The 138,352-nt window shown below is 59.9% G+C and overlaps 2 protein-coding genes across 3 annotated transcripts; one reads left to right on the top strand and one right to left on the bottom strand.

Moving 5' to 3' along the window:
* The first annotated feature begins 24,710 nt into the window (after positions 1–24,710).
* On the top strand, positions 24,711–129,036 carry MCPH1 (microcephalin 1). The gene is made up of 15 exons (XM_037526727.1): positions 24,711–24,883; positions 26,368–26,459; positions 27,700–27,818; positions 32,104–32,191; positions 33,514–33,628; positions 35,361–35,495; positions 37,095–37,184; positions 38,796–39,440; positions 39,858–39,928; positions 45,626–46,078; positions 56,192–56,229; positions 56,964–57,126; positions 67,512–67,589; positions 126,520–126,757; positions 128,908–129,036. Exons 1-15 carry the CDS (start codon positions 24,838–24,840, stop codon positions 129,027–129,029), a joined length of 2,493 nt encoding a protein of 830 aa, XP_037382624.1. The 5' UTR covers positions 24,711–24,837; the 3' UTR covers positions 129,030–129,036.
* ANGPT2 (angiopoietin 2) lies at positions 69,000–99,616 on the bottom strand. Of its 2 annotated transcripts, none has more exons than XM_037526717.2 (9): positions 99,169–99,616; positions 83,435–83,590; positions 80,689–80,810; positions 79,756–79,988; positions 78,099–78,229; positions 75,608–75,709; positions 74,980–75,146; positions 71,937–72,067; positions 69,000–69,945 (listed from the first exon to the last, which is right to left on the bottom strand). In XM_037526717.2, exons 1-9 carry the CDS (start codon positions 99,454–99,456, stop codon positions 69,785–69,787), a joined length of 1,491 nt encoding a protein of 496 aa, XP_037382614.1. In that variant the 5' UTR covers positions 99,457–99,616; the 3' UTR covers positions 69,000–69,784. The 2 variants fall into 2 exon arrangements, with proteins under 2 accessions (XP_037382614.1, XP_054557077.1); XM_054701102.1 differs by having other exon boundaries at positions 78,099–78,226.
* Positions 129,037–138,352: the final 9,316 nt, after the last annotated feature.

Raw genomic sequence — 138,352 nt, 5'->3', positions numbered from 1 at the left:
GCCTGGAAGCGTGGGGTGGGCACCCTGTGAGGGTCACTCCTGAGACAGGGTGCCCTGTCTGCACGTGTCAGTATGGGGGTGTGCAATGGCAGAGTTGGGGTGGAGCGTGTTCTCACCCTAGACCTTGAGAGCACAGGTGGTTCTTCACATGACACCCCATTCCTGCCTTCTGGAGGGTAGCTCCACCCACGGAGGTATCGGGGCTACCGCTCCAGTGCTGGCCCCAGAACCCTCAGGGCGCCTCCCCTGTGGTCTCTGCCCAGGGCCCAGCTCTGCCTTCACAGACATGCTGCACCAAATGCCAGCCCCTCCCCCGGCAAGCCCAGCACTTTCATCTGCTCCTCTGGCATCTCTCCCGGGGGGCTCTGACCCCCCAGCCCACATGTCCTTTCTCTATCAGGCAGGTGGGGAAGGCGTCCTGCAAGCCCCCCACGGAGGGACCCCTTTGTGTTCCTGGAGGGTAGAGAGGCTTGTCCCTTGTCGATAGTGGTTCTGGGGCCTCCCTGGTGGTGCAAAGAGTTAAGCATCGCACTATGACGCAATCCGCAGCCTCTGCAGCAGGAGTTCGATCCCCAGCCTGCCAGGGAGCTACCCACATGGCGCAGCAGACCTCTCCTGTCTCCCTGCTGCTCCCCTCAGCAGTGGATTTCAGTCAGTCTGCCTGTTCTGTTCCCCGCTCTATCTCTGGTGAATCCTCTCACTCCCCACATTTCTGGCCTGTGCCCCAGCTCTTGTATGCATAAATAAATAAATCTTAAAAAAAAAAAAATACTGGTTCTGGGATAATCCCTCTGCCCAACCAGCCGAGCCTCATGGTAGAACCTACGTTATAAAACGCCTGCCGGTATTGATTGTTTGCAAGAAATGGGAAGAAACCTCCATTCGCCCATGTGGCCTGTAGGAATGGAAATTGTTTGACTCACTTAGGAAAACAATTGGAAATATCCAGCAAGGCCTCTGCCTGTCGATTCTGACTCCAGAAAAGCTCCCCCCTCTGTGCACCAAGGACCACATATAAGGAGAATCGATGCACAGGCTCGCTCAAGGCCCAGCGCGGAGACGGCGGAACTGCCCGAGCCTGAGAAGGATAAATACACAAATACACAGCGCAGCAGGCCACACTGACACGCTGGCCCCTCCGCGAGCCGACTCGGAAGACAGCTCAGTGAGGAGGCCGAGATGGGTAGACAGGCAGACTGGCCTGCGGTATGGAGACATTTATGTACCTTTTTTTAAAGATTTATTTTTTTTACAAGAACCGGGGTACAGGCCAGATGCATGGGAGGGTGAGAGGATTAACCTGAGGCAGAGCGGGGAACAGAACAGGCAGAAGGACTGAAATCCACTGCTGAGGGGAGCAGCGGGCCAGACAGGAGAGGTCTGCCGGGCGCTGTGGGACCCTCCCGGCTGGCCGGGATCGAACCTGCGCTGCAGAGGCTGCGGACAGCTTCACAGCGCGGCGCTCAACCACCTGCACCACCAGGGAGGCCCTATGTACATTTTAAACAACAAAAGATACTGTTATTCTGTTCACATATGAAGTGCGAGGACACGCCGGCCATGAGCGGGAGGGGAGGCAGCTGCGTCCGCAACCTCATCTCCCCTAAACGGAAGCGGAAGGGCAGGTCCGAAGCAGATGACTCGTGGGTGTCCAGCGCAGCCCTCCAGTCACTAGCACCTCTTTATAGTATTTTTGATTGAAAACATTGGGTAGCTTTCTCTTTGAAAGTCTTCCGTTTTGTCCATTTGAAATGTCTATGGCTTATTGTTTTAATCTTGCAGAAAAAAATCTGTTTCCAATTTAGCATGGAGCCAGCACGCAGCCTCGCACCGCCTGCTCCCTGGGAACGGTTATCTCCGCCAGGGTAGCTGCTCAGCACTTACGGTTTTTAATTAAATTTGGTCTCTCTCCCGTTCGCTTACACGGAGTGAATTCAGAGCCAGACTGAGTCACGTCTAAGACGTAGGAAATTAGCTCTGATTAGCTCTCTACCCTGGTGATTATTGCCTCCCAGCCTCCCAGCCTCCCTGCCTCCCAGCCTCCCAACCTCCCAGCCTCCCTGCCTCCCTAACTCTCAGCCTCCCAGCCTCCCAGCTTCCCAGCCTCCCTGCCTTCCAGCCTCTCTGACTCCCAACTCCCAGCCTCCCAACCTCCCAACCTCCCTGCCTCCCTAACTCTCAGCCTCCCAGCCTCCCAGCCTCCCTGCCTTCCAGCCTCTCTGACTCCCAACTCCCAGCCTCCCAACCTCCCTGTCTCCCTGCCTCCCTGACTCCCAGCCTCTCTGACACCCAGCCTCCCAGCCCCCCAGCCTTTCTGTCTCCCAACCTCCCAGCCTCCCTGCCTCCCAGCCTCCTCCACCAAGCCTATGTCCTCCTCATCCTTGTAAGAACTCCTAGGTCTCAGGTCAGGAACTGACACCTCTGAGAAGCGTACGCGTTTGACAGAGGCGCTCTGAAAGACTCCAACATGAATTATCACTTCACTCCCATCAGGATGGGAGGATGCGGAAAGCTAGGCCTTTGCGGCACTGCTAGGACGTGAAACGGTGCCGCTGCTGTGGAAAAGAGCGTGGCGGGTTCTCAAAACATTCAATAGAATTTCCATGTGGTCCAGCGCCTCCATCTCCGGACACCGGCCCGGCAGATCCGAAACGCACGGCCTGTATCAAAACACGTGTGTCCACCCCCACTCACAGAAGCAGCCTGCCTCCACCAGCGGGTGGGCGGGTAGACGAACCGTCCTACACGCCGTCACGGGTCGCTGGCCGGGGGTTATGGCCTGAGACTGCAGACTGGGCCAGGGCCCGCCCCTCCTCGCCGCCTTCGTCTGCCCCTCTCTGGACTTTCACACCCGTGGACCCAGCGTCTTCGTCTCAGGAACAAGGATCCTGCAAACCACAATCAATGACGCAATTCAGGAACGTTGACGGGGATCCCCCTAGAACCTAAGCTGCCAATCATGTTCACATTTCCTCCAGAAAAATGATTTTTCCCTCCACAAACCAGTCAGAGGTGATTCCTCGCAGCCGTCCTCAACTTTAGCCACATCCGTGGCCCCAGATTTTTTTTTTTTTCCCATGGAATTGATCTTCTTCAGGCCGGTTCTTTTTCAGCCCCTCGGTTCAGAACTGCTTGGTTGTTGCTCACGTTCAGACTTGGGCTCCGCCTTTGGGGCTACACCCGCAGCAGGTAACGCGTCCTCAGGGCAGCAGGTCGGGCGGCGTGTGGTCAGCTCGTGCACGGTGGGCTCTGCGCACAGGTGGTCTCTTGTCCACCTGCTGAAGGACACCTTGGTCCTCCTCTCTCAGCGCTGGCCAGCGGAGCTGTGGGAAGGCCCGGCGCGCAGGCTTCGCAGGGACTCAGGCCTCCCTGGGTGAACAGCAGGGAGTGGGGGCCCTGCCTGTGTGCTCGCAGCTCCTCCAGCAACTCGGAGCATGTGGAGGGAGCAGGAGATGGAGCTAGAAGCCGCCCGAAGAGCATCAGTGACAGGTAGAAGGAAAAGTAAGCAGCACAGGGAGGTGGGCCGGCTGCTGGGCCCCCCCAGGATGCTCTGCTCCCCAGGCTGCCGCCTTTTCTCGACCAGCTCCCATCCGCCCCACCCTCCGGCTGGTTTGTTGATTGGCTTAGACTGTTACAGCGGAATTTAGTGTTATTGAATCCTCAGCATGAAAACAATCCTTGCTGAAAACAAAACTGTGTGAAAGTGTCTCTTGCTCCCAGATGAGCACGGCAGCTCCAGGGAGGGAGCCCACCCGAGGGAGCCCACCCCTCCCCGGCGGGGGCTGCAGGCCAAAGGACAGAGGTCCAGGGCCCTCAAACCCCCCTCAGGCACCTGGTCAGGTCCCCCCTCCTGTCCAGACCTGCCCCTGCATGCAGCCCTGAGGCCCCCCCTCTGCCCTTCACCCGTGAGCCTTGTGGCGGGTGCCCACGTGGCCTCTGCTATCCAGCCAACGAAAGTCTGGGCTCTTCCCAGAGCACGCGTGTGGCCCTGGCCCCTTGAGGTCGAACCAGTGCCTTCTCCGTGGCCGCCACAGGGAAGGCCTGTACCGGCCGCATGGGTAACAACGGCCCTCGGGGGTTCGTGGGCCACCACAGAGGACACTCGGGAGACATTGGCTTTGCACCCCTGGGGCCCAGTCGGCGGTTCTGAGCCTGGATGCGCCTCCATGCACGTGAGTCCAAGTGGCTTTCAAACAACCCCGGACCAGCAGGAACTGCTGTGGCAGTTGTGACATGACTTCTCACGTGGCGCCGAGAAGTGCGGCCAGGCTGCCCCAAGGACACGCCGCTCTCCCGAGCTCGGGACCCCTCCGGAACACTGCCCTGGTCCTCCCCTCCGGCCGCCCTCCCTGTGCCGAGCGGCGTGGCACCACATTCCGGCGGAGCTCCTTGGTCACGAGCTACCGAAAGTGACTCAGACGAACCTGTCAAATAGCTTGTTGGGGCTCATGAAATCTCAGGCAGTGAAGGGACAGGCGGTCCACGTGGGGCAGCTGGGACCAGCCATCGCCAGAGTCTCCCTGCAAAGCAGCCCACAAGACTCCCCAAGCAGCAGAGGCATCGCCCTGGTCCTGGCGTCCAAGTCGAATTTCTGGAAGATGAACCCACAAACCAGCTGATCAAACAGCTGCTCCTCCCCAGCTGTGGGTGGCGAGAGACCCCCCCCAAGAGGGGGACACAGCCACCCAGACTGCTGCCCTCAGGACCGCACAGTCCCAGCACGGCGGCGAGCGCAGTCCGGCTGGGCTGCAGGACGGCAGCACCGGGCAGTGGGCACGCAGGGCCAGCGCCGCCACCTGGAGTGTCCACACAGAAGAGAGAGGTAGCAAGGGCAACGGGCTGTTTGCTTCACGGCCCTGGGTCGGGGGTGGGAACTGCCAGTGGCGCCTGGAGCCGGTGATCCCTGCAGCCATGAGGAAGCCCCGCGGGCCACAGGCAGGACTGTGGCTGCAGACCAGAGCGCGGCACCCTGCTGAGGCCGCAGAGCCCCTGCTGCGTGTGCAGGCTGCTTCGAGTCCTTATCCTGACCCCCACAGGGGCGCTGGAGGACTCAGGTGTACTTTGAGTATATTTGGGGTGGACGACGGGTTTCAGGAACATGTCAGTCCCAGGAGCTGGAATGACTTCGGAAGGTGGTTTAGGGGGAGGCTGCCGTCCTCAGAAGTCTAGCACACCCCAACCTCCAAGCCCGCATCCTCCTGAAGAAACCGGAGGTGGGCCGGAGGCAGGCAAGGCGACAGTCCCAAATACTCACAGGCACCTGCTGGGTGCTGGAGTCTGCTGAGGGAATGCAGTTACAGCTTCGGCGGGGCAGGGACTTTGTCAGCTACCAGCAGTGTCTTAAGTTGCAGCCCAAGGACACCCGGCTGGAGTCGGGCGGGGCAGGCAGACGCCCTGGTGAGGGTCACACACTCCAGCGCGGTCGCAGCGCCACGGCAGCCAGCTGAGCGGGCCACAGCGCTGGGGAGGGGAACCCCGCAGAGTGGGGGGTGGTGTAGGTAAGGGGGGCCTCCCGGCAGGGCCCAAGGAGACCGAGTCTCGCCGCCAGGAGCCGCGGGTGCTGCGTGGGACGGGGGCGGGCAGCAGACCCCGGGGCGCACCGGGCACGAGCAGAACTTCGAACATGGCTCAGTGGCTTTTATCTGCAGAAGCGAGAAAGTGCTCTGGTTCATGGGAAGCACCAACAGAATTAGATGCACCGGTAATAACTTCACGTGGTACAGCAACATCTTCCAGAATTAACACAGAGGTTACGAAACGGAGATTCAGGTCCCGTCTGATTGAGGAATTTTACCGTTTCTAGATCATGACTCGGGTGCGATGAGCAGACGGGGAGCCAGGATCCATCTTCCTGACGAGACTCTCCACGCTGCTCCAGGCTTTGGTTCCTCGTGGAATGTGTGCTTGAGGTTGCTTTTGCCCCAGATGAATTAATCCACCATTTCCTGCCTTATATTTTCTTTCCTGCTCCGTTTTCCAAACTCTGAAAAAACGGTGTTTGTTCTCGCCTGGCGCTGGCGTGAAGCGACACCGCAGAAGCGGGTCCGATAACGCAAACCCACCCCGGCCTCTCCCGGCGCCGCCACTTGGGGAGGGCGGGCTGCGGAGGCCTCTTCTCCGCAAAGGCCACGTAGCCGAGTGGCTGAACTCAACATTCGCAAGCAAACCCTGGGCTTTGCAATCAGCGGCCCTGGTCCTGGTTCCCGCTGGGCGGTGTGACGTTGTGCAAACCCCGCTCTCCCTGACTCACTGCCCTGCCTCTGTGAAAGGAAGGTTTTTTTAACCTACACACGGAGTCTAATGGACAGTCAGTGCGGCCACTCGCTGGCCTGTCACCTTGCAGGGCGCCCGGCCCAGGGCCCGGCACGCGGTCAGCGCCTCCTTCAGCGCCGCGTCTCTCCGCGAATCCTCTGGGGGACGGAACAAAGTCGCCATTACTGGGCACACACTCTGGGCTGGAAGCTGCTCTGGGAATTCTACCTCTGTCACCTCCTTATTTTTGGCCCCATCAAAGTTGACCTTACTCCCATCGATGTTGCGCTGGAAGCAGGACATCTAGGTTTTTAAAAGGTGCTTTCCCGAGCCCAGCCCGGGTCCTCACAGATGCCATGTTGGGAATGAGCAGCCGTGGGCACCAGCCTCAGGACCCATCCTGGGCTTGTCGTCAGAAGAGCAGGCCGCGCTGACCACAAGCCCAATGGACCTCGTGGGACCTGAGCCCGCGTCCGGGGGCAGACTGAGCAGCACAGCTCCACGTGTACCAAGAACCCCTGAAGCGCCACCCACTCCGCCCCAGGAAACTGAGACTCTGTGGGCACAGGTCACCCCCCACGGTGGCAGCGCTTGTGCCTGCCGAGATGCAAGGGTGGCTGGGGAGCTGAGGCCGCGCTCTCCCCAGGCGGCTGCGGCCCCGCAGGACGTGCGGCCCCACACGCAAGAGCCTGTCTTGCAGCCGCTCCCCTGGACACGGCGACTAATGGATCGTGGCCCATCGACTCCACGACATTTAATTCATCAGCTGCCTGTTTTGCTCCTCAGGGTGGTTGCTTACACCCTACGGAGTCATCTATCTTAACTGCGGGAATTGCAGAAAGACGCTAGACAAGGGACAAGGAAGACACCAGCCAGGAGATAAATAACGTGAGCACAGGAACGGGCTGACCTCACACAGAGCCCGGGACTTAATAAAGTGGCCCTTTCCACACGGCTGTCCTGCCTGCGACTCTTTCCACACGTTAATTGAAATAAAGCATCGTCATGTTATCTTTATTTCACACATGCCTGTCTGTGGACAGATTACAAGGCCAACAGCAAGGAGCCAATCAATTGTGCGCTGAGGTTGAGCCATTTTCCTAATAGAATGAGGGACGGCGTCAGGGTTTGCCCCAAAGCGCTCGCCTGTGGGGTCCCGAGCGCGTGTGCCCAGGCCGGGCCCAGATGCACATTCCCTGAGAGCAGGAGCCAATCCCCACCCCGCGGGAGCCACACGGAATTCCCTGTGACGAGCCATCCGCAGAAATCAGGGAGACAGAAATCAGACAGGCAGTGGGTCGCCCCCGCCTCACCTCAGGATGCCGCAGGGAGCAAATATGGCCCAGTGAATCTGGGCCCCCCACTGGGTCTCCACCCCCAAGGTAGGAGGGTCCCCATGATGGCCAGGCAGAGGCAAGAGGCCCGCTGCCCGTGGTAGGCCTTGGTGGACACCACCCTGAGGCCCCAAGGCCCAGGTCCTGCCTCCTGCCCCTCTCCTGGCGTCTGCTGCGGGAGGGGGCTTCGCTGGTCTCAGCTGGCGGGAGGAGCAGGCGGAAGCGCGGGGCCATCTCAGGAACACCACACGCCCTCGCAGCGCCAGCTTGCCCTCTGGGGACCCCGACGGCGGGTCAGGCTTCAGTCTCACCTGCAGCCAAGGCACCCGGGGGCCTCCCTCCCCTACCCCATCTTGGCCCGCAACCTCAGAGGTGAGCCACCCACTTCCTGGAAAGGTGAAGAGACTGGGACCTGGATGAGGAAAGTAACTCTCCTCGGCTCCGATTCTAACTCTGTGAACACCAGAAGGAGGAGCCACGTGCCGGGCCGTGCGGAGTTCCTGGCTCGGGGCGGCGGGGAGGAAATGAGCACTTAGGAGTTATCCTGTTGCTGTTCTTCAGTTTGCAGATCCAAGTGTTATTTTAAGGACTATCTGGGCAAAATAATTATTTTCCACCACTGAGGTTTCATTTTGAAAATAACCTTAGAAAATACCTTTATATTGCATGCACATTACACGTTTTTAATCTCCTTCCCACATACAAAGTTTCATCTCGCCACAGCCCCTGACTTGCGGGACAGCGCCAGCTGGACACTGGGCCGGCCCGGGGTCAGTGAGGGCAGAAACACGGCTGGAGAGCGACTTCGAAATAATTGTTGTAGCACCTGATTAAAGCGAAGGCGGGTGTGTTACTGAAAATTCTGTCCTGGCAACAGCGGTCACTGCTAAACCCTTGTAAGCCATAAAACAGAACATTCTCGTGAAAGGAACATTCAGGAACCAGCCCAAGTGGAAAGATAAAAATGACCGAAATGTGCCCCCAGAACTGTCAGCCTCTGCTCGTGCTCCTCGGGGCCGGGGGGCCCTCCCTCTGCTGCCTCCCCCCACAGTGTCCTTCCTCACCTGCGAACCTCTGGTCCCACCTCTGGACAGGCGCCGTCAGACAGCACCAGCGGCCCTGACCAGGCTCAGCCCGGCCAAAGTAGAGATGTTACAGATATTTTCCAAAACCTCGCACAAAGTTCACATCAGCTCTAGTCTGAAACCCCCATTTCTGCTCTGGGCAAGCTCTTCCGCAAGATCGATTCTCTGGGAAGCCAGGCGGGTCTGGGGGGGCAGCGGAGACAGCGCGCTTGCTGGGTGTCCCCTCGCCCGGCTGTTCTGCTCTCAGCAGAGAACAATAAACACCCCTTTGCATTGATAAGTGACCTCTCTGGAGGCTTCCAAGACGCAGAAAAGTTGAGAAACGTGGCCAGGAGCCACGCAAGCCGAACCTGGGGGCTGCAGGGAGAGACTCCGCCGGCTGCCCGCCCGGCCCCCTCCCACCGTGAAGCAAGAGTCCCCGCGCTGCGTGGCCCACCCGGGACGGTCAAGCGGGAAGGAACTGAGAAGCAAGAGGCCCCAGAACATCCCGGGCCCCGGACGCGCCCCTCGGCTGTGTGCTCGAGGAGACGGCCACGAGCAAGGCTGATTCACTTCGTTTCTTCGCCGCCAGCCTCGCTCGGTTCTACACAGAGAATTTTCCCCTTTTCACCGGGTGCAAAAAAGTTAGGCACGAAAGTGAAAGCGGTGGAGAAAAGTGCATAAAGGGCAAAGCAATAAGCAGGCCCTTGCCAGGCTCCTCGAAGACCTGAAAATGAAAGCCCGCGGGCTCCTCGGGGCCCAGGGAGGCGATAATGGGAAAGCAAGTCGGAGATGAAGGCGGCCGGGCGGCAGCTGAAGGGTGGACTAGATCATTCCGAGGTGTCCTCTCACTCAGCCACCTACGACTCTATTATATCAAAAGGGAAAAGAGTGGGTGAGCGAGGGGCCCTTTGTAGTGAGACTTCAGAGGGCCCCCCAGCCCCAGACCTCCTTCCCGAGCCGCGGACGCCGAGCGGAGCCTGCGCTCAGAATAATGAGCTCCGCTGGCTCTCTGCCCGGAGAACTTTCATCTTCCAGAACCCAAAGCCACCCCCTGACACCTCGTCAAAGAAAAAGTCAATTGAGGTGACTGCTCTCTCCGAAGGGAGAGTGGCCCGTCAGATTCCGCCCCAGCCGTGTTTATTGTGCATTTGTGAGAGCCCGATCCCCGCGGATCTCAGGAACGCGGTATTAACATTCTGAGCGATGCATGTGCCCCGTCCTTTCCTTCTCGAATCCTCTGTGCTGGAGCATAATTCACACGCGGCGAGGCGTGCCCATCGGAAGGGCCGGCTGGCTGTGTCTTGGCCAGGGTGACGGTCGCGAAGGAATATTTTTCCCATCACCCCACAGAGTTGCCCCAGCCCGGCCCAGGGGACCACTGACACACTTTCCTCGCTATAAATTCCTTCCGTTTTTCCTAGATTTTTAGATAAATGAAACAAATGCTTTTGTAGCGATTGTTTTCCACCACAGTTGTTTCCAGGGTCCACCCGTGTTGCGTCATTGCTGAGCTGCAGCCACTGAGCGCACCCTCTGGACAGGCGAAGGTGTGTTTATACCTTCACCTGTCGCTGAATTTGTGTCTTGCTCCCAGCTTGGGGTGCTTGTGGATCAACATGCCACAAACACGTGTCACCAAGTCTTGGGTCAACACAGTTCTTGGCCTCTGAGTACACAACCAGCAGCGATATCTGGCGGTCGGATATGCCCCTGTTTATTATTTTTGTTTTGTTTTTCTTTTGTGCCCTAATTTATTTTTCTTTTTTAAGATCTTTGTATGTTTAATGTTATAGCAAACTGCTTTCCAAAAGAATGGTGCCATATCACACTCCTCAGAGAAGTGGCTTAGAGTGCTAATTGCTATCCATCCTCATCAGCATCTCGTATTTTTAGTCACTCATGCAGCCGCGAGCACTGGTGTGAAATGGTGTCATCTTTGCTTCTAGCTCCCGTGCCCCTGCAGGCTAAGCACACAAAGCAGCTTTCTTCATTGGCCAGTTTTGCGGCCTTGGATTCAAATCTTTCGCCCCTTTCTCTTTATTGGATTTTTTTTAAAAATATCTTCTTTATTAAAAAATTTATTTATTTATGCATACAAGAGCTGGGGTACAGGCCAGAGGTGCGGGGGTGAGGGGATTCACCAGAGACAGAGTGGGGAGCAGAACAGGCAGACTGACTGAACTACACTGCTGAGGGGAGCAGCGGGCGCGACAGGAGAGGTCTGCCTTGCCATGTGGGTTGCTCCCTGGCTGGCCAGGGATGGAACTCGTGCTGCAGAGGCTGCGATTGCTTCACAGTGTGGTGCTTAACCCCTTGCACCACCGGGGGGGCTACCTGACTATGGAATTTTAAGCCATTTAAAGATTATTGTACAAGTCCTTTGTCAGAACTGCGTACGGGATATTTTCTCTCAGCCTGGGGCCGGCTTTTTTATTTTCTAAACGGTTTCCTTTAAAAAGCAAAAGTTCTAAATTTTAAAGCCCAACTTGTTATAACTTTTACAGTTTGTGATTTTTGTGTCCTAGCTAGGAAATCTCCGCCTTCTATAAGATTGCTGGGATTCTGGCCCATGTTTTTCTTCTGAAGGGTTTACACTTTCAGTGTTGACATTTTTGTCTCCGATCTGTTTTGAGGCCATTTATGTGTGGAGGAGATAAGGACCAGGGTCGACGTTTCCAAGTGGATATCTGCACATTCCAGCGCCGCTTGCTGTGAAGACGCCTAGTCCTCTCGCCCCCAATGCACTCTTGTCTTTGTCGGAAAATCCATCGATCTCTATCTGTAGATTGGTATTTTCTTATTGACGACAAAAAACGAAATAAAATGAAATCAGTTGACTTGGCCTGGTTCACCTTTTATTTCTTTTATTGCTTATTTATTTTTCCAATTCTCTGGGAAGACCGCAGCAGCTTGCTGGAGTGTTTACAGCACGACAGCCGACAGCTAGTAGGAGCAGGGCCATGATCCACGGAGGTGCCGTGAGTGCAGACCCAGCGCCTCCTCTCCCTGCGGGCTGGGCCGGGCGGACCGGTAAGCCCAGGGGAGCCCCTGCTCCCGAGAATGGGGCCTTGTTAGGTGCCTGTCGGCCGTTGGAGGGAGCAGCTCTGCCTGAAAGGGGCGTCGATGGGCGGACGAGGACAGGAGAGAAACCCACGTGGAAAGACAGGCGGCGAGCTGGGAGCCCCAGGGAGAGTAAAACTGCAGGTGCTGCACCAGCTGCAAGATGCCTTCAGTGCAGTGGCCGAAACGGCCGTCACCTCTTCCGGAAAGGTCACCTTGCCACTGAGACCAAAGCAGTAACGAGGAGTAAGAGGGAGCAGTGCAGGGGCCCGGGGTGCGTCAGAGGCTCACACCCAGATGCAGGGAGAGGCCTGGGCTCCAGGGCCGGCCAGGTGAGCACAGGAGGGGTGGACAGGTGCGCCCAGCTCAGGTGGCGCGGCCCTAACAAGGTTAAACAGTCCCATTGGTTTTAGACCCAGAGAGGAAGCCTCATTTCATACACTTGCTGGAGACTTATTTTATAGACACGGAGCACCTGGAGGCCTGGTGACGGCCTTGAGTTGAGTCCCCAGGCCGCACCTGCGTGGCCGGACACACCTGGTGGCCGGGACAGCCGCGGTCCCTAGGATAGCTCGAGATGGGGGGGGTTGTGTGTCAGGGACGGCTCAGGGTCCCGGGACAGTCGGCTGCCTGCTGGGGGGCCGGATCTGGGAACGAGAAATGAAGACCAGCAGCTCCGAGGGGCCGGGTGAGTCCCACGAGGCTGGAGTGAGGGGTTCGGAGCAAGCGGGTGGCGGTGGCACCGGGTCTCGGGCTGGACAGAGATGGACCCGTGAGGGCTCCGCTGGCCCGCGGCATTGGGGTCGTTGGGGGCGTTGGGGGCCCGGGCGGGGGCGAGCTGGGGGGAGGCCTGTGCCCCCCAGGAATCCGACGGGGCGGCAGCTTCACCCACGCAGCCAGGGCCGGGCCGCGGCCGGGAGTCCAAGAAGGCGCGGAATGAATCAGGCCTCCGAGGCCCTCGAGGACGCGCGCTCCCTGCGCAGCGACACGGCTGTGGGCGCTACAGGCCCCCCGCCCCCCCCCACCCCGCGCAGCCCCCCGTGAACCCCGCGCAGCCCCCCGCAGCCCCCCGGGCACCCCCCGCGCAGTCCCCCGCGCAGCCCCGCGCCATCTGCCCCCGACACGGACGCGTCCCCACCCCAGGCTGGGAGCCGAGCGCAGAGCCAAGGGGCGCCCGCGCACGGGGAGGCCACCTGCGCGCAGGTGACAGGTGACAGGTGAGCGCTCGGCCGGGCGCGCCCCCACGCCCTGCCCGTCCCGCCCCGCCCGAGGGAACCCCCGCCGGGCAGGGCCCCGACGCCCTGAGAGCCGAGGAGACCCGCGGGGAAGTCAAGGCCCCACTGCGGCTGAATTAGGCCAAGATTTGCTCCCGCGTTAATTCCGCGCGCGCAGCAAGAAAATACAAGCAAAACCGTCATGAACTTTCCCGATTTTCTCCTGTTTGGATCCGGCGCCTCCGAAACATTTTTTGCCGCAGAGACGTCCGCGTCCAGGTCCGTCACCCCAAACCCCGCGGCACCCCGCGGCGACGCGGCGTCCCCCAGGGGGGTCGGGCCCCGGAGCCGGCGCCCTGGACCCGGCCAGACCCGCAGCCGCGGGGGACGTCGGCTGCGGGCGCCGCAGGCTCCGGGCCCTGCCCCCCGCCCCCCGGGGACCCCCGCTCCCGGGGCGCCCCCCTCCCCCCGCCCGCGCCCCCCCTGGCGCCCGCACGCGGAGCTGCAGCCGGCGCCGGCCCCACGAGGGGGACCCGGCCTCGGGACCCGCCAGCGGCGGACTCGGGGGGCGGCGGCCGGAGGGGGCGGCCCGGCCCCCTGCAGCCCACGAGCTCGGGCAGCGCGCGGAGGGGTCCGGGAGGCGAGTGTCGACGCCATCGCCGCATCGCTTTACTCTCGGGCCGAGCGGGGGCCGCGGGCCGTGGGTCTACACCGCGGGCCGTGGGTCTACACCGCGGGCCGTGCTCTCCCGCCGCGCCTCGCGCTTGCTTGGCTCCCGCGCCCGTGCGCTGGCGTGTGCACGCGTCTCGGGCGTGCCGGCAGCGTGTGCGCGTGCACAGTCGCGCGTGTCTGCGGCAGCCCACGGGACACGCGCCAGGGCGCGGCCGAGCACGGCTGCTCACCCGTGCACGCGCGTGCACAAAGGGGAGCCCGCGCGCACAGAGGCTGCGGGTCGACACGTGTCTTGTGAGGCGCTTCGCACGACGCCCCCGCTGTCGCTGTCGCGCGCGCAGGGCCGTCGGGGAGCGTCGAGGGCCGCAGGCGCGGGGCGGGCGCGGCTCCTCCTGCCCTGCTGTCCCCGCGGCGGGCGCGGCGGAGCAGCGCCACCTGGTGGCCGCGCCGGGACGGCGGGCGCGGCGGAGCAGCGCCACCTGGTGGCCGCGCCGGGACGGCGGGCGCGCGGCGGAGCACCGCCACCTGGTGGCCGCGCCGGGACGGCGGGCGCGGCGGAGCAGCGCCACCTGGTGGCCGCGCCGGGACGGCGAGCGCGCGGCGGAGCAGCGCCACCTGGTGGCCGCGCCGGGACGGCGGGCGCGCGGCGGAGCACCGCCACCTGGTGGCCGCGCCGGGACGGCGGGCGCGCGGCGGAGCAGCGCCACCTGGTGGCCGCGCCGGGACGGCGGGCGCGCGGCGGAGCAGCGCCACCTGGTGGCCGCGCCGGGACTGCGCGCGGAGCATCCTGGAGGAGGGTGTTTCCCAGCCGCAGGGCCCCGCGGCCATCACGGGAGCGCGCGCTACGGAGCTGTCCCGAAGAGCGGCTGCACCTGTCGGTATCTCCTAATGTCCATGACGACTTTTCAAATCTTTCTTCAAATGATTGGACTGTGCTGGCAAAACCAGACAGGTTTTACCTGCAAGTGCACACGCCTTAGTGCGGAGGGGCTGCTGCTTTTATAGAGCGGTGCTGCAGACTAACTCTTCCCCATGGTCTCCCATCCGTATTCATTAAATCAATCCCAAGTTATTGATGCTATTACCGCTTAGTGAATGTTTGCAAATTCTCTGGGTCTGCTCTGAGGAGACTCTTACATAATCCTATACTGAGACAGAGGCCTCTGGCAGCACAGTAAGTGACTTTCCGGGGCGTTTGTAAGCTCCTCTGTGGGTGCCGAGGCCTGGCTGTGGGCTGCCATACTTGCCGGGGATGCTGGCTGTGTTTGCTTGTCAGTTTCCTGGGGGTGATGAGCCACGAGCTTTACTCTTTGTTATTTCCCCGTGTTGTTGGCTGAGGCCAGCAGCTGCAGTGTCATGGCATCACCGGGTGCTGCTTACCCAAGGTCCACTGGTTGCCCACCCCATGTCCGGACCATGAGGGTGCCATGGACGAGCCGATAGGGGCTGCCCCCAGCTCACTCACTGCAGCTGGCTCCAGTTATCCTGCCCTCTGGGCTCATTGGCTCCAGGTCTGGAGGTCACCAGACTGAGGGCATGGTGAAGAAAAATCATTCAAGGGCCTCCCTGGGGGGCACAGGGGTTAAGTCAGTGCTGTCAGCTATTGCCAGCCACTGCGGCCTAAGTTCAATCCCCAGCCAGGGAGCTACCCACATGGCACAGCAGACCTCTCCTGTCTCTCCACTTCTCCCCTCAGCAGTGTGTTTCAGTGGATCCACCTGTTCAGCTTCCCACTCTGTCTCTGGTGAATCCTCTCACACAAACACCCCCACACCTCTAGCTTACTCCCCAGTTCTTGTATGCATAAATAAATAAATCTTAAAAAAAGAAAGTCATTCAAAACTGGAATCTAGGGCTGCCCTGGTGGTGTAAGGGGTTAAGCACAGCACTGTGAAGCAATCCACAGCTTTGGCAGCACAAGTTTGATCCCTGGCCGACCAGGGAGCAGCCCACATGGCACAGTAGATCTCTCCTGTCTGGCCTGCTGCTTCCCTCAGCAGTGTATTTCAGCCAGTCTGTCTCTGGTGAGTCCTCTCACCCCCCTGTATCTCTGGTCTGCACCCCAGCTCTTGTATGCGTAAATAAATAAATCTTTAAAAAAACTGGACTCCAAGGCAAGGGTGAGTGTCCACCCTTCACTCTCATGCAGGTGCGACGCCTATGGAGCTGTTTTAACTGTTTCCTGTTGATTAAGGCCCCTAGACCTGGTGAAAATACACGCTAGTGTAAAGGTGTTTTTTTTTTTTCTCATAGAGATGAGAATGAATAATTTCTGTCACGTGGCGTTGATCGCCCCCAAGGCCAGGCTGTGGCCCTGCAGGACCAGTGCTCCCACCCTGCAGCCCTCCACGCAGTGGCCTGTAAACACGCAACCCACCCCCCATGGCCTCTGGACTTGATTGGTCTTATCTTACTGACTTTCTTATGAATCAATAACTTAAATAAACTATCCAGCGTGTATTCAAGGTTTATAGCCACACTCACCTTTTGAAAACTGCCCCAGCACTTTGGGCTCCCCCTGCTGCTCTCAGCCCTGGCCTGATACTGCAGGGGACACGTGACACCACTAGGTACCTGGCGCACGCCAAGGGAGCGCCCGTGCCCACCCGCCCATCAGCACAGGTGCTGAGTGTGTGTCAGGACTTCACACCACTGTGGGGGCTTGCTCCGGGAGCCAGGGTTCCAAAGTCTACTTTATGTCTATTCTTTCCCTGTTTCTACTGTCACCAGTGATCACAAATGTAGTGGTTTTGAAAAACCCAGATGTATTCTCTCACCGCTCCGGGGCAGACATCTGAAATCAAGGCATCGGGAAGACGGGTTCCCTTTGGAGGCCCAGGTGAGAAGCTGCCCCTGCCTTGTCCAGCTCCTGTCTGCACCCCTCAGCTCACCATCCCTTCACTCCGGCCTCTGCCCCACCCCACATCTGCAGCTCTGATGGGGACCATCCTGCCCCCTCTTATAAGGGTCCCTGTGATCACCCCGGCCCCACCTGGGTGACTGTCTCAGCATCCTTAGCTTAACTGCGCCCGCAAGGCCCTTCAGTCAAGTAAGGTAGCACGTTCCCAAGTTCCAGGCGTGAGAAAGTGGGTCTCTTTGGGAGCAACCACCATTCTACCCGTCGCAGTTCCTCTCCAAATATACTAAAAGATTCATGCAGGCAAAGTTCAGGGGAGACTAAGAGTGAGGTGCCCTGCCTATTGCCAGGCCTACCGTCCTTGAAAATTGCAAAACGGCCTCGTTCACAATGCGCTGGATGACTTAGCAAGAGGTGTTCAGTGGCGAACACTGGCCTGGCCCCTTGGCAACTCCACACATTTCTCCATACAACCCACATAACAGCATGCAGGAAGACAGGAATAGATTACCACCTGACTTCTCATCTGAGGCCCTGGAGGCCAGGAGACATTGCGATGATATACTCAGAGTCCCAAAGGAAAAGATTGACAACCACACTGTGCTTTAAAAACAGAGGGGAATTAGCAACACATTTGCTGGGAGCTGAAGGCTGATTTCACACGGAATAGAGTACGTGCAAATTTGGGGGAGAAACTTCGCAAAACACTAGTATGCTCTAATATGGCCTGAACCTACCCGCTGTTTTGATAGCAGACAAAGACATCGCCGTGCTCGCGTCAGGGCTGTCCTTAGGAAAAGCATGATTTGCACATCAGTTATCTCAAGTCATAGGGGAAGAAACTGAAAAGTTCACGTACCAAGGACTTGCGTAAAAGTTCCAGGCAGGGGAGAGAATCACGCCAACACGCAGCTGCCTCGAGTCAGAAGCAGAATGTGGTGTTGTGTTTCACTGCTATGGTTCCGTCCAAGGGCCTTTTGTGAACTTTAAATACGGATACAACTCTGGGCGTCCCTCACGAGTCACACAGGAGTGTGGACTGGTCTCTATTTCCGCATAAAGCACTCACACCTTGTCCCTGCCCCAGGTGGCTTTTCTGTCACGTTCCACCTGACAGGCAGGCAATGGAGTCGACAGCAACTTGACTTGATTATTGTGTAGCTGAGAAGCTTTTTTAAAACGCCCGCCTCCAACCTCTTGGCTTAGTCAGGAACATTCTCACCGGGCAGGCACTTGAGGGGCAGACGCTGAGCTCGCGTCTCTCAGTGGTCCCCACGGAAGGAGCATCTTGGGCCACCTCTGAGGCTGCCGGGATCTCCAGCTCCCCACGGCCCAGACGGCGGAACCTTGTTGGGGCGCAGAGGTGAGGAGCCAGCTGAGACCTTGCACAGTAAGTGGGGGGGCCGATGGCTGAAGCTACATCCCAAGCCAGTGCTCTGCCCACCTCCTGAGCCCCTCGGGGGTGACGCGGCTGCAAGGCGGTGAGTGGGGAAGAAAAGAAGAAAGTGGGAATGTGGTGCTGGTGTCCGTGCATTGGAATGTCTGCATGTGTACAGGGCAAATGAAATTATCAGGCTTTTCCGCCCTCCCGCCATTAGCATTGATGATGGATCCCTGCGGTCCCACGTGCATGCCTGATGGCGGGCACCTGGAGTAGAGTATGGGCATGCATAGGTGGGTGCACCTGGCCTGAGAGACTAGGTTTATAAGAGACGCCAGCAGAGTAGCAGAAAGAAGAACCATGGAAGCAGTGGTAGAAGCAGCGGGAGTAGCAGGAAACGCTGGAGAGCCCAGAAAGCGTGAGGGAGGACCAGGGACACTGGCAGCCAGGAGGGGCACCCTGGAGGGAGAAAGGGCTTGGCCAGATGCCTGAGCTGGGAGGAGCAGGGAGAAGCTTCTTGTGTGCCTGACCCTCCACCACCTTCTCCCTGGGGTTCCGAAGAGTTGGCAGCAAAGACAGGTTGCATTTGGGTCCCGAGTGTATTTTTCTTGCTGCATATCGTAGGGTGTAAGGGCAGGAGGGCACGGAGCAGGTGCTCTGACCCAAGCAGATGGGCAAAGGAGAGTCCTGGAGCCCTTGGTGCCTTTTGCAGGTGTAGGATAAGGAAAAATGTCAGGCTTTTCTGCCCTCCCACCATCAGGATAGATGATGGATCCTTGTCCTGAATGCATGCCTGATGGCGGGCACCTGGAATAGGGTGTGGGCCTAGGTAGATGGGATTCACCTGGGCTAAGACTGGGCTTTTAAGGGCGGCGTCACGGGGACGCCAGCAGCAGCAGAAGCCAAAAGAGAAGCTGAGAGAGAAGCCCAGAAGCAGCAGAACGAACGCCAGAGAGCCCAGATAGAGTGAAGACTTGCTGGGGGCTGAGAGGCTGGCAGGCCTGCCAGTCTCCCAGCCCCCCAGCCAGCACCCCTTCCTGCCATATGCCTAGTGAACCCTAATAAAAACCTGCAAAACCACTGAGGACTCTGACTCCTCCTTTACCCGGTCTGCATGGTATCAGGAAACCTGCACTGTGGTCAGTCCTGCCCTTACAGCAGGTTTTATTGGGATTTACCAGGTACACGGCAGGTAGGGGTGCTGGGGGACTGGCAGGCCTCCTAGCCCCCAGCAAGGCTTCACTCCTTCTGGGCTCTCCGGCCTTCTCTGGTGGTCACTGCTTCTCTTTCGCTCTGCTCATGGTTCTCCTGGCATCCCCATGACACCACCCTTATAAGCCCAGCCTTAGCCCAGGTGCACCCACTTACGCATGCCACACCCCACTCCAGGTGCCGCCATCAGGCATGATTCAGGACCACAGGGATCCATCACCAATCCCAATGGCAGGAGGGCAGAAAAGCCTGAAAATCACTTATCCTGCATAGGGCTTAGCCTGGGTCCTACGTGACTCCTCCATCCGTGTCTTTCCACCCGTCCTTTCTGATGGAACAAAGTACCTGGATGTGGCTCTGAGCAAAAGCAAAACTCCTGGATAGTTACAGGCCGGACCATCACCACCTCCTTAGTTACTTGCTGTCTCTGAACAATTAACAGTTAATATAACTTATTCTGTGACCAGTGCATACGAGGGACTCGGGGTCCAGGCCTCCCCCTATTGGAAATAGACTGAAGCAAAACAGAGAGGAAGGTGCAGAGCTTTCCTCTCTTCCTCCGGCCCCTCCCAGTCCCATCTCCACGCCCTGGGGAGCACCTGTCACACCTGTGCTGCCTGCTTATAGGTTACGGCGTCACCCAGAGGGTCCCCCGGGTGGCGCTCAAGGGTTAATGGCATGTACCCCCATCGCAGCATCACAAAGAGCAGTTCCCCGCCCCAGAAGTCCTCTGTGCTCTGTGGATTCAAGACCCTGCTCCCCCCACAACTCCCACCAGCCTCAGGACGTTAGAAAAAGACATGTCTCTGCATACAGCCAAGGACAAGACAGCTAGCATGCAAAAAAAAAAAGAAAAAAACAAAAACACGTAAACAAAAGCACGGAGCGCTTGCAGTAGCAGGAACAATTTTCACTGGCTCCAGACGCAGGAGGCGGCAGAGCCGGGCCCCGGCCGGGACTCGCATCTTCCTGGGGGAACGGAGACCACGGGCTCCGTGTTTCTTAGCACGTCGGAAAAGTGACCCGTCAAGGTGAAAATTTCCCTCAGAAGGTAGCCTTCCTCCGGCCAGCCTCATGTTGGAACTCACTGGAATGAGAACAGACAGGTAATGCAGTAACGTCCCAGGGAGAATGTGACTTTGCAGGGAGCTATCAAGCTTCCCTCTCCAGAGCTGCGGGGCAGCACCAAAATACCAACGGAGCGAAGTCATGAAACAAGGTCGTGGAGGCCCCGCAGGAGATGGATCCTCACTAAAATGGTTCGTGTTTGCTGTTTCACCATTTCAGGTCCTTCGGTTTCCCGGCTTTTTCCCCCGTTCCAGGGACTCTCATCTCAGCTTGTGTGTTCCTGTGTTCCCGGCGCTTCGTGTCTTTCATGTTTGTCCACCCTATGCTATTCTAGATCACCGAAGAATCCTCATTAGGAAGCACATAAGAAAACCTTTCTTCCAAAAAATGTAAGTTTTGCTATGACCAGCCATCGTCACTTCCAATATTGGCAACTGGAGAGCTCTGTTTCCAGAAGCAACGCTTCCTGTTTGATTTGATACTCGCGCGTCGCCTCCACGGCCTTTTATTCTGTCTTGTATTTTGGTTTCGTAGAAACACCACCAGGCCACGTGTAAGCCCGTGATCTGCACCCCGCCTTTGAAATCCATGAGCTCCCGGGGAACCCAGCTCCACTTCTGCCCTAAAAGTTTGCACCGGGCTCTTGAGGATGGAAGATTCCAGAGGGAACATCAGACTCGGGCCCTGGGGTTTTCCTTCTGAAGCCCGGGCCTTTGATCTGACCTGCTTGCGGGGCGTCTCCAGACGCTGGCTCCTGGCGGAGCTCTGGCAGCTTCTCTGGAGTGGCGGCCAAGCCACCCGCCGAGCCCAGCGCGCCCCACAAAGTTGATATTTGCAGCTTCTCCTTGGCCCTGCCTGTGTATTAAAGGGCTTTCTAGTCTGTTTCCCTTTCTTGCGAGTAAGTCCTGCTAGAGAGACACGCCTTTCATGTTTGCCCCTTCTGTGGAGAGGGAAAATGAAGCCGACACCCGCTTCTGGATACGGCACCCCCGCCTCTCCCGGGCACGCCAGGCCTCCCAGAGCCCGCCCGGCATTGCCAGTGCGGGAGAGAAAGGCTGCTGGGGCCACGGCCACATCCCTGGGAGCTCATGAATTTCCACAGACTTTGCTCTCAGTCATGAAATGTCAGTCTTAAGGCAGGTTCTCCTGATAAGGAGCTACTGAGGCAGGTGAGCAGAGGCTCCTTCCCCCTTATCTAAAGACTAACCTGCTCCTGCCCCCGGGGACGTGCTGGGGAAACTCCTATCTTGAGAATTGTTAAATGAAAAGAAAATTACTTTTTAAAAAGCGAGCAAGCCGTGATCAACAGCAACAGGCCAGGTTTTAGGATGATGCCAACTTACCGGGCCCCGCGACTCGGAGGCCTTCGCCGTAATCCCCTGGTCTGTGCAGCAGACATGTGGGGTCAAGGGGGTATTTTCTGGTGTCGGGATGCGTCTTCTTCAATGTGCTGTGGCTCGGGTGAGCGTTTTTATTTTGGCGAGAGCTCTGTAGTCACCCTCAGAGCCGCACTGAATCAAACCCCTTATGCCAGAGACGGCTGTGGACACAGTGAACATCGCTCGTTTCCTGGTTTCTATGAGGAATAGTTTCTCCTCACGTAGGATTTTACCTCGGCGCTTCCCTGGATGCCAACCGCCCTCCACGGAGACGGCTGGAAACTGCAGGAGGAACTGCTTTTCCATGTAGGCAGGGACGTGCTAGCAGTTCCGCTGATCTCTGGCCTCCTTCACGCGCGCTGAGTTGTCCACCTGGCCGCGCTGCCCTGGGGAGCTCGAGGCCACGGCTGCCCAGCGCCCAGGCCGCCTCGAGGTGAGAGACGGGACCCGGGCGAAGAGCAGTCCAGCCCTCGCAGCTACTTTCCTGCCATCTTTTTTTTTTTTTTTTTTTTTAACGTTTCTATTTGGAAAGAATTTCAGGCCTATAGAAAAATACAAAAATAGTACCCAGAATTCCCACCGGTTGTTTACCCAGATTCCCCAGATGTTAATATTTTACCACATTGGTTTTAATCATTTTCCCTCTTGACATATTTCAGTGTATTTGTGTGTGCATTACCCTTTTTCCCGGAAATATTTGAGGAAGTTGTGAACATGAATTTACAAAAAAGGATTTTCCTAAAGTAAGACATTTTCCTAAGCACAGCACAATGATCACACCCAGGGACTGAACACTTAGATGATACTCGTAGCTAATCTAGGGCCCTTTTCCAAATTGCACCCGTTGTCCCACCAATATTCTTCAAAAAAAAAATTTAAGAATTTTTCTGGTCTGTGATTCAGTTCAGAACCACACACTGCATAGCTGAAAGGTCAGCTCCATCCCATCCTCCCCACCCCCCCCCGTAGATGTGCAGAGTCCACACGACCCCAATCAAAACCCCATCTGCTTCATCTTATTTTTTGGTAGAAAATGGCAGGCTGAGTTTAAGGTGCGTATGGAAATAAGAAGGATCAAGAATATATACACCCTTGAAAAAGTACCATCGTAAAACCCTCACTACCTGATTTACAACTTATTTATATCGCTATAGTCAGGGAATCAGCTTGGTGTTGGCATAAAAACAGGCAAATTGCTCAATGACACAGAGTCGGAAGCCCCAAAACTAAACCCACACGTAAGGAACAGCTGATTGACCAAGGAGCAGAGGCCGTGGTGCAGGGGGGGAGTTTTCAATAAGCCGTGCTTTGGTCCCTGTCTTGTACCTTACACAAAAATTAACTCGAAATAGTTCCTAAATCTGAATGTAGAACCTAAACCTGTAATATCCCTGCAAGAAGTCATGGGAGACAACATTTGTGACCATGAAGCTCAAGAACCTCAAATAATGAACCCTATGCACCACCTTGATCAAAGGCGATCCCCTTGAGTCCTTCATTCCTCGCCAGGGAATTCTGCACCTCCTTGAGCTGCCTCTCTCAGGGAGCAAAACCCTCCCTGGCCACCCTCAGCTCGGCCACCCTCAGCTCGCCCGCCCAGCCAAGCGCTGCCCTCTCCTGAGTGTCCAGCTTCCCAGGCAGTCATTTGTGGTAGTGCCGTACGGACTGACCCGAGGTGAGCCCACCGCGCGGGCTGGGCCGCACATGCTGAAGGGGGTTCTTCAGGGCGCGCAGGGGCCCACTAAGCACAGCTGAGGGGCTGGGGTTGGGGTTAGGCCGAAGGGGCTGTTGCGGCAGCTGCTGCTGGTGCGCACCCGCCTCTGGGTTCAGCGGAAACACCTAAGCCCCCTGGGTTCCCGCTCCAGTGCTGGCTCCTGACCAGGGGGCGCCCGGAGACCCGAGCCCAAGGGAGCGGCGCCCTCTGGAGCAGGAACCACCCGCCATCGCCACCGGCCGCGCAGGCAGAGGATGGGACTTTAGTGGGAGGCGCCCCGCCAGTTGGTGGCCTTGCGGGGGGTGGGGGGGGGGAGCAGCTCCCAGGAAAGTTTCCCAGCGAAACACCCAAACGACCCGACCCCTTGTGGGGAGTGTCTACTCCGCGGGGTGCACCCACAGGGGGCTGCTGGCACCGAGCACTTGGCACACGTGTAAGGCAGCGCCGCCGGCGTCAGGCACCCCCTAAGTCCCCCGCCGGCTCCCTCCGAGCCACAGGCCTCCCCGCGCTCAGCCCCGCCCGAGTCCCAGCTCAAGGAGGCTGCGTGTAAGGGGGGCAGGAACGCGGTACCCCAACACACGCTGGCCGCCCAGGGAGGAGGGCCGGATCGGCGGGTGCCGGCGCTGCCGGCGGGGCTGCGGGGGGGACCGGGCAGCAAACACGGGGAAGCTGATAACGCGGCCCCCGCGGGGCCTGGGGGAAGGGAGCCCCGGCCCCCGCCCCCCCGCCCCCCTCCTCCCGGTGGCGACAATGAAGTCCCCCAAATAGCAGGAAACTGTGAGACTCAGGCGGCAGGTGCTCCAGGAGTTTTCACGAGAACGCGCACCTCAGGGGCGGCCACTTGGCAGGTGACTCCCCCCTGCGGACAGACCGAACCCCGGAAGGCCCGGGGGGGGGGGGGACCCCGCCCCGACCGGCCCGGCCGGAGCCCGCGGGGTCAGGGGCTCGTGGGCCCAGGGCGCTCGCGCGACAGACACGCGTCCCCCGCCAGGTCCGCTCGGCGCCCCAGGTGTCCGCCGGCCTCGGGGGCGGGCCCGGCTCGGGGGAGCCGCCGGGCGGGAGGGCCCGGGGACGGCGCTCGCGCTCCCCGGAGACAACCCCCGACCCGCGAGCCGCTCTTCAGCTCCGGAGCCGCGCCCCCTGACTCCGGGCGTCGCGCGGGGCTCCGCAGAGCGCCGCCCCGCCCCCGCCCCCAGGACCCGCGGGGCCTGGCCCGCGGGACCCCCGAGAGCCGGGGGCGGGGCCGGGGAGAGCCGGGGGCGGGGCCGGAGAGAGCCGGGGGCGGGGCCGGGGAGAGCCGGGGGCGGGGCCGGGGAGAGCCGGGGGCGGGCCGGGGCGGGGCTCGGGTGGCGGGAGGTTTGAAGCCGGAGGCGGAGCGGCCGGGCCGCGGGGCTGCCTGGGCCGCCGGCTCGCCGCTCCGGCCTGTGCGATCCGCTCCGGGATTTCCGGCCTGCACGGCCTTCCGGGCACTCGCTGCAGGGGCATTGGTGGGATCTGAGCCTGGGTCAGGGGGACCCGCCCCGCGGGCCCCGAACCCGCGTGTCCCCCCAGAGGGACCTTAGGTCAGAGGCCTCCCTGGGGATGGAGGTCTGGGGTGTCGCCACAGGTTGGAGGCCCGGGGACCCCCATGCGAGGTCTGGGGCTCCCCGAGGTATCTGCTGTCTGGGATCCCGGTGGGTCTGAGCGCCGGGGTCCCCCATGTGAACTCCGGGGTCCCCCATGTGAGCGCCGGCTCCCGGGGGGTCGGGATCGGAGGCGACGCGGTCGTGCGTGCCAGGTGAAAGGCGCGGCGCGGTGAAGACGAGGAGAGCAGGCTGCAGCCCTCACAGGGAGGGCGGGTTCACTGCGCCGGGCGGGTCGGGGCCGCGCGTCGCCGGGGAGGCGGGTTCGCAGGGCGAGGAGGCTCAGGCGGGTAGTCGGGCTCGTCCGGCGGGACAAGTTTGTAGGGCAGGTAGAGGTGCTTTGTCGGAGCCGAGACTCGTGGGGGGAGGGGGAGGCTCACTGTCTGAGTCCTCCGGGCGGGTGTCCGCATTCCTGCCCCCAGGTGGGCTTCCTGCTTGGCTCCTGCTTTCCGGCCCCTGCATGGACCTTTCACCAGGGTCTCCGCGCGCACTCACCCGGGGAGTCGCGCGCTCGCAGGTGCGTGCGGGTGCGTGCGGGTGCCTGCAGGTGCGTGCGGGTGCGTGCAGGTGCGTGCAGGTGAGGCGCGGCAGGCGAGAGCGCGGTGGGCGGGGATTTGACCGGCGCCGGCCTGCTTCCCCGCGTTCCGCGGGGGCGGGGTCAAGGCGGGTTTCTTCCCCCGGGCTGCTTGGAAAACCCGGACCGGGCCACGCCGGGCGGGAGCGGCGCTTCCGTGTGCGCATGCCCAGTGCGCTCCAGCGCGGCCCCGGGACTGGGCGCCTCATGGCGGCCCCGGCAGCTCCCGGGGCCCCGGTCCTGCCGGGTGAGGAGCCGGTGCCCTCCGCTGGGGGGGGGGGGGCGGGCGGGGGCCTCGAGCTGGGCTCCTGGGGCGCTGGAAGTCGGGGCGACGCCGCGCCGGCGCTCGGGGCGCTCCGCGGGGTGACGGCGGGAAACCGAGGCGGGGCTGTGGGGTGGCCCCGAGGGCCCCCGGGCGAGGTCGGCCCCCGGGACGGGCCAGGGCGGGGGCCGGGCGGGCGGCGGGGACACCGAGGCGGGGAAGGGCCGCGGCTCCGCCACTGCCCTCAGGTGCGCGCCCCCGCCCTCCCCCCGGCGCCCCCCAACCCTTCGGGCCCCCGCGGGGCCGCCCCCACCCCCCCCCCCGCCTTGCCCCAGAGATGCTCGGGGCGAGCCCCTCGGGGATGACTGGGGGAGGGGGGGGGGTCTGCTTTCACTTTTTAAAGTGGGGGGCGGACGAGGGCCGGGAGAGCCCGGGGCACAGCGGCGCCTCCTCGGCCGGGCTCGGGCCGGGCAGCCTGGCGGTCGCGGCCAGTGTGGGCTCCTCGCGGGCGCCTCTGGGGGCGGGGGGGGGCGGGGGCCCGAGGGCCGCGCCCGGAGCAGCGGGTCCCGGAGATCTTGGGGGCCCCCGTCGCGCCGCCGCCGCCCGCGAGGCCGCTAGTGGAAGGATCCCCGCACTTGGGGAGCCAACCCCGCGGGAGGACACCTGGGCGCGCGCCCCGCTCACGCAGCCTGCCCGCAGGTGTGGTGGCCTACGTGGAGGTGTGGTCGGCCACCGGCGCGGAGAACTACTCCAGGGCGTTCGCAGAGCAGCTCGTGGACATGGGGGCGAAGGTAAGGGGCGCGCCAGGCCTCCGTGGGGGGCGAGGGCGCTGTCTGTCGGGGCGCCGCTCCCGGGTGAGGCCGAGGGCAGGTGGCAGGGCCGGGAGACGCAGGTGTGGAGCCCTCGGTGAGTCGCGATGAGGGAACAGCGGGTCTTCGGTGACGGGCGAGGAGCGCCCGGTGGCAAGACAGGATCTGCCCGCGGCTTCTTGGCTTCTCTCCGGCGTCGTTAGTCCCCGCGAGGACAGGTTTTTACGAGAAAGGTGGCGCGTTTGGGTGTATAAAAAATGCCCGAGACGCGCGGTGTCCGTATTCGGAAGCGGAGATGGTCGGGCTGGAGACAGTGTCCTGCGAGGCCCGGGTGCCCACGGGTGTGGACGGTGACCCGGGTGGTTGGAAAGAAACGGGTTCGGGGAAGGTGAAGGCAGCGGGCCAGGGACAGACCGAGGCCAGGACAACAAGCCAGAGGGCGGGTGGGCCTTTAAAACACCGCAGGGGGCCTCCCCGTGAGGTGACCCGGCGGGGTGAGCGCAGCAGCAGCCTCTGCGGTACAGGGTCGAACCCGGCCAGCCTGGGAGAAACCCGCATGGCCGGGCAGACCGCTCCTGTCGCGCCCGCTGCTCCCCTCAGCAGTGGATTTTGTCAGTCTGCCTGTTCTGCTCCCCGCTCTGGCTCTGGTGAATCCTCTGGTGAGAGGATCTCTGGCCTGTACCCCAATTCTTGTATAAAAATAAATCTTTAAAAAAATAAAATAAAAAAATGGCTATTGTAGATATTGTGGCACAAGTACATTATCTCCTGAAGATAGTAGATAAATGTTAATTTTTACTTTCCAAAGGCACCACGTAAGTATTTTCATTTTAATTACGGGCGCGTCCCCTTTGCGGTTTGCCCGCGAGTGTGTCTTTGGTGGGGAAAGCTTTGCTTGAAGTCTCAGTCCCGGGGCACTTGGCTCCCTCCCCTGTCCCTGTCCCTTTGCGGGCCCCCGCCAGGGCAGTGAGCACAGAGATAATGTGTGTGATGCGTTTTGTAGTTTCTTTTTCTTCGTGGTGAGGGAGTGTTGGTTTACAAAGTGGTAGGATTCAGGGGTGCAGGCCCTTGAAGGGTGTCCCTGACCGCCGGAGCACTGAGTGATGGGGGAGGGGTTGGGCACTTTCATTTTGAATGGACAGTCCCCTTTTTCACCAGCCGTGCCTGCGAAACTGTGCAGCTAGTAATAATTTACTTTTCTTCCTCTGCATTTTGTCTACAGGTTTCAAAAACTCTGAACAAACACGTCACTCATGTTGTGTTCAAGGACGGGTACCCCAGCACCTGGGAGCGGGCGCGGAGGACGGGCGCGAAGCTGGTCTCGGTGCTCTGGGTCGAGAAGTAAGTCCCCCCGCTGTCCAGTGCTGCTGAAGCGTCGGAGGCCTGCCTGGCTCAGGGGCGGGGGTTTGTGCACCCCCTCTGCGCTGCTCTCCCAGGGCGGGGCCTGGCACACGCTCAGGCCCCTTTCTGCAGCGGGAATGGGTCAGAGCATCATTCTCACCCACCCACAGGGCAGTGACCACACTGCAGCCTGCCGAGGGGTTGCTGGGGCTGTGCTTGGGAGGCCTAGCGAGGAGGGTGCTGCGCTTCCGTCCCGGCTGCCACAGCAAGTAACCAGGGCCGGGACGGGGGCGTGTGGCAGGGGAGGGGTGATGCAGGCTGGGAGTTTGCTCAGATGGGAAGGGTTCAGAAGGACCAGATTTGGGGACAAAGCCCTCGGGGCGGGGGGGTCATCTCTTGGACGCGCTGAGTCTGGGGCGTGCTTTTGGCACACGGGTGAGAGGTCAAGCTGTGGGGTCTGTGCGTGTGGGGTTCGGGAGAGCTGGGCTGTGAGGCGCAGTCGGCGGGTGATTGTCAGCCCCGCTCTGAAGTGATGAGAGGGTAGTGTGGGATGGGGGCGGGTGGGAGCTTTCAGGCGGGCGGGGCCCCTCCAGCAGTCGGTGGCGGAAAGGCAGGTGGGGGACATGAGCCCTGGACGCAGGGTCTGGAAGAGCGGTCAGGTGGACGAGTGGACGCTGCTAAGTCTGGTGGTAGCTGTAGAGGCCTTTGGTCCAGGTGAGAAATTTCCTTCCACCCCTAGTTTGTTTGTTTGTTGTCTTTTGTCGGTGGTTAATTGGTTTTATCACCAAATGGTGCTGGATTCGGTGGAGGCTGCTTCTGCGTCTGTCGAGATGCTCGTGTGGTCTTGTCTTTCGTTCTCCTAGCGGGGTGGTCAGGCCCACATCCTGTGGCGAGCAGCCTCGAGCTCGGTGGGGCCGTGCGCTGCTGCTGCTTCACCCCGGCCGGCTCCTGTGGCGTCCGTGTGTTCGTGAGGCGCGTTGGTGAGGCGCGTTGGTCTGCAGTTTGGTTGTGATGACTTTCTCTCATTTTGATACCAAGGCAGTGCCGGCGTCACAGAGTAAGTTAGGTGTGTGCGTCTGTATTTTGAGGTTTGTAAGAAATGGTGTTCATTCCTCTTTTAGCATTTGGTGGAACTAACTAGTGAAGTCACGTCAGACTATCTTTGTGGAAAGATTTTTGATCAATGATCTTGTTATAGGTCTGTCACAGATTTTTTATTTTCTTCAGTGAATTTAAGTGGTTTGTGCCTTTCTAGAAGTATCTGTCCCATTTCATCTGGGTTATCAATTTGTTGACATAAATTTATCCGTAGTAATTCATTACCCTGTTTATTTCCATACACCAGCCGCAGTCATTCCTGATTTTAATAATTTTTTTTTTTTGGTCTGGATCAGTCTAGCTAAAGGCTTATCAATTTCATTGATCTTTTGAAAGAACCAATTTTTGGTTTCATTGACTTTTCTTTCCTATTTATTTGCATTTTAATCTTCATTGTTTTCTTCCTTTGCTTACTTTGGGTTCAGTTTGCTCTTTAATTCTTCAGGTAGATAAGATTATTGATTTGAAGTCTTTATTAAAAACCCAAATCCACAAATTTTGGGATTAACTGGTTCGTGAGCTGGGTGGCATCCGTTGTAGTCAAGGGCTTAGCCAAAGTGGAGTATATTTTTAGACAAAAAGTGTGGGGCAGGCTTATTGATAAAAGAAAAGGTGGTTTCAGGTCAAGCTACCTTCTGCTGGTCAGGAGACCCCGGACTGATTGGTCTCGGGGCACTTTGGAGAGGCTGACCCTGTGCTAGGTGTCCAGTCTGGTGGAGCCCCAGCGTGAAGAGCTCCTTCTTGGGCCTCTTTTTGTAAGAGAGGACATCAGTATTAATGATGCATGAACCTTACATGATCCAGACCTCAGTGCCCACTGCTAATGCTTCACTGGACACAGCCCCGCACACACGCTCGACCAGCACACGCCTCATACACACGCCTGCACCAGCACACACCCGTATGCACACGCCTGTGTACACACCACGCCCGCACCAGCACATGCCCATGCACACACTTAGCAGCATACCCTGCCCCCACACAGGCCCGCACCAGCACACGCCTGCGCCCACACACACGCCCGCACCAGCACACGCCTGCACACACGCTCCCGCCAAGCCTGACGCTGCTGCGTGGTCCATGTCCGTCTGTCCAGCCCGTCTATCTCCCTTATTTCACCTCCTGGGCTCTGGCATGGCTGCGCTCGGCTGGCTGGTGTTCTGGGGCCAAGCCTCCAGCCCTCTGCCCCACCTGACCCCGCCCGCCTCCTGCCAGGCCCTTCACTCCGTGGCCGGCACGTGCAGGGGTCACTGCCAGGCGGGCTCTCTGCCCTTAGGGACGTCTCTCGGCCCCAGGTCCTTTTGTGCTGTGCGAACTCGATTCATTTGTTCCACTCACCTGTCCACCCGTCCATCCGCCCCGCTGCCTGCCTTCCCACTCGAGCATTCCCGTCTCTCCCTCTACCGATGCCACGTTTGACTGGTTTTATGTTGTGTTTCCACTCTGGGGCTAACATGTCCCTGCCTCTCAGTGGGTGCCCATAATGTCTGTCCTGACAGCCCTGCCCGGGGGGAGGTTTCGCAGAAGCCTGGAGAGCCAGCCTAGAGAAGGCAGAGGAGACTCCGGCAGCGGCTGGCGCTCCCAGCAGAGGTGGAAGGGGCGTGGAGGGGAGGCTGCTGACGAACGGCCCTGCTAGGCCTGGGGATGTGTGGGCAGCAGTGGGCAGCTGTGGGCGCCTGAGTGCCCGCGGGGCCTGGGCGGGCCCTGGGGGAGTCTCGCTCTAGCCTGCTCCCGGGAGCCCGGCTGCTCGCGCTCATCTGCTGGGCTCCCCTTCTCTGTCCCGCCCCCCCCCACTCAGCCCTGCTTCTCAAGGAGCCCACGCCACTTCCAGTGTTGGTGACTCTGACCAAAGGTGGTCTCCGGAGGTCCTGTTCCGGGGACCTGAAGCACATCTGTAGCACACGGCCTTGCTCGTAGTTGCTGGTTGTAACGCAGTGAGGCTTTAATTACACACAGGCAGTCACTGATTTTTTAGTTTTCCCTTTGCTGTTTTGAAAACATCAGCCTTCTTTTGTGTTCAGTGTGTTTCTGTTTAAACGTGTGTATTCTCAAAGTGAAAAGCCCGGCCCTGACCCACCTCCAGCCTTGTCTTCCACCCCCCGAGCTGGGGGACCTACCACTGAGCGTTTGGAGCATGGATCTTCACCTTTTCTCTACGCGTGTGGAAGTGTGGGCCCCGCTCTGTCAGGACTGAGGCCCGTGTCCCCTCCTCCCTAGGGAGCCTGCTGGGGGCCTTCGGGACGGGGTCCAGGACATGGCCCCAGCAGGCTCCAGTGGTGCCTGAGCTGTGTTTCTTCGCCGGCTTCCTCTGGACAGCGCCCCTGGGCGGCCCCTGCACCCCAGAGGGAAGTGGGCCTCGCCCCTGGGCTCTGCCTTGCAGCCTGGCTGGAAACACTTTCCTTTCCCGCCACTAGGTGGGGAGATGATGCCGCAGGTCACATTTCTGGAGAAGCGGCTGCAGCCGGCCTCCCTGGCCGCCTGTAGATCCCTGAGCCCCCCGCCCCATGGCCCCGGGAGGTGGCTGCATTGGGGGTTGCGTCAGGAGGGTTCCCGGGTCCCCCCTGCAGACCCAGGCCGCACCCTGGCAGGTCAGGCCCTGGGGGTGGGTGGCAGCTGCCCTCTCAGCCCTGCAGAGCAGCTGCCCCATGCCTGCCCCCGGGCACAGAGGTGCCTCCGAGGCTTGTGGCGTGGAGGTGAGCGCTTGGCCGGCACCTGCTCTGCTGGCGGGGACAGCGATGAGGACCCAGGGTGCAGGTGCCGCTCACTACCCTGCAGGGCCCTGCGTGCTGGGCTCCTCCCCGCCCGGCTGGCTGCTGGGGCCAGGGGTTGACAGAGAGGAGGGGTGGGTGGGGAGAGGGCGGGCCTGGGGCGACTGTGAGGGAGAGGGGCAGGGGCCCCGGGTTACCTGGGGACCGACAGAAGCACACAAGGAGGTTCGCATTCAGTTCGATTGGGAGGGAAGATGGCTCTCCAGCCTCCATTGCCCCAGGGCCTCCAGCTGAGCGTGCTCCTGCCACCACATAGAGCGACTTGGGACAGGCGACATCACGCGGACTTGGGATTTAGACGTAAACCACTTGTTGAAGAGGCTCGTCTGTTCAGAGGCCTGTGTGGGTTCCGGCACATGTGCAGACTGAATGTGTGTCTTACACACACACGCGTGCTCACCATCCCCTCCCCCATGCAGGTGCCGCACTGAGGGTGCCCACGTGGACGAGGCGCTGTTCCCCGCCGCCGACACCAGCAAGCACCTGCCTGGCCTGGTCAGGAGGAAGGTGAGTGCCTTTGGGCGCGGACGGCACGGGGTGAGCCTGAGCCTTTCAAACGCTAGGAAAGGAAACTCCTAGAAAGACGCTCAGGAGCTGTCTCGGTTTTGCTGCCGGCCATGTCAAGGTCCTCGCCTGACGCCTTTGAGCTTGCCGGAGCCCGGCCAGCATCCAGGCTCCCTGTGACCGCACAGCCCGCAGCTGTGGCTCTGTTCTGTTAGCCGGGAGATTGCAAAAGTCGGGGTGAAGAGAAAGAGCCAAGTGTGGGAGTCACCTGCCCAGACACCAAGGCCCTTCCCGGGAGGGCCAGGCCCACCCGCACCCCTCAGGCCAGGACTCTAGGGGGCGCCTTTCCTTCTGCTGGCCCTCGGCCTTGTTCCCACTGTGGCCCCAGACGGAGCCCCCACTGGTGAGGAACAGGTAGGTGTGCTTGGCGCCCGCACAGCGGCTCTGTCCCAGCATGGTGCTGCCTGCGGACCCCCGCCCCAGGCACTGCCCACACGGCTGTCTGTGGGTGCTGTCGTGCCCCGGGAGCGTCCTGAGTCAGCCGCGTGCTGACAGGGCCTCCTGTGGGAAGTCAGGCTCTGGCACCTAGGAACATCCTGCTGATAAGGAGTGAGGGAGAAGCACATTGGATCGGAGCCCCGCTTAGGCCTGCTACATACGGGCTCTCTGAGAGAAGAGGTCAGGGTTGAACGTAGTAGGGTTGGCAGCTTCCCCCCAAAACCTGGAGTGGCCCAGACAGAAGACACCCCTCTCGCCCCTGTGAAGCGCCCAGGCTGGCAGCTGGCGGCGGCTCAGTGTGCAGGTGGCTGGAGGGGCGGCCACAGGTGTGCACCAGAGGCCTGTTTCCCTCCCGACCGGGGCCCGCGCTAGTTTAAAGTTCCCCTATTTTGTGTTGTTGCAGTTTTTGGTCTTTAGCTGGCTGCGTGGACTGACTGGCTTAAGGCAGTAAGGCAAGGCGAAATACCCTGGTGGTTATAAAAACTGCGTTTGTGTCTTATTACACAGCGTGAGTTGGGGGCACAGGGAGGGAACGCAAGAGCAGCTGGACGCTGGGGTGAGAGACTGGTGTTGCTCACAGACCTGCGTGGGGTCTGAGAACGCTGGGATCCCGAAAGGCCTCAGGAAATGTGGGGACCTGGGGCCTTTTCTTCAGTGTTTATTCTGCCCGTGTATTTTCACAACTGCACGAGGAGAAATGACCCCCACCAGGTACACGCGGGCCGGCAGCCCCTGTGTGAGCAGCAGGGTATCCGGGCGCAGCTGTCACACCTGTGGGAGGGCCCTTCCAGGCGGGCCTGCTCACTCTCTCCGTCCTTCCCGCACAGCGGAAATGCATGCAGCCCAAAGACTTTATCCCGAAAACTCCCGAAAATGACAAAAGACTGCAAAAGAAATTTGAGAAGATGGCTAAAGAGCTGCGGAGACAGAAAACGAGTCTAGGTAAGCTAAACGCCCGCGGCCCTGCTCGCCTCTGGATGTCCTGCTGACCCCTGGGGACCTGGGCAGGCCCGCTGTGCCCCAGCCTCCAGCCTCCCTCGTGTGGTGTAGCTTTTCTCCCAGGAATGGTGTGGAAAGAGGGGGTTTGCTGATCAGCGCTGTTGGCATAGAGCCCTGTTTCTTCCTCACTTTCTCGGTGACAGTACCTTTGTGCCAGACGCTGTCTTGTTCGGGTGCCCACAACAGGCAAATGGTAGGGGACATAGATGTGTGTATTTTTATTGGTTTGGGGAGATGCCCCAGAACACGGGGACCTGGGGCCTTCGGTTCTCAGTGTTTCCGGTGGGTGTGAGCCGGCCCACCCTCCTCCCACGCGCACCCTCTGGTCTGTGAGCTGCTCCCACCACGTGGCGCCTCCTGACACCTTCTGCCCGACACGGAGCCCACCAGGACCCTGCCCCGCCCTCATCACTGCCCTGTGCACTCTGCTGCAACCAGCATCGGCCTGCGGGGACCCCGCTGCACCCCTTGGTGACCCCACAACCACGGTCCCACGTCTTCCCAGCTATGCGGGGAATGTGCACCCAGGGTGGAAGGACAGCCCCGCCCCCGGCACGGGCAGGCTGGAACCCATGTCCAGGCTGACCTGGCCCCCAGCCTGAGCCACACAGCCAGACCACACGCTTCATCCTTCCTCGACGGCTCCTCCTGCGCCGGTGACGGAGCGTTTGAGCAGGTCTGGCGGGATCAGACCAGAGGCTTTCTTTCTATGCCGACTTTGTTAGTAGAAACTGCCTTTTAAAAACTAGTTGTTAAAGATTCAGCTGAAGGGCGTCTCCGTGTTGTGAGCAGTGCCGCATGAGAGTATCACCCTACCCGTGGCCAAGGAGTGTAGCCCAAGTGGTCCCTGATCTGCGCTGGGCTAGGGCAGGGCCCTGAGGGTCTCTTGCACATGCACAAGGTCTGGGCTCCAGGACGACGCACCGCATGTGCCACACAGGACTCAGTCCGCAGTCGTCCTCCACCCCCACCCCGAGTTCAGGTGCGTCTGCTAGGGCAGAGCAGGGTTAGAAGTTTCTGGAACCCTCATAACCCCCCAGCAGAGACAAACCCCTCCCCACCCCCCAGGCACTCTCAGTACGTTCAAACAAGCTTTCATGACACGTTCAAACAAGCTTTCATGACACGGAGCCTCCACGAGGAAATAAAGACCCACGTGTAGGGCAGAACCCCAGCAGGAGGTTGAACGAGGAGAGGCCGTTAGAGAAAAGTGACTAAAATATACAGGGACCCGAGGGACAGGAGTAAATTAGCGGAGCCGGGCGGCTCCTCTCCCTCTGCAGGAGAGGACTCCTTGCTGCCTGGCCCGCCTCCAGCAGAGGAGGGAAGCCAGGGAGCAGGGCGGCCTGTGCTGGCCCCACCAGGGGGTGCCAGCTCGTGCTCTGCCTCCACCTGCTGGCAGGTTTGTGACCCAGGCAAGGATCACTTGACCTGTGTGTCTCAGTCTTGTCCTCCAATGGAGATGCTGAGCCCTTGGGTGCGGAGGGCTTGGGTGGGGGCTGGCTGAATGGGCAGATGTGCTCAGTGCCGTGTCTGCGGTGGCCGTCCCCAGCTGGCTGTGCCGGGTTGCTGCGGGGAGGGCCGTGCCGGGCCACGGCGGGGGAGGGGGCTCTCACGGGATCATGTGGGAGTAGACGGGCATTTGGGGGGCTTCAACTCAACTATTTCCTTTCAGATGAGGTTCTTTTATTTGAATCTAATGGCTCGTTGATGTACAGCCCCTCGGGGGCTGCGGGCGGCGGCCACCACCTTGTGATGGAGAAGCGGCTGCAGGAGATGAAGGACAGGCGGGAAAACCTCTCCCCTACCTGTAAGTGCTCCCAGCCAGGGGCGGGAGGCGCTGGGAGGCCTCATCGGCGCCTGGAGACGAGGCCTGCCGCCTGTTCCTGCACAGGCCTGGCTGCTTCACGGCGGGCGTGGTGTTCTCGCCAGAAACCTCAGCTTCATTAGGGGTTCACAGCCTGTCTTGGTGTGTGGTGTTCTCCCATCTTGAGATTTTAAAATTGCTGAAGTTACCACATTCCCTGGTAATCGGCCTTGATTGTCTGTTTCTTGACAACTCAGTCAGGGTTCACTGCTGCCTCTCCTTGTCCAGCTCTTGCCCTGTCCTGTCCGCACCGTCCTCTCAGGCCCTGGGTCCTGCCGGGTCTGCTGCGGGGCCATCTCTTGTCCCTCTGGCTGCATTTGTTTGCGCACCGTCCGCTCTTGCTGTGTCCAGCTAAAGGCTCGTGGACGTGGTTTGTTTTTTCAAAGAACCTGGTCTTAACTAGTTGATGTTTTTTTCCTTCATCTTTTCTATTGTCTCTTTAGTCTCATTTCACTTATTTCTGTCTGATCTTTATCGCTTCTGGCCTTCTATTATCGTTGGGTAACGTTTGTTCTTTTTATAGCTCCTCGAGGGCAAAGTTAAGTTCTTTGAGATTTTTCTTGTTTGTGAGGGAGGCTTATCGTGGGGACCGCATCCTCCTGGAAGCACGGATTCCCCAGCATCGTGGCTTTTCGCAAGCTGCCTTTTCTTTGTTGTGTCTCAGGGTCTTTTTGTTTTCTCTCTTGATTTCTCCTTCCACCTCAGGCGTGTTCAGCAGTCTCAGCACAGTCACGTGGGTGCCGGTGGACAGCTTGCTTTAAACTTCACTCCAGGGCGGTGTTCTGCCAGTTACCTGCACCGGCACAGCGTCAGATCCAGCAATGGCAAATTGTGCCTCTTGGTTTATTCTCATTTTGTAATTGTTTGCTTACGTTTTCTCAGGAGACAGCCCTTTTAAATCTCCTTAAAAAACACCTGTGCATGTGAGACCTGCTCTTCTTTCTTGTGTGTCGCGTGCTCTGCCTTGAAGGTAGCGCTCAGGGCCTCGTGGCCTGTGCCATCCCCGATGTCCCAGGAGTTTTCTGAGGAACCCCTAGGGTTTCGCTGCTTCGGCACACTGACACAGGCCCGAGAGGCCTCGGCCGAGGGCTGGCCTGGGCCTGGCGCTGTCTCCAGGCGTGCAGGCCTCGACCCGCTCTGCACTAGCAGCTGCTCACGCGCACACCTTCACTTACGCCGGCAGCCTTCTGCAGCCCCCTGCAGAGCCTCTCCGGCTCCGGCTGCCCACACTCGGGAGCCTCCCCGAAGGAAAAGCACAGCCCAGACAGCGGCTGCTCGTGCCCTTCCCAGCTCCCGCGCAGGCAACGCCAGTCGCCCAGGCCCCTCGACTGGGGTCTTGATGCCTCATGACAGACACTGTGTCAAGATTCTCCTCGCTGGGAGAGGCGTGAGCCCCACTCAGGGTCTGTGCTGGTGCTTGCATTAGCTCTGGGTTGGGACGCACGGGGACACATCGGCGTGTGTGGCTTGTGAGCGGACGGCTCGTCTGGGCAGGAACAGCAGGGCGGCGTAGCTGATGACAGGTGTCCATTCTGTCCTCAGCTTCCCAAGTGACCGAGATGTCCCGTGACGGCCAGGCCAGCTCTCCGTGCGGAGCATCTGTGAACACCTCACATGATGATTTGTGTTCAGGTAAAATGACTTTTCCGTAATGTGTTTAAGCTTTGAGAATATTATGATTTTCTTATTTGGAGCTTCTCATGAGAACAGCTAGTTAAAAACTGGAATTCTTAATTAAAGCTTGAAATTAGGTGTTGTAATTTAAAAAATGGGTGTTGTAATAAAATGAAAGCTTGAGAAACTGCGTGAGTTAAGCCTCCTCCTTGGTTCCTGTGGGTTTTCTCCCAGGGCTTTGCTTTCTTGGCACAGAATCCATCCCTTGTTTTCTTTAAATCCTCGTTCCCTTCTGCGTGCTAATTGACACGCGTCTCCGAGCGCGCACAGTGAGAGGAGCAAGGAAAAGCGGCGCACGCGGCGCACCCTGAGCTGTGGGAGCCGCGGCCGTGCGCGCCGGTTACCTAATGAGTACGGTGTGTGGGCAAGCGTTAAATCCGAGTTCAGTGTGTATCTCTGAGGTGGGAGCCGTTATTCCAGCCCCGGTCTGTGGGCCGAGCCCCCTCTGGTCAGGGCCCCCCTCCTGACTTGCTCCTCGACGCTGCCTCATGTCGGCATGACGGCCACGGCGGTGACGTGTCTCGGGTGACATAGGGAGCCTGCACTGAGCCTCCTTTTCACACATTATGGGTTCTTGTCATCTTTCTGGTGTGCATCGAAAGGATTTACTCACTCACCTAAATCTCCATTCTGAGTGACGGCTGATGCACTTATTTCCTGCGTGACGGCCGTGGGGACTCGCCCGGCGCCACCTCACTGGTGAGCTCCGCCTGTGGGCTCCAGACACAGTGTCCGGGGAACCCCACTCCGGCCCAGTGACTCGGGTGCTGGAGTCGGCCCGGTCCCTCTGCTGAGAGAGCCAGCTGGTGCCAGGTCACTGCTGGAGGGGTGCGCCTGGACCTTGGGGTCCACCTTCAGAATTTGCTCTTAATGACACATGCCCTTCTTGCCAGCTCTCTGCAGTGTCTCAGCTTGTTTAGCTGCTGACCTGTGTCCTGTGTGTCCATAGAGACGCCAGCTGCCCGGTGGTGCGCTCCCCTCCGGGCAGAGCTCTGAGTGCTTAGCCACAAACTCCTGTCACCCCGGAGCTGTGTGAGGCCCGCCCCGTCCACTCGGCCAAGCCTGCCCCACGGGGCACCAGTGCCGGGGCCTCCACTGCACAGGGTCCTGTGTCCGGCCGCGAGAGGCGCGGTGGGAACAGCTGTGTGACCACAGTCACCACTGAGTGGAGCTTTCAGGGCCCAGCGGTGGGCTCTGCAGGGGCCGGGCCAGGCCCGGAGGAAAGAGGCTGCAGCTTCGCTGCCTCTCCAGAGCCACACCCAGTGGGGCCCAGGCAGTGAGTGTAGATAAGGGTGAGGCCTCAGTTGGGGGCTCTGGGGCGCCCCCCCCCCCCAGCCTGAGAGCAGCAGCCGGCGCCTTTCCCAGCGTGGGGTCCTGAGGGCGAGGCCACGAGCATCTCCTCGGCGTGGGCCGTGCGGACCCCATCCCCGCCAGCCCCGGAGCGCAGCCGGGCGCCCCTCGAAGCGAGGGGGTGCGCACCCCGAGCTGTGCCGCGGGTGTGACCTGCTGGGCACAGAGTCCCCATGTGACCAACCGTCTGCTCAGGGATCCCTTATTCATCTTTTCCAGATGACTCCTTCGCCGGGGACCTGCACACGTCTTTTGAGGAGCTTTGTGGAACCTCGCGAGGAGGCCGGGAAGGGGAGCCCCGGGGAGCGGCCGGGGCCCCGAGTGTGCCGGGCACCCCCGGGGTCCCCACCCTGGTGTCCCCGCGCCCCCACCCGTGCCCCCACCGGCCGCCCGCGCTGCGGGGGTCCCCGCGTGACCAAGGCCGGGCGCGAGGACGCCGGCGGGGCGGCCCCATCACCCCGGGCCGCCCCCGGGCCCGGCGGCCCCCCAAGGAGTCGCGGCTGCTCCCCGCGGACAGCGGCGCGGACACGGCCTTCGACGACTACTTCTCGCCCGCCAACCTGCGCGAGCGCCGCGCCGCGCCCCCGCCGCCCCCCGCGCCCCCCGCGCCCGGGCTCTCCCCGCTTGAGCGCGCGCTGGTGCTGGGGCGCAGCGACCTCTCGCGCATCGGCAGGGCCCGCGCGGGGAGCCCCTTGCCCCCCGGCCCCGCAGAAGCCGCTGGCCCGGCCCCGCCGCCGCCCCGGGAGGGCCCCGCCCCGCAGGGGAGCCCCGAGGATGCGGGAGCAGCCATCGCCCCGCGGGGAGACCCGCCCGCCCAGGAGCCGCAGGAGCAGCCGGAGAGCCCGCCCGGAGGCGCCCCTGGAAGTACGTGAACCCCTTTCCGAGGACCCGGTGAGAGGAGGGTCTGCGCGTCCGCCCTGCCCGCCTGGCCGGCCCTTCGTGATCACCTGCCTCCCGCCTCCAACAGCGGGGCGCCCGGTGTCCCCGGGGGCGGGGTGCGGGAGACCGGCCGGCCCGGGGGGCGCGGGGGTCGGGGGGCGCCTCTCCAGCCGGGGCTGCTGCGCCGCCGGGGCCCGTCCGGGGGGCTGGCCAGGGGGGCTCACGCCCCAGGGCGCCCGGGGGCACACGGGGAAATGGTTCTCGGTATTTATTCATGAAGCCGCGTTGGACAATTTCAGTTACAAAATAAACCCTTTTTTAGAAGCGGCCTTGTCAGGTGAGAGGCGCGTGATGCCGGCCTCGCCGGCCCCTGCCCGGTGCCCTGAGCCTGCCCGGGCCCAGCGCTGACCCCCGGCCGGAGCCGGAGCCGGAGCCGCGCGGTGGCCGGTGGCCGGGCCAGGGCCGCCGCAGGGGTGGGCCTGGGCTGCCCGCGCACCGCTGGGCTCAGCGCCCGCGGTGGAGACACTGAATTTTAACCAGCTTTACCTGAAGAGCAGGTTCAATTTCCGCATGATCAGGTTTTCCTTTTCCATTCCAAACGGGTGAAACGCGGCTTCGTTGTCTGACTTGTCCTTCGGTGTGAGCCCCCAGAAACTGTCTCACAGGGAGAATTGTGTGTGTTTCAAATTACTTTTCACATCTTCGCTCTCAGAAATTTGTAAAATTCAACAAGAGACTGTATTGCACGTTCCAGCTGGCGTATATATATTTCAAAAATATTTATTTTAAAATCATATTGACTTTAAAGTTAATATAAAACAGTAGATGTATGAAGTTGTTTTGGAAATTTATAGCCTGCTTTTTCAAGCTTACTTTCTCACTCTTCTCAGATTCTGGGTCACGCACACATGGTTCCGGTTTGAGCAGCGGGTGTAGGCCGCGCTGCCCGGTCACCTGGCGTCTGGGGCTGGAGGTGTGCGGCCTTCCCGCAGGCGTCATGGTCTCGGGGGTGGGCACCCTGTCCGACCCGCGCTGTCCAGATGCAGGGGTGCCTTCCAGACCCGGGTCACCCTGTGCCATTCCAGAGGGCGTTTAGAAAGTGAGGAGACGTGTTGTTAGTGAAGTGACATGCTGTCCCGCCTGCAACCAGCCTTCTTATATAAATCCCAGGCCTGTGTTTTAACTGTTGTAATTATCAGCAGGCAAGCTGAAGGGGCACCCCAGGAACCCCCAAACATGCACGCTCTAAATAGGTGCTTACATTTTTGTCATCCTCCCCATGGGTCTCACCCACATCTCTTTCAAGTGTTTCCACGTCCCCCAGTCCCTGGTCCAGCCCAAGGCCCAGAAGGATGTGTCTCCGCGCTCCGCGTGCCTCCTCCTGGTCCTCTGGCTGGGGTCCTTCTTACCTTCCTCTGGGGCGTGAGCCCCACCTTTCACTGGGTGGACCAGGGAACATGGAACCTCCCCTTTTTTTGACTGACACTGCTAAAATTGATGCCCTTTCATTTTCCCCCATATCTACCTGGACAGTCTTTTCCAAGCTCCACTGTGTTCAGGAGAAACAATAATCAATCACAGGGCATTGTTCATGGAGGTCCAGGCAAAGTCTTCCAGTTTTGGAAATCAGTCCAATCAGAAAAAATATATATTTCTGGAGGCACTAGCCAAACAAATAGCAAACAGACTACTAGAAAATCCCGGCAAGAAACATCTTATAACTGGCTCAGCATGTTTAAAATCAGTTTCTCTCCACCTTAATTCCAATCCTATCTACTGAGCAGAATACGTTTGCAAACTAAATCTATTTCCAATCAACTTCACCAATTTTTTTATAAACTCACAGGGTAGAATAACCAAGCAACAATCCATGGTAGTTGGCTTTGTTGGAATACCCCATATGGGACTACAGGACGCTCTCAGCAGCCAGTCTGTGCAGGCTTCGGGGTCAAGGCCACAGTCTTACCAGACTCCACAGCTGGGGTTTCCGCTTCTCAAGGTCCCCAGGGCTTTCTCTCTGGGGCGTCCTCACCCTGCCAGTGGAGGCGAGTGCCCCACCTTCATTGGAGGGTCTGTGGAACCTATAGCAAAGCAGCAGGTTCTCCTCTTGGCTCAGTTTGCATTCAACTTCTGGAAGAATTTCCATCAAAGCCATATAATAAAACATTCCCGGTTCTTTTGTGTAAAGAGATAAAATTCTCTATTGATATTATGCAAAAATAGACCCATTGCTATGCATAATAAAAATTAATGCCACTTTTTCATATCATGTTGTTGTCAGGGAGAGAGAAAATGCAAACGCAAGTTCTGTTTACAGAAATGAATCATTGCCGCACACCCTGGACAGCCAAAATAAAATTTTCTTTGAGTCTAAACAAAATACAAAAAATCTGTATCAAAAATCATGTTGGTCTCCAGCAATACGTTCAGTCCTTTGTAGGAAATTCTCTCAGAAGTTCCATCAATTGGAATGAGCTGAGGTCTCTCCTTTTTATTTCTTCAGAAACAGTTTTTGAAGATGTCCAAGCATCGAAATAACCAACAATATTGCAGGACAACAGTCAGAGTTGACAGTTTGCATGGCAGGCATTAAAGGTTTATATACCCATTTTAGACCACCAGTATTAGTATTAGTAGACTACTGGTATTTATTATATATCCAAGTTAAACATTTTTCCCAAGAGGCAATGCTTCCCTTCCAGTTTCAGTTTACTAGGTAAAACCCAAATAGGCAAAATTCTCTTCATGTCTTTCCTTTGAGCAAAGGGAGAAACTTGATGGAGTATCTCAGGAGCTCTACCGAGGTTCCACAAAATTTGCTCAAATCAAATGAAAAACAACCAAATTTTCCTTTCAGTTTAGATTTCTGGGAAGTTTTGCTGTAAATATTACCCCAAAAAGTACATATAATTGCATACATGTTTCAAAGCAACCCATTAAATTTCAAATTAGTTCCCCTTAACCAAAAATTATCCCAGATTATACTTCCTGGAAATACTTACACCGGTTCCCATTACATTTTTGCTCAGAATTTTTATGGGTACCATGTATACCAATTTTATATCCTCTAGAGGCCAAACAATTAAATACAGAGGGAGGACACAGATTATATGACACGGTTCCTTTTTCATTAGCCCGCTTGGAACACCTTATACAACTGTGATTTTATTCATGGCTCAGGAAAAAAATCAAGATTACGTTCTTTCCATGGAATAAAATCAAACTAAAAACTGGAGTGTTGCTGGCAGAAAGTTGTCCTCTTACGTGCCTAAGACTTTGGAAACAGGAAGGGAAAGTTCAGCCAGAGCAATCACAGATGAGGCCGGTGGCCGTTTATCACGTCAGGGCTTTCCGTGTTCAAGCCTTCGCTTTAGAAGTCAGTCCTGAGGTATCCTGTACAGAAGCTGAAAGAGCAAAATAAAATTAATTCAAAAGGAGTCATCTCCTCTGTTAACCCCCAAAGCATGCAGTCCTGGGGTTTCCTTTAACGAAGCTGAAACAGCAAAATCAGAATCAAAGTATAAATCAAGTCCCCCAAACTAGAGAGGGACACTGTGGGTATCAAAACCTGGTAGTTACCCATGCAGAACCACCGCAAGGCTGCCCACCAACCGGGAGGTTCTGCGCGGCCTTCTCTGGCACCCAGAGGGCTTTTAATCAAGCGAGTGCTTTCTAAAACACTAGGGTGCTTCCTCAGTAGGAAGAAGAGTCTTAAAATCTTGTCTTTCACCAGCATTCAAACAAATCCAAGAATGCATATGGCAAATATGCCCAAAAACAGTGTAGACACAAAATTCTCAGTAGCAAACCCCTTCAAATTTAATCCAGATAGAAGCACTCTAATAATTCTTATCAGAAACCCAAGTATCTCCAAGAATCCTTTAAGGCTACCAGAAATTAAAGTCTTTCACCTTAGCCCCCACGCATAAATTTGCTAATCCAAGCCATCCTTGCTCCAAGGTAAGCTTGCAAAATCCCCTCAGGCCCATATCGGGAATAGTCACGGTCAAAAGCCCAGAGTCACTACAGAACCCCACGCTACCTTCAGAATCGCTTGTTAAACCTCTAAGCCAGCAGAATCCCGAACAAAAGTTCATAGTCACAGAACTGAACTTGTGCTAACAGAGGATGCTATCTAACAAACAAAAGCATAACCTTAATAGGAGACCAACGCTAAAGGAAAAAATCATCAAAAAAACTTGTGAGCTTCAGGGCAGTGGCCGTGCGGACCCAAGCCCCATCTTGGAAGCAGGCCTTAGAGGCAGGCGCCGTATTTGGTCTGGCCACGTGGTTTCAACTTACTGCCATCTTTAGAGCAAAACTGCTGCCTGCCGCACAGACCAGTTTCCACAAAATTGGTCTGAAGTCATGACTAGAAGCAGACTGCACAGTTTCACGGTTCCCACCAGGCCCAAGCCGGTTTCTCTAGTCAAGGTGTTATAGAGCCAGCCCGATATTAAACGGGTTCCTGGCTGTGGGTCCTCACCCGCGCGCTTTAAAGGGACTTATGAATACTACAGACACACACAAAAGGGTTAATAAAAGGTTTATTTACAAGAGAAAAAGAAATAAGGAAAATGTACAACTCAGGGAGAAAATAGGGAAATAAAGTCTTTAATGCGTCCTACCCGATCCGACGACCTGGAAACCCAAAGTCACTCTCAGAGCTGGCCGGACGCTGCTAGCTGGTGGAGAGCCAAAATGGGGGAGCCCCCAAAGCCCACGTGTCTGCCTTTTGTATCCACCTGGCTGCTTAACCCCACCCTCAGGTCCCAGCCACCTTCCCTTGGGTGGGGATGGGATGTGGAGTTCCCAGTGTCTTTGGCTTTGACCTGGGGTGGGGGTGGAGTCCACAAAGCCTGTATGGAATTTGCTTTGGGACAGCCTTTTCCCCCTAACAAAGGGCAGGAACAAATCTTCACATATCTGAACAAACGCTGGGAAAACAAAGACCACGTTTGCGCTTACAGCAGCCGGTGCCACGGACGAGCCGCCTTTCCCCACGGGGCTGAGGAGGTCATGGCCTACGCCCCTTCATGGTTGCAGACTGCGGTCACCCCAGGACCCCAAATATCACATGCTCTAAATAGGTTCTGCCATCCGCCCCTCGAGACACCGAGCTCTTAGTACACAAGACCCGCAGTCGGGAGAGGAGCAGCGGGCAGCCGAGTGAGGAGAAGGCTGCGGCTTCCCAGTGAAACACCCAGTCACCCGTCCCTCGTGGGTCAACCACCAGACAGGGGCGGCCCGAAGCAGGGCCACTGGGGCCTAAAAGCTGCCACACGTCTAAGGCGCCTCCTGGGGGGATTCGCAGGAAGGGGCAGAGGGGCCAGGCGAGTCTGGGAGGAAAGAAGCAAAATCAAAACAAAGGCTGCCCTGGTCAGCCTCCCCACGGGTCTCACCTCGTCTCTTCCAAGTGTCTCCTTCCCACCCCCGAGTCCTGGGCGCAGGCCCGAGGCTGAGAAGCCAGCGCAGCTTCTTTGCGTGTCTCTGTCTCCTCTTTGTGGTTCCTTTTAGCTTCCTCTGGGCCCTCAGCCCCACCCTTCGCTGGTGGGCAGCAGCTCCGGTGGCGCTGTCTCGGGGGGCTGGCTCTCCCCTGGGAACCCGCCACCAGCCAGGCAGAGCCCGTGGCTGGGGCTCCCGGGCCGGACGCAGCCTGTGCCCCGCTGCATGCCCGGCTGCAGCCTCGGTCGAGATAAACGTCCCGGCTGCTGGTCTCCATTCACGTCCCCGTGCTGTGCTCCCGCCGCGCAGGCCGCTGTGCCATGACGGCCCGGAGCGGCTCGGGCGCTTAGATGACATGCGTCCGCAGAGCAGCACCAGGAGCAGGTCTGGAAATCGTTGTCCAGTGATGTTTTCTTCAAAGCTCTAGTCCTCTGTCTGTGCGCAAGTGCACAGGCACATCACGGAAGTCACCCTGAGAGAAGCTGCCCACGCTCAGCTACGGTGCAGGGGGACAGCGTGGGCGGCACAGCGGGGAGTGGGCCAGGGGCCCCCGGGAGGCAGTAGAGGTGGGCGAGCCTCTTGGAGGCCCCACACGTCACTGCGGGTTACCTGGGTCTCCACCCAGGGCGTGTTCCTCCTGGGCTTTGCGGGGAGGCGCTGGTCCAAGGGGAGGCTTGTGGGGGCTGTTATCTGCCATGAAGCTTTGCCCTGAAGCAGGTTCCTAGAGAAACTCAGGCCCCGAAGCCCAGATCGCCCCTTCGTCTGCTATGGAGCTTGTCCCCTGCCCTGGCCTCTGGTTCTGGTCACTGCGCGCCTGGGCGCTGCCATTGGAACAGTGCGGGGCAGGGAATTGGTGCCAGGCGGGGCTGCCCACCCTCATCATGCAAGCTGCTGCTGCCCTGGAAGGGGGCACTGCTTGGGGTGTCGAGGGAGGAAGGAAAGCGGCACAGAGACGGGGCAGGAGCATATGCGATTCGACTGGAGGCGCAGTGCACAGGGGTTCTGGTGCGGCTCGCTGCTGGCCTCCAGCCCTGGGGTCTGACTGCTCTGCTCTCCCCTTGGTCTCAGGTGCTCCGGGCCGACCCAGGAGCCGGGACGCGCCGGGCAGCTGGCGGGAAGGCGCGCAGGACGGCGTCTGGCCTCTCGAGGAGCCGCGGGGCATAGGGCGAGGCCCCAAGGTGGGTATGTCAGCGCTGGGCCGTGGGAGCGGCCCGCTGCGCGCCTTTTCTTTAATGTGGCTGAATGTGGGGAGAGTCTAGTGATGGGCACACTCGGCTGCGCTCCAGACGGGGCTGCCTCCCACTCTAAGCGCCATCTGGAGGGCACCAGCAGCCCCTCCCCGGGCACGGGGCACAGCCCTGATTTGTTTCCTGACCCCTGAGCCCACCCCAGGGCATCTTCCAGGTGGTCACCCCTGTTGTCTGCTCGGTAAATACTGTGGAGGGACCTTGAAAACACCACACACACACACCCCCGCGCACACACACCCCACACACACTCATCCCTGTCTCAGCACAGATGGAGGCTGAGCTCCCCGCTGCGGACGTGGGGACTTCAGACATGTGACCTTAATGCCCCCGGCCTTTACCTGGCGCGCGCGGGGTCTGCAGAAGGGCTGGGCTCAGACAGGCAGCCGGGGGCTGGGGACTGGCCATTCTCGAAGCAGCCCCCTCCGGGCAGGTGGGGGAGGACAGCGCCTGTCTGTCCCAGCCCCGCTCCCACGCAGACACCTCGGCCCCATGAGGCAGGCTGGGCGGCCACGCCGTGGTGTTGACACCACGGGAAGCGGCCAAAGAGGGAAGCAGAAGACACGCCAGCGGGTCACGCCTGCCTCCCCCTGCCTTTGCTGACGGCTGGGAGCATAGTCGTTCTGTTATAGGACAGGAAGAGGGGTAGCCCAAGCCCCGCAAACCTGCCTATTCTACATGGGTTCTGCCATCCGCCGCATCAACACAAAACATAGGAGACTTTAATGGGAAGGAACTTTAATAAAACTAGGAAACAATACAGGTAAGGCGAATAGTCTAGTTTCTAAATGAAGCACCCAAAGTTACCCGTCCCCTCGTGGGTAAAAGTCCATCCATATGGGGTCGGCCCAGAGCAAGGCCCCAAAGCCTGCCACGAGTCTAAAGCATCTTCCAGTGGGGACACACAGAAAAGGGTCACAAACAACCGGACAAGCCCGGAAGGAAAAGAGCAAAATCAACATCAAGATAAAAGCTGCCATGGTCACCTCCCCACGGGTCTCCCCCACATCTGTGTCACCCCGTCCACGACCAAAAGACAAGCGCAGTTTCTTCACGTGTCTCTGGGCTCCATGCGCCTCCTCCAGGTCTCCTGGCTCCATCCTGCTTCCTTCCTCAGTCTCTTCTGCAGCTTCTCCTCTCCCTGCTCAGCTCCACCTCCCTTGGGTGGGGCAGGGAACCTCCCCCTTTCCTGGGGACCACTCTGTTGCAATCCCCCCTTTTAATTTTTATTCCACCATATCTATGGTGGCACAATCTCAGGGTGTAGTCTTAGGAGACAGTCTTTTTTCAGGGTTGCAATGTGTGTAAGAGAAGCAACAATTAGTCAGCAGCATTGTCCATGAATGTCCAGTATGAGTTTCATTACTTAAAAATAGTCCATTATCCAAGCCAAAAGAAAAAATTTGGAGCATTGGCTAAAACAAGATAGCAAATATATCAAAATCACAGGGAAAGAATGTTAAAATGGTTCAACTTATGCAAAAACGAATTCTCTCAACCTTGATCCCAAACTTTAACAGCATAGCAAAAGTTTGCAAATTAAATCTACTTTTAAACCATTTTTCCTATTTTTGCATAAAATCACAGGGCAGAAATAACTAACAGCAATTTTTAGCTGGCTTTGTTGAAATACTCCATACAGGATCAGAGCGAACCGGTGGCATCCAGTCGATGTAGGCTTCAGGTATAAAGTTGGTCTCATCAGACTCCACCTGGGCTTTCCTCTTCTCGAGGGTACCAGGGCATTTTCGTTGGCCGGGTTGTCCAGTCCTGCCAATGGAGGCAAGCTTCCTCACCTTCTTTGGAGGTCTCTGGAACCCTACAAACAAGGCAAACAGGTTCTCCTCTTCTTGGTTCAGCTCTTTTTCAACTTTCTGGAAGAACTCCACACAAAGCCACACAATCAAACTCACGTCCAATTTTTTGTTAAAACAGACAAAATCCCTATGTAAGTTATGCAAAAAGAGACTCTAAGATAAGTAGCAAAATTACTACCACTATTTGTATGCCGTGTTGGTATCAAGGGGAGAGAAAATGTGACAAGTTAGCTTTGCTGGAAAAAAAATTGCAATCTTGCTGCAGATCCTGGTTACTCAAAACAAAACTTTGTGGATTCAAGACAAAATGCATAAAAAATCACCAGTATTATGTCAAAGAACACTTAGTAAATGTCAGGTGTATTTCCAGGTCTATTCAGTCCTTTGTAGGAAAGTTTTTACTCTCAACAGTTCCATCAATAGGAATCTGTTGAGACCTTTTCTCCCTATATTTCCAGAAACAATTTCTGTAGCTATGAAACAATTAAATTATACAATATTACAAGGTGACAATCACCAATGACAATTTACATACATACCAGATACTGAGAGGTTTTTTTTTTTTATACACATTTTAGAAAACCACTGTTAACATTTTGTACATACCCAAGTTTTACCATTTTCCCAAGTGACAATGCTTCCCTTTCAGTTTTACTTCATTAGGTAAAAGCCAAATAGAACAAATTCATCTAATGCCTTCCCAGGAGGAAAAGGAGAAACTTCGTGGAGTGTCTCAGGAGCTCTACTGATGTTACACAAAATTTACTTGCATCAGTCAAATGACAGGCTACCAAATTTGTACTTGAATTTAGATTTCTGGGAAGCTTTGCCATAAATATCAGAAAATTAACAGAAACAACAATATTCAGTCTCTATGAAGGCACCGGCTTAGTTCAGTAGCACAATGTTGACAATCAAACCATAACTTTTTGTTTTTCTCATAACTGGAGACTCTTTTTTTTTGTTCAACGTCTATGGGCACCACGTATACCAATTTTTCAACCTCTAGGCCAAGACAGACACAAGGACATACAGACATACAAAATATAGACAAAGACAGTTTTTTTAGTTATGCCACGTAGAATATGTTATGTAACTGCAGTTTTACTCCGTAGGCTCAGAAAAAAAATGTCAAAGTCCAAAAAAAATGTGGAGTGTTGCTGGCAGAAAAATTTCCAGTTGTCATCCTGCAAACCTAAGACTTTGGAAATAGGAAGGAAAAGTTTTATTAATCACAAGAGTTACATGACCTTGTTTATCACCTTAGGGTTTTCAGTGTTGAAGACTTTTTATTAGAAGTCAATCCTGGGGTATTCTGTACAGCAACTGAAAGAATAAAAGTTAACTTTTAAGCAAAAGGAGTCATCTCTTGTTAGCCACCAAGCAGGCACTCCTTGGGTTTCCTGGAATAGAACCTGAAAAAGCAAAATCAAAATATCAGTAATTAACTTTCAATTAAAAGGAGTCATCTCCTTACTTCTGTTAGCCACTCTGGGACAGAAGCTGAAAGAGCAGATTAAACATCTAAGCACAGATTACACCTCCCCCACACTAGGGAGGGACAACAACAACACAGGTATGAAAACCTGGTACAGTTACATGATGCACCCTAAAGAGTGCTTTCCACAACAGACCTTCCTCAGTAGGAAGCAGAAACTTAGAATCTTGTCTTACACCAGCAATTGAACAAATCCAGGATTCAAAATGGCAAACATGCCCAAAACAAATTGTGTCGACAAAATTCACAGTAGCAAATCCTTTCAGACTCAAACAAAATCTTGTTAATTTTTCTGATCCGGACTTTGCAAAAATTCAAGTTATCTCCAAGAATCCATCAAGGATACCAGCAATTACCAGTTACTGCTTAAGGCTACTCTTTCCTTAACACCCAGGCATACATTTGCTAATTTAAACACCACTGCTCCACAATTGGCTTGCAAAATCCATCAGGCAGAGAGCAGGAAGTAGCCAAAGACAAAGCAACATACCCCTGAAGAACCATTATTGCCTTTAGAAATGCTAATGAGATAGCAGAGATTACAAAAAGAAAGAAAAAAAAAAAGTTCCAAAGTCCTAGCAACAAGAACCTCTGAATTTTACAAGAGCCAGCCAAGTGGCCTCAGACGCCATCTTTGATTGGCCACATGGTGCAACGTACTGCCTAATCTTTTGAGTAAAACTGGCACAGAACAATCTCCACAAATTAAAAATTACACACAAACACACAGAATCTTCACAAAACCCAAGCCAGTTTTTCAACAGCAAATCGACATATGAAACAAACACACTGGAGAAACCAAAAATCACATTTGCGCTTATGGTAGCCCAATTGCCCCATGGGGCTGACTAACCACGGATGGCTCTGTCCTAAATCTTCGTGGTCGCCAAATCTGTTATAGGACAGGAAGAGGGGTAGCCCAAGCCCCGCAAACCTGCCTATTCTAAATGGGTTCTTCCAGTTCGACACTTAGCTGGGGAACTTCTCAAATGTGTTTGGCTGTTGTGAGGCTTCTAGTGGCGGCCGTGGTGAGGCAGTTCTGCTGATGAGCTTTGACAAGCGTTTCCCCTGCCCTTCGGCCATGGTTTGTCCCCTCTGGAGAATTGTCTCAAGACCTTCTGTCCATTTCTAAATGGGTTACGGGAGGTTTTGGCGAGGCGTGACATCTTTGTGGCCTGGGTGCTCACCCCTGGCCCGCCGTGCGAGATGCAGTGGCCTCTCGCCGTTGTCCACTGTGCTCTGTGGTGATGATGTTTTCCTCCACTCTGCAGAAGCCTTTTCATCCCATGTCGCCCGGTTGCTTTTGCTTTCTTTTTAAACATGCAGGTGCCCTGTCCTGAGAACCTCTGGAGTCAGCCTCTCCTGGGCCGTATAAGGCTGTGTAAGGCCCAGGCAGCCGGCTGACAGCAGAGGGAGGCGCCTCTGGGCCTTCCTCGCGCCTGTCCTGGCGACCAAGAGCGGGTCGAGCCCGAAGGCACGGCGGCACCTGTCTCCCGAGACTCGGGCACCCTCCCGAGGCTCAACCCCGGTGCCCGCCTGGTGCTCTCAGACACTCCTGACATTGTTCTAATGGGAAACAGAGTTTGGAAACCACTTTTGTGCCTTAGGGAGTGCCTTTTTGAGTGTAGTTTGCCCAAACTACCCACAGAGAACTTTTATTTCTAAACACATGCGCCTGGTGTAAACCAGTTCCGTCGTTTTAATGCTCTTAAAACAGAAAAAAGCTTAGAACCCTGACTTTGTGCTTAGGTTTTGTTCCTGGACGTGCGCCTGTAGGTGGTGCTGTGGAGAGAAGGACGGCCTCCGCGGGCCGCCCACGGCTTGGCAGGAATGGCAGAACTTTCTTAAAAATGCAATTTCAGATTTCAGAGATACAGCTTCCCAGCAGATCGCCGTCTCCCGTGGGGCCTGTGGAGAGGCGTTTCCTTCGCCTGAGGCCTTCTGTTGGAAAGCTCAGCGAGAGCTCTCTCTGGTCTCCTCGCCCGGGTGTTAAAGTCGGCCGTGCAGTAACCGGGATGCCCCGTTGGTGACCGAGTGGTGGCAGCTGCGGGGACCAGGGGCTCTGGCCTCAGGCCAGTGTGTCTGGCGGAAGCACCTTATCTCGTGGGCTGTTTTCACTTGCAAGTTGCAATAGCAGTGACTCCCGAGGGACAGGTGATGTTTATTTGTCTCCTGAAATTCAGCAGCAGCGTGGTCAGCACTGGGGGCAGCTGCTTCCTGGAGGACATGCCATGGGAGTTTATGTGGCCCGCCCTGCGCTCGGCCGCCCCCAGAGAGTGGGCCTGCACCCGAGGGTGCCGTGAGGGCACCGTGCTCGACAGTTGGCTGAGGGAGGCGCAGGGGCCTGCCATGTCTCTCCTGCACGGGGCTGCAGGAGCCCTGGGCTCGGACTCACTCCTGGCAGAGCGTCCAGTGTGTCTCCGCGGCCCGGCCCGGCCCCTGCTCCCAGCTCCACTGCTCATGTTATTTTTACTTGTATGTATGAGAAAAATTGTTCACATAAAACCACTAAAAACGGATGTTCACCTTCCCTTTACTGGCTCTCTGTGCTGGAGACACAGTGACTGGCACTGCCCGTGTCCAGGGCAGTCCCTGGCACAGGCCCCCGGAGGGACCTCCCGCCTGCAGGGCGTGGGCACCGGCCACTCCCTGCTCAGCCCAGGGCCGTGCTGACCCCGTCTCTTCTCGTGTGGTGGTTGGTTTGGGACATGACTCACTTCTGCCCCTATGATGTGGAGGGAAGTGTTCCTGGGAGGTGTCTGGAAAAGTATTCTCTCCCCAGATCTCCCTGGGAAGAAAGGCTCCCCCGCTCCTCAGGGCTTTGTCAGGCTGGACACATCTTCTGGAGCCGTCACTGCACGGGGGAGGCCAGAGAGGCAGGAGGAGGGGCAGGGCCGCAGCATTAGGGCTTCTTCCCCCAGAGGTGCGGGTCAGGGCGGGTCCCTCCTCCTGTGTCCCTGAGACCCGCACAGGTGCTGAGAGGCCCCGAGGTGCCTCCTCCCCACGCCGTCGAGGGTCAGGTGAGCCTCACGCCTTGGGGAGCCTCACAGGACACAGCTGTCCTGCCCCCCCCTCGCCAGCTCTTTCTTTGTTTTAAAGTTACTGCTTTCCACATAATATTGAGTATAAATTACTGGTTACCAGTCCAGGGTGATTTAGTAGACTTTAAAAAAAAATAAAAGCATGATTTAGAAGGAAGGGATTAACTAGAAGAGTGACGGCTTGAATCACAAGGCCGCGTTCCGGACTGTCAGAAAATGACACGGCACTTCAGCCAGCTTCTGGCATGAGCCTCGCTGGCTGTGGGTTTGAGTTACGATTCGGTTCCCATGTGATGGCGAGTCTGCGAGGCCGGGAGCGGTGGCTGTGCGCCCCTGGGGCGCGGCCGTCTGGCTTCACTGTCCGTTCAGGTTCTTTGTCATTTCTTAAGTGGATTCTGTGCCTTTTTGTTGAGTTGTGAATTCCGTACGTATTTGGATAGTAAGCCTTACCAGGTAGAGGGAGGCAGATACTTCTCCCTGTTCTGGAGGCAGAACAGGGAGAACACTCTTACAGTGTTCTTTGATGACTGAAAGGTTTTAACTCCTACCCCGCCCCGCTTTATTTATTTATTTATTTATTTATTTATTTATTTATTTTAGATTTATTTATTTATTTATTTATTTATACAAGCACTGGGTACAGTTAGAAGCGCGGGAGGGTGAGAGAATTCGCCAGAGCCAGAGCAGGGAGCAGAGCAGGCAGAAGGACCGAAGCGCACTGCTGAGGGGAGCAGCGGGCGGCAGGAGAGGTCTGCGCGCCATGTGGGACCCTCCTCCGGTGACCGGGGAGCAGCCGGGGATCGAACCGGCGCTGCAGAGGCTGCGGGCGGCTTCGCAACCCAGCGCTCAACCGCTGTGCCACCGGGGAGGCCCCCCGCCCCGCTTTAAAAATAATTTCACCAAACCTTTGTTGTTCAACACGATGGGGAGGCCTTGGCTACATAGAGCCGTGGCCAGGACAGCTCTGTGCAGGCAGAGCGGCATCCCCGAGGGGTGCAGGTCACAGGCAGTCAGGGCAGAAAGTGGGACAGGTGGGGTGGGCAGGTCTTTGCGTCCATAATAAGACCCACGAGGCCGCCCGGCGGGCAGGCGGGTGACACGTGAGCTGCTGTGCACCCGCCAGCCCCACCTGCGGCACTCCTGTGGGCTGAGCAAGCTCTCGGCGACGGGAAACCCTTCGGGGTGGTGAGCCAGAAACACCGTGGGCTGTGACGGGCTCTTCCATCTGATGACCTCCCTCAGCATCACCTCTTGCGGTTCCGAGAAGGATTCTGCGAGCGCCCGTTACTCTTCTGTGAAGCGGTTCCGGGCGAGTCTGTTTAAGGTCAGGGACCAGCTAGGGCGTGTCCTCACGAAGCCTTCGGGCTTGAGTTTTGTCAAGTCCAGCTTACGTTTTCTAGTCTGTGCTCGTGGTGCCAAAGCAGCCCCTGCCAAACCAAGTGTCCTGAAGCTGCCCCCTGCGTTTCTTCTAGGAGGTGTTTATAGCTGTGGCTTTTAAATTGAGGCCTTTGATCTGTTGTGGAGTCAACTTCCGATTGTGTGGCGTAGGAGCAAAGGTCAGCTCCTCCCGCGCTGTGGACGCATTTCAACCTTTTGTTGAAGAGGCTGTTCTTCATCCTCCCGGAGTCTCGGCCCACTTGCCAGACCCCCGGCCCCCAGCGTGAGGGCTCTCGGCCCCCGGCGCCTGTCTTACTGCCAGGCCCCTAGCGTCATGATCACTGGAGCTTTGAGGGAAGAGCGAGGTCGGAGGAGGCAAGAGCTCCAACTTCACCGTTGTTTTAAAGATGGTTTTGACTTTTGGGGGTCCTGGGATTCCATATGAATTTTGGGGTGGATTTTCCCATTTATTCAAAACAACTGCCGTTGGGACTGGAGGGGGGTGGCCTTGACTGTGCTGGTTTGGGGAGGCCTGTTAATACCCACAGGGCGCCGTCCCGCTCACGCTGCTCTTCAGCTCTCGGCGGTGTTTCTGGACCTTCAGTGCGGCAGCCTCGTCTCCACGAGTGACTGTTCCCAAGGACCCTGCCCTTCCAGATGCTGTCATAGATGGGGCTGTTTCTTAATGTCCTTTTCTGGCTGTTCAGCACTAATGCACAGAAATGCTGTTGCTCTCTGTGTGTGCATTTGCAGGATTTGGAATTCACGTTTTAGTTCTCATGTTCTCCTGGGTTTCTGCATCGTCCAGGGGATGTCGCCCTTTCTGTTTGGGTGTTTTCTGTTTCTTTGAGACGTTTCAAATCTGAGCTCCCCTCCCAGTGGAGTGGCAAGAGGCAGCAGGGCATTTGCATCTGGATGTGAGGGGTGGGCCTGTGCTCAAGCATGATGTCGGGGTTGTCAGTGTATGCCAATGACAAAGTCACAGGCTGTGCAGGAGACGGTAGAGTTAGTGAGGAAGAGGAGCCCACACTGCAGCGCTCAAGAATCTCCTCTCCCGTCATCCCTCATCCACGGTCCTAGAGGTGGGGCCTTCCCACAGGTGGAGCCCTGTGGGCTGCTTGCGCTGGCCCCCAGTAGAACTTCAGTGCCACAGAGTAGCCTCCTCTCAGCCGTCACTGGGTGATGTTGTGCAGCCAGTGGAATCCCCACTCCAGGGGCCATGAGGAGCAGGGCCCAGTGAGAGTGAGTCTGTCTCGGAGATTAGAGACTCCCACGTACAGGCCGTGTCCCCAGGCCTGGCCGGGGCACTGTGTCACCTTGCTCCATAAGTGTCTGAGGCAGATGAGCGCTAACAACAAATAGAACATTCTGAAAGGATGACCTCCTTCCTTAGGTCCTCCGTCCCTTGCCCAGGTTCCTCTCTTGAATATCTTCTTGACCCCTACCATCTCTTCTCCTTCCTCCACCTTCCCGCAGTGCCCTTCAGGTCCATGGGGGGCATCTGTGGGGCATCACTGACCCACAGGACCATCCAGGCCACGCAGGCCAGTGTGTGGTCACACCGGGCAGTCAGTTCCACCCACAGCATATCACATGAGTACAGACGTGTGAATAAAATGAGTCCACTTTCATTTTTTAAATAATTAGATCCCCCCCCCCCCGCTCGCCTAGAGAGAAGACGGGCCTGATGAGGCACCACATTGCTCCGCAGTGGTTATTTCTGGCTGGTGGACTCGCAGGGGAGTGTAGATTGCTAATGATGTATTTCCAAAGCCTGAACTTCTTGGCTGTCGGTGTGCTTTTCTTATGTAAGTTAAAAAGTATCTAAAATTTTTTATTTAAAGAAGGAAAAACTTGACAGTTCTGATCGCCCGTGCCAGCACGTGACGGAGCAGCCCCGTGGCCTCCGCCTCCGTGGGGGACGAGGGCGCCCACCGCGGGCTGTTGAGAGGGGACGTGGCTGCCTGAAGCCGTGGGGAGCAGGACTGCCCCCCCCGTAGAAACATGCCCCTCCCCGCCCTCTGCGGGCAGGACGGTGCTTGGAGGCCCCTCGCTGGCAGCGGAGAGACAGGGAGACCTTTATTTGCGGCTCCGCCTGCTAACTTGGGCTGATCGGGACCCACTAGCGGAGTCTGAGTCTGTGGGGCGGCGCGTTTCCCGGGAATATAAAGTTTTTTCCTCCGTGATACATGCTGAAATGTTGATTTTTCGAGTGATGTGACTTTTCACAAACCGTATCAAAGTTTGTTTCTGTCTGAACAACTAACTTTTACCTTTTTAACTGTTGTTCCTTCTCTTTTGCACTCTCCAGCCCACGAGAACCCTGGTCATGACCAGCATGCCGTCCGAGTAAGTGCTCGCCGACCCGCCTCGTGTTTCACTGGCTTCCAGAAGGCGCCAGGAGAGGGCGGGAGAAGCAGTGTCGGCACGTCAGGCCTTAGCCAGGTGACGGGTGGAGAAGGGAGAGCGGACGGGTCCTGGGTAGGCACGTCCAGCAGGAAGGAGACTTAAGTGTAAAAGACACGGAAGGCACTCGTGGGGCGACAGCCCGGACGAGCAGTGAGGTGGGCTGAAGATTCGAAAGCAGTTCCGATCGGCCCTAAGAGTTGAGTCGATGGAATAAGAAGGGCCTTTCCCCCCATTTAGTTAGAAAACTGTGCCTGACACTTAGTAAAGGTCACGTTTTCGCCATGAAACAGGCCGGTGGGGAGTCGGGTCGTCGCTCACACAGTTGAAGCAGTAAGTCTAAGGCGGGGCGGCTAGGGGATGACCATGGGCTGGGGCTTGGCCCTGCCCTCCGTGCGGCTGCCCCGCCCAGCCCATCCCTGCCCCAGCCACGGGCATGCCCCACGTTTTCTCAGCCATTAAATTGACAGCTGGACGTGAGACTGCAGGTTCTCACCTCCCGCGTCAGCTGTCCTCGACAGCAGGGAAATGAAGACCCGACCGCCATAGCCGGGTCCGTGTGGGATTTTAACTCCTGGTTTTCGGCTGTTTTGTTTTTTTTATTTAATCCATGTTCAACTTGCTGCTCCTGGGCAGGGCAGGTCTTCGCCTGTTGACTTCTCTCTCTTTCTCGACAGAAAGCAGAACGTCGTCATCCAGGTGGTGAACAGCCTGCAGGGCTTCGCGCTGGCCCGGGAAGTGTGTGACACCACCACCCACGTGCTGGCCGGGGCGCCCGGGCGCACCCTAAACGTGCTGCTGGGCATCGCCCGTGGCTGCTGGGTGCTCGCCTACGAGTGGGTAAGCCGCCCTGGCCCGCCCTGCCCACACACCCTTGGGCCCTGAGCCTTCCCCTGCGCGTCCCGCACCTGTGCAGGGCCCTGATCCCTTGCGGGGAGCTGGAAGCAGGGACAGGAGGAGCCCCCAGATACAGGCCTCTCAGCCTGCAGCAGGACGGGTTAGAGCCGGCCCGGGAAGAGAACACAGAGCGGGTGTCCCTGCCCAGGAACACGTCCTCCGCGGTTGACCAAGAAAGTTGGGGCCTGTGTTAGTGATGGGTTAAAAAGCCAACAGAATTCAGTGGTTGTTCTCTCAGAGGGCTTTACTTAGGGTGACACACGTCCCGGAGCCCCTGGGTGTCTGCATCTCTGTCTGTCCTTCTTTCTGTGCGTCAAGGGAGACTCTTGCAAAGATCGGTGTTTTCATAATTCATAAAAATCGAAAGTGTCTGTTGCACTTTCTCTTTTTACTTCTCTCGCAACCTGTGGCCACTTCCCGAGGGGACTGTCCCCTGTTACTCTCACTGTTTGCTCCAGCTGAGGGTCCTTTTCCGAGGGTGTGTGCGTGCTGCGTGCAGGCGGTGGTGTCAGCAGGAGGCCAGACATGCAGGCGGCTACGGGTGTGCTTCGAAGGCGGCCGTTGCCGTAGCTTCTATCCCTGCAGCTCCTGCGGAGGGGGCTGAGCGCTGGTGCTGGGGGGTGGAGGGGGGCGGGGGGGGCAGTGGATCTCCCCAGGAACTGCTCTCTCCCGGGGGGCCTCTGGCCCGCCTGCTTGTTTACTCGTCCTCTTGGGCATCCCTGCCGGGTGTCCGTCACCCCAGCCTCCCTGGCGGCAGCTCTGTCCCCCATCTGGAGGAGCTGCTGTGAGCAGCTGCGGTCGGACCCCAGACTGGCCTGGTGCCCTGGCCCTGCCCCTGGGCAGGGTCCAGAAACGCACCACACGAGCATGGCCATGGCTTGTCAGAGCGATGGAGGCAGCCAGAGGAGAAGGAACGACCTTCCAGAAGGGAGGGCAGGGGCCGGGCGTGCCAGGTCTAGTCCGCGGCAGGTTGTGTGAGAGCTGAGCTCACACGGGTCCGGCCCCCAGCAGACCCGTGGAGAGTGAGAGCTTCATTAGCAGCCTCGCAGCGAAGTAACAGCTTACTCGCCCCCCCCCCACCCCCCAGCCCGAGCTGCCCAGCATAGGCCATCCTTGCCCCGGGCCGCCTTGCTGGCAGAGGGTGGCGTGCACAGCCTGGCAGTGCGCCACGGAGGAGAGGCTGGAGGGAGGTGTGTGGGGTGGCTTGGAAAAGGGCGTCTGCGCCGTCCCGTAGGATGCCCTGTTTTATCTGGAGGCTCCCGTGTCATTCCTCGAGTTCACCTTCTCTGAAGCCAGCGGGCGCTGTCGGGCTTCAGGAACAGAGGCCTGGGGAGCAGTGTCTGAAAATGACCCCAGGCTCATCCCTCACCAGTGAGGCTTCCCCTTCCCACCCTGGGGCTCAGGACTGGCCTTGTTGGGGACGGTGGCTCCTCGGCCGTGCCCTCCTGCTGGCACCAGCAGTTACTGCATCTCGCACCCTCGAAGAAAGGTCTGGAAGCAAACTGCATCTTCTCCCTGCGTGTCTCAGTCTTGCGGAGACAGGAGATTGCCTCTCCCCGCCCAGGTGCCTGTCTTGGACCCCTGTAGGACTCGCTCTCGGCTGCGGCGAGCTTGGCAGAGCCCGGTGCCCCCACCCCATGAAGCCGCTCCGCCTGCTGTCGGCAGGGAAATACAACTTCAGATGCACCTGTCACTTCAGGTGTGACCCTCTGGGCTGCCCTTCCTTTAGGGCCAAGAGCTGGAGGGCCTGAGCATGCTCGAGAGGACCACCCTGCCTCTGGAAAAGCGGAGGCTCCCTCTCTGGTCCTCCTGGCCTTGTCCCCAGCACAGTTTGGGGGATTCTTCAAATATTCTCTTTGGCTCATAGTGTAGCTGTGCCTCCAAGACAAACATCGCTGGGAATGTTTGTGTTTGGGGCTGGGGTGGAAGTCTCCGGAACTTTCTGCTCCTCAGTGCCCCTGCGGCTCTCCAGAGTTGGGTGGTTGTTCTTGGCCGTGTTCATCACATCCAAAAATCGCGGTGATGTTCTGAGTTCAGCGGGAACTTCCACCCAACACCCTGGGTGTGCTGGCGCGTCTGCGTGTCACAGCGCCCTTGTGAGCGCCGCCGCCACCCAAGAGCCATTGCTGCTTCTCCTGCTTCATGCCTGACTCGTCTGCAGGTGCTCGGAACAGAAGACCCAGTCGGGGCCCCTTGTGTCCTGTTCGTGGGTGGCAGGAAGTGACACAACAGAAGAGGACCTGGCTTGACCGTGCCCTGGGAGCCCCGAGGGTCTTCGCCATGTCGTTCAGACGTGGCCGAATGCGCGGCTGCCCCGGCCCCGGGGCCCGCTCCGTGGCGGCTGCTCCACTGCACGCCCCGACGGAGCTCAGGTGAGGGCGCTGCGCCCGCCAGCCCCCCTGCGGAAGGCTCTGCCCACCAAGGCCCAGCTGAGCAGCCGGGCGCGGCCCAGCCTGCGTCAGCGTGGAGACCTGGCTCCGGCTGGCTCTGATGACGGCCTGATACAGGCCCTTGGGGAAAAGAGCTGAAAATGAGGCCCTGGGCTCAGGAGCAGAGTCAGAGCCACACCAGGTTTCGGGCCGCGAGCTATTAACAGAAAAACAGAAAAACACTCACAGCGCCGCGGAGCTGGCTGGTTGTTGTTGGCCACGTTTGTCACATCCAAGAAATCGTGGTGATGTTCTGAGTTAGGCAATGTCACCCGAAGAAACGGAGGCCCGAGGCCTGCAAGGCTGTTGTGCTGCCTGCAGCCAGCGGGGCTAGTATTGGGGTGAGCAGGTGGCTCCCCTTCAGGGGCGATGCTGCCCCACCCAAGTCGCCGCTGCTCGCAGAACGGCCATCCCTTGGCCCCCAGGCACATCCTGAACCCCACGCTCGGTCCGCACCTGAACCTGCAGCCGGGCTTCCCGGCGAGCTCAGAGTGGGCCTCAGACAGTCCCCATGCCTCTGTCCCCTGGGACTTGGCTGCTGCACATGCTGAGTGGACACTGCCCTGTGCAGGCACTGACGCCCACTCAGTGTCCAGCTCACTGGACCCCCCGCCCTTGCTGCATCCTCATCCTCTGGAGCGTCTGGATGGGGAGGGGCGCCTGCCTGGCGAGGCTGCCGCGGTCTTCACAAAGGTGCCCCTGGGGCCGAGGCTACACGCACCCTTCACACAGCCGCGGTCAGTTTCTGTCGCAGTGCGGACTCTGCGCGGGAGCACAGGCTCCAGACTCCCCGGCGGTTCCAGGCAGCGCCCAGGCCCTCTCTCTGCTGCCGGGAGGGGACCCTGGCCTCGGACTACAGGTTGTCTGCTTCTGGTCCTGCTCTGTCCTCCTGTGCCTTCCTGCGAGCCCCGGGCCGGGCTGCCCCACGGGCGCCACGTTTCCCAGGTCCACAACCTTTGGGTGGAAGACAGAGGTGGGAGAGCCCAGGGCTTCGCGGCTGCCCTCATGAACACCCGGACAAGTGTATGAGCGGGGCGGGGCAGCCCTCCAGGAAGGCCTTCCCCCACGGCCCCAGTCCAGCTGCCTGGGGCTGAGGCCGCGGCTCATGCTGCCAGGACCCAACTTGAGCGAGGCTGTCCCGATGGTAGGGAGGTAGGGGTTCCGGGCATCACCCGGGGACCCTGACCCCTCGGCTGGCACGGGCAGGGGGCTCTGCGCTCGCTGGCCTCAGGGCCCCCCAAGGACCTCTGCTCCCGACTGGTCTTCCCTGGATGGGCATGCTGAGTGGACAGTGTGCAGTGCAGCCCCAGTGTGGCTGACCCCTGCCACCCACCAGGAGAGGCTCCCTGTCCCTGGGGTCCCTCCCCACAGGCAGATGCCCGCTGGCATCTCCAGAAAATTCACTCCACCCTGTCACCTCCCCTGATGCATCAGGGACCTCCAGGGGTCTGTAGGGACCGAAGTCTCGCCTGACACTGCTGTGCTGAGCCCATGGCTGCCCCCTCCTGCGGGGTTCCTGCTGTCCTTCATGAGCAGTGCCTTCCCCCAAGACCCATCGCCACGCGCTCCCCAGGGGGCTTCACGTGGTCCTTGCCCGGGGGCGAGAAGTGGGCGCTGGCGTGGTTTGCCCGGGCGCACGGAGAGCTGCTGCTCAGGTCTTCAGCATCGTTGTTCTTCTGAAAGAAGCTCCTGGGCACAGCTGTGAAGGTTCTGCAGCATCTGTGGGTTCTGCAGACTCTGGATTCCCGCTGAATGTCATGGCTGTCATGGCTGCATCCCATGGAGCCGGTGGGTGCTTCTGGCCTCCCCCGCCTGTCCTGCCCTCGGCTGCACCCCACTCACCTCTGAGAGAGCCCTGGGCGGAGGCGTCACCCCCATGCAATCTGCGCCGCTTCTTCAATGTGACTTTAAGTGGAAGTGGCGCTGCGACGTCACACAGGAATCCTGGAGGGTCTGCACATCCATGGCAGGTTCCCGCTGAACCCCCCACACTATGGTCCCCTCTTTACCGATCCCCCCACCCCTCCTGGCAGCCCCTGATTGGTCTGGTAGTGCAGAAGTTTATTTCTCCTGGCCTGGTAGGTCTGACATTCGATTTCTCCGCATGCCGCGTGTGAGTGACGCCAACCCCTTCCCCGTCCCCCTCACACGTCCCCTCAGCTCCGTCCACGCCGGTCAAAGGGCAGGATTCCCTCTGGCTGTACAGCCGGGCGTCTCGTCGTGCCTCTTCTTGATGCATCCATCAGTCGAGAGGCACCGGGTTATGTATAGTGGGGAGCGTGGGGTGCAGCGGGCCCAGACGCCTTCCTCTCTGGGTGTCTCCAGCATCTGTGCACGCAGGGCACAGAGAAACGTTTCCTTCCATTGTAAAGACTTCGGGTAGTAAGACATGGTGATGCCCCCGCACCCCCAGGCCGAGGGCCCAGAGAGCAAGACAGACAGCGCCCCCGGGACCCAGCAAGCCCTGGTGTAGGGTAAGGAAAAATGTCAGGCTTTTCTGCCCTCCCGCCATCAGGATAGATGGTGGATCCTCGCGGTCCTGAATGCATGCCTGATGGCGGCGCCTGGAGCACGGTGTCGGCATGCGTAGATGGGATTCACCTGGCTAAGACTGGGCTTTTAAGGTCGGCATCACGGGGACGCCAGCAGAAGCCAAGAGAGACGCTGAGAACGAAGGGAAGCCGAGAGAAGAAGAGACACAGAGAGAACACCAGAGAGCCTTGGTAGAGTGAGGATTTGCCGGGGGCTGGGAGGATGGCCAGCCCCCCAGCCAGCACCCCTGCCTGCATATGCCTGGTGAACCCCAATAAAAGACCTGCAAAAGCCACTGAGGACTCTGACTCCTCCTTTACCCGGTCTGCTGGATCAGAAAACCTGCTCTGTGTCCATTCCTGCCTCAACACCTGGTCATCCCAGCCTTCAGGGGCGCCTGGGCTTGCAGGCCAGAGACCACCCCCTGCACTGTGGGGCCCAGGCCAGGCCGAGGCTCACGGCCTCCTTGCTTGATGAGTGAGCGAAGACGGTGACAAAACACACATCTCTGCTTTTCAGGGTCTCAGCATTTCCTCTCGCCTCTGCAGAGCCAGGAGTGTCAGGTTAGAGCCTTGTCCGCGATCATAAATTACAGGCGTCTCTGCGGAGTTCATGTGTTTCCCATTAAAATCGTTGACAGAAGATGACCTGCTGGTGCTTTAAGAAAAATCACCTTTTCACTCCAACTCGTAGAACAGAAAACCGCGAGCGCGCTCGGCGGCCCTGATACCGGCTCTTGCCAGGACGGGCGCTGGCATCGCGGCTGTTTTCTTAGCGCAAAGTGATGTTCTGCTCTTCAGTTACATTGGAATGTGTTATATTTATTTCTTTGTTTTCGTTTTGATAAGAAAAGTACGAGTCTGTTATTTATAAAGATGCTTGGCTCTTGCTTCTGGGCTCCGTGGGGACGCGGGGGGCAGCTCAGGCGTGGGACGGAGACGCGGAGCTGGCCAGACCGGCCCGTGCATTTCTGGAGACGGGCGGCTGGGCAGGACGCAAGCAGCCGAGCTTTTCTGTAAGAAAATTCAAGCAAATATCAGTTCACAGCGCCTCTTCCTCCCCAGAATGGTATCTAATGTCTGTCAGTTCATCTCTCTCCAAAACGGAGCCGCGTTCATGACCACTTAGCGTCGCGCTCTGTCTCCTGCTCCGTCTCGGTGAGCGGGGTCAGCGTGGCCTTTCCTGCCGAGCAGCGCCTTTTCAACCTTAGCAATCCGGGCTCCACCCGAGATGCTCGTTAGGATGCAGGTTATGACTCAGCGGAGCTGGCTCCAGCCTCTTCTCTGCCGCCCTCCCCGCTGGAGCGGCCGGTCCTGGTCCTAGTCTGTCCGAGCAGGAGGCCGGCGGGTGGGCACCTCGGGCACAGTGCTGCTTCCCGGCCCGTGCCCAGGAGGGACCTGCGAGGCCGGGGTGACGCTCAGCACTGGCTGTGGCCTCGGCCCTGCTCACCGCCGTCTTTGTGGAAACAGGCTCTAACAGTTGCTCACAGTCATGGAGCTCAAAAGCGGGGAATTTGGGGTTCGGGTGCCTGATTGGCATCTACCTGTGGAGATGACCTGGCGTCGCCCGGATCTCCTTCTACTTAAGCGGACACCTTCATCGCCCGCTCTAGGTGTTTTTAAAAGAGTCGTGGGTTAAAGCGTGGGTGTTGACGCCAACCTCGCTACTTGCCGACTCTGTGGTCTCCACGAAGGCACTTAACCTCTCTCAGCCTCAGTTTCCTCATCTGTGAAAGGATCCAAGGATGACCTAAAGCATCTAAACAAAGTGCCAGGGAACGCCGAGTAAATGCTAGCAACTTGCTAAGTGCCGGCAGCTGGCACTCCAGGCCGCTGTCGCCGGCCGTCACGCAGGGCATCTCCGGACTGAGCCGTGGAAGCTGCTGCCAAGAGGGCCCTGTGGCCGGGCCCTCGGGCATGGGCCCCGGGACGCAGCTCGGGCGAGGATAGGGACCGGCACCCGCTCCGGGGCTCAGGCGTTCTCTTTCCAGAAAATTTTGTTTGTTTCTATGTTTTTATTCCTGTGGTGACTTAAACGTCTGGAAACCAGACCCAGGTGCTGCTGTCACTTTTGATTTTTCCCGCTGCAACCTTTGCTGCTCTGGCTCTGGGGCTGCTCGTCTTTCCCTGCTCCCTCTGATGCTGCCGCGACATCTGGGTGTGTGTGAACACGCCGTGCTCTCTCTCACACACACTCACACACACACCCCTGCTGGGTGTCACATGTGGTGATTCCATTTCGTTGCTGGGACTTTTTCTTCGTTTTTCCTGAGCTGATTATTGGAAGTGACTTGGCGGCTGAGCTTTTTCTGTACTCGTGGCCAGTTCACACGGAGACCTCTGAAAGTGTCCAGTCCCTTCTCTCAAGTCTGTCTCTGCAACGGGTCATCTCCCAATCCGGTTATTTTCGTCGGAGTGCCCCGCCAGGCCCTGGAGGCTGAAGCCTCGACTCCCAGCGCTGCGCAGAGGCCCCACCCCCGCTCCCAGGGTCCCCTCTGTGTGGTTTGTGTGCGTGTTCATGCCAGCAGCTCTTGCTGTGGGTCACCAGCACCTCCATGACGCAGCCCTGGGAAGCCCAGCAGCCCTGTGAGCCCGGGGGCGGGTCTGACGGCGGCTTTGCCCGGGGACTGTGGCTGGCCCGTTCTGTTCTGGGAGGGGCTCTGCCCTGGGTGGGGGGGGGGGGGTCCGGCCTGGGGGAAGACTGGGGGGCGGGGCTCAGGCCTGGGGGAGGACTCCATGCTGGGAAGGTGCTGGCTTAGCCTGTTAGCACCGACCTCTGCCCGGCAGCAGCACTTCTGGTTTTATTGCATTGGATCGTGGGCTGGGGTAGGAGACGCTCCTTTCACTCTGTTCTAATTCCCATTTTCAGAGGCATCTCCTGCCCTCACTTTCTGCCTTTCTGGGAATCTGTGCAGTGAACAGTTTGACTTTTCCTTCTCTGGACACGTCTGAACTTTCTCTGGCCTTCTAAGCAAGTTCCCATCGTCCAGCTGCTGAGTAGCTTCGAAAGCACCATGCGTTGTCCTTGAACCCATCGTCTGTGTCGCCGTGAGGAGGGAAGATGAGCGTGTCAGCACCGGTGACTTCGCGTCTTCCTTATGTCCGATGCTGTTCTTCACACGCGTTTCCGCCCGCGCCGTCTCAGCCTCCTGGAGGGAGGGTTTGCTTCCTCCGAGGCCCCACAGCCACTGGGAGACGGCTGTGGTTTGCCCTCAACCCCTGCCCCAGAGGCCACCTCTGGGGCGGGGTTTGGTTCCCAGGGCCGGCTGTGAGCCCTTAACCGTGATAGGTTCGAGGAAGTGTCCGCAGGTGAGCAGCAGAGAGCAGAGCCAGTTGAATAAATAAATGCACCTGCTACAACAAGACCCAGGCCAGAACAGAGAGCAGTCACCCATTCAACTCCGTGTCCTGTTCTTCACTTTATTGTCCATAATGCTCATCAAAACAAGACCGTGGTCTCGTGATGGGGAAGCCCTGGCAGTAGGAGGTGATGGGAAGGAAATGTTTGAAACTGGCAGTCCCTGGTGGCTGTGACTGCGGGCGGCGGCGGGGCTTAGACCTCCTCTCCCGGGACTCTGCTCTGTGTGGGACTCCGGGAAGAGGGGGCAGGCACTGATGTAAGGGGTGAGGTCGCAGGTGAAGGATAGTGTCATCTAAATCCGCTTGATTTAGCTGTAAAATTGTGCTGGTGTGGAAAAACAGATGTTCGGGGAGTTTGGCCTTAGAGGTGGCTGCAGGATCTCAACCATTATTGAATGACAAGGGAAGACATTATTTTGATCATTTCAGAATGGGTGGCTCCAGTGGCCCAAGGATGATCATATTCATGGTAATGAAAGCTGGTTCGTGGCACATGGTCTCCTTCCCACGTCCGGCGGGGATTGTCACGTATGTGATGGAGAAGCTCGCCTGAAACTATCCGCTGCCCACAGGAGCAAGGTCACGTGCCAGGACGGTCGCTTTGGAATTTGGGTCATGCCTAACATCTCCTACTTCGTGTTTCTAATTAATAAACTCCCAGAGTATTTACTGGGGATTGTCGGTCATGATTCCTTTACTGGAGATGTGGATTTTAAAATGTTTAGAAATGGGTGGTGTTGACAGAGGCGTTGGCTTCGGGGATATTTTTGGGAACTCCAAGAGCAGGGGAAACAAGAGCAGGAGTAAACAAATGGGACCACATCAAACGAGGAAGCGTCTGCACAGCCAAAGAAACCATCCACCCAAGACACCCCGTGTGCGGGAGAAATAGTCGCCACCGTCTCTCCAGCCAGGGGCTGATTCCAGGATTCTCAGAGAACTCACGTAACTCATGAAAAGAAGGCGATTTAAATACGGGCAGAAGAGCTTAGACGCTCCTTCAAAGGAGACGTGCAGGCGGCCAAAGGCACGTGACGAAATCTCACCATCGCTTACCGATACCGGGAAACGCAAGTCCCAGCGCGTGAGACGGCCTCACCGGGGAGGAGGCCATGGCAGAGGGCCGGAGGCCACAGCGCTGGGGGGGTGTGGGAAGGAGCCGTGCGCGGTGGCGGTGCCGGCGGGCCCAGCCCCTGCTCAGCCAGGGTGGAGGCTTCTCCCCACGTTACGCGTGGGTCTGCCACGTGAGCCCGCAGCCCTGCCTGGGTGTCTGTCCGCGAAGGGACACCCGCCCTCCCAGGTTCATTCACAACACCACGGACGGGAGCAGCCTGCGCGCCCGGGCTCGGGTGGCTGGGGCCCACGCTGCTCAGCTCCCGGAAAATGACAGGTGAAACCCGGCCGTTGGCAACAACGTCGTGGGGCTGGAGGAGATAATCCTAAGGCAGATAATCAGAGAGAGAAATGCCGGGTGATTTCTCTCATACAAGGAGGGCAGAGGAACAAAATAAAGGAGTAGGCTGAAGCAAACCAAGCAAACCCTTGAAATCTGCACGGCTGAGGCACCAGGTTGCTGGGGTGGGGGGCGGGGGGTGGGCGGGTGGTAAAGGGACCCCCAGTGGGGGCCCTGGTGGCTGGTGCGGCGTGGGACATGCACCTGCAGGCTGTGAACCTGCACCCCGAGTCCTGTGAGGTGGTGTGAGCCATCGTTGCCTCCCTGAAAACAGCACAGTAGGGAAACGAGAGAAGCGGAACGGGTGGGTTTCGTGTGTGGGCTCCAGCGGACAGCCCAGGTTCCCGCCGTCAGGAGGCACCTTCCTGACCTGCTCTCGCGACCCCGCCCCATGCCCCGGGGTCCCGAGGCGCAGACCCTGGCCCTGCTGCTCCCTGCGTGCGTCTGCCCCATGGGCTGGGGGTTACTGGGCTTTCAGTTTGCTTTCATCTCGCGTCTCCTAAGGGGGTTGTGTCCACCGGCGCATCTTCCTGAGCGTCTGCTGTGTCCCCGCAGGTGCTGTGGTCGCTGGAGCTGGGCCGCTGGATTCCCGAGGAGCCCTTCGAACTGGCCAGCCACTTCCCCGCAGCTCCTGTGAGTCTGGTCTTTGTTTTCTTTTCTTTTTTTTTTTTAAGTAGAAAATGCAGTTTGGCATTCTCAGGAAATCATTATTAGAACAGATAAAGAGGAATTATGTCTGTGGTAAATGCCGTCTTTGCGGAGCTGAGTGTTTGTCATCTGTTTACTTGTGAGGACAGAGGTGCGGCCGAGAATGTTCTAACAGTGGGAAGGGCGCCCGTCCCAAGACATTTAACTCCAGAAGTCCCGGGGTTGAGGAAAACACCAGTGAGAGGAGCCTGGATGCCTGAGAATGTGAAGCTGGGGTGGCGAACGGGGGTCCCGGGTGGGCCCGCAGGCATGGGGTCCTCGCCGTGGGGCCCGCGGGCACCGGGACTGCTGGGCAGTGCCAGCCTCTCAGTGAGCGGCGGTCTGTGTGTTCTGTCGGGAGCGCGTGTGGGCCTCGGGCTTCAGCCACGCCTGACGGCCGCGTCTGTCCTGCTGTCAGCACCTAGCGGCTGCGGGGGGCCCACTGCGCCTCTGGTGGGCCTCACTGCCCGCAGCCTCCATCCCTTTCTCAGGAAATGTTCTATTTCCCATAGCTTTGTAGATGTTTTTCTAAAGGACAGAAAACTTGCTCTCAGGGGGACCCTGCGAGGCGCCGTGTCTGGGTGACGTGTGACGGGAAGGCCCTGCTACCGCCTGAGACTGGCCTGACGGTCACCCACTGGCCTTCAGGGGCTGTGACACCAGTGCTGTGGCCAGGCCTTCCCGCCCTGTGGTGCGGAGACCCGGACACAGCTGCAGGAGGACAAGGCCTCCTTCTTGGCCAGTGGCTTCTGCTCGGCTGGGTCTACAGCTGTGGGGCGGTGGAGGGCACAGATCCGCCTCTTCCCTAAGGGCCTGGGACACAAGCTGGGAGATAGATGAGGGTGTAGGAGCCAGGGGAGTAGGGGAGATGGTGTGAGATGAGGATGACCACGGGCCCGCCGGCGCAGGTCAGGCTCACAGCTCCGAGCAGCTACCCGAATAGCAAGGGCAGAGACGTGGCCCCTGACACAGGGCCTGTGTGCCCAGGTGTGCAGGTATACAGGTACAGGTGTGCAGTGTTCGTGGTGCCAGCATGCTGCAGGACCCGCCCCCCCCCCCCCAAGGAGCTCAGGGCTCAGATTCTAAGGCCTTGTAGCCCTGAACTCCAGCCCACACTTGCTCACTGTAAACATTTAATGTGGGGTTTGCACTGGGTCTGCTGGTGGACGTGCCAATCAGGGCCTACACCACAGGCCGCCACCTGCAGGCCGGGCACAGCGAGCAGAGCCTGTGAGTGCCGTCATCGAAGGGTCTTCCCGACTGCACGCCGGTTAAACCTTCTCTAAATGCCTCTCTCAAGACTGGGGAAAAAAACCCGGGTTAGAATCATGAGGAGAAGATACTAAGTCTCTTTGTCATGAAATTAAATGTATATTTTTTATCATTAAAAGTAAAACTTTTCCTTGTCATAAGGCACAGTTGGTGGCTTTGCAAACACATTGCAACATTGCAAATATCATCGTAGGAGTTACATGCAGCATCTCACCTAATAAGTTATCTTTAATTACTAAAAATACCTTTATATTTAACAGTCAGACAGAAAAAAAATAGTACAATCTCCCTAGAGACGGAAAGAACCCTCGCTTCTATTCATGATTCCAGAGACCCTGGAGGATTTCATGGCCTAAACTTGAATTATATATTTGAGCATTAACTTAAAACTAAGCTGTCACCATCTGCAAATATGCTGTTTTCACAAAAAGTCGGCAGCACCTAAGAGGAGCAGAAACACGTTCGCTGCGCTTTTCCTTCTCCAAACAGGGAACCACTGCGAGTCTTTTGCTCAGAATCCTGACCGCAGGGCGGGCCTCTGTGGCGGGGAGCGTGTTCCTCCCTCGGCCGTGACAGGGCGCATGGGCCTTCGGCGCCCTGCAGGCGGTGCCAGAGGCCTGGGCGAGACGCCGGCCTGCGTGCCCAGGTGTGCGTTCCAGTTGTGTGCACTGTGGTTGGCTGTGGCGCCCGTCTGCGCTGCCCGCCTGCTGCGTCTTCCACACCCTGCCGCGCCCCGGGGCCCCGCCAGGCGCAGCTGCTCCAGCTTGTGCGTTGGGGCGGAGGGGGCAGGGGTCCTGGGCACGGGGCCCGCTGTCCACGGGGTGAGGGGCAGCACGGCCTCCGTCTGAGGAACGGCGCGTCCAGGGCGCTCAGAAGTCGGCGGGCCGGATCATCATGGCGGTGGCTTTGAGCGAGTAGCCGGACCCCTTCCAGTAGTACCACTTGATGCCGTTGAACTTGTTTGTGTTCTGCCGCTGCGGGTAGTACATGCCGTTCAGGTTGGACGGGCCGCAGGCGTCAAACCACCAGCCTGTGAAAGCAAGACAGGCGTTAGGAGCGGGCAGCCGAGCCCAGACACGGCGGCCCCCTCGGCTGGCCTGGCCCACCCTGACCGCAGTGTGCTCTGGGCACAGTGACCGGGCCTCGCCACCGTGCCGTGCCTGCCGCTCACCTGCCCTCCACCGCCCCCGCTGGGCCTGAGGCTCCCAGCCCCGAGGCAGCGAGCACCCGCGGTGGAAAGGGCGGCTGCGTCCCGGCCACACCGGGACTGGGTTCTCCCTGGCTGTGCCTGTCCACTCCCAAACCCTCTTTGGTCCGGAATGCAGCCCTCCGAAGTGCTGGAGACTAAAGGCAAGAGTACAGTGAGCAGCTCTCGCCGAGCTGAGCCGGGACGGGCGCTGGGCGTCTGGGGCGCGGGCCGCCAGCACAGCTCACACTGGGGCACGCGTCAGCTGCGTGAGTGGCCTTGGTCACCTCGGGGGCAGCCTGGGCCTGCTCCCCAGCGTTCGTCCAGTCTGAGGTCCCTAATGGCAATGGAGGTAATGAGGGGGATTCAGTGGACAGGACACTTGGGGACTGTCAGAGCCCGCCAGCGTCCCAGGGCCTCCAGGCCCCCAGACTGTCACTCTGGAGCCCATGGTCCAAGTCGAGGCCGGAAGGGAGCGTCCACACAGCCAGCCCGCTGACTGCGCGCCCCACCGTGGGGTCTGCTCCACATTCCCTCCCGCCCTCAGCCCGAGCCTCAGATGGAGCGTGTCTCTCTGGCCATACGTGCCTTCCGCTCCGTGAGTGGCGGGCGGCCAGCCGCCCTCCCCAGCCGGCCTGGGTCCTCGTGGGAATGGAGACAGGGAACGGGGTCCCTTGTGGTGCCCCCACCTGCCCTCCCCACTTCCATTGTCTTTCAAGGGAATCGTACAGAAGGAAGAGAGGACAGGCAGCTTTTCCAACAGGGACGTACACTTTCCGCTGTGGAAATAATCGATTTGAGACAGCCGCGTGCCAGGTAGTCTAAAGCGGCGCGGGCCTGGCTCTGTCTGCGCGGCGCCCAGCTCCGCGTCGCAGGCATGGGAGTCACTGAGTTTCAGGTTGTCGTAAATAAAGCCTCCGGGCCGTCAGCTGTTCCTGACGCATGTGCGGGCTCAGCCGCTTCGGCCCCTCCTGGTCTGAGCAGCGCCGTCCACCACTCACCCCGGTTTCCCGGTGGGCGGGAGCCGGGCCTGGGCCCCTCGGCCTCCGCGCCCGGCCCTGCTGCCCCCACGCCCGCGCCCAGCCGCGCGGTCGGCAGCTGCTGACGCTGCTGAGTTCCGTCTTCCCTGTTTCTCAGGCGCTAAATTGACAGCATTTGTCAGGCTTTGTCTGGCCTCGGTCGTCACTGACTGGTGCTTGTTACTCGCCTGTAAACTTTTAAGAATCAGAGGAACGAGTTTAACAACCGTTAAACTACAACCGCTTGCTGCCATCCTGGAGTTTCGGGGAGAACAGTTGCTTACGGGCCTTCGTTTCCGGTGCCTTTTTTTTTTTTTTTTAGCTCTCTGACACGGGAGGTAGAAACAAGGGAGCAGAAAGGTCCTCTTTAAAGTGGACAATCATTCATCTCAGTTTGAGGCATGAAAACAGCAGGTTGGTTAATCAGTTTCTTTGTGTTTGTCAGTGTTTTGCTACATATTAGTCAAGTCCTCAAAAAAATCGCCAGAAAGTCCTGGTGTGAACAATAAATTATTCACTGGGCACATTTCTAGAGTCATGAATCTGTTTCAGTTATTTTGACTTTTTAACCATTTCAATAAGGAAAAATGCAGTGAAACCGTCTCTCCTACCTCCGATCCCTAGCGAGCCCAGGCCCAGCACCCCCTGAAGGCTCCCAGGCCTCTGCTTGCTGGGGTGGGGCGGAGAGACACAGGGCTGGCCTGCGGCCTGGCCTTCTCCATGCCTGCTCCTGAACAGGGAACTCTGTCCCCAACCTATACAGCGCCTGTCGCTCTGGAAAAACCGCCCTGGCTGGCCCAGGGGCCGCGCACCCACCTCCGGTGAGCATCTGGGAGCACTTGCAGATGCACTTGTCGTTGTCCGCGTCCTTGGTGCTGAAGCCGCTCCCCGGCTGGCTGATGCTGCTTATCTTGCCCGCCGTCCCTGTGAGGCCTTTCAGGTAAATCCTGTAAGTGAGCAAAGAAGAACAGAAGAGCGTGACTGCTTGGGCTGGTGGTTACCTGGTGGAATCTCTCCTCTCGAGGAATTCCATTCTGCAGGCCACGTTCTGGCCAGGGTGACGCACGCGCGCACACGCCGGGGAAATGCTGCCCTGGTGTAAACAGGAACCAACTTATCATCAAATCCTCAGGCGAAGAGGAATGTTTTCATGAAACCTTCGACGCGTATCACTTGCACAAGCATCAGCAGGGGCTTCAGGGCCCTGGAGTTTATGTTCCTGCTGCTTTCAGATAAACAGAAGGGGGCTACGGCTGAGGGGGTCCTCTCCCCAGGCCTCCAGCCTCCGTCCATCTGAAGTAAGAGCCCCTGGGGACTGGACAGCTTCAAACGTTGTCATTCTGGGTGGGCGGTGGGGGTGGGGCAGGCAGCAGGCAGCACGGGGTGGCCGTTGCAGTTGGGGGAGGGAGCCACAGAGCTGCAGGGAAGAAACCCCGGCCACTCGGCCTCGCTCCTGCAGGGGGCGTCAGCCTGCGGAGCCACGGACAGGCCAAGAGCCTGCTGGCGCCGTGCTGCAGTGTTCCCGGCGACCCGGCTGCGCCCAGGTGTGTGCCCCCACGAGGGTAGACGTGGCACAGGCCGCCCCAGGCCAGGTGACCGAGCACACAGCGGCCTCTCCAGAGGGGTCTGGCCGTGCAGAATTGGGGGGGGACACAATGCCCGTCCCCAGACCCACGAAAGGGAAACCCCACAGGCCCGAGGGAGAGCTGTCCCTGAAGCTCCCGGGCCTGTGTGACGCCCTCTCACCTTGCTCGCCACCCCCCAGCAGGACTGTCCCCCCCAGAATCCTCGCCGGGACCCAAGGAGAGAGCAGGGGCACAGGGGCTCTCTCGGCTGCCTGCTCCGAGGCCCCACAGCTGCCCACGTGCCACGGAGGAGTAGCGGGAGCACTGCAGGTGCGGCCGTGGGTGGTCCATGCTGCTTCACTCAGGCCCCTCCGCTGCCCTTTGGGTCCTCCTGCCCCCGGTGCCCGCCCTACCGCACATGTGCTGTGAGAAGGCGGCGCTCCCTGAGGCGTCACCCTGTCATTTTGTGTCAACGACATGGATTTCAAAGCTTTATTTTAATATACTGGCCCTAGTAATGCCCTTGTGAGGCCTGGCTGGGTGTCAGGGTTGACCTGTGCTTGAGAGCTGGCCGCCGGGAGCCCGGCCTCTGACCCCTGCTGCAGGGTCAGCACGTCCCAGGACCTCAGAACACGGCCCTTCCCTCCCAGCCCTTCCCATGGACCACGGGGGGCTGGGGGCAGCCGCCTCCCCACTGTATGCCTCAAACGATGTCAGTTCTGGGGGACTCACTAGCCCTCCCTATAGGGAGCACCCCGGGTCCACTGCTGCTCTGCAGTCGCCCCTCACAGAGGCTGCGTGGCCTTGGCTGCTGCTGCGGTGCGGCCTCTTGGTTATTAAGAATAGCCCGTTCATGAAAAGGCTGGACGTTGGGTCAGTGCTTTTATGTAACTAGAAAAGGCCCCGGTCTTCTGCTTCAGGTATGTGGAGTAAATTAAGCTGAGCTTTAAACTAGTGTGTTTCTTTAAATGGCATATCTGAAAATTGATTGCATTTTAAAGGAGCTATCTGTTAAGAACCATCTCAGTTTAAAATATTTCTATAATGTCAGCACACAAGGGCAATGACCCGTTTTATAAAATCTTCCTGTATAAACAATCTAATCCTTAATTTTTGTCCTTTTTTTTAATTTTCCTAATTCCTCTCTTGTGGACTCCTAACTGTTGCCAGTTGCAAAAATATTTAGCTTGGAGGTAACGCAGTGACTAAGCACCGGTGTCTAGAAAGCACCAGGGAGGGCTCCAGGCTCCCGGGGGGCCGCCGAGCCGAGCCGAGGCCCCCTGCGTGCGCCTCCCTCCCCCACCGCTCTCGACCACCAGAGCCCACGGGCCCTGCTGCCTGGCTTTTAAAATTCACGTCTCTGCTGGCTGAAGGCTGTTTCCAGAATGTGCTTCTGGATTGAGATCCACATTTACGACATGGAAGCGCTGCTTGGGGGCCCCACTTGCAGCCTGCTCCCCGCACTGTCCCTGCAGAAGCAGCTTCAGGGCCGGGGCGGGTCAGAGCTGGCGGGTTGGTGTCTGGAGGGGCGGCAGGCCCGCCCGAGCGTGGCCATGGCTGTGAGTCCCATGAACGTTGCTTGCTCCCCGCTGACTCAGAGAAGCTGCTGCTGGTGTGTCTGTGCACCTGACCCCCGACAGCGCCTCGGCCCCACCACCCGCACCCTCTCCAGCCACATCTTTGGCGTAGGTGCCTTCCGTGGGGGTCCTGGTGCGGGTCTGCCTGTGCTCCAGTGGGACGCCCTGCCCAGGCTGTCCTGGGAAGCTTCCAGACTTTCGTCGCCACGTGGGTGGGGCCACCAGTAACCTGGGGGACTGTGCTGCAGCACCAGGCAGGCAGGAGACCGGCTCTCCCCCACCCTACGCCACTCCCCGCCACCTGCCCTCATCCCGACTTCAGGGCACGCCAGGAGCTAAATGTGCTGGAAGCACAAGGAAGTGGGCCTGGCAAAGGCCCCAGAGGAGACCCCATGGCCACAGGGGCAGTCAGCCCCACCTGCTGCCACAGGGGCCCGCAGCAGCCCAGGTCCCATAGGCAGGCACCATGCCCTGGGCACGGAGGACGCGTGGCCGGCACAGCACCACAGTCCAGTGCCTGGTCTCCCGGTGTGGCTGTCGCCCAAGGGGACGCGCCCCGCCCAGCGATGGAGACAGCACCGGGAGGCCGGCCCCAGTCCCCATGCGCATCAGGCTGCTCAGAGCCGCCAGCCGCGCCGTCCGCACCTCCTGGCCACCCTCCCCCGCACCCCCGCGCCACCAGCCGTCCCCGCGGCTCGGCACCTGGCGTCGGCCTACCTGTAGTTGAGCTCCTCTCCGGCCAGGGAGAAGTGCTCGTACAGCCCGTACGCCTCGCCCCCCTCCCAGTCCTTCAGCTGGATCCTGAGCACGTAGCGCTGCCGGCTGGTCACCTGCGACACGAACTCGTTGCCCAGCCAGTGCTCGCCCGCCGGGTTCCCGAAGCCCTGGAACCAAGTGCGGCGGTCAGTGACCTCGGTCGCCTTATTTTCATTATATTTGCAACCACTAGTCCAATTTGGCAAGAACAACAGCAGAAATTCCTTCCTGTACTGGGAAGTTTGGGGGCCTCTCATACAAGAAAGTGGTTTTTTAATAGGTCAGTTTGGGAAAACTCAGCTTTTGCTGGAAGAAAATCAGTGTTGGACCCATCGGCACACGGTGGGAACAGGAGCTGGACGGAAGCTGAGGCGCAGCTGGCTCAGGGCCGGTCCGCCCTGCCGTCCTGGGGACCCGCCCCGCGGGGCCTGCCCCGCCCCGCCCAGGCCACCCTGAACGCGGAGGCCGGAACGCCCGTGTGAAGGAGGCTTTGGTTCCAAAAATTGTGAAGAACTGATTAGCTCTGGGATCGCGGGGAAGGTTAGTTTTCACGAAGAATCGGCTCTTCAGATGATGAGATCATTCCTACCGCTTTATACTCTTTCCAAGTCCTCTGGAAGTCCACGCTGCCGTCCTCCCGCCGCTGGATGACCGTCCAGCCGCCACCGCCCGTCTCCATGTCGCAGAAGGCCTGCAAGGGACACGCACGGTCACCACGCCAGAACAGGGCGCGGGGCTGGCCTGCCGTGGAGGGGGCCCAAGACGCCAGGTTCTAGCAAAGTCTTTAGGGGTCTTCCGGGAAACACATGGCTTCAAAAAAGTTGAAAACCAGGCATTTGACATGAGGATGGAAAATCGACAGTAGTAAAATACAGTGATCGGATGAAGCGGGGCTGTCCCGCACGCTGCTGCCTGGGTTGCACCCCCACCCGCAGCTGGCCCAGGACCGCTGTCCTCAGAGATCCGTGGGCCCAGCTCACGGGGACCCGGAAGCTCCCCCACCCATGGGCACCATGGACTTGAGGCCACAGCCGTGGAGGCCCCGAGCCCTACAGGGTGTCCACGCTGTCCTGTTGCACGTGAGGCTGCCAGGCACCCCCGGTGACCGAGACAGGTTCCTGGTGGCAGTGCCACAGTGAGGGGGCCCTGGACCCCTCATGTCCCCATGAGCTGGCCTGACCATCGCCGGGCCCAGCTGCCTGCTCACAGGTGCGGCTCAGCCCCCCCTCCCCTGGCCTGGCCTTCCTCTGCCGGACGCTGTTTCTGCTTTGAGACCAGTTTAGTGGGTTTAAGCTCAGCTCAGAGCACAGAATTCTCTCTTGGGCTAAGAGCATGCATGTTCAATTTCCACTCAGCTGGAGTTTTATTATGAAATTAGAAACTCCTGAAAATAAGATTACATAAATAGTTTTAAATAATGAGATTATAGTAGAACGAAAGCGTTGTCCAGAAAGTAAATTCCCCTACAGCACACAAGGTAGGAAATGCTCGAGTGAAGGTTCAGGTCCACTTAGAAATACCCTTCCTGGGTTGTTTCCCGCGGCCATTCGGGGACGAATGGAGAGGACCGCGGCAGGGCGAGTTTAAACGTGAACCAGCCTGCGCTGGCCGCCACACAGCGCCGGGGGACCACAAAGGTCACAGCGAAGCTGGCCTGGGCCTGGCGTCTCCTTGGCAACAGCCCCCTGCAGACCCCTGCGTCCTGGGCGGGCCTCGCCAGCCACCCTGTCTCCCCGACGGCGGCCACTTGGGCCACGTTCTCCCCCTAGTGAGGCCCAGGTTTGGCAGTAAATTCTCCATTAAAGGAAACACAGTTATTAATAGAAAAGCGATGTCCAACACACAACCCTGACCCACCAAGTTAAGCCCTTTTCTCTGCGTTGATGTGACTGTGTGTCTTTGTGTCGCGATGTGCTCCCGGCTGCACTGCCTCCTGCGCCAGCCCCCACCCCCAGCCGCTCCGCCTGACACTGCGGCTGCTGGAGGCCACCCCAGGGAGCCGGGTGCTCGCCTTCAGCAGGGTGGGCGGCACTCAGCTGGGTCTCTGCCGTGCCTGACTGTCATTTTTCTTTCCTCTACCCTGCACTGCCAGAAACAGAAACTCAATCCTCTTGTCAAAGGGCCAGAAGCCCCGGCAGCTCCAAGTTGAAGTCAGGTCAGTGACCCGCCCTGCTCATCCCGGCCCCCAGGCGTGCCCTTCGGCACTGCTGGTCCGAGGGGGCACTCACGAGCAAGTTCTGTGTCCTGGATGGCGGGCAGTGGGGGGAGGCGATCCCGCCCCCGGGATCTCTCCTGGGTCCAAGAACAGCAGGTTCTCGGATGCTAGAAGCCCTCGCACAGATGCTCACACTGATACCGGACCCCGAGCCCGTCTCACGTGGGACCCAGAGTCAGGTCTCCGTGCTCTCTGCTCCTCCAGGGACAGCGATCGGGGTGTCGGCCCATTTTCTCACTGACCCTTGGCCCGAATTAAAAACAAACAGAAAGAGCAGAGCTGGTAAAAGCCGAGCTGTGATGGCGAATTGGGCCTTGGGCTGCGCAGAGAGAGATGGCATTGGAGGGGCGCTCGCTGCTCCACCGGCAGTGACAGGCCTGTGTCGGCATCTGCCTTGTGCAGAAGCCCAGCAGAGTAGAGAAGTCAAGTCGGCCACGGGGCCGTCTCCGGGAAAGGTGAGCCCGGAGAGCGGCCGCATGTTGCTTTCCTGACCTCGCTGAAGCAGCACAGGCCGGTGCCCGTGCAGAGCAGCGGCTCGTCTTCGGGAGCGACCAGAGAGGAAACGCCAGAGCCTGTCACCAGAGCTCTGTCACCACTGGGCCCCATCATGGGGCATCCCCGTTGGGCCATATCACCAGGGCGTCCCCACTGGGCCATAATCACGGGGCATCCCCACGCCCTGTCATGGGGTGCCCCGCTGGCAGGCTCTGCTTGTCCCTGAGGCCCTGACTGCTCTGTTCACAGGGAGGAGCCTGGAGCACTAGGCCCCTCCTGCGTCTGTGCTTTGGTCGAGAGTGGTGGGGGGGAGACCTGGCATGTGACCTGGGCTCCGCAGCCCCCACCCTGAGTGGCGCCAGCCCCTTACCTTTACCTCCTCGGTGGAGTTAGGGAACGTGAGCGTGTAGGTGCCGCTGGCCGTGCGGCCAGCCCGGAAGACCTCGGCGCAGTCCCTGAACGTGCTGGGCTCCTCCCCGGCCGCCGGGGCACTCCTCGCTGCTGCAGACAGGCAGGCGTGGGGTGAGCGAGAACACGGGGCTACGTTACACTGACACAGACACGTTTCGCACGTTGTTTTCACTACATTTGATTTTTTATAAGTTACGAAGGAGATGCCACTTTCCTCGGATTCGGCCACCGAGTTCCTCTCTTGGCCCATTCCATGTTAATCCCCAGTTACCAGCCCTTCCTAATCCCCTGTGGTAAACTGTTTCCACGTCTTCCATCTTGAGCACAATCAGCAGTCTTTCCACAGAGCTTTGAAGAACGTCCTGAAAACACCGTATCAGCTGAACAGCCCGCACCTGCCCCGCGCCCCGAGGGCCCTTGTGCCTTTCTCCTTTTTTTCTGTGTGTCTGAGGGCGAGAGCTAATCTCCTGCAGACGTTTGGGTGGGGACACTTAGTATTCTTTGGATCTGTCGCCACTGCCCCAAAGTGGTGAGTGTTAAAGCAAAGCCGGGCTCTGGCCGGCATGTCCCTGGCCATGTCCCTTGGGCGTCAGGGCTCCGGGGCCCAGATTCTCCCGCATCTTTGTTGCGCTCTCAGCACGTGGCCTTCCCACGCCTAATTTCACTGCATTTAAAGCCGTGCACATGTGTGTGTGTGTGCATGCACGTTTGTGCATGTCCCTGAGCTGTCCCTTTAGCTCTCGTTCTACACAGCACCAGAGCACGGGTCTAGGACCTGGATGATGGGGCTGGGGCCCGGGCTCCATCCTGCTGGCACGCTGGATGCGCAGCCTGCTCTGCCCCAGGACCCAAGCTGCGGGCCCCGCCCAGCTCTGTGGGGCTCACACCTCACTCTCTGGTCCCAGCAGATGCCACCTGCTGACTGGCTTTTCCTTTTCTGCAAGTGTGAAAAGCAGGTGACTCCTATGTCATCTGGGTGAACGTATTCGAGGGCCAATGCAAACTGGCCGCCCTGTGAAGCCGGCCTGGCCCCTCGCTTTTCAGCTCCTTGGACCAGTGGAAACCGCCCGATTCTGTAAGAATCGGGACCCCTGGTGTGAGATGCGGCTGCGTCCAGAGGAGCCATCAGGCGCCATGGCCTGGACCGCGGGGAGAGCGGCACTCGACTTGGTGAAGGAAAATGGTAAATGAAAACACCTCCGGGTCGGCTGTCACTCGCCCACCAGTGACCACCCGCCCCCGCCACACCTCAGAGAAGGCTCACAACAGCAAGGAAGGGGGTGCACCTGGGGCGAGGCGCTGCCGCCACCTCTCCGCATGTGCCCAGCACCCTGGAGGCTAACCTGCCCTTCCCACCGGGCCTAGGCAGCGCGTGAGAGGCAAGCCGCACACCGCCGCCAGTGGGAGCAGACCCCAGCCACGCCTCGGACCCGGACTCCAAAGGCAGTTTGGGGTGTTTTGCCTCAAAATGATTAATCAGCACAACCATGGCCGGCCCACCCCTGCTCCCCTTTGCTGAGACCTCGCAGGTTTGCTCGTGGGATGTGACACCTCCAGAGATGAGGTGTCTTCAGGACTGTGAGGGGCCCGCTGGGAGGGCGCATGGCGGCACTCACAGTTGGGCGTGGACATCAGGGTCAGCAGGCTGCGCACCGTCTCCATCAGATCGTGCTGCTGCCGCTGCAGCGCGGAGTTGTTGGCCGTGGCGGTCACCAGCTGCCGCTCCAGCTCCTGGATGACAGAGCTCTGCTTGGACACGAGCACCTGCAGCTGGTCCTTCTCTTCCTTGATTGACTGCAGCTGGACGACGTGCTTGTCCTCCATGTCCAGCACCTTCTTCTCCAGGAAACTTGTAAAAGGAAGTGACCGGGCGTCAGGCGAGGCCTCCTGACGGGCTGGCCACACCTCACAAGCACCTTGTCCCCGTGCACATCGTAACCCCAAGCACCGAGGCCAGAAGCTGGCCTGACCCTGACTGCGGGCAGGAGCGCAGTGGGCCCTTTCTGCTGAGGAATGGGGAGGCACTTAGCGGCGAGGGGAGCTGTCGTCCTTCATGGCACACACAGGGGCCGCCTCGAGGCAGGAGCCAGCGTGCCGGGAGAGCAGACAGTGGCTGAGGGCCCTGGAGGAGCCCGGAGCAGCCGCCCAGGTGGGCGTCTGTGGCGCTGGTTTCCCTGGGTTCTCTAACTTTACTTAAGTTTTGATATTAGACTTGTTTTCACGTTCCCACGTTTTAAATGGGGTCTCTCACAGCGTACACGCTCTACACACAGGTCGTCTTGCTTTGGAAACGCCCTATTCCCCAGAGGCAGAACCCGGCAAAGTCTCTGTTGGAATGCCTGCAGGGTCGCTGCCTCGCCACGCCGCCCAGGCGCGGTGCCTGGACTCCGTGAGCGCCTCCCGGGGCCGGAGGAGGGCAGGTTGGCGGCCGTGGCAGAGGGAGGCAGGCTCCCGGACGGCTCGGAAGCCCAGGTTCCCATTACGCCCCCCTGGGCCAGGCCTGGGCAGCTAGAAAGCGTGCGGCTAAACGTCTTCCCCGCTTTCATTACCTGTTCTTATCCTGTAGCTTGTTTATTTCACTGGTCTGGTCCAGAATCTGCTTTTCCAGTTTGTTTGTAGACAGGGAATGTTCCAGAAGCTGCAGTTCAAGTCTTGTTGTCTGATTTAATACCTGAACATAACAAAATAAAATTCCTGTTTATCATCTTTTTTAATTAGTTAGAACTCTCTTTCAATTAAATTATCCAGCACGTAAGACAGCATGGCTAAAACCCAATTTATAAAGTATCTTATTTCGGCTTCTCTGTTTTCATTTTCAGAAAAGGCCTCATGTCCTGGGTCACATCAAGGTGTGTTCAGTGTTTTCCACACCATTTCTTTATTTTGAAAAGTGCTTAACACTTCTGGACAAATGGTCTTCTTTTGACACTGTGGGAGTGTAAAATGGTCGTTTTTACTGCATCAGGCATTGTTGATAAATCAGGAGATTTCCCCCCGGCCGAGACACAATGCCGCCCCTCTGGGCCGTGAACTCAGCTCATCTGGGGCATCCCCGGCTCCTCTCCACTGTTCAGCCTCTTCCCCCTTTCCAGCTTCCTTTTTCTTCCTTTGAAATCGGCAGCAGCCAGCCAGAAACAATAGCAGACCGCTCCGCAGCGGCAGGGCTGCCAGGGCCCGCTGGCCCCACGCGTGGCGTCCTGTCCCAGCGTCCTGGCCTGCGGACACATTCCTCGCTGCTGGCCTCCTCTCGCCGGAAATGTCATTACTCACATCCTCTGTGCCGCGGCCGCTCAGGACGTGATGTCATGTGTAAGTTGCAATTATTGTCCCGAAAGTGGGTCCTTGAGAGAAGCATTGTTTGCTGGGCGCTGTGTCATTTCATTCAGCCGGACCTGGCCCACCTGCAGGCTGGGGCGGGCTGGCCGTAGCTGCAAGCCAGGGCGGGCTGGCCCCAGTGCAGGCCGGGGCAGGCTGGCCATAGCTGTAGGCCGGGGAGGGCTGGCTGCAATGCAGGCATGCTCGCCCCGAGAGCTGTGGGCATGAGTGGACCCAGTGGCCAGCATAGTGCTGGGGTTGCAGGATGGACACCGGAGGGCAGATGCACCCTACTCTTCTCTGCAGTGAGACGTGAGGACAGTGCTGGGCTTGCCAAAAGGAACTGGCGAGTGCGGGCTTCCCTGGACTCATGGGGAGGACGGGGTGGGGTCCCGCCTCCACTCTCAGGGGCCAGTGGCCGGTCCTCAGCTCCCCACCCTGGCGGGGTCCTGCCTCTCGTCAGGCTGCGTCAACAGGCCACTGCCCAGCCTGGGCTGGGAGCCAGCGGGCATCTGTGCCCTCCCACTGGCTGCAGCCCTCGTTGGCTGCAGCCTTCCTCGCCAGTCATTCCCGACCACGTGACGCCTCGTTTCGCGATGGCCTTGTTTTCAGTCCAGTGTCCCCGTAAGAGTCTGCGGGGGGCTCGCACCGCGGCTCTGCCTCACCCTTCACCGCGTTCTCTGAAGTGAGAAGAAAGGCTGGTTTCCGGGATGCTCCCGCACGGGCGCGCCTGCCCACGGTGTCCAGGTCAAAGTACGGAGCACGCGAGTCGGGCATCCTGGGTCTGCCGCGCGGCCGCCCCCAGCGCACGACGCCTCACTCCAGCCTCGCTGGACGCAGATGCGTCTTCTTCCCTGGCTGCAGGTGCGTCCTGGGCGCAGTCTCTGCGCCTGGTGTGCGAGCTGCTCGCGCTTTCCCGAAACTGCTGTAATGTTGGCGGGGCAGCCCTGTCCTCACGTTCAAGTCTTCCTCCCACGCCCTGCCCCGCCCCACGGCCCTTAGGGAGACCACGGAGGCCTCGCAACGGTCGGGCCTTGGTGTCCCATGTCCTCTCCTGGCTGATGGCTGCGCCTCGGGGTCCTTGCGGGAGAAGGACGAGGAGGGACGTGCCAGGGGTCATCACCATGGCGCCTGCTCGTGTCTTGAGCGTTACTGCAGCTCAGAGTGGGAGACGCTGACCTCATTGGCCCAGAAAGGAGCCAGGACTCGGAGCCGGAGCAGCGCACAGGGACCTGCTCTCACCGTGCTCGGCCCCGCCCCCCCCCGCACCCCTTTCCTCTCTGGACGGCGGCTGAGTTGCCGATGTCACCGGGCATGGCCCTGCGGGGACTTGGCTCCAGTGTCTTGCTGTTGGTCTTTTGATCCTTGCGTCTTCTGTGTTCTCCCCACTCCTATGAATCTGTCGCCTACAGGACCATAAAGCTAACGGGGTTGGCGGGGTCAGCCGTTGGCCCCGGGGGGCAGGGCCGCATCTAGTAAAGTGGGGATCGCGCCCGGGACGGGACGGGTCTGGGCCTGTGCTGCGCCGGCTGCTTCTCCCCCTTCCACCGGCCTCTCCGTCTGTGAGCTCACACCGCAGACTGTCAGCAGTTCTGTGAGGCTCAGGTTTTATCTTAATCCGAGAGTTAGATTTAAGAACGAGGTTTCCAGCGCTCTGCTCGCTGTTTTCATCTCTCAAGTGCACAGCAAGTCCCGGACTTGGAACCAAATGCACATCTCGGGTCCACGGGACGTTCACCTGTGCTGGTTCACCTGTGCTGGTCAGGTGTGGGGAGGGTGGGGGGGGGGGCTGCGTGGGGTAGACGTACGTCAGCCTCGGTGTTACAAGTGAAAGCACACTAGCTGGTGTGAGAGCCCCACCCAGCCACGCATTCTTTACTCCTTCACACCCCGCCCTTTGGTCTGGGCCCCCAGCTGTCAGTAGCCTCCTCCCCCCGCTGACTGCGCACTGCAGCTCGGGCTGCGCCGCGTCGCCCTGACCTGGGCCTCCACGTCTGTCAGCTTCCGCGTCTGCTCTGCCGTCTGGTTCAGCAGGTTGGTCCCTATCTCGATCATGGCCGCCGTCTGGTTCTGGACCACGTTCTGTTGGATCTCCACCATCTCCTTCTTCATGTTGTCCTGGATATAATTCTCAAGCTAGAAAAGAAGTGTCAGAAAGACAGACTTTACTCAAGCGACCAGAAACCGCCCTCCCCCGGTGGGCAGCGCGGCCCGGGAAGGACCGCAGCACGCCGCTGCGCCCCGAGCTCCAGGCAGTCACTACGCGGGAAATAAATCCTGAGGGGCATCCCCACCTCTCCTGCCATCCAGACTTGTGGTTTCTGGAAATGCAGGCCTGGGAAGACTGCAGTGGAGTGAGAGTGGCACATGCACACACCTGCAGGCCCACACACATCTACACAGGGGCACACACTTGCACACCTGCCCTCCATTTACACAGACGCATGTGTGCACTCTGCTTGCCCGCACACATGTGCAGTGAAATTACATCAGGTACAAGTGCAGGACGGGCAGGGGGGGCCAGCTCCAGCATGGCCACCGGCTCCTCCTGGACCTGGCTGCCCGGGTCACTCGGCCCTGGGACTCCAGCACCTCTGGTATATGATGGGGTCTAGCTGGGGGCAGAGTGGTTCAAGGGTGAGCCCAGCTGCGCTTGCAGGTCGGGGAAGGGGTGACTGCGGCCCACGGGCCATCTCCCTGCTTCCCTGTGCCAGGCCCGGCTCTCCGCCGCTGGCCCCGCTCTAAGCTCAGCAGGACAGAAGCCCCGTTTATGTTCTTTCCCGTAGTTGTGTCTCACATGCTTTTATTAAGCTGAATAGCTGAAAGCTGCTCATAGAGCTGCCTAGTGCCCTTCGTAAAGACGAGGGAGTCTCTGCAGAGAAGCCGTTCAGAGCCATCAAATCTCATGTCTCTGAAAGAGTCGGGAGTGAGCCCGCGGCAGGGAAGCCTGAGTTTCCCGCCGGCTCGAGGCCTTCCTTGTCCGGCGGCGAGTGTTTTCTCCCCGGGGTGTGAGGCCTTCATCCTACTCCTGCTTCCGGCCTCACGGGCCTGACCCGCCCCCGCTGCAGGTGCCCCTGGCGCCCAGGCTGCCGGCCTCCAAGGAAAGACTCACTCCTGCCTCTCCCCGCGCTTCTGGTGGGTTGGGCGGCGGGAAGGCCGTCCGCGGGAGACCTGACTGCGCGGCCTTGAAGCCGCGACCTCCCGTAGGAATCAGAACAGACCGGGTCACGGTGAAACCCCTGTTCCTCTCCTGCTGCCTGAGGAAGTCAGAGCAGGCCACGGCGCGCTCCAGGGGCAGGGCGCTCTCAAGCCCGGCTTCCCTGTCCCTCCCGCCCCGTTTACACAGTGACGGTTATTTAAATGTGCAGTTTAGAAGAATCCATAGGTGGCCCCTTGCGATTGGTCCCTGCTCCGCTCTCCTGCCCTGGCCTGCCCGGGGAGTGATGGAATTTTGAGGTCAAAGTAAAGCTCCGCAAGTCATCCAGCGAGCGGTCCCGGGCCGACTCCAGCAGGACGTCGAGGGAGCCTGGCCCGGGGTCGGGCCGCCGCCAGCCGAGGGCCCCGGCTCCTGTGCGTGCTCTGCGGTGACAACTCACAGGCTCCTGTAAAGAGAAAGCCTGCCTCTTCTTACTGATTTCAGTATTTAAGCGCTAAATGAAAACGAGTCTATCTTTTGTCACTCACCGCGCAGCCGGGGCGGGGACTCGGCCTCCCACCCGGGCCCCCACCCCTGGAGCCCCAGGCCCCTGAGGTCAGGCCACAAGCGGCGTGAGAGGGCGGTCGGCAGCTGAGCTTTCCCTCAAGTTCCAGCTGAAAACTACACTTTACGACTTAAAAACCCTAGTTTTTACAAACAAAATTTCTTAACTTTGTCATTTTTTTTCTGAACTTGAAAATGGAAAGGAAAACACATTTTAAGTCTGCCTTAAAGATCCGTTTTTCCAGATCACAATGGATGGTGTGTGTGTGTTTTTGTGTGTGGTGTGAATGTGTGTGGTGTGTGTGGTGAGTGGTGTGTAGTGAGTGTGTGTGGCAGGTGTGTGGCGTGGAGTGAGTGTGTGTGGCAGGTGTGTGGTGTGGAGCAGGTGTGGGGTGTGGAGTGTATGTGGCAGGTGTGTGGCGAGTGTGTGTGGCAGTGTGTGGTGTGGAGTGTGTGGTGTGCATGGCAGGCACCGCGCTGCCCCCTGCACTGTGGGGAGGATGGGTGGACACGCTTGCACTCCCGCCCTGACTGGACTTTGTGCACTCGGGCAGCAGCTGGGGCGGGAGTCAGAGGCCCTGATTTAAGGATCTCCCCACAGCTCAAGTCCACGCTTTGCTGGGCCACTTGGGGGAAGGCCGAGGCCGCCTCTCCTTCCCTCTGCTCGTCGGGGGACCCCAGGCTCCCTCTCTCGTGAGGGTGTAAGCTGCGTGCCCCTGTTTTCATACTTCTCCGCCCGATCCCACTCACGCTTGCTCCGATCCCACGTCCTCCCGCGCTGTGGGAGCGACGGTCACGAAAGCAGAAATGATTGTGCGGGTAGGAGGCTTCGCACATTAATTTCTAAAGCCCTATTTTTAAGTTGATTTATGCTTAGCTGGCCAGCAGCAGGACCTCGTGAGTGACAGACCCCACAGCGGGAGGGGGCCGAGCCTCAGCGCTGGCCACGCAGCCGTGCACGCAGTGGGACTCAGGGAAGCAGCTTTTTCACCTAGCCGTGATCTTCCCTTTAGCTCTTGCTCTAAGACGCGACCAGAAGTGCAGGAAGCTCGCACCGAGGAGCATGCTTTCCCGGCCAACGTTCTGCAGATCGAGGGGGGGGGACACACAGCACTTGCCCTAAGGTGTCCCCTTCTGTCCAGGGCTCACTGTGCCCAGAACTGCCGTCAACCCCCCTCAGCAGGCCCTCGGGAGAGCCACAGTCTGACTCCACTGGCGTGGCCTCCGCTGGGAACTGAAAACAGTGGTTATGACTTTGCACAAATGACTGTGCTTTAATTACGTCTTCCCGGGCGTCCTAACCCCAAATAAGAGAGGCCCTCGCTGCAAAATGCACGTTGTACCAAACCTCCCTTTGCAGACACAGTGCTGGGGCCGGGGTTGTCTCTGACTCACTTTAGAACAAAGTTAGTTCCTTCCTTTGCCTCAGGGGCGGCCCCTCGTGGCCGGCGTCTCTCTCCCTGCGGCCCTGGCCCCGGCCCCGCTGCAGGCGGAAGCTCACGCACCTCGTGTGTCTTTTAAGGCTCACTGTCATTTTTGCATAAAATGACGCTCTCAGAAGGCCCCGTTTAAATAAAGACGTGCCACGCAGCGTCAGCAAGTCGCGCCCCCGGCCTGGGGATTGCCGCCTGTGCTGTCTGTGAGCCCCCGGATCTGGGGACTTGAGGTACCTTTCAGGCCCTTTTAGGCCCAGTGACATGATGCCCAGCTGGAGCCGCTGAATATCCCCTGGCGCCCACACTTCCCGACTTGTTCCCACACAACAGAACCTCGGTTGGACTCAGCTGCGGCTGGCCGTGCTCCCGCACAGCCGGGCAGCTGTGACATGCACGCCGCGCGGTCGAGCCGGGCCGCCCAGCACCAGGCCCGCGAGAGCCGGGGTCGGCAGCTTCCCCAGGACCCCCGCGCCCTCCCACTGCAGGCTTTGTCCCGTCTCAGTGTAGTTACACGGGTAAATTCACACTTCGCCAACTCCGGGGCCGTCCGCTGGACGCTAGTCCCCTCCGTGCGCGTCCCGTGCGCCGCCTCGGCAGAGGGATGTTTAGAAGGAAAGGATGTCGACAAAACGTTTGGTGACTCGTGCTGTGACTCGCGACCTCTGTCACGGTGAGTGACTTTGTTTACCTCTGTCTCCGCCTCGTCTGCTTTGCCTAAGCATCGCCCCAAGAGAGGGGCTTTGGGAGGGGGGTTAAGCCGTCCCGGCCGCGGCCGCGCGGCGAGGGTTAAGGGTGTCCCGTTAGGTGAATTAGCAACTGCGCATTCCGAAGCGCGATTCTTTCCGGATCAAGCGTAAGAGGCATTTGCTCTTGGAAGGACCGAGAAAGAATCCATGCAGTTCCCATTAATCTAAAAATAAATAAGAAATAAATAAACGTCTGAGTCACGGGTTGCCTGTCGTTGGAGTCAGTGGCTTCGCGTGAAGGAAGAGAAGGCCGTGGCCGCCCTGCCCGCGGGGTGGACGCGGGCCCCGTCGAGGGAAGTGGAGGAAGTGGATTAGTCTCGAGCTCAGTCACGTCGTGGTGTCTCTGAGCCCAGCAGCGCCCGCTTTGCAGCGACGGTGCGAGCCCCAGGGACGTCGCTTTGCTGATTGGGGGGAGGAGGTGACACCTGCGACTCTCGGGCCTCGGCTTCTGGGACGCGTGGGACCCCTGCGGCGCGTCAGCCTCCAGCTCAGCCTGTGACCCCGGTTTCTCGTTGGCGAGGCGGTGTCTCGGCGCCCCCGATGCGGCTCTACTGTGGAAAGCGAACGGGACACAGCAGCGTTTCCCGAGCTGCACGCTCGGCCCACGGGGGCCCGCAGCTCCGGGAGCTGCAGGCGGGAGCTGGCGCTCAAGGGGCCGGCCGCGCTCACTGTCGCCGGGAGGAGCCAGCAGCTCCGCGCTGTGGGCCCGCCGCGTGCCCGGTGGGTGTGAGGCCCAGGCAGGGACCGTGGGGAACTCGCAGGGCCTCGCAGCGGGGGTGGCAGAGTCCAGGCTGATCGCGTTTGAGGAGAGCAGCGGAGCCTCGCCTCGCTGGGGGCGGCATCCCTGCCGCGAGGGTCAGGCGAGGCCGTGCGAGGACGCCGCGGAGAGCCGGCGTGGGTCGGCTGTCCCCTCAGCCCAGGCCGCGTCCCGCCCAGCCCGGAGTTTGTCCGGGAAGTGAGGGCTCCGATTTGAGGTGTTCGCTGGGAAAGCCGCTGAGGAGGGAGGACGAGTGGACTGCGTGAGGTGGTCGGGAAGCCGTGCGCCTGGGCGTGTCTCCGGCCTCTGAAGTCCGGGAAAGCGGCAGCCGGGCCTCGTGTGGCCGCGTCTCCCCGGGGCCGCACCCGACGCCCCGGGGCTCGCGCTGTGCTGGGCGCGGCGCTGTCGGGCGAGCTCGGCGTGGGCCACAGCCACAGAGCACGCGGCCCGCGCGAGGGCACAGCTTGCACGCTTGCCACCCTCGCCCGGGAGCTGAGCTGGCGGCCGGCCGAGCAGAAAGTCCAGTTTGCTTGGACACCAAAGCGGCTGCCAAGCCTCTCTCCAGGGCACTCGCCGGCGCTCGTGGGGCGAGCACAAGGGCCGGACTCGCCCCCCCCACCGCCTCGGGCTCTGGAGGGCTCCCCGACCCCGCCGCCGGCACGTCCACCCCGGGCAGCGAGTGGCAGCCCCTGCCCTCCCCCTCCACGCGGAACTGCCTTTCTCTCCTCCTGCTCGGGTTCGCGCACAGCCTGGGGACCCGCCCGGCCACCCCTGGGCCGCGGCAGCCGCTGCACCCTCGGAGGGTCAGACGGTCGCATCAGCAGCGCCCCCGACAGCGCAGGTGCAGCCCCGCGGCTCCAGAGCCAGGGACTGTCCCGCTGCGGGGGACGCGAGGAGTGGACAGGAGCACGCGGGGAGGGGCGCCGGAAGTAGGAGGGAGGGGGGACAGGAAGCAGGGGGAGGGGAATCAGGAAGTGGGGGCAGGGGAATCAGGAAGTAGGGGAGGGGAATGGGGGGGCAGGGGAATCAGGAAATAGGGGAGGGGAATCAGGAGGGGGGGCAGGGGAATCAGGAAGTAGGGGGAGGGGAACAGGAAGTGGAGAGGAACCGGAAGTAGAGGAAGGGGAATCAGGAAGTGGGGGGGGCAGGGAATCAGGAAGTGGGGCGAGGGGAACAGGAAGTAGAGAGAGGGGAATCAGGAAGGGGGAGGCCAGGTAATCAGGAAGTGGGGGAGAGGAATCAGGAGGTGGGGGAGGGGAATCAGGAAGTAGGGGAGGGAATCAGGAAGTGGGGGAGGGGAACAGGAAGTAGAGGGAGGGGATTCAGGAAGCCAAGGGGGGAATCAGGAAGTGGGAGTGAGGGGAGGGGGATCAGGAAGCAGAGGGAGGGGGAACAGGAAGTGGGGTGAGGGCTAAAGGGGAAACAGGAAGTGGAACGCGGGGTTGGGGGAAACAGGAAGTGCGGTGAGAGGCGGGGTGCCGGGAAGCGGGGGCGAGGGGCGAGGGCAGCGGGAGGAGGGGGAGCCGTGGTTTCCCTATTGTTAGGATCTGTTTGTTCCGATCAGAGCATGAGTCACCCCACGCCCACTTTAAACCCAAATCACTGGTCACGCCGCGGCGGGCCCTGCCTCCCGAGCCTGTGGCTCCGCGGTGGCCGCGCATTCCTGACGGCGCCCCGGGCTGTGGAAACCTGGATTCTGGTTTCGGCGGTCGCCCGGCGGACGGAGCAAGCTGCGCGCTGAGCCCCTGGCGGGACCTACCCTGGAGTTTTGGCAGCTCTTGGGGCTCAGGCGATGAGTGTTTGGGCCGCTGGAATCTTGGCCTCTCTGAGGAGAACGCTGGCTCCAGGAGGCTGGAGACAATGGAGGTCTTTGTGCAGACGCCTGTCCTGCTCCCAACCCTGAGCGCCTGCCCCTGGAGCATGGCTGCTGCGGGGACGCCCCTGCTGACCTGGGCAGCTTCCTGGAAACGGCACCACGGCATGGGACGGAGCCCCTCCAGCTTCCCCGGTGCCCAAGCCCGGCCAGCCTCGGCCACAGCCCCGTCGCCACGCATCTCGGTGTCCCACATCTGCTCGGGAAGATGAGCCCAGGGGGGTGAAGTGAGCCTGCGGGGCTCCAGCGTCCACGGGTCAAGGCTGGGGTGGCGCTTCCCGGAGCCTGGCCTGGCCTGGCAGGCCGAGGCACGTGGGAGCCAGCTCTGTGGTGCAGGACGCCGGGTGTGCAGCCAGGAGGGCGCAGGTGGGCGCCTATCCAGTGCGGCAGGTCGTGCCCCCAGAGACTCAGGCAGTGCTGGGAGCAGCCCAGCCCTGCTCAGGACAGCAGCCGAAGGCAGGGCCCATGCGCTGCTCAGGCCACATAAGACGCACGGCCTGGCGGGACTCAGCTTGGTGACAAAGGGCAGAAGGGGGCATGAGGGAAGGGGGCATGAGGCGTCAACATTCCACCGGGTGCGGGGTAAAACAGCCTGCCTGGAGGCCGCCCCCCCCAGCCCCACCATCCTCACACACTGACCCGTGGGCTCTTATTACCCGGGGAAATCCGCTACTGTGAGCTGCAGAACAGGGACCTGGCGGTGGCCTCGCCAAGCCCAAGCCTCTCCCGAAAGTCGGCCCTAAGTGGCGGACTGAGGTTAAAACGGCCGTCTCCACGCCCCGCACACCTGCCCCTCCAGGACACCCTCCAGGGGACAGCGGCAGGCCCCGGTCCTAGCCCTGCTCCGTCCCCACCTCAGGCCGCTGCCTGAGATGCCAGGGGAGGGTCCTTTCTCCGAGACTAGCCGCCGGGACAAGCGCGGGACGTGGCTCCGCTGCAGGGATGGGCCGAGCCCTGCTTGGAAACGGCTGGGGTGGGGGGTTCTGACATGCCTATTTCCCGAGCCCGCCGAGATGCCCGCCTGGGCTCTGAACCACTCACCATGGGATGGACAGAGAAGGGTCCCTTGATGTGGGAGAATGGCTTAGTCATCAGGTACTTTCTCCCCGCGCCCCTGCTCTCACCTGGGGGCCACATATTTTGATAGCAGTGCTCTCCGGGGGTGGAGAAGGGGCGGGAGGGGGCAGCGCCCTTGCCACGGCACCAGTCAGTGCTGCAGGCCGTGGGGCAGGCTGGTCAAGCAACAGCAAACAGGTTAGAGGGGGGCACGCTGGGACGACGGAAAAGCGCGTGTGGGTTTACGTGTTCGCTGTGACCCGGAAGGGAACCCCCTCTGATAAAAATGGACGATTAATTACTCCTCACAAATGGCCGGTTGCAGGGATGGTCTTGCCTATCTCGACTCCGTGACTTGGGACATAATCTCCTACCTTCTCTGCCTTAGCGTGTCCACCGTTACAGTAAGTGAAGGCCAAGGCTCGCTAGGAATTCCTGTCATTAAAGTTGATTAAGTTAATGCTGGATAAGGCTTTTTTTTTTTTTTTGGAATTTTAGAATCCGTTGCTTAGTTGTTAAAAATTACAAGGAATTTCAGACCCATATGCCAAATGTGAAGCATAGATAATTAGCTTGTGGTTGGTGTTTGTTTTTTGTTACTGAGCAAAATAGAAGGATGTCTGCTCCAGCGGCCTTTTTGCACCAGAATTTCCCATTAAGACGACCAGCCCGCTTGGAGCTCGGGCTACATCTGTATGTAATAGTTTTTCAAGATTCCAAAGACTAGATAATAGTTAACAAAACTCAAAGGAAAACTTCAATTATCTCCAGACCAGTGTTTACAGTTACCCGGCAGATACTGAGAATTAATATCATCTGTCGATTCCACACGTGTCGTGGCAGAGAAAGTGCTCTCGGGAGCCCGGCGGAAGCGCCCCCCGCGCACCGCTGTCTTCTCTGCCAGGAGGAGCAGGTTGACCAGTTAACCCCCGAGTCCCTGCTCAGCGGGTCGTCGGGGCCGCCTTTCCAATCCATTTCCTTCCTTCCTTCTGCTGGAAAAGCAGGGTCTCCCGTGAGTAGACTTGCTCTAACTTATGAAAACTGAAGTGAGGAAAAATAAGTCGGACAGGGCGCCTGACCACTGCTGGGCCCCTGGGCGCTCGCGGCGGGCCGAGGGCGCCTGGGGGCCCTCGCTGCTCCGGGCTCCGCGTTTCCGCAGAGAACGCGCCGTGGGCCGGGCAAGGCCGGGGCCTGGGACAGCCGCCGCTCCCGGCCCCGCAGAGGGAGGTGCGCGTGGCGGCTCTGACGCAGGGCGGGGTCCGCGTGCCCGGGACGGGCGGGCTGTCCTCGTGGGAGAGGCAGCGCGGTCTCCGGAGGGCGTTCCCGGGGTGACTGTGAGCACCGTGCCGTCGTCGGCCTGCGGGGTGAGCGCCCGCCCGCCCGCCCGGGCCTCTGCCTTCCCCTCACGGCACTGCCCAGTCCCCGCGCCCGTAGCACTGGGGTCAGCCCAGCGCTCACGGGCGGGTGGCTCCCCGGGTGGGAGAAGCCGACGTGGCGCCTCAGCCGAGGACGTGGCATCCTGGAAGAGGCGCTGCAGGGACGGAGGGTCCAGCGGTCAGCGGGGCGGGAGGGGCGGCCAGGCTCGACGCCGCTCTGTGAGGCCGTGTGGCGGCGGCCCACGTCACTGGGTGTTGTCCACACCCGCGGAGGCCCGAGAGCCGCCGGATGCGGATAACAGGCCGGGGCGGCCACGCTGTGGGGGTCGGCCGGCGTCACCTCCGCGGGCACCTGCGTCGCCGTGTCCAGGCTCCTCTTCGGGGCCAGGACATCTTCCCCCTGGGGGCGCCACCGCCTTCCCTTTGCTCTCTCGCTGCCGCCATTCCGGGGCGCCTCTTCCATGTCTTTGCCTCTTCCCTATGGGCAGTGGCCTCGGGGCCCAGGATGCCCCTGGGGGCCAGGAAAGGGCCCAGCCAGCCCCCATTCACCTGTCTTGGCACAGAGAGGCCGGATGTCCTGACACGGTCAGTCTCCGTGAGGACCGCGGCCTCCTCTCCGTGGGCTCGGGAAATTAGCAGCGTCTGGCGAGGGCCCGCAGCGGAAGCCCCCGGAGCGTTGTGTTAATTAGGCTCCAGCAGCTCCACCGCCCCCCAAACTTGCTGGAGCCCCCCAGTGAGAGGCTCTGAGGCTCCTATGTGAGCAGGTGCAGCGTCTGCCCTCGGTGGGGGGGGGGGGGCGGGATATCTCCCCCCAGAGAAAAGACCGGGGCTACCAATGCTCTCGACGCACGCCGAGGAGCAGTCTTGTAGACCAGGTCGCGGCCGGGGGACGTGTGTCCCCGAGCCCTCTGCGTCTTGGTACCCCTTCCTCTAAAAGCCCCCACTTCCCATGGAGAAGTGCTCAGCCACACCCCATAGGCGCCCTCTGCTTCGTGCTGGGCTGGCACACGGCTGGCCCCTGAAGACGCTGGACGTGGGCACTTGCATGAGTGCTGAGTGGGCAGGTGGACCCCGAGGCCCTGAGGACAGTCGGCAGACGGGACAGGCTGCTGTGGCCCCGGCCGGCCCACGAGTCCCAGCAGAACTGCAGACGGTGGTGGGGCTGGCAGCCAGGGTGACGGTGGTGCCGGGTTTCAGTCACTATGGGTCAGCTGGCACATGGCAGCGTCAGGGTAAGAAAGGAGACTTCGCGGGCCATGCTATTAAGATGAACTTAAAGACCCCGGCCCCCAACGTGGGGCAGCGCCCCTTCCTCGAACAGAGCCGGGCGCAGAGCGGCCATGCTGGGCAGAGCTGAGGAGGTTCCCACTCTGTGGCATCGTCCGCGAGGATCTGCTCTGCGGGCAGCAGCCGGGAGGGTGAGGGCTGAGTGTCTCCTACTGTGCCCACCCACAGGCATCCTGGCCCCCCACTTGCAGGGTACAGGCCAGGAATACCTGGTATTCTTGATACCCCGGGACAGAGAAGGGCACACGGTTCTCCACTGCGGCCAGTCTGATTTGCCTAGACCCCAGGACGTCCACTCCCACCCTGGGGAAGGACGCTCTGTCTTTGTAACCCCAGTTCCGAGCGCGCCCGTTCTCTGCCCATGCCCCACGCTCCCCGGAGGCCTCTGGTCTCTATGCCCTCGCTCTGCCCACCTCTTCCCTCACACCAGCTCTGGCACGGTCCCCTGGCGAGGGGGACAGGCCCTGCCTGTGTGTTGGTGACCGGGGCCCTCCTTGGCCATCACATGCCCACCCACTGCCTCGCTGCGGCACTTGGGGTGCCAGGATGCGTCTTGGAACAGGACTCGGGTGCTGGGAATCGCCGTCTTCCTGACTTGAGCACCAGCGCTCAGCCCCCACGGGCCCCCCGCTTTCATGAGGGGGAGCTCCAGAGGGCACAGTGTGTCCGTGTCGGAATGGTTGGCCGGCCAGCGTCTGCTGCCAGCTCGCCCCGTCGGCTCTCTATCCCGTTGCCCCACGTCGTGTGATTGGTCAGGAGAAGCCACGACTCAGGAAGGGGCACTTGATCTTGCTTTTACAGAAGAGCTTCTCCTTGTGGTGACCGCCGCCCCCCACCCCGCCCCTGCTCTCCCTCTGCGTTCTCTCTCCTTGTGGCCACTCCCAGATGATGGAGGGGGCATCCCATAGCCTGGCCCCCAGCGCACCCCCAGGCCATTTTCTTTGCACCCCTTGTTTTACTCAAGCACCACGAACACCCTGGGCACAATCAGGCTGCCGTGAGTGTGTTTTTGCACAAACAGCAACCTGAGTGCTGGACCTGGAACCCCTGCTCTGGGCCGGGGCCCGGGTGACCACTGTGTTCACCCGAGAGCCCTGCGTGCCGTGGGCCCAGGCGGCCTCCGCTCTGGGCCACCCCGGGGCTGAGCGCCTGCCGGGGCGCTGGGGAGCATCCAGGAGTGGGTGCTGTCACGCCGCGATGCCACCACACCTGCCCCCCACCAGGACGGGAGCCGGCCGCAGGGTGGGTGCCCGCTCACATCAGAGGGCCTCCCGCCTGTCTCAGGAGAAACCCCAGTGGGCTCCTTCAGGCCAGAGAAGGGCGAGCGTGTCTTCACCCCTGACGAAGGCGTGTCCCCGAGAAGCCGTTGGAGGCATGGGGGCGTAGGTGTGCACGGCGAGTGCCTGTTCCGCTGTGACAGTCTGACTGCTGCGTCGGTGTGACCACCGGGCACGGAGGCCGCCCTGCGGCGGGCAGGAGCGGACTCAGTCGGTCTCCACATTCACCGGTCCCTCACAGACGTCTGCACGCCCGCGGGAAGCCCGCACGGCCGCCGGCCCCGGCTCACTCTGTGCCCGGAATAAAGAGCCATGGACACCACCCCTGGGCCAGCCACGCTGCCCCTTCTCCCGCCCTCCCCCCCAGCTCCGCTTCTCTCTCTCTCTCTTTCTCTCTCTCTCTCACACACACGCGCACACACACACACACACACACACACACATTTTCCCTAATCACAGTCTCTTTATTGCAACCTCATCTCGTGTCCTCTGTGAGCTGGGACCAGCTCCGGCCTCGCACGGAGCCGCTGCTCCCGGTATGGGGGGACGGCCCCCAGAGCTGCCCTGGGGCGGGCGCCCTCCCACTTGCCCTGCTCGTGGCCGGGCCCCTCTTTACGTTATTGCACAGATGTCACTTCACACTGTTCCTCTTCTGTTTTTAAACTTCCCCAGATGGGTGGCTTTGATTGGAGCTGTAGTTTCTCGATTATAAATACGTGAAATTTCGGTTATTGTAGGGATTAAAGTGAACCCTGTGAACCAGCCTGCTCTCTGATCCCCATGTAGAAGGCCGTGATCGCCATCAAGTCCCGTGTCTCGTCACTGGTTTGCGAGGAAACTTTTGCATTACAACCTGTCCAAACCGTAAAGACCTGCGCTGGTTAAAGTCAGCGGATGGCCATGCCAGGCCGCACCAAGCCTACGCGGGAAGCAAGCACAAGTCCACTTCCCAGGCCCGGCCCTGCAGGCAAGGAGTCGTGCCCCCTCGCATGGTGCCCCCACAGCCGTGACCCCAACGTCAGACGACCCCCTCAGAGACCCGGGGCTGCTTGGCTGTGCAAAGCCAGTGGGACGTTAGTCTGGCTTTAGGTGCTGGTGAGGTTGGCGCCGCGTGCGCTGTTAATTCGCACACCATACAGTGCAGACGATACCGCCCTTGCGTCTTCCAGGTTTACATACGCCGCACCCCCTGCTCCATCCCTCACCGTCCCTCACCATCCCTGCGTCCCTCCTGCCATTGCCGTGATGCTAACACATGGTCAAGTCACGGCAGCAGCCGCTTTCCTGCCATGTTAAGTAAAGGGCCCCGTCAGTTTATCCCAATGCACCAAACTTGCTTCCAGGGCCACACACAGTCCTGCCCACGGCTCAGGAAGCGACAGATGCGGCTCCCGCCGGCCCAGGAGCGCCCTCAGCCGTGGGCTTCTCTGCGGTGCCCAGCCAGGCTTGGGGCGTTGTTTGCGGGGAGGGGCATCCAGCTAACCAGGGTCACACAGCCTGACCCCCACCTTCCCCACTCTCCCCCCCTCTCTCTCTTACACACACACACACACACACACACACACACACACACACACACACGAGTCCCTGCAGGGTGGGGAGGGGCAGGCACTCAGTCTGATCCTCTCCCTGCCAGTTTTTCCACGGACAGTGATGTTTTAGGAGCCAAACCGCGCTGTCCCTGCACCCCGGCTGATGAGCGCGGCGAAGCGATGTTACTCTTTCTCCTAAAGGACGAGGCCGGCCGGCCCGGCACAGCTCCCGGCCTGTGCTGCTGTCTTTATTTTTTTTTTTTTTTTTTAAGTACAATGACAGAGGAAATGTTTACATCAATTTAATAGGCATGAGCCTTATTTTTCAAAACATGCTGCTTTAAAGCACAATCGAGTTTGCCGTTGTTTATAAGCTGCAGGTACTCGCCGGTGTGAAACGGCTGTTTATTTCCTTTCCCTGTTTCCTGTGGGCAGGGGGAGGCACGCTCCGTCCCGGCCAGTGCGCCCCGCTTGCCGGGTCGCTGCTGCTTTCCGTGAAGCACGGCCGCCGGGGGCCGGAGGCCGGGCTGGCTGTGGGCTGCGGCAGACGGGGCAACCGTGCGTGCCCAGGGGCCAGTTCCGGTGCCTGCGGGCATTTGGGGCCTGGATGCGCCTTCTCCTGGCTGAACCCTCCCGGTTGGCCCCTCAACCCCTGCACTCCCCGGCCGCCCGGCACTGCCTCTGCCTCTGCCTCCGCCGGCAGCTCCCTGGTCCCACCGGAGTGCTTCTGCCTGCCCTGGTCTTAGCTGGCGGCCTGGTCTGACTTTCCTTGACAGGTTTTCTTAAAAGCTTTAAGGTCTGTGAATGTCTCTTCCTCCCCCACTCGCCTCTCTTTTTTAATGTTGCTCGGGGAGAGAAAGGGAAAAACAGAAACATAAAAAAATAAACAGCCCCAAAGAAAAGGAAGTGTGTGAAGCAGCGTGGCCAGAGCTGGCTCTTCTCCCCGGACCCTCCCCCGCGCGCCCCCCAGGCGGACCCAGGACCGTGTCCATCAGCGCAGAGGCATTGTTTCCCCCTCCAGCGGGACAGTGTTTGTTATCACAAGTGACAAAACAGACGGGAGGTGACATTTCCCCCTGAAACGCTTTCCTATTTGCGTTTTTGCATCATCCCAGACTGACCCCAGAGCCCGCGCCCAGCCAGGGATGGGACGAGCCTCCGTGTCCTCAGCGAACTGGCCAGGGGAGGACTTGAGACTCCGTTGAGCTGCTGCTCAAGTATTTGCTAATCGAAACTGGAAATGGAAAAGTTGGGGTCACCCCGTGTAGAACCCCTGTCCTTTGCCTTCTTTAAGCAGTTTCAGAGAGCAGAGGAGGGGCTGGCTAAGGAGGTGAGCTGTGGGGTGCCGTGCACCCCCACTCTGCACAGACACAGCTGGCGGTGCAGCGGCGCAGCCGTCGCGGGGAGACTTTCCTTCACGCTTCCCGCCTCCCGAGGGGCCCGCGGTGCCGGGAGACGGTGTGCTGGCGCGTCCATCCCCTGGGTGGCTGTCGCCTGGCCACCCACAGGGCGGGCCCGCAGAGGCCGGGATAGGACGCCTGCCCCCGCACGCCGGCAGGGCTGCCACTTCTCCCCGGCGTGGCCCGCGTGGCTGTGCCCGCAGTCAGCCGGCGGGCCTGGAAAAGGGGGTCTCGTTCTGGGGCGTGGCCCCCGCCCCATGGGAGGGCGCCCACTCATTCGGCTGAGAGCAAGCGGGTCGTCCTCGCCCTCCCGCGGGTGGAGACCCTACCCTGGGGCTGAGATAGGTCGCCCCGCAGAGTGTGGTGCCCAGCGAAGACCTGGGGCCCCTTCCGGAGGGACGGAGGCACACGGGGCACCTCTGTGAGTCCCCACGTGGCTTACGCTGCCCGTCCTCCCCCTGGGCAGCGGTGCACCCCGAGTCGCCGGCGCAGCTGCCAGCGGCTGATGGCGCGTGCAGCCGGCGTGGCCGCCCGAGGGGAGCGCAGCCCGTGTGCAGAGGGACTTGTGCTCTCGGGTTGGGACACAGCTCCCGGCCGGCATGTGTAGGAAGAGCTGAGCTTCCGATACCTCCTCTCGACTACACTCTCTCTAAGATCTCTGCAAACAGCTCCGGGAGCCCCGGCCGTCCCGCCGTGCCCCTCCCGCTGGCCCCTGGCAGCCCCCGCCCCAGGGAGCCGGGCGGCTGGAAACTCACCCGTTCCCAGATGACAAGCCGGTCGCGGTAAAGCCCTGAGATTCTGAGAAACCTAAGTTCTGCTTTATTGAATTTCCTCTCGTTCACGAGAGCCTCGATCTATTTTAGTAAATAAATTCAGGAAATTGGTAAAGCACTTTCCTCCTTCCGCCCCGTATCAGTAATTAACATGATTGTCACGTTTTTCCTGGCTCCGGGCTGCTCCCCCTCGGCTTCCCTGTGCGCCGGCCCCGGTTTACAGGCTCCCCAGACGTCCCGCTGGCGGTGGCGGGGCTGAGCCTGGCTGAGCCGAAGCCACTTAAACAAAACAGCCTGGGGCTTTGCCGAGCAGCTTCCCCTGCCGGAGCAGGGCTGGCGAGCTTGTCACTGAGAGCGCCTTTCAGGCATCCTTCACTTCTCCCCAGAACACTTTACACCCAGGCAGAATCAAAGACGTGCCAGCTCCCCCGGGGAGAGGGCTCTGCCGCTCTCCTGCAGCCCCCAGGTTTGGGGGCCCTGCAGCCCCGAGTGTCCCCCTACCTTCAGCAGCCACTGCGTGTTGTTCTCCATGATGCTCTCCAGCGCCTGCAGCCGCTGCACGGAGTCGTCGTAGTCCAGCGGGGCGTCCCTCTGCACGGCGTTGGACACATAGGCGCTGGCCGGGGGGCGGCAGTTGTCGGCCTCGGGCAGCAGGAAGGTGTAGCTGCAGGAGCCGTGCTGGACCTGATACTGCCTCCGCCCCGCGCCCTCGCTGCCTTTCCGAAAGTTGCTGTAGGCGGCAGCGGCAGCCAGATCACAGCCCACAATCAAGAGAACAAGCTGCCACATTCTGCTGTCTTGCGGGAACTCACCACCCACTCAGCAGACTTCAGCACGGGGGCCCGCCAGGAGCCCTACGCCGCCTGCGGCAAGGCAGGGCCACGCCGCCCGGGCTGAAGGTCCATCAGCAGAGCCTCTGCTCTCCGCTGGCCCGGGCCCCGCGCCCGTGCCGACTCCTCCGGGCCCGCGGTAAGGCGGCGGGGCTGCGGGGCGGGCAGCCCTGCTTGCTGGAGAGGGCTGTGCTCCTCACGGATCAGCCCTGGCTGCTTTGTTCCTCCTCCCCCAGAGTCTGCGGCGTGAGGATCCGAATCAATCACTTTCCTTTCCTTATATGATAAGTTGATAAGAGCAGCCAGGCATGTGCAGCTGCTGCTCCGCCCTCGGGCTCCGTTATCTTCCTGGAGGGGGTCACCAGCCCGCGGAACGGCCCCAGCTGCATGTGCTGTCCAACCAGGGCGAGCGCGGCGGGGGCCGGGCGGCCAGCGGGCAGGACCCCCCGGGTCCCGGGCACCACCCTAATTGAGTATTTCCTACGGAGCCCTGGGTCTCCTTTGTCTGACACTGATTGCACCAGGCGACGCTGGTAAAATATCTGGGGTAAATAGCTTCAGCTCTACAGTACAATGACAGTTCCTGTTTTTCCCTTTAGGAATAAAAATACTGCAAATATGTTAGGACTTTGGTTTATTTTTGTTATTGCAAACAGAGAGGAAGAAGTCTCGCTCTTGTAAACTCTGCCTTTTTCACAGGAAAAATAGTCTTGTTGGTATTGCTTGATTTTTGAGCTACTGGCCAAGTAGAAAACATTTCATTTTAAAAGCTCTTTAATTGGGCGACCTTGCTTTGTGAAATCATGTGAGGATGGTCAGTTTCTGAGCTTTGACATTCGGTCTCTTAAAGGAAATGCCCAGGTCAGTATTCCAGGAGCGCGTCAGATACACTGGGCTCCCCGTCCATTCAGTTCCGCAGACACTCAATTTATACAGAGAGAGGTAGAGAGGGGCATGTTCAGATTTCCCCGCTGCTAGGTCAGGACCGGCTCCAGGCTGCAGGGGTCACCAGGGCCAGCAAGACCAGTCTGCTCGAGAGGGGGCCGGGCTCCTCACCTCCCGTGTTGACGCAGCGCTGCCGTCCTGCTCCTGAGACCCGGGGCTGCCTGCGCTCCGGAGGGCTCTGGCTCACTTCTCGGGCTGAGTCCCACCGGTCACGTCCTTTGACAGCTAAATCCTCAGAGACTGGCAGCAGCCGGCCGGCCAGCCAGAGGACACCTGGGGGCACTGGAGACCGGCCGTGGTGTGTGACAGCTCAGCGCTCGAGACGGGTCCCCCGGGGGTGGCCCAGCCGGGGCTCCTGGACCCTCGAAAGCCAGGTTCAGACGAGGCCATGCGAGATCTGCTCTCGGGGGATGGAGGATTCAGATTTTAGCTTGTGAGCACCTGAGGATCTGAGGGGTTTGTAGAGTGAATTGTTTTCCCGGAATGTGTTTTCAAGCAACCTAATTAGACTGTTAAAAACATCCCTTCTGCTCCTGGCGGCCTCTCATCCGCCCCCAGAGCAGGGCTTCTCAACCTGGGGTCCCCGGTACTGCAACAGGGAAAGATGCGCCTGCATCTTCCAGCCAGCCTGTCCTCTGACTGGGGGGGCTCGCGGGCAGCGGCTGGCCGCTTCTGTCGCTTGCTCTGCCACGGGAGTGCAGGCGTTTCTGTTGTTGCTTCCAAGCGCCAGTTCTAGAAAACCAGGCTCCTGCGCTGGGGGTGTGGAGGGTGGCGGTGGTTCCACCGAGACTCTGGAATGTGGTTTCCACTCTAGAAACGGAGGGAAGGAAGCCTGCTGGGGTGAAGGGAGAGGGAAGCTGTCGCTGGCGACGGTGGGGCAGAGCCCCCGCAGCCTCAGTTTCCCCGCCTGCAAAATGAGACGCTTGTTTCTCCAAGGGGCTCTTGGGTTAAACTGACACACAACAGCTAATGTGACTGAGGAACGTCCTTTTCCTCCCCCCGTAGACACCCTCCATCACGTCAGCCCCTGGCACAGGTGCAGCTTCCTGGGGTGCACGGTTCTCTGATGGGCAGAAGCACAGCGTGCAGAGCTTGGATGTCTCAGTGTGTTCGCCATTTGCAAGAGCATTTCACAAAGTGTCAGTGTCGCATTGTGACTTCAAGGCACCTTCGTCCGCCTTCCAGGCAAACATGTTTAGAGAGAGGCCTCGGAGGGAGGTGGCAGGTCTGCTCAGACTAGAGACCCAGAGAGCCACAGAACCCACAGAAAGCAGTGGGGTGGGAGCGTACGGCCCTGGGGCGGACGCCGGCCTTCCTGTGCCCTTGGGGTGTCATGCCAGGCAGCTGTGCGGGCCTGTAAGTCGAAGTCGCTGCCAGGGCCAGGCTCAGCTGGTATTTCTGGTGTTTTCTGGGGCTCTGGCCGCCAGCGTGGAGGCGGCTGCAGACAACCCACAGGGACCGGGCGGGCTGAGAGCCAGCATGGCCCTACTCGTGGGCTCAGAAGTGGGAATTTCTGGTCATTTTCACATGTCATGAAGTTCTCGTCTCTGGATTTTTCTCAACCACTCAGGCCACAGAGAAGCAGCCCCAGCCTCTGGCTGTTCAGAGTTAGCGGGTCAGCCGGCCCTGAAGGGCTGTGGCTGCCAAGGCCAGGTGGAGCCCAGGGGGCCACTCTGAAGACGGCCAGCAAGCGTCCACAGGCCGTCACAGCCTCAGGCCGCCTCATCCTGGAGACGAGAAGCCAGGGCCTCGGCAGTGTCCCAGAAAGGGCATCTGGGGAGTCCAAACCAGGCCGCCTGCCTGGCCACAGCCACCCAGAACGCAGCCACCCCACCTGGTGCCCAGAAGGCAGATTTGCCACATGAGCTTGGAAGACAGGGCTCGCGGACTGCAGTGTCCAGCGGCCTCAGCCACGTGTCTTCCTGCTACAGGACAGCAGGCGCCAAGAGGCAGGGGCTGCAGGTCTACTGTGGCTTCAGGAGAGGCCACCGGAGTCCCTGGGAGTAGGCCACCTGGGGAGACCGGCCGGGGCTGTGCCCTCGGCTAGTGGAGACTGACCGATGACCCTCCTGCCTGACTACAGCATGGGAGGCTGCAGGACGCCCCCACCGGCCGTGACCTTCTCGCAGCCCGGACCCTCCCGGGCTGTCCGCGGGGCCTGCCTGTGTCCCCAGGACTCTGTCTCTGCGGGGCTTTCTGGGTCCTGCAGGGCTTTCTGAGGGCATACAAAGCCCAAAATGAGAAATACCCCAGCAGCCCCCCAGCAGCGGCCACCTGCCCAGCCTATGATTTTTCTAGCTGTCCCCCCAACAGTGTGCAGGGGCGATTTATCTTCTTCATGTTGTTCGCCTTCTCCTCCACGCCGGATGTTGGCCGCAGAGCGGTGGCGTCCCCCACTCCCCGCGAGGTCTTCAGGCTCTCAGTCCCTGTGCTTTGCTAGAACAGGGGCGCTCCTGTTGATGGGACCAGAAAGACTGGACCAGCCCGGCCCCTGTGCCTCAGCTCACCAGGTGGAGCCAGAGCTCTCCCGGGGAAGGGCCCAGGGCCCCCTGCTGGGCAGGTGTCTGCTGGGCCTGTAGGAGGGCCAGTCTGCAGCGAGGTCCAGCAGGCCTTCGGAGGTGCCAGCACCATCTCAGAGGCTCTCGACATCGCATTGGACCAGCGTCTCAGGAAGCCAGCGGCCAGGAAAGGACGCAACTCCCCATCAGCACCCAGCGGACGGCCCCAGGGCCCAGGCTGTGTCCAGCTCGCTCAGCACCCAACCGGCAGTCGTGTGGGAGAGACCCAGGGTGGAGGTGGAGGGAGGGGACATCGATCCCCAGCAGCGTCCCTGGCAGAGATCTGCTTTGAAAAGCCGAACCCATCAGAATCTTGGAAAGTGCCAGACACACACACACGCACACAGGCCCATGTGACCTCGGGTGGGCTGTGTCCCCACGTGGATACGGAAAGCGCGACTCAGGGAGACAGCAGGACCTCCGTCACCCGCCACTCTGCGCCTCCTCTACCTCATGGCCACTTGGCGAAGGGTTTGACAGGAGCACGTCCATGGCGAAGCTCCTCCTTCCTAGGCGAGGCTGGGGCCTCCCAGCCCTCTGGGGGCACCCTGAGCCTGGTAACCTCCTGGCCTCGGCCCCCAGGAGGTGGGCCCCCAGGGACTGTCTGCCGCCTGCGCTGTCATCTCTGCCCCTGCAGGCCCCCGCAGGTGGCTAGCGTGGAGCAGGTGCCCTGGAGAAGGCGGAGCTTGCAGGGGCCTAGTGCCCTGTCCTCGCAGCCTGCTCACCCTCGGCCTGGTGCACAGCAGCAGCCGCTGTATCTGGAAATTGAGTGTCTGCTTAGGATGGCCTGCGCCCCGCAGAACCCACCTTTCAAAAGGTGGGGGGGTGTTTTGCTACAACGTGCGCACCAGAGGAGGGGAGAGCCGGTTCCCAGATGTGTTTTCAGGCCGTTTCCTGAGAAAGAGCCATTTCCCCGGATGACCAGCGGGATTTTCCTTCTGGGAACAGAGTGCAGCACACAGGGCAGCCCGCGGCACCCCCTTATCTGGTCCGGGGCCGCGCCCCTGCTGTTGGATGGCGAGGCCAACAGGCTGTTGTTAGCGGGTCAGTGTCGAGAGGCACATTTTCCCGTGACTTCTTGGGTGTCTGCCATTCCCACTTGGGTCAGTTCAAACAGCACCAGGTTCTCACGCATCTGACTTACCTGAGACTCACTGAGAAACACCCCCCAGAGACCCACAGCGAGGACAGGCCTTTAAAGAGACGTGAGCGCCCCAGTGAACGCCCCAATCTCATGGAGGCGGCCTAGAGGCCGCTGGCATCTGCTCAGGAGCCACATTTCTTAACACCCCTTTGTATACGATACAGGCCCTTAAAGACCACGAAAAGAAAACACTTTTTATTTACGAGAAACCTAGGAAATTAACTTGAAAGAGTATTTTTTTTAAAGATTTCATCATGAATTCCCTGAAGTTTGAGAAATATTTTAGTTTATGTACAGTAATTCCCCTGTTACATTAAGTTATCTCAAATGCTGTTTGATTTTTAAATATTTTCGTTCCCTAATATTTTGATGGAATATTTTATCTTCCCATCAAAATAAAACGCCAGAAAGGTCAAGATACAAGTCACAGCTTTAAAAGGGCAGCGGACAAAATCCCGAAACAGCAGCGGGGGCGGGGGTGGGGTGCAGGGGCTGACAGCCCCGGGTCCTGTTCCCTCCAGTGTCTCTGGGGGGCCTGCGGGGCGCCCCACCCAGGTTGGCTGAGGCAGTGAGAGGCCCACTGGCCAGCACTCACCTGCCCCCAGTTCACTTCCATGAAGCCAGAGGGGAGTCAGATTCGGGGCTCCCGGCAGGCGTGGCCAGTACCTTGTCAGAACCGTCCCCTAAGACTAGGTTTAACTTCCTCCGGGGATGAGTTTTCTCTGCAAGTGGCTTCATGCCATTGAGATCAACCTCTGTTTAATCTAACTTTATGAATTTTTTATCTTCATCATGGAGAAACCTTTTAAAACCAGAGATTAAAATGTCATGTGTGCTATTTACATTAAGATGTATTATCTCTCATGGCTGTAGGTTCACATAAATAAAACTGCCGCTGTCAGGAGCGCAGAGAGGCGGTGACCCCGGTGACCCCGGCACCCCCGCCCCGGCATTCCCATCTCTCAGGCTGACTGGAGAGAGGGAAAATCTTCCTGTGGGAAATTAGGCTTGATGATGGAGCTGAATGCATAAAAAGCAGTTTTTTAAGAATTATATATAGTTTTGAAGAATGATATTGGAGTTATAATGAATAGTTATGCATAAAAGGAAGTGGTGTTTGCATCTGAGGGTATAAGAAGACCCCAGGCCTGCCCGTCCCCCCGGGATCTAAGTATAGAGGCTCCCTCCCTAATAATCTAAGAGTCACCCTGCCACTTTGTCCTTCAACCCTGTTCTTCACTGCTGCTCAGTTAATGAGCCACTTCCCCAAAACATTCCATTTCAAGGAAGGGCCCAAATGCAGAGAAGGAGGGAGCCAAGGAATGCCAGGGAGCACTGGGAGGAAGCGGCTGCGTCCAGGGCCGGCGGCCCCACGACAGCACCGGGCTCTTGGCTTCCGTCTCGCCAACAAACCTGAAACACCCTGGCATTTTTTGAAAGCCCTGAAACTGTTCTAGAGGAATATTTACAGGAAAAAATAAATTATTTACTTCCCCCCCAAATCCTGATGCATAATTCAGTGACCTTTGTTACCTATAGGCAAAAAGCCTTGCTTGACTGGAATAAAAATTCCAACAGAACCTGCAGGAGGTGGTGCCTCGGGCTGCCAAGGGCGCCCTCGCCTGCGCCCTCTGCTGGTCTCGCAGCTCACCTGCTGGGTGCACCCCGCACCTTCCCCGGAGTCCTGGGTAGAAATGATTCAAAACTAGGGTGGAAGTCCGCAGCTGGAGGGCCCCACCCCGAGTGCGCTCATCGAGCCTTTGATGCGAAGGGCCCCGCACCACAGCAGAGGATGCGCCCGGCCACCCGCTCACACCCCGGGCACAATGTGCTCGCGCCCGGCTTAGCGCACACAGCAGAGGCGGCTCGCCGGCCTCTCGCCTCAGGTGACGGCAGAGGCGGTGCTGTCCCCACCGGCCGCTGCGACATGCTCGCCACCGCAGCGGGGAGGGCAGTGGTCGCTGGGATCTGAGTGTTTCACTTATCCAGACAAGGACCCCCACGTCGGGGAGCGAGAGGCCAGAAGCGAAGAAACTGCGTTCCAGGCAGAGGAAATTACGGGGGCTGTAGACGCCGGAGGGCCCTGCGCCAGGCCCTCTCCCCGCCTCCGGGGCACTGCAGGGTCCTGTGGGGCTCACTTTCACTAGCGCCCTCTGCCCCAGGCCTGTGAGGTGCGGGAGCTTCCAGGTGTGCAGGCGAGGCCGCGGCAGCGCACAGGCGGCTCGGGCAGAGCCATTCTAGACGCGGCAGCCTGCGCCGCTGGGAACATGCGCTTGAGTGAATGTCAAGGTCGGCGCCTCGGCCCCCATCAGCCCTGCGCCTGGCCGGGGCCCAGCGGTGGGGCCCCCAGCGTGTGGCAGCAGGCACAGGGGGCGGCTGAGAATCCTCTCATTCAAATCACTCCCTTTCCTCAGACAGACAGGAAAGACCCTCTGCTGTGCGGGAAACGCAAATCCAAGGTTCTCAGCCATGGTCTAGAAAGCACTCGGGGAGATTCTTGCTAACTTCACCCCAGAAATAAGTGATGAGGGCCCAGGACGCACGTCTCCACCTGCCTCCAGAATGGCTCAGGAAGGGGCCGGCCGCCGAGCCTGGGGGTCACAGGGACCCGGCCCCGCCTGGACCCTCCCCGTGAGTCAGCGCGGCGCCTGCGCTTCAGGGCAAGGGGTCTCGCTCCGTGTTGGGGAGACCCTGGCGGGCAGGCCGGGCCCTCTCCCCGCAGTGCGGAGCTCACCCGGCGCGGGGCCGTGATCGCGCAGAGGAGACGGCGCCGGAGGCTCGTGAGCGAGGGACACGGGCCGCATTCTTTCCAAACTCCTGTTTCTAGGAAAACACTCGGCCAGAACCTGCAGCTGCTGGCTCCCGGCACCGGAGCACGACATTTCAGTTGGCAGGGGGAGGTGGGAGGACAGCGCCCAGCCGGAGCCCCCGCCGGGGCCGTGAGGGCGCGAGGCCTGCCTGCCCCGGGGCAAGGCCGATGCTGCCTCTCCAGGCCGGCTCCTCCGGAGACCTGCTGAGGCGCCGGTGACTCCAGTAGAAGACCGTCCTTGGTTCTCGGTAGGCCTCACTAACCCCCGCGGCCAGCTCTCCTGCCTCCTCTGCGCCTCTGCGGACGCGCCGTGCTTGGGGACGCGCTGGAGTCAGCGTGGTCGGGATGGGTGTTTCCTCCAGCGCCCCGACGCTGCCTCCCCCAGCCCGCGGCCTCTGTCCCCGCCCCACCCGCCACCCACGGGCGCGGGAGGACTCGGGACTTGAGCCCCCGCGCCTCTCCTCCATCGGCTCACGTGCTGAGTGGCACCCCGAGGTGCTGCCAGGGGCCCCTGCCCGTGTGGCCAGAGCTGAGCGGCCCTCGCCTGGCGGGAGGGGTTCTCGGGCCATCTGTGCCCGCGGGGGCCGGGGGCCTTTGGGGACGTTCCTGTTGTTGGGGGGGTGATGAACCCCGACCTCCGTGGTTGAGGGGTCGGCCATGTGGTCTGCATAGTATCTTAGCTGAGAAAATAAGAAAACGGGGTGGTGTTAGGAACACGGTGGCGATGAGCCCACAGCCCCACAGCCGCCACGGCCTCGCCCAGGGCCACTCCGCAGGGGAGCTGGGTGCTGGGTGACGTGGAAATGGCGGCCATCGAAAGGATGTCGGCTGCCTGGAAACTTACGGCAGTGATGGCGACGCTGCATAGCGGGCATCCCACCACCGCCGCAGAGCTGGCCTGGAGGCCTCCCTCCCCGGCAGCAGGCAGCCCCGCCCCCCGCACCTCTCCCCCAGCACTGCTCCTCCGCCGGAGGTCAGCTCCTCTCGGGCAGTTCCACAGGCCCAGTCCGGATGGTTTTTCTTAAATAACCGGTGTGTGTCGAAGCCGTTGGCCGTCCGGGTCCCCGGGCCTGGACAGTGAGGTGCTGCATCCCAGAGTCCACGAGCAGCAGGCGGCCCTGTGCCCCCAAGACTCGGGTGGGGTGTCGGTGCTCGGCATTGGGGACAACCCGAGTCCTCCTCCCCTGGGCCCGGGGCTCGCTGGACAGGAAGTTGAAGTAGGATGAGCGGAGGCGGGTCAGGGTAAGGCGCGTGGGGCCGGCCTGGGAGAGGGCCCGAGACCTGGGCAGGCGCTGGTGCCATGTCCGCTGTGTGGAGACCCAGGCCCGGTGCAGGGCAGACAAGGGTTAGTGTCTGATGTGCAGCCTTGGCCCTGAGCAGCCCCTGCGCGGGGGCGGGGGTGGGGGGGTGGCCTCTCATCTCTTGTTGCTGTCATGTGTGTGCGTGTGTGTCTGTGCGGGAGTGTCTGTGTGTGTGCGCTGATGTGGCAGACCCTAGGGGCTCACCCGCCGCCCTGCCCCCCCTCCAGGGCCTGGCCCCAGGCCCTACCCCTCCACCCCTGCTCGCTGCTGCTTCCTACCCTGCCCCAGCCCCGAGGGCATGTCCCGGGTCCTCTTCCCAAGGCCCGTGGTCCTGGGGCTCCCCTCTGAGGGTTGCCCTTGCCCTGGACGCCCCCCGCCCCAGGCACTGTGGACCCACAGGGTGTGGTCTGCAGGGAGCAGCTCCTCCGGCCCCCTACCCCCAGCCCCCGCCTGACTGTCGGCCCTGTGACTTATTAAACGTGCCCCCAGGAGGAAGGATTGGGACAAACTGTCTTGGCCAGTGTCCTGTCCAGGCCACCCGCTGCCCGCAGCCCCCAGGCGCCTCCGCGCAGCCTCCCCAGATGGCCTGCACACCTCCCAGCCACAGCCGCGCTGACACCTGCCCGCCCAGGCTCCACGCATGCAGGAGGCGCAGGCGTCACCCGTGCTCTGGCCGAGACAGCAGCTGAGTGTGAGGACAGTCCTGGGTGGAGGGACGCCGCGGGCGCCGGGTCGGGCACAGGTGGCTGCAGGGAGTGGGGCTCCAGGTTTAATCTGTTGGCCATCTCGCCCGGACCACTGAGGCCAGGGACTTGTCTCCTGGCAGCCCCGCGCTGGGCGGTGGGTCCCGGCCCTCAGGGAAAGGCCCTCGGGGCTCCCTGGCCCTAACCTACCCGTCAGAGCGGGCAGCAGAAAGAGCCCCCAGAGGGAAGGCAAATCCCGGGAGATGAAGGGAGTGGTGGTCGTCGAAGATGAAGGTGTGCTTTTGCTTTTACTGAGAGGTTTTTCTTAAACAACCGGTGTGTGTCGAAGCCGCTGGCCGTCCGGGTCCCCGGGCAGTGGACCCGTGGGGCTTTCCAGGACGCCTTCCTCCTGCTGGGTGGCAGGTCTGTGCTGCTGCGATGGCCACCAGAGAGCCAGGCACCCGCAGCGCGGGCCTCGGGGGTGTCTCGCCCTGGAAGGGATCCTCTCCCCTGTCCCTCCCGCAGAGCAGCGATGCCGGGTTGACGGGAATCGCGCCGCGGCATCGGCGGGGACGGCGCTGGTGCGGGGGGACTGTTTATTTATGTGCGACGCTTCCTCTCTTTCCTCACATTTTATGACTGAGGATATTGACATGAAAACAGGATCTCGGTGTCCAGTGAGTTCATCCACTGCTGATTTCCCACCAGAAATTCCAGGCTTTGTGACATCAGGCGCCTGCTCGGGTGTCAGCTGAAGAGCAGGCATCTGGAAATGACGAAACCTCCACAACAAAGTCTGTTTTCAGGAAGACGAGTCAGCGAGGCAGGGCACCCAAAGGAAACTCCCCGGGCACTCACTCCCTGGGCGCCCGGGGCACCCGGCACAGGCCTGCGGGCAGAGCGGCCGAGCCCACGCCCAGGGACTCCGCCCGGCCCCGCCCTCGCCCAGCCGTCTGAGTCCTGTGCGACGCCCCAGCCACGCCGCAGGCCGGGAGAGCACCCGAAGGTGCTGCTGCTCCTCCAGCACCCGTGGGCGCGTAGGCAGCCGGTGGCTCGTGGCTGTGCTCGCGGCCGTGAAAATCGTCGTAAGGGAAGGCTGGGTAGTCGCAGCTTTTACTGTAAAATACCCAGGAATGATCCTCCGCTGGGGGCGTTCCCGAACGACCTTGCTTGAAAACTTTTCTCCACTGGGAGTTTCCGTAACAAGAGGCGGTGGTGGGGGCGGGGTGGGGTGGTGAGGACCAAGCTTTGGGGCTGGAAGCACAGCTGGGAGCGGGAGCTGGGACTTACTCTGAGAGGGGTCCCGGCAGCGGACGCGTGCGCCGGTGTCCCTGGACGGGAGGAAGCTCAGGCCGGCAGGTTGTGCACAGACAGGGCGAAGCCAGCGAGGGGCTCCGAGCGGGGGGCCCTGTGCGTGTCTGGGGGACGAGGTGTTGGCGGGCGTCCTGCACAAGGCGTGAGGGGGGCTGGGGTGGGCGGCCCCCCAGGGCCTCGGCCCCGGCCAGCCTGCGGGTTCCCGGGTTCACGCTGCCGGCGGTTCCATCTGTTGTGGCTTTCGGTCAGTCCCCGTGGGCTTGTTGGACGCCAGGCGTCCGGGTCAGCATCCGGGTCAGCATCCGAGTAAGGCCTCGTCTGAAATGCCCACACGGTCCAATCGTGTTGGGCTTCCAAGGGTACGAGTCCATGCGTCCTCCGCAAGCCGCCTGTGCGTCCTGCCAGCGGTCAGTCCTAGGGGGACACACAAGCCGCGGGCACAGCCAGAGTCCGCAGAGCTCGCCCCCACGTGGCCGTGCTACCTGCCCGGCAGTCAGCAGGGACCTGCGTCACGGCGAGGCCTCCGTCCCGGCCCGCAGGGCTCCTCAGCCCCCCACCCCGCAGCCACGGCCGACGGCAGCCCCGCTCTGTGTGCCTGAGCCTGCCCGGCCGCGGGCACCGTGGTGCTGGCCGGGCCGCATCCTGTTGAACTCGGCTGTGTGGATGGAGGTCCGAGCCCATGGGGTGTTTGCTGGTGACAATGGAATGCTGCCTGGCAAGCCTGCTGACGCTGACCCTCCACCTGGCCCGGAGGTAGGACGTGTCCAGACCATGGAACTCCCCGCAGAGGCCACCCAGGCGAGGCACGACATGGAGGACCCAGGCTTGGTGGACCCAAGAAACTGTGCTGGGCCTCCACCCCAGGGGGCTCCCCCGGGCCTGCATGGGTGGGCATGAGGACCCCACCACGGCAGGTGTGGGGTGGCCAGCTCGGCACAGTGCCGGGTCCCACGAGTTGTCCTCAGGCAGCAGCGAGCCAGGGTGCCAGGAGCTTCCTGCAGCCTCTGCCTGCCAGTGAGAGGCGTTCAGGAGGCCTGGAGAGCTCGAGGGTGACACCTAGGCTGGCACCCAGGGACCCCGCTTCTGCGTGGGGTGGGGTCGGAGGAGGGCCGCGTGGCCTGACCCCAGATCCCTCATGTCGACCGGGCTAACCCACCTGCGAACGCAGGGTGCGTGCCCTGACGCGGTCAGCAGCAGCCGGCTGTCCCAGGCTCTACCTCTGATCTCCCCAACAGGTGACCTGCTGAGGCCTGTGGGGTCAGGCGAGTCCAGGTAGGCGTCGGGACTTGCTGGGACAGGAATCTGGCTCTTCTCCACCCTGGTTTCCCTGCCTGTCCGCTGGGTTGATGACAGCCCACCTTGCTGCTGGCCGGCAGCGTCCGGGGGGAGTTGGAGCCTGCGGGGCCCCCACCTCTGCCCAGTCCCCGTGAGCACCGGCTCGCGGCCGTCCCTCCGCAGGCAGGGCGCACACAGGCCCGCCGGAGGGAAAGGAGCTGCAGCCCGCGGTGGGATTGCGTACAGCCACTGAGAATCACATTTTCTGGTTAAAAATAACAGTGAAGTCCTTTCCAGAGGCGTAGCTCAGAGAGCGCCTGGGCCCATCGCAGTGGCAGGCCCAGGGCTGCACCCTCCGTGAGCCTCCGGGGCCAGACCCGGCCTCTCACCCGGCGCAGCCGCCGCCCTGCTCAGTCACAGGACCCCACCTCCACGCGGGGCGAGCTCATGGCTCCCCCTGGGGCAGAGGCTGGTTCAGTCCCTGTCAGACGAGGCTCAGACACCGGCTCTGGCCTCCCCCAGCCACGGCCTCCAGGCTGCAGCCCGGATGCTCCTCCACTTTCCAGCGTCTGCCTTTTCTCGGCTTCCCGGGCCGGCGCCTTGGGGCCTGCAGCCTGGGTGACGCCTGGACTCAGAGACCTGGCCCGCTCTGGGACAGGACTGCCTGCCCCAGTGAAGGGTCAGCAGTTCGTCCAGCTGTAATGTCGGCCCACGCTGGAGGCGGGTGGGCTTGGCACCCCTGGGTGGAGCCAGCGGGTCCAGGGTGGCCGAGGGCCTGTGTCACATCACTGCCCATAGGCCGGTGCCGTCACCCCCATGAGTGCTGAGCGGCGTGTGGCTATCAGGCTCAAGCAGCGAGGTGCTGGACCCAGGGAGGCTCCGTGGGGTGCCCCAGGGGATACACGGGAGAGGCCTCACAACCAGCCCACGTGTAAGATGGACATCATGTGCCAGGGCCCAGCGCAGGGGATTCCAGACATGTGACAAGCAGCCGGGAAGGGGGGGGGGAATCACCCGCCGAGCCTGGGGCGCACGGCAGGGGCAGGGTGGGGCAGAGCGGGTCAGGGTGGAGGCGTGGGCACCGTTCTGTGGCCTATGGCCCGGATTTTCTGTCTCTGGCAGCACACCCTTCCCGGCAGGGCCCCCGTTCCCAGCCCACACCTGCACCTGCGATTCGCGAGCCCACAGCCCCACCCTAGGGGGCACTCCGCCACCCCACTGGCCTCTGGGCACGTGAGCGCCTCGGAGCCAGGCCCCCGCTCTGGCCGTCCCTGCCTGGCAGACCTACGGTGAAATGAGGATGTGCACCAGGCACATCCTCAGGGGTGCCTGCTGGGAGGTACAGGGGTGTCTGCTGGGAGACTCGGCGTGCACCCCACAACGATGGGGTGCCATGCTGGACCGGGGTCCGGAGAGTGCCCATCCCATCCAGGAAGCCGCTCGGGAGCGAGCCTTCCGGCGTCCCAGTCAGGCAGGACTCACAAGGGTGTGGGGGTCAAGCGGTAGGAAGAACCAAAGACCCCAAAACCGTGACGGGGCTTGGCTCCTATCCTTTGCCACCAGAGAGGGCAGTGGCTAGGCTCCTGATTCAGATGCCCACGGCCAGTGGTAACCCCAAGCCTGTGTCTGGGGCAGGTCGGCAGGGAAAGCAGCGGACGGTAAGAACAGGCTCGCCCACTGGGCGAGAGCGCCTCGCCCTGAGCCCTTACGCCGCAGGCAGGGCCCTTGGTCCCTTTTCACCAGGTGGCCCTGCCTCCCTCTGCAGGGGCTCTGGGCGTGCAGACCCGGGCTGGCCTCCTGGGGCTCTCTGCGCGCACCCACCAGCCCCCTCCGGCCTGCCGTCACGGGACAAGCCCGCAAAAGGATGATGCAAGCGGCAGCCCGATCTCTGGAGCTTGGCCCTCAGCTGAGGCTCCGGGAGGGCCTGGCTGGAAGGCCTGTGGCAGACTGTGCTCTAGCTCGCGCCCCCTCCCTAGGGCCAGGACAGAGGCCCGGACCCCCACCTCCTCCAGAAGCTCGTGCCTGCTCAGACGGCACCTCCGAGGGGCTCTGGAGGTGTCCGGCCGATGGAGCATCTGAGAGCTCCTGGGAAGGGGGACAGGTCCCTTCAGCCCCGCCGGGTCGCCCAGAGGAAGGGCTCCTCTGATCTCGGCTCTGGAAGCCTTGATGTTGTTACGTGGTCACCTGAAAGGAATGCCTTCCTCCTGGGCCGGAAGGATATTTTTAAGAGAATGTGAAGCTTGTGACAGGAATTATCGGTGCCTTTGGAATGGCGGGCGCGCGGTCACTCCCCGGCCGGCCGGCGTGACGCCAGGCCCACGCCACGAGCGCTCCGTGCCGCTCTGACCACGATGAGTGATGCTTGTTTTCCTCCCACTTTAATTAGAATGTTTCTACATTTGCCAAAGAAAATGTTGGAAGGGAGACAAAAACCTGAAATTATAGGAACAGGGCTTGATGTAATAGCTTATTTGTAAAGGAAACACAGCTTGTTTGGTATTTTATTGGAACGGGAAGTGCAGCCCCTCGCGCCGCTCGGCGGGTCCTCAGGTGCTCCTGAGTCATGCGTGCTGGAAGTGAGCCCCGGTAGTTTTCCCCTCCATTGGCTTTTTATCTTCACTGGGGCTTTTTGGTGTTTTGTTTTGTTTTGTTAAGCAGCGGCTGGCGGCGGGGGGCAGCCTCAGGGACTCGCGCGGAGGGCGGGCGTTTTTCAGACCCGTCAGCTCTCGTCAGTCTCGAGGTTAACGGCAGAACGCAGGGGCTGTAACGTGTGCGCGAGTGTGATTACCTGTGTGCAAAACCAGGGACCCGGCGTCCACGCCGCTGGCCTAGGGCTGGTGCTGTTGGCAGAGCAGCCATAATCGGGGTCGGGCTTGGGGTCCCTGACGGTGAGGAGCCGGGAGGTGGCCTGTTCCACCCGCAGGTGCGTGGTGAGCAGAGCAGACCCCGGAGGCAATGACGGCTCCGTCTGAGATTAAAACTCAGGGCGTGACTTGCTGGGCTGTGTAGACGCAGACATCTTGGTTTGAATTTCCCTCGTTTACTGAAAGGCCAGGCCAGGATTCTGCCTTCGATGTGCAGGAACAGCAGCCTCCCTGGGGCCCCAGGGCCCCTGCATGTGGACGGCTCAGGGGCTGCTGCCCCCGAGCCTCGTGGGGGCAGGAGGCGGCAGCACGAGAGGCCGTGGAGGCCCTGACCTCCCTGACTTCCGCGGGCCCCTCCCCAGCCTCATCAGGACCTGCTGCCCAGAGACGCGGCTGCAAGAAGCCGAAGCCGCTTCCCAGTGGCTCTGGAAAGGGCAACCCGGTGCTGGGGGAGTGGACACCCCACTGGAGCAGCTACGCCTCTTTCTCCTCTTTTAATTATGTTTATTTAAATTAGAAAAGCATTCACAACCATGCTGAGAGGATCCAGACATCCCCACGTGCCCCCCCCCCAACTCCATGTCCAGCCCAGGTAGACGCTGGTCAGCACCGAAGCGCGGACGCCATCACCACCCAGAGCCAGGTCCTCACAGAGCCCCCTGGGCAGGGTCCTTTCTGTGGGCAGCGGCCTGGACCCATCACCACAGTGTCACATGCTGCAGCACCCCAAAAGCCTCTGTGCCCCTGGCCCTGCACCCGCCCCCCTCGCCCCCGGCCCGGCCACCACCGTTGTCGTCGTAGTCTCCAGGAGTCAGAGCCAGAGCCATTCCCCAGGCAGCCCTTCCGGGGCGTCCCCCGTTGCATGACGGTCCTGGCTGGACGACCCGTCATCCGTCCACTTGCTGGGCTCCAGCTCCTCCCTCGGCCGGGCAGTTAGGCATGAGGTCGCCCCGACGTGCGTGCAGCTTCTGCGCGGACCCGTCCTCAACGCCCCGACAGCAGCCGCTGCGCGTGCCGGTCCCTGGGAGCGGGCTCAGTCCTGTGAGGCGCCCGCCGTCTTCCAGGCGTGCACCTGCCCAGCACCACGCCTCTTGCCCACGTCCTCACGAGCCCCGGGGTCGCCGTCCTGTGGGGGGGTCAGGTCACCCTGGGCTTCCCTGGCCTGCAGGGCGCACCGTCCTCACCGTCCCCAGCTGCCCTTTGTGCCCTCTCTGCTGAGGGCCCCTGCGGCCCCCGCCCTCGGCTCAGGCGGCCGGAGTCTGTGCCGCAGCGCGCTCTGACCGTCCCCGTGTGGACATGAGCTCAGGACGCAGCTCCTCACGTCTCCGCCGTCCTGCCGACCCCAGGCCCTCACGGGGCGCGGCCACAGCTGGCAGCTCTGCTGAAAGGCTCCCTCGAGCTGGCTGTTGTCATTGCCTAAACAGTACGAGGCAAAATAGCATCCCAGCAAAACGAAAGGCGCCGGGTGAACGTCTGCGCGGCGGGGCTGCTGTCTTTCCCTCTGTGGGCAGACACATGACAAGTGCATAGAAGGCGGCCAGCTCTACCGGCCCCTGGACAGCCACAGACACCTCAGGGGGTGCCCACGAGGCTCTCCACACTCGTGGGCTGGGCCTGCAGCCTAGCACAGCACCGCCGGCGGGGAGCTCAGGTGGGCGCGGTGAGACACCGTGGTCAGGGGGACGCCTGGGCCCGGAGGAGGGGCCGGGCCCTCCTGCTCTGTGCAGGGCGGGTCAAAGGGCACCCGCCTGGCAGCCCCAAGTGAGTCCCTCCCCGCCCCCTGCGGGGGTTCCAGGCCCATCGGCCGCGGCTCCAGAAGGTCCTTCATTCCACTCCCGCTGTCACCGCCGCAGTCACCTTCGTAAACACGTCTTTGCAGACAGTCTCGCCACGTCACACTCTGCTTTTACGTTTCCAGGTGCTTCCCTCCGCCTGCAGGTCAAATTCAGGCTCTTTAGCAAACTCAGCCTGATGCCAGCTGGCCCCTCTGGCTGCTCCTGAAACCGTGGTCTTCGGTCCGCCCTCCCCGATGCCCGGCCCTGCCGCCCCATGCCTACCCCACGCACGTCCTCTTCCTGGTTGTCTCGAGACAGGCTTTCCTGGGGAGCATTTCCCAGACCTTCCAAGACGAATGAATCCTGGCTCACAATGCCTCACAGCCCAGCCCCAGGCCCCGGGCAGGTGCCAGAGTGAAGGGGCGTGTTACGTGGCACGCCTGGTGTGTGTGCGGCGCGCCTGATGTTGCATGTCCCTTCCCCTGGGGCCTCTGCTAGGTGTTGGGCTGCTCGAAGGCAGGGCCATGCTATGTCCCCCTGCATGGTGTGTGGAAGACGCCCCCGCCACCCCGCATGAGAAGCCAACAGCGGGAGGCGGTGCGGCCCAGGCCTGGCGTGGAGGCCATGTCATGGCTCAGCAGACAGGGGAGAAGGCTCAGCGGGGAAGCGGGAGGCGTGGAAGGTGGCTGGTCAGGGCCACCTCACTGCAGCCTGCAGTGAAGTAGACCCAGGAGTCCTGCCTGGAGGAGGAGGCACCCGAAACCCTGAGCCAGAGCAGAAATGGGGGGAGGACCAGGCTGAGCTGCAGGAAAGTCTGACCGGGCAGAGAGGGCAGAGCCGGGGCCTGGAGAGATGGGCTGAGGGAAGGAGCAGGAGCAGACAGGCCTGGCTGAGAGTGGGCAGCTTCCTCCTGGTCACTTCCTCCCCTGAATAGGCTCAAATTCCTGGCCCTTTGTTGTGGGCTGGAGGCTCCCTGCTTGTTTACAGCTCCAGGTATGTGTAGACAGATCTTATCTCCTTCCTCTTACTCACCTCTTGGCCCAGCTCTGCATAGTTTATTCTTTTAAACTCTGTTCCGGACTCTTGCTCTGAAGGGTATTTGTTTTGTGTTTTCAGATTTTATTCCATTTTGATTACTTTAAGAGATGCAGTAAACTAAATTGATCTTGGCAAGGCTGGTGTTGAAACAGAAAAGGAAAACTGTCTCTACTCTGCCCCAGGGGCCCAGTGAGACAGGTCCAGCCACTTCCAGGCTCCCAGGCTGGCCCAGAATCATGGACATGTCCTATGTGCCTGTTACATGTAAAAGCACGTGTGTGGTGAATGTCATGGCCCAAGACAGCCATCCCTGAGCACCCTGCCTCCTCGCCAGCACCTCCCCAAACTTTAGTCTGCAGCCCACACTGCCTCAGTTTCCCTGGGAATAAAACTGCCCCCAATTTTAGAAAGAGGATGAACAATCAGAGACTGGAGGGTCCTGTGACTGGCTCCCATCGGGTCTGGGGTAGGAGCCGGTGTGGCCGTGACCTCGTGCTGCGGGGCCTCCCTCTGAGGCCCTCCTGTTTGCAGCCTCCTCACCCTCCTGGCTATTCCTGCCCACCCCCACCCCACCCCCATGTCTGCTCTCTGCCCACACCCTCCCTTTGTCAAAAAGGCTTTTCTGGAAGAAAAGATGGGTAGAGATCTTCATGACCCTTGGGTGGAAGTTTCTTAAGACTAAAACCCAAGCAAAAGGCAAAAGGACAAGTTGGACTTCAGGAAAATGGAGAGACTGTAGAGAAAGCAAAAGGGCAAGCCAGGGACTGGGAGAAAGCATTGGTGGCCCATGCCTTAGAAGAGGGCCTCTACTCAGGACATGCAAAGGCTTCTCAGAACACAGTCCGAGTTCTTTAAAAAGAGCCTGGCCCCAGGACAGACTCACCACGGAAGTTACGGGAGCAACAAAGGAGCACGGGAAAGAGGGTGGGCCTCCCCAGGAGCACCCCTCGTCAGGGGACGAAGACCAGGCCAGCAGCGGGCACAGCCGGAGAGTTCATGCCAAGGGCCAGCAGGTGCAGCCAGGCTGGATTCCAGCTTGGGGGGACGGGGGACGGCAGCTGCCCCTGAAGTTTACTGTGTCCTGATGAAAGGACCCAGCGGCCCCACCAGTAGGGAAGGGGCTGTCTGTTTGCACAAGGACTCGGAGGTCCCAAGCAGCCTATTCCGGCTGCCGGGCAGCTGGAAGAACATTGGTGCCGTCAGCAGGGAGCAGGTGACCGTGGGGTCTGTCCAGGAGAGCTTGGTCACCGGGACACCGAAGTGGGGCTCGCCACACACCAGGGCAACTGGCCCAGAAGCCAGTGAGCCCGGGCAGGCCAGAGGGACGGTAGGCTTTGGGGGTGACAGGAGCGCAGGCCATGTCAGGCAGCAAGGAGGAGTCCGCCTGAGAAGTGCTTGGATGGGTGTCTCGGAGCCAGTGTCACTCCCCAGACAGCCCTTCGCCGGGTCCTGGCACAGCAGTCCAGGAGGGCTTCCCGGAGGAGAGCCTGGGTCGCTGACTTCCTGCTGCCCGCGACCCGCACTGGGTGCTGTGCTATGAGTTGCTGTGGGGGCCGCGGGGGACCTCCAGCCAACCCCCGTCCAGCCCTCGTCCTGGTGCGAGCGTGCCAGGGCACGGAGTCCCCAACGGCATGACCTTTATTTTATTTTATTTTTTTTAAAGATTTTTTGTTGTTGTTTATACAAGCACTGGGTACAGTCAGAAGCGCGGGAGGGTGAGAGAATTCACCAGAGCCAGAACGGGGAGCAGAACAGGCAGAAGGACCGAAGGACACTGCTGAGGGGAGCAGCGGGCGGCAGGAGAGGTCTGCGCGCCATGTGGGACCCTCCTCCGGTGGCCGGGGAGCAGCCGGGGATTGAACCGGCGCTGCAGAGGCTGCGGGCAGCTTCGTAACCCAGCGCTCAACTGCTGCGCCACCGGGGAGGCCCCGGCATGACCTTTCAACTGGGACACTTTGTTGTCTGTGCGTCCGTCACACTCAGTCGATCTTGAAGGCTCAGTGCGAGCACAAAGGGGACACACAGCTGAAAAGGGGGCGGCCTGCGAGCAGAGATGGGGCCGCCAGCCGCTGTGCACCGCCGCTGCCCGGAGCTGACAGAGGACCCCACGGGAGGCGGTGACTGCCCCCATCAGCTGCCACCAGGAGCCCCGTGCTCCCGAGAACTGGAGCAGTGGCTCGTGTTGGGCATTTTTCCTCCAAATCTGGCACCCCAGTGGGCTCTCCCTGCCGAGAGCTGGTGAGCTGATGGCTGCCCTGTCCCGCCCCCGCCCTCGGGACTCCTCCAGGCTCTGTGAGAGGAGCCACTTCCCTCAGAGGTGGCCCTGGCCTCCCACTGGCAGGTGGCCCTGGAGCCACACTGGGGCGCCCCAGAAGTCAGGGTGGCCATTCCTGCCCAGGGTCTCAGCAGCAGGTACAACTGTGACCATCGATGCAGCTCCAGGCCAGGACTGGGCTCCGCTGCCCCCTGAGCCCCTACGCGCCGCATGGCGGCCAGACTGCTCGCCCCGCTCGGGCTCCGTGACTCGGCACCTGCTGTGCGTCCGGTCTCCACCAAGCCCACACGTGGCTCCAGGCCCGTGTTCTGCGCCGTCATCACCGCTTCACAGCACTGGTGATGTGAAGTCAGAGCGTGAGGATCACCGAGAGGCCTTTAGACACTGACACTGTCAGCTCCCACCTGGCCCGGGTCATGACAGCCGGCACTGACCAGACACCCTCCCTCACAGGAGACACGGAGACAGAAACAGACGGGCTGACTCGGGAGCAGAGGACCCAGCCTGGGCCTTCCTCCAGGGCTGACAGCGTCGGGCTCCATTTTCAAGCATGGGGAATTAAAGAAGTTGTTTTGATTCCACCCCTAGGTATTTACCCAAAGGACACAGAAACATCCATTCCAAAGAGCACCCGCACCCCTATGTTTACAGCAGCACTGTTTACAATAGCTAAGCTTTGGAAACAACCCAAATGCCCAAAAATAGATGACTGGATCAAGAAGATGGGGTACATATACGCCATGGAATATTACTCAGCATTCAAAAAAGATAAACACATGCAATTTGCAGCAACATGGATGGCGCTGGAAGGGATCATGCTCAGTGAAATAAGCCAGAAAGAAAAAGAAAAATACCGGGTGGTCTCACTCATAGCAGGGATCTAGAAAACCTAATAAGGGACCAGGAAAAAGAATAACTATAAGAAAGTGAAAATCAAAATCAACAAAATACTATGAACCAGAGACACTTTTTGGGGGGTGGGAGGCGGGAGGGGAGGGATTGGGGTCAAAATAAGTGGGTTGTAATTGTATGGGGAATATAAAAATAAAATTTAAATTAAAAAAATAAAGTTGTTTTGGTAAAAATCTTTTTAAATGTTCATTTGATTTTTTTTAAATAACTCCAGATTGGAAAGTTTTGTTTTAATTGTAAAAATATGTAAATAAGTTTTGAAACATTTGTTCAGTTCACTCCCTGCTTCAGGCAGCCAAAGCATTGCAGGACGCCGAGCCGCTTCCCTCTTGCTTTGAAGACTACCCCGATGGCAGAAACAAGGGAAAGAAAATTCTCGAATCTTTTTTTTTTTTTTAAAGATTTATTTATTTGTTTACACAAGCACTAGGCACAGTCAGAAGCGCGGGAAGGTGAGAGAATCCACCAGAGCCAGAGCGGGGAGCAGAGCAGGCAGAAGGACCGAAGGACACTGCTGAGGGGAGCAGCGGGCGGCAGGAGAGGTCTGCACGCCATGTGGGACCCTCGCTGGCAGCAGGGGATCGAACCGACACTGCAGAGGCTGCGGCAGCTTCGCAGCCCAGCGCTCAACCGCTGCGCCACCGGGGGAGGCCCAAATTCTCGAATCTTGACACAATAAAGCCGCCAAAGGGCCATGACCACCAAGAGGACTTCAGACACTGGATGTAGAATAAAGTCTCTAAAACATGCAACAACCTTCAAAAGGGAGGAAAAACCCTTTGAAGAAATCGCTCATGGTTTATCCTGACACACACCTGTGCACTCAGCATAGTGGCGGAGAAAATGGCCTAAAAGCAAAATTCAGAATCAGTCGTTTCATCTGTCTTGATCCCAAGTTTGGCCTTGAACAGAAGCTTCACGGGGAGGCGGGCTGGCGGCGCTGCCCTCCCTCTCTGGTTGTCAGATGGCCCTCGCTGGAAGCCCTTCCGAGCTGTCCACCCAGGGTGGGACAGGACAGAGGAAATGCCGCTTCCTCCCCCACGCCGAGCGGAGGAATGGAGGTATCCGGAGGGAGGAAGATGCATGTGAGAAAATGTGGAGACAAAACAAACAGGATCAGCCGCTGTGGGGGCCCACAGGCCGCCTGTACAGCTGGGCCCTGCCAGGACGCCCTCGGGGACAGCAGCCAACACCACGGGAGCTGGGGCCGGGCTTGGGGAGGAAGGCCAGCAGGTAGACACTGGGCGGGTCGGCCCCGGGAGCAGGGGCCAGGGCCACGAGCGCTCCCCTGGGCCTGACCCCCGCCCACCCGGCCCACCTGCTGTGGCTGCCGCAGGTGGCGCGAGGAGAGAGCTGAGCTGTGGTCAGTGCCAGCCAGAGCTGCGTCTCTTGCATCTGGGGCGTGCCGGCGAGGGGGTCTCCTTCCGTGACCAGCCCCCTCATCCACAGGCCTCTTCAGAGCGAGACATTTTTTTCCCCAGCAGCCGTCAGAGGAAGGTGAGAGTCCGTGTGCAAAGGGCCGGCTCCAGCTCTCCTTGCAGGCTTGGGCCCCCAGCGCCTGGCAGGCCTGTCCCTGTGACACCTCTGCCCGCCGAGCGTCTTGGGTCTGACTCCGTGACTCTGTCACCACAATCATCTGGGAGCTTTTCTGACTCCTGACACGCCGGCCACACCCCCTGTCACCACATCAGAATGTCAGGGCGGGAGCCCTGTCTGGCCTGAGAGCCGGTGCGGGGGGCCGAGAGTGCAGGACCCCCGCCCACGCGGCCCCAGGTGTTCTCAGCGAGTTGGGGGGGCGGCACCCGCCATCACCCGCGGCCGGCACGGCTGCCCACCAGGTAATTTTCAGAGGCTCAAATAGACTGTTTCTGTGACCAGGAGGCTCTACCGTGTGGCTTCACCTTGGCTTTCTCGAGTGAGTCCCGCAGCTCGAGGCTCCAGGGGGACTGGGGTGCCGGGCAGGGCCCCCAGGGCCGCCCACCTGGAGGAGGCTGCAGCCAACCTGCAGCCGCAGAGCCAGAGCCGCACCCGCACCCACCGTCGCCCCGCGAGGAGACATGGGCCAGATTTATGGCTTTTTAAAGTTATTTGTGGATTCTCAGGGCGGCTGTGTTCCCGTCCCTCTGCGCCTCTAAACCCCAGCAGTGTTTTCAGAGCCCGGGGTGCTGACCGGCCCGGCCAGCGCTGCCCCTGGGAATCAGACCTCGCCCAGACGCTGGTCTGCAGGAAGACGGGGCTCAGCCCCAAGCTTCTAGGTGCTGCGGTAAACCGGGAAGGGAGGGACGTAGGGGCGCAGAGCCCTCATGCTGGCAGCCCGTCCTCTCACTCCCTGGGGTCCAGGGGTGCTGCCTGCACAGGCACCGGCTGAGGCCCCCAGTTAGTGCACCTTCTGCTCTGCCCTTCACGGGGCACATTTAGCATCTTTATTGAGAGCAGGAACATGTGTGGGTGAGCACCCCGGGGTGGCTGCCGGCACCCAGGCTATCAGCTCCTCTGTGGTGCCGAGAAGGGAGCACTGATGTGTGGCCGGGCGGGGTTGAAGACGGGGCATCTTCCACGACGCCACAGGGCAGGTCCACAGGACCGAGACGGGAGGGGGCACGTGGGGACAACCCCTGGGCTGCGGGGCCGCCCCAGGATTCTGAAGGCGGGTCCCGGGCCTATTAAGAACAGAGCGGGCAGAGCTGACTGAGCGTCCCGGCGGCCGTCCTCCCCCGGGAGACACCTGGGCAGGTGATTGCAACCTGCGCGCAGTGGGAGCAGCGGCTGTCTCCACTATAAAGGCGGCTCCAGAGCCCCATAAGCCCCCCAGAAGGCTGCCAAGCGCCTGGGGCCGCCTGGGGACCAGAGCGGACTTGGCTTGAGACGTGTGGGCGTGGGGCTGGCTCCTGTGCAGAAGCAAAGTGGCGGCGGCTGTGGGTGACGCCTCCCGGCCTGTGTGTGGCGCGGTGGGACCCACGCCGGCGTGGAGGGAGGGCTGAGGCCGCCCCCGTGGGGGTAGAGGGAGAGGAAGTGAGCCCGTGTGGGTCCCGGCCCGCGGGCAGAGACACTTCCGCAGGAGCCCTGGCAGAAGCCCCGGCGAGGGGAGCCGCCAGACCTGCTCCTGGGACGGGGCTCCGGCTCGGGCCTGGGACGCTGGGTGGAGGGAGGCTGCCTCTGGCCCGGCCGCCGGCGCCACGGCCTGGTCCTCTGCCCTCGCAGCCCGTCAGCAGTGAGTCAAACGAGAACCCCCTTTAGCGACAGGCGTGTCCTGCCGTGCAAACTCCGGCATGGGCCTCATTTCCCTGATTTCCCCTCCGCGCCCCCTCGTGTGGATCGGGCTGGAGAAATTCTTGTAACTTTTTTCTCCTCAGTGAGCCCTTCCTCTTCCTTCTTGAATACACATCCCCCAGGTGGAGGGTCCCGGCCGGGAGTCTCAGTCGCTGGGCCTCCCGTGCCTCCTGCCGCCCTTCTCGCCTGCGCGGCCTTCCCGACCGGCGCTCGCGGCTGCTCCCTCTCCTCTCGGAGTCCTCAGTACCCTGGCCCTGTCGTGCTCTCAGCGCGCCCTGGGACGCGTCTCGGTGCTGCTGTGCCTGAGCTCTGGGCGCCTGAGCGCGGGGTGTGGTTTGCTGCGCGGGGGTTCATGTGTGGCCGGGGGCGGCTGGAAGCCCCGGGGTCGGCTCCGCTTACTCCGTCTCAGCAGCGGCCAGCGGGTCCTGGGCGAGACTCACTGAGTCAGCGCCGCGTCTCTGCAGAAGGCACACATGTGGGGGCGACCCCGGGGAGGCCGTCTCAGCCCAACCTCAGCCCCAGGTAATGGCCCCAGCTCACGTGCAGGGTCCACACTGAGAGCCCCGGCAGAGACCCCACCCCGGCTGGGCACAGGGACCTGTGCTTGCACGCGCGTGTGTGTGTGAGTGATTATCATTTGATATCACCACTCCCAGAAACAGGGCGCTCTTCTGAACAGCACCCAGCATTCACCCTGACTAGCGGAGCTTCCCGTCTAGTGTAGAGGCAACTGAAGCACGAACAGTCCGTAAATGAGACTCAATCCCCCTTTGCGGCCTGATTTCTTACACTGCTGTCCAGGCTCCGGGGGACGCGTGTTTCGCGGGATGACTGTCGCGCTGACAAGCATGCCTTCAGGTTTCCTGACTGCAGTTCTGTTGCCTTTCTCGCGACTGCACGTTGTGAGGACTTCGGACAAGGCGGCAGCCTGACCCTGGCTGGAAATGCGTCCTTCTAGAGGGGCCCCCCCCTCCAGGGAGAAGCGAGCCCTCTACGAGCTCGGGGCTGTGTGTAATGTACACGGGGGTTCTTTGGAGTCTTGGGAGCCGTTGTGCATCTGCCTGCGCTTAAGAGCTCATCTTACACCTGCGTGAGTCGTGAATTTTTAAAGATGAACTTCTTAACTGTTTCAGCTAGAAGCTTCTGCACCCATGTGGATTCCCTGGCACGCGGAGGCCCTCTCTGGGGAAGGAGCGGACAATGCGCCCTCACTGGAGCCTCTCCCCTGCCCGCCTGCCCTCCTGCCCGGGTGCTCCCTGTGGTCAGCAGCACTGGGGTGGGGGGAGAGGCGGAGACCGAATCAAGACCACACTCAGGGCGTTGCGGTCCCGGCCGGGCAGGGCAGCAGGGGCTCCCGGCGGCTCAGCTGCCAAGAAGGTGGCGCGTTTGGAGCTCCCCGGCCAGAGTGGAGGTGGCCACTGCGGCGTCCCCGGAGCCTCTGTTTACCTTTCATGCCACCTGCAGCCTCTAAGTGTCAGCTCAGGTTTAAAACATGCCAGTGGGGCCAGTGGCTCTGCCCGGAGGCGCAACTGCATCCTGTGGCCCCTGCTTCAGGGCGGCGGGGTGGGGGGTGGGGGCCGGGGACTCTGGTCTCCTGCCTGTGGTGTGAGGCCCCAGCCGCCCGCCCCAGGGAGGGGATCCAGTCCCTCCTGGAGTGAGCTGGACGGAAGCTCAGTAATAAGCCGAATCCCAGACCCGTTAGATTTATATAAAACAATTCATAACGTAGACGAAGTTGCCAAGCGTTTTGTTTCTAAGGCAACGACCTCCTTACATTCAGGCCTTTATGGGCACTGGGGAATATACTTCCAGAACACATTCCCATATTAATTTTTAATTTCAAGAAACCTAAGACTCGGCTAAGCTTTCCCAGGCACGACTGCCCGAGCGGCGGCGGGGCCCGCGCCTGGCCGCTGTGACGCTGCCTGGGCCTCGACGTCCTCGCCCTCCGCCGTCTGTGTTTCAAACTGAGCAAATAAAGTCAAGGGAGCGTTGGATTCTGTTGACTTTCCTCTTATGAGCTTTGAACGCAGGGCGGGGCCTGTGTCCCAGGACCACGCACATGCGGGGTGGTCAGCGTCCGCTGCTGGGGGGACGGGCGTCAAGGTCGCCGCCAAGGGCAGCGCGTTCTAGACGCTGGAGCCGCCTGCCTGTGGCCTTTCCCGCTGCATTAAAAACAGGCTTTTCTGCTCAATCCGCTACCGAGAAATAGCCCGGATCCCATTTGCATTTTAAGAAAAACTGTATCCTAAGCCCCCGAGTGTATGTGGGGCAGGGCGGGCCTGCGCAGGACTCAGAAAACCATTCAGCCACCTCGTGGGGGCCGGGGCTGCCCTGGCCGGGTGAGGGCCGCGCGCTTGGGTCTCAGGAACAAAATCTCAACGAGAAAGTAAGGATTAAGGTTTTATTTTTCGTGACGGGCGAGGGATGATCCCAGGTTTGGGGACGAGCGCTGAGCCTGCCGGCACCCGCCTCCAGATCTTGGCCCGGCCCCTCCCAAGCTAATCGCGGGACCCCGCTCCCGGGACAGGGCCAGGCGAGACTCAGGGCGCTGCTCAGAGAGGGTCAGAGCACTTTGTCTTAGAATTTGTAAATTTGTAATAATTCGAAGGACTAAACCTTTTTTTTTTTTATTGTTTAGGCCTGTGAATGTGTTTTCTTGGGTTTTGTTCATTGGCTGCTTCGGAAAATGTCAAGTCAACATCAGATCTGGGGCCTCAGAATGCCAGGTTCCTCCAAGAGCGAGAATGTCACGCACGCACGCACGCACGCACGCACGCACACATGCTCCTCTGGCTTTTCCCAGGAAGGAGGCGGCTGCGCGCAGCCCCGCTGACCTCCCTCTGTCTCTGCCCACAGGTCTGCCGCCAGGAGCGCCTTCTCTCCGCGGGGCCGTACCGGGGAACCCTGTTTGCTGACCAGCCGTCCATGTTCATCGCCCCAGCCAGCACCCCCCCCAGGAGCAAGCTGCGGCAGCTGGTGCGCCTGTGCGGGGGCCGGGTGGTGTCCTCGCCTTGCCAGGCGGGCATCCTCATCGGGCCCTGCCGGGGACAGAGGACGGCGACTGCCCAGCACCTGTCGGAGATGTGGATCCTAGGTAGGAGGCGGGCGGGTGGGGGCTGCGGGTGTCCCTGCCACGCGTCCTCCGTGCACCTGACACGCGTTTGGTCTCCTTCCCCCGACCGCTCCCGGCCCAGACATCCCACTCTCACTGTGGCTGGGCAGCGGGCAGCTACACGAGCAGAGGAAAGCCACTCAGCATCCCCCAAGGGCGTGGACGCCCCAGCCCTAGGGCAGGGGCACGGGCCGGTCACCCCAGCCCAACTCCTGCTCCCCAGTCCTGCCAGCCGGCCCAAGCGCCTCTCACGAAGTGAGTCCAGGGCAGAAGGGGGCTCGGGCGTCACAGGTGGCGCTTGGGAAGGCCGGGCAGGGCACCAGTTTCTGGGGGGCGGCAAGCAGCATGAGTTGAATGGAGGCAGCCTGCCAGGGACACGTTGGGCAGTCACCCCCCTTGGGGCCACTTTGGGGGAGCAGCATGAAGTTGCCGAGGTATGAACTTGGGGCTCCACTTCAGGGTGTGCTGTACCTCTCCCTCCCCTTGGGTTGGTGGTTGGCAGCCTGCTTCAGCTACTGCGACACCCCTGCTGGGCGGCCTCAGCTGCCGGCCCTTATTTCTCACGGTTCTGGAGGCTGCAGCTGGGAGGCTGCACTCCTGGGCCTGCGGGTGACCGTCTCCTCCCATGTCCTCCCTGCCCTCATGCTGTGTCCTGGTCCCCTTGTCCCACAAGGACATGCCCCACGGTGTCAGGACCCACCCAGTGACCCATCCACAGGAACCTCAGGCCCATGTGCAATCGCATTCTGAGGCCCTGGGTGGGGTTTGGGGGTGCAGGCGGCCCCTGATAATGAACCCCTGCAGTTTCAGCACCTTTGGCCGCGATCCTCACCGGCTCCTTGAGATTGGAGGCGAGTATTTGCTCTCCCCCCACCGCCTCTGTCTCCGTCCCCGCCTCTGGCCCTGCTCACCCCTGCTCCACTTCGGCCCAGCAGATAAGCAAAGCCGCTCTGTCCAAGTTACGCTCACGCGTGGCTGCGCGAGTCTTATGAGTGATTGGTGGTCAGCCTTTAATATACTTTTTAAGTACAGCAAGGAAAAGTAATTATTTTGCTATCTGGTACACAATAATTTATGTTTTGCCTGGAAAATAATTTCAAAAGAAAAAAAAGGAAAGAAACCGATTTTAACTGCAGCCAAGAGGCCTCTGTGCTCTCCGGCATGCCACGAGCGCAGCCTGCAGAACACCCCGTGCTGGAAGCAGGGTCCTGCTTGTTCTTTAGAAAAGTGTGGATGGAAATGACGGGCCCAGGGACCAGGGTTGTTGTTTGGAAAAAGGCCGGTCCAGCCGGGGCTGTGCCCGTGTCCACAGAACCAGTCCTGCCAGCCCGTGGGCCGTGTCCGGGCCTGGTCCGGCGGCGTCTGCCCAGGGCCCCCTTCCTGTCTCGGGTGGCGCTGCCCCCCCCCCACCGGTGGCCTGGGGGCCCCTACCTGCCCGACCCCGTTTCCGCCCACGGCCTCTCGCAGTCGGTGTGCCGCGGGCCGCGGACCCGTCCGTCCTTCCCCGCCCGTACCCCACGTCCTGTTCCTGGTCTGTCACTGGTCAGCCGACCGTGTGCCCTTGGCAGCATCCGGGAATTGTGTGCTCCGGAATCCTCGGCCCTCAGGCGGTGAGTCCTCGCCTGACGACTGCCCTGACACCGCGCTGGGCCGTCTGAGCGGGCGCTTTTCCAACGCCGACCGGGCTGGCGTCCTCCGCCGAGCTGGGTGCCGGGGTGGCTCTGTCCCTGCACATGTGCGCGGCCACCCCGCCACCCTCCCGGCCCGGCGCTGCCTCCAGCTCATCCTTGGGCCAGCGCGCCACCCCAGCCCCCCACCCCAGCATAAGCGTGTCCCAAGAGCCGTTTATTCTCAAAATGCTGTGAAATTAACATTAGGGATAAAACTGCTTTTAAGTGAACCCCGCGAAAGCACCAGCTTTATACTTTGGTGACACCCCAGTGTTTCAGTTGAGTTTGTTCCAACGCGGCTGCCGCGGAGGCCCAGGTCTCAGGGCCCGGGGTGGGTCGTGTTGTTCAGACAACAGTCCTGGCCCCGCCGCCACCACCGGTGCAGGTTGGGACACCTCCCGGCGCCGCCCGGGCCGGCTCCCCCGCGCTCACTGCTGCTTCCACGGGCTCTTGTTTCTGCAGAAGCGTCGCTCGTGGGGATGGGCAAGCAGGAGGCTTTCACGACAGAGAGGTGGCCCTTCCTGGCAGAGGCAGTGGGCAGCACCCGCAGGAAAGGTCCCCAGGGCTCTGCCACCCACTTGTGATCCGAGGTCAGCCCGTCCCCACCGTCGGCACAGGAGACAGCGACCCGCCCGGACAGCAACCTCTTACCCGGTGGTTGAGTTCATCAGTTTCCTCTAACCTCTAGCTCTGCCTCGGGGGTGCCCTGGGGCCCCCCCAGGCTGCTGGGTTTCACTCCAGCTGCCCTGAGCCTCAGGAGGCCACGCCAGCCAGGTGCTGCCCGGGGCGGGGCTGTTGGCCTTGGTGGTGACTCCGCGTCCACTCCCCAGAGTCGGCTTTCCCTGAAACAGCAGCAGACGGAGGCCAAGATTCTTGATGAATCACTCAACCTAAAGGAGAAATGGGGGTTTTCAAAAGAAACTTTGTGGCGTCAGAACGTGTGTGAAAATAACAGGAAAACAAAAACCAAATTCCAGGAAGCCGAGCGTTACCTTTACCTGGTGCCGGCCCCACGTATTGTGTTTGAAAGCAGTTTCCAGGAATCGCCCCCCTTGAGCTAGCGCCCCCACACTGCTCCCGGAGGCGCAGGCAACCCCGGGCCTGGCCGGCGCGGGCGCCTGATGCCAGGGCGGGCCGTGTTATCCCGTGGTCCCCTGCGGCGCGGCCCTTCCCACGGCGCCCGGCCTCTGGTTGTCCCAGCCACGTCCAAGCGATAAGACACGTGTGGACGCTGTTGTGGGAACGCAATGTAATCACCCAGCAGCGCTGCCAAGAGAGACGCTTGAGCCGTCACCTTGCGACTCCGAAAGCCCTGACGTAGCAGAACAGAGGCTGCTGCCAGCGCAGGCAGCACAGACCCGATGGCTGACCGGGGCCAACGCCTGGGCGGCCTGTTACCATGCAGGGCTGGAACGTGGCGCTTGGGGAAGCAAGGCCAGAGGCGGCCTCGGTCCCGGCAGAGCGCCTGCGTCATGGAGGGATCTTCAGGGCCTTCCGGCCCAGTTTCACCATGGGTAGGTGGGATCCCGCCCTGAGGCCGCGTGCTGAGGGCGGCGGAGGCGGAGCTGGGCGGGCAGGCCCTGGGCCCTCTCCTGACCCACCAGCGCTGTGGCTGGGAGGTGGCGGGAGGCTGTGCTGAGAATGGCCTGTTTCCTGCTCTCAGACAGGTGAACCCTGCCGGGCAGGAGCGAGTGATGTGTGGGATCGTGATGTGTGGGATTGTGTCTTTTCAGCATCTGCTGGAGCATGTGCAGCCGCGGCGCTCTGTTCTGTTTTCAATCAGCGGCTAACTGCTAGGACGGCGTGTCAGCACGGGCATGGAAAGGGATCTGCCTCGATGGCATCACGGGCGTCATCCTCGTGATGTGCTGACCCCTGTGAAGTTGATGTCCTTGGAGCCGGGTCGCTGGGTGGGGCTGTGGGGTGGAGGCTCATGCAGCATGGAGGAGGCGGCCGGGAATAGAAGACTCTGCTGCACACCTGGGCAGGGGCTGCAGCGGGCGGGCCGTGCCCACACCAGCCCCAAGGGGGGCCCAGCGCTGGGGCCGAGCTCTGCAGGTGACGCTGAGCCAGGTGGGTGCCATGCAGGGCAGAACAGAGGCCTCCTCCTGGCTCGCTGCAGTACCCTAGGCTCTATGGGGCTTTAGGGGACGCTCGGTGCCTCGAGCTACGACTGAGGAGTGTTCTGGGGTCTGGAGTATGTGCAACGCCAGTTCTTTGTCAGCGTTGCTCATGGAGCAGTTAAGTGTGTCACCCCAGAACCGAGGCTCCCGCTGTGGACCTGCTGTCCCTGGGGCTCCTGCCCCCGACACCGTCCACGGCACCTGCATCCAGGTCTTGCTCAGAAGGGCTCCCCTGCACCTGCACATCCCACGGGGTCTTTTCCTCTGCGCTGGTGACATGCCCAGAGTCGTCCAGTGTCTGCTGCCTGAGTCCATCTGATTGTGTGAGGGGCAGATCATATCATTTATGCAGTAACTCATCTCTTCTCCAGCAATTTTCTCTTGCTGCCTTGAGTCAGTTCTTGAGTTCCCGTGCACACGTGGTGGGTTCTGGACTCTGTTCTCTGCCATCCGTTTACCTTTCTGTTCTGTGTCGTCTACCTCCTGTTTGCTGCTGTAGTTCTGCAGTATGTTCTGGGGTCTCCTCGGCCACATTTTCTCTCATTATTCCCTTTTTTCAAAATTGTCTTCCCATGCCTTTTTCCTCGCAGGCACAAGACTTCAAAATAAGCATGGATGTCTTTAAAAATAAATTTTAGGATTATGCTGAATTGGGGGATTATATTGAATTTTCGGATTAATTAGGGAATTAATTAATTAATTTGGATTAATTGGGGGGTCGATTAATTTTTGGATTAATTAATTAGGGCAGACCAGCACCCTTTGTCGATCTTTCCTGACTTACAGAAATGACATCCTGCAAAAACCCCAGTGTGAAACTTGAATCCACAGAGCTCTTACAGCCAGGAAGAATGAAACATGGCCCACCTTCTTTATACCCAGAGTGGGGAACATCTTTCCTACCTATGGTCCAAAATCCAAAATAAAGAAGAAATTGATAGAATCCGTAAACTAAAAGTCAAAACTTTTGCAAGCAAATGCTTGCGTAACAGGATCAGCAGTGTGTGGCAAGGAAACCCTTCAAGGGCTGATGTCACATGGAGCTCGACGCGCCTGCCCGCTGCGGAGAGCATGCCAGGGTGTGCACGGTGCGGCCGTGCTGCTGCCGTCCCATCACGGATATACCCTGAACCACAGCGTCCCCAGCACGCGCCCTTGCTCCTCCCTCCTCAAGGTCAGCAGCCAGGTCAGCCCTCAGGCCTCCCTGGAGGAAGAGTGTGCAGCGGGGAGAGCTGCAAGCCCCGGAGCCACCTTGCGCCCTCCCACCAGCACCACCGTGGCTCCTTACAGTCCTCTGGGTGCATCAGCCCACTGGCCGGGTCCCAGGGCCAGCACCAAGCATCCCTGCCCTCCCTGGCCCCTGGCCTCGGGGAGGCCAGCCTGCAGTCATGCCAGCAGCCAGGGCTCTGGCTGGCCAGTCGCCTGCAGCAGCTCCTGAGCCAGGCTCTGTCAGCTGCTGGTCATGTTCCTAAAATGGGCTTCAAACTGACAGGACTTTAGTGCCCAAGAGCCCAGCTTCTCTCCTGCCACCGAAAGAGGAAGACCGGGGTGTCCCACACGTGTTTCCCGAGTGACCCTGTATAAGATACTCTGCTGGGTTAGCGAGGCCCTGGGAGGCTGTGGCCACACAGGCCTGGTCATGCGTCCACCCACATGCTGCTCACACCAGGGGGCCTGTCCAGGACAACCCCAGGGCCTAGGGGTCACATGCCGGCTAGCTACACAGCGGGGGTGCGAATGCCCCAGCCCGGAGGACGTGTGCTGGGGCCGTGCTGGCACCTGGGGAGGCAGCTCCGGGTGCAGAGTCTGAGCTGTGACTCTGTGCTTCACCGAAGATGACGATTTCCCTGTGCGACTAGCCAGACGCTCAGACACTAACCAGCTTCTCGATCTTTTTCTAGATTCCATCACTCAGCACAGAGTCTGCGCCACTGAGGACTACCTCTTGCTGCAGTGACCGACAGATGCAGATGGCACAGCTGGGGCACTGGCACCCCAGGGCCTCGTCACTGCTGTGTGCACAGCGGCCCCTCTGTGCGTGTGACCACCGCTAGCGGCTCTGAGGCGCGCCACCCCCCTGTTGCACCTGTTCCTTAGAGAGTCCACCTCTGTGCCTTGGTGACCCCCACCCTGGGGAGCCACGATTTGCTGCTGAGGACCCTCCAGCCCAGCGCGCAACTCATGACATCCTGCTGCTGAGAACACCTGCCTTTCCCGGTCAGACTCTGACCCTTGGCTGACCATCGCACGGCTCACCAGGCACATGCGTCAGCTCTTGAGGTTGCTTTCCATGGACCAGAAATTCTTCTCAAAGCAGTGGTGAGGACAGTGTGGGGAGCACAGTGGCTTCCCCCAGGTCAGCTTCTGCAGGGAACGGCCCAGCCTCCCCTGGCCACCTTCATGCCACTCCCCGTCCCCCGGGGAACCTGCAGTGGGGCCACTGCTGCCCCAGAGGGGACGGCTCTGTCCCCACACAGCTGAGGGGACACCGTGCCTGCCGGGGACTTGGCTCGCCTGTCTCCCACCTCCTGTGAACTTAAAGCCCATCCGCAGATGCGACGGGCCAGCCGCTGGGACACGCAAACCTTCAAGAACGGAGGCAGCGCAGCACCTGGAAACAGTAGACTCTCTCGGTCTTGGGAGAACGTGCAGCCCGAGGACCCCTCCTGACCCCGCTCACCCTCGTGTCCCGGCAGCAGCTGGACCTCAGCACCAGCGGGCCTGGAGCCGTCCCCGCCCCGTGACGAGCCGGCCTCGCTGTTTCCACAGGCGTCCGGCCCGGGGCCCTTGACGCCCACGGCTCTGGCCAAGCTCGGGCAGCACCAGATCCCCCTGGGCTGAGCTGACTCGTCCTGAGGACGAGCCCCGCAGAGCTGCCCCCCGCCCAGGCCGCTGTCCCGGGCCTGACCCAGACAGCAGAGATTCCTCCCCAGACCCTTCAGGAGGCCTCCTGCTTTCGCAGTGGCCGACGCGCACTCTCTGCGTGGTCTTCGTTCGGTCCTCCCGCCACTCGGTGACCACGGCTTTCGCTCCCTCACGCAAAGCTTGGGGCTCGAGTCTCAGAATGCTGAACTCTTTTTAAGTTTGAAACCTCAGTGCTCTTACCTTTTCTGTTCAACGCTGAATTAGAGATTCTGCCCAGAGGAAAAGGCAAGAGCAGGAAATGAAAGGCACAGCCTGGAAACAAGAGAAGTGACTCCTCTCAGGCCATGACACAGGCCGCGTACGATTACCGGGAACGAAATAAAAGAAGCATTACGCAAAGCTAGCCGCCCTGCACTTGTATTCTCAATAAACAATTCAGATCTGGAATTAAGAATACAATTCCTTTTGCACCGCCACCGAAATGCGCACAGGAATAGAGTTGACGGAAGGGTGAGACCTGCACGCCGAGGCCCACAGCGCCTCGCTGGGAGACGGGAAGGGCAGAGGAAGAGGGGAAACAGCCGGGTTCGTGGGCCAGAAGACCCAGTGAGCCGGCCGTGCTCAGATTGGCTCGACAGAGTCATCAAACCCCGTGTGACTTTTTCTGTAGCATTGAGAAGCTGAAGGTAAAATTTATATGAAAATGCAGAGAACGCCTCGTAGACAAAGCTGCCTGTCAGAAGGCGCACGGCCGGGAGACCCGCGCCGCCAGAGTGCAGGGCTGAGTCCAAAGCCACAGCAGCACAGTGCGCAGGCCCGGGGCGGGGTGCAGATGCGGGGACAGAACGGAGACTTAGGTGTGAACCCCTCACCCACACCAGTGGCTTCTCCGCAAGGCGCCCAGCCCGTCCGGGCCGCAGGACCGTCCCGCAGACAAGTGGTCCTCCCCACAGGGTGGGGGCCGCCACACCCTGGGCTGCCCAGTCACTGCAGGGCCTCCTGTTTGAGGCTGATAACGGCAGGTGAGAGCAGGAACAGGTTCGTGCCTGGCTGCTTATGCTAAAGCTGTGAGTGGCTTGCTACGTGACAGCACTCGGCCAGCGCTGACCCAGCCTGCACTCGGCGGGCCATGCCGCAGCCCCCGCGGCCTTTCCCTCCGCTCCTTTGAGGGAATCCTGTCGAGGAGACTAGTTGTCAGGAGATGCAAAGGAAACAGGTAAGGGAAGAGTTTTTGACTTCTGTTAGGTACAGACCTAGTACCCTAAACTCTTCTGCTACAACTACCTAGAAATAGCGAAGGGGCTCAAACTTGCTTTTTTTTCCTGTTTCAAATCTTATTTTTATAACTTTTTATTTTTTAATTCTTTTTTATTGTGGTAACATTGGTTGACGTCATTGCTTGTGTTTTAGAGGTACAGGGTCTCCCCCTTCAGTTGCTGCCTAACTTGCAATGAAGGAGGGGAAGGTCCTGGGGAGGGAGGAGTCAGGACCCCATGGTGCTCCCGGGACAGGAGGGGCCTGGGACCAGGCTGGAGGTGAGGGCAGGCCTGCATGACGTATGTGGTGTGGTCTGGGCCCTCCCAGTCAACCCGGCACTCGGTACAGGAGCAGGCGAGAGGGAAGAGCTGTCAGGTGGACACAAAACCAGAGTGTCTGGCTCCAGGCTCTCATCAGGGAGGAAAAAGGTGACACTTTCAGGGCCTCCCTGGTGATGCAGAGGTTAAGTCTCAATACTGTGAAGCTCTGCAGCACGAGTCCATCCCCAGCCAGGGAGCTACCCACATGGCGCAGCAGACCCCTCCTGTCTCCCCACTGCTCCCCTCAGCAGTGTGTTTCAGTAGATCCACCTGTTCTGCCCCCTACTCTGTCTCTGGTGAACCCTCTCACCCCCCCCCACCTCTGGCCTGCACCCCAGCTCTTGCGTGCATAAATAAATAAAATAAATCATTTTTTTTAAAAAAAGTGACGCTTTCACAAAGACTGCGTGAGAACTACAATCAGTCAGGCAATCAACAGCAAAAAGAAGCCCAAAACCCTCATTCTGAGTCTGAAAATATTCTTATAAATAATTACACATCAAAAGAAACCATATTGAAATTGAAAGAATATTTAGATCTGAAGAAAAAACTGCTAGGCTATAATAAATATAGAACCCTAATTTCTTGTATTTATATTAGTAAAAAAAAAAAGGCAAAAAATTTGCTAAATATCCAGTGAAACGGGTTGGGAAGCGAACTATGTAGTTAATCAAATAAGGTGAGAGGAGGGAAATAGTGGAGTTGATATGGAAGAAATTAAAAAGATAAAAGAACCTTTAGACAAAAGATGACTCGTAATACAATACGCAGATTTCTGAAAACATAATCATGGGGGGAGACAGACACAAAAGCAATGGCAGGTATGAAAAGGGAACACCACACGCGTGTATATGCACAGGTCAGGGCTTTCGATTTTTGAAGTATTTTAAAACTTACATGAAATTAACAATTGACAAAAACAAGAGAAAATATAAAAGTTGATCTAGGGTTCTATTAGAAATGAACAGACAGTTCAGCAAAATCAGGTTCCATCAGAAATCAGAATAAAAGCACAGTGACAGTGGGGAATAGGAAATCAGGTGAACGCGAAGTGGGAGGTGAAAGGTAAAAACAAACTCTGAAAGCAGTTTGTCAAAGCCTGTGGAATCTTCAGAGCACGCGTATATTCCAGCCCAGTAATTAATCTTAAGAAAATGTTTTAGAAGAAGGAAAAAGACATGTAGGCAAAGATGCTCCCTGCAGCACTGTTTATATTGAGAAGAAACTGGGAACCATCAGCTGTCAGGAGTGTGGAAATTACTTGGTAAGCTACTATATAGCAGCCGATGAAATGTCAAGCAGCTGTTACAAATGGTAATTACGAAGACGATACAATATAGGAAATGCTTATGATATGAAGTAAAACAAATAGGAAAGTGCACTCAGGCTGGGATCAGAACCCGGCAGGAGTCTGTCCAGACCGGCTAGGAAGGTACCAAGGGACTGGAGAGGTGTGGCGGGACCGAAATGCTTCATTTGATTGTGTTGGAGTTTCGATGTTCGGAGACGTTGCTAAGAATTATCAAGGTGTCAGGCGCCGTATCCTCAAAACCAGCGGTGCCCGAGCTGTGCCCCCGCAGTTCCGTGCTCCGATCTGGCATCTCCTCTCTCTTACATGCACACTTCAGCAACCCAAGCCTGAATTTCCTCATCTGGAAATTAACACCTCCTGAGCCCTTGAGGGTTCGAGTTTCCCTGGGATGAATCTCTTCCTTTGCCAGCAGAGAGCCCCAGGTCTTGCGTCCCCACCGCTCGTGGCTGGCGCTCACAGGCTGCTGTTCTGTGCTCGGCTCAACTCTTCTCTCCCACCTTCTCGCCTCTGCCCGTTTAGTCCGGAGGTGAGAATGGTCCCAACCAGGTGTCAGTGGGCTGGGGCCTTCCCAGAGGCTCTGGGGGCCAAGACCTCTTGCTTTTCTGGGTGGGGGGTCTGCACCCCTGGGCTGCTGGCTGCTTCCCCAGTCACATCACCGGGGGGCTCTGCCTCGTGGCTCTGGTGCCGACTGCCCTGGCCCATCCAGGGCCCTGTGATGTGTCACATCTACCTCCCGGGCCCAGCCAGCGGCAGCCTTCTCTATGCGCCTCCTGCCCTGCTGCCCTGCCAGATGGCCCACATGTGCAGCCACAGGTGACAAGCACAGCCCCAGGGCAGGCCCAGAGGAGGCAGCCCTTGAGACGTGGGTCTGGAGACAGGGAGAGGGTGGCTCGAGGGGGCTGAGGCTGCCCCACACCCTGCAGACCTGCAGACCACACCGGGGGGGGGACCCCGATGCAGTCCACGTGGGCACAGCTCCCCGCTCCTCCCCGGGCGCTGGAGCAGCTGCCCCACTCAGCTGACCGCCAACAAGGCCGAAACGTCAGTATTCTAGTGCTCTGTGGCCGTCATTAAAATTTCATGTTCCCTGATCTCAGTTTTGCCTCATCTTGCACTTTATTGAAAACTATAAGCTGTACTTTCTGGGCCAGAAAAGCAGCATCTATGTTCCTCTCCCAGTATTTGAACTGGTAACTGAGACCGGGATCGAACGCCTGAGCTGCGGCTGCAAGGCCACTCTGGGCGCCTGGCACGGGAAAGCTTCTGTGGGGGAGCCCGCTGCGGCGCGGGAGCTGCCCAGACCCGGGGCCCCCGGCACCCCGCCCCTGGGAGGCTGGGACACTGGCCCCTGCCGTCCCTTTATTAATCTGGTTTCAATTTGTGACGTGTCTGGACTCACAGCTTATCTGGAGAAACAGGGAGTTTTCCAGCTGGACTGTTCCAGGGAGAAGATGTACTGAGGAAGGTAATTTCATCCCTGCCGCCGGCCAGCAATGGGAACCTCAGCCGAAGCCGAGGAGAAGGGTCCACGGACCCCGGCCAGGGGAGCGCCCCGCCGCGCGTCTGTCCGTCTGCCCGTCTGCCCACAGCACGAGGCAGGCAGGAGGCGAGTCTGCGGCGGCCCCGGTTGCTGGCAGCCCGCACGGCCCCGGAGCGTGGGAGGAGAGCCTGCCAGGCCCGGAGCGCGGCGTGATGGCCAGAGAGGCCGGCCAGCGCCTGCGGCGGTCCCTGAGCGATGGGAACTGGTCGAGGAGGGAGAAAGATGCTCTGTCCCGAGCGTGTGAGCTGCTGGCCAGGAGGGCCGCGAAGCGGTGACTCGTGACTCCTCAAGTTTTCTTCCCAAAGCAGAACTGGGGACCCGTGGCCAGGGGAGGCCAGAGGCACAGAGGAGGTGGAAGGCTGGAGCAGACCCCGCCCGGGCAGAGATGACGCGAGGCTGTCAACTCATCTCGGTGGCCGCGGAGCCAGAGGAGACTGCACAGGCCGCCCTCCAGGGCAGCCGCGCGGAGGAATTCAGTTATTTTGAGCTC

Source organism: Talpa occidentalis, unplaced genomic scaffold (genome assembly GCF_014898055.3).
Source record: "Talpa occidentalis isolate TD23 unplaced genomic scaffold, MPIMG_talOcc4v2.1 talOcc4.4, whole genome shotgun sequence".
NCBI classification, from domain to species: domain Eukaryota; kingdom Metazoa; phylum Chordata; class Mammalia; order Eulipotyphla; family Talpidae; genus Talpa; species Talpa occidentalis.
The sequence above is the reverse complement of the archived record's forward strand: the minus strand, read 5'-3'. Positions and strand labels throughout refer to the sequence as shown.

Excerpts from the sequence above, each read along its gene's own strand:
- MCPH1 (XM_037526727.1), top strand. The coding sequence starts at position 24,838 with ATGCGAGGTCTGGGGCTCCCCGAGGTATCTGCTGTCTGGGATCCCG. Across the intron at positions 46,079-56,191 it reads GCATAGGGCGAGGCCCCAAG|CCCACGAGAACCCTGGTCAT; the intron begins GTGGGTATGTCA and ends TGCACTCTCCAG. Across the intron at positions 126,758-128,907 it reads GTCGGAGATGTGGATCCTAG|AAGCGTCGCTCGTGGGGATG; the intron begins GTAGGAGGCGGG and ends TTGTTTCTGCAG.
- ANGPT2 (XM_037526717.2), bottom strand. The coding sequence starts at position 99,456 with ATGTGGCAGCTTGTTCTCTTGATTGTGGGCTGTGATCTGGCTGCCGCT. Across the intron at positions 78,230-79,755 it reads CCTGATGTCCACGCCCAACT|CAGCGAGGAGTGCCCCGGCG; the intron begins GTGAGTGCCGCC and ends GCCTGTCTGCAG. Across the intron at positions 75,147-75,607 it reads CTTGGAAAGAGTATAAAGCG|GGCTTCGGGAACCCGGCGGG; the intron begins GTAGGAATGATC and ends ACTTGGTTCCAG.